This window comes from Micrasema longulum, unplaced genomic scaffold, assembly GCF_059751315.1.
Source record: "Micrasema longulum isolate JH-2025_06_02 unplaced genomic scaffold, ASM5975131v1 h1tg002849l, whole genome shotgun sequence".
In the NCBI taxonomy this organism is placed as follows: domain Eukaryota; kingdom Metazoa; phylum Arthropoda; class Insecta; order Trichoptera; family Brachycentridae; genus Micrasema; species Micrasema longulum.
This window is the reverse complement of record NW_028279971.1, coordinates 1-114,838: the sequence shown is the minus strand read 5'-3', so window position 1 is coordinate 114,838 and position 114,838 is coordinate 1. Positions and strand designations below refer to the sequence as shown.

The 114,838-nt window shown below is 31.1% G+C and overlaps 1 protein-coding gene and 3 non-coding genes across 4 annotated transcripts; 3 read left to right on the top strand and 1 right to left on the bottom strand.

Annotated features, from left to right (window-relative positions):
• The first annotated feature begins 49,654 nt into the window (after positions 1-49,654).
• Positions 49,655-104,164, top strand: LOC148271479 (neuropeptide CCHamide-2 receptor-like). The gene is made up of 5 exons (XM_088241344.1): positions 49,655-49,698; positions 49,918-50,196; positions 77,643-77,862; positions 97,473-97,614; positions 104,133-104,164. The coding sequence occupies exons 1-5, from the start codon at positions 49,655-49,657 to the stop codon at positions 104,162-104,164; spliced, it is 717 nt and encodes a 238-aa protein (XP_088097470.1).
• On the bottom strand, positions 66,455-66,527 carry TRNAK-CUU (transfer RNA lysine (anticodon CUU)). The gene has a single exon. It is a non-coding gene; the product is annotated as a tRNA-Lys (tRNA).
• Positions 80,305-80,377, top strand: TRNAV-AAC (transfer RNA valine (anticodon AAC)). The gene has a single exon. It is a non-coding gene; the product is annotated as a tRNA-Val (tRNA).
• Positions 84,897-84,969, top strand: TRNAV-AAC (transfer RNA valine (anticodon AAC)). The gene has a single exon. It is a non-coding gene; the product is annotated as a tRNA-Val (tRNA).
• Positions 104,165-114,838: the final 10,674 nt, after the last annotated feature.

Genomic DNA, 114,838 nt, shown 5'->3' with positions numbered 1-114,838 from the left:
TATGGAGTGAGGTGAGGTACAGAGAAATATAAACGCGCGTGTATTGTAGCGTGCTCCTTTATTGACACAATGTGACTCTTTTTTCTGACATGCGTGTACACAAGTTTAGTGTAGGTGTGTTTAGGTATTGTCCTCAATAAGAGCAAAGATTTCTAAGAAAGTAAAAAATATACTATGAATAATTAAAAATTTGTGTATGGTCTATTTACAACTGTTTGAAAATGGCCCCTAAAGATGAAATTTATGTTAATCATGAGAATGCAAATATTTACTTTTTATAAAAATAAGTTATAAGTTTAATAAAACCAGAAGTAATAATCCTAAAAAAAATATCGTAATTTACTACACCGAAAATGATTGATTTTACTATTAAAATATAATATCCGTGTATTTAAAATAAAAAAGTAAATAAATCACTGTCATGAATGATGTGAATATTATTATAATGTTCCACAAATAATTCATAACGTGCTGTTCCTTGATCAGCACAGAACAAACTATGACTTGCATGCACCAATGTGACGTGTTTGGTGTAAGTTTTTCTAAATTTAAACAATCATTAAAATAGAACTGATCTCGTAAGTTGGTAATTATTGTTTTATTTTTGTCCTAGCTTTTATTTTCTTTAGTTGTATTTCATTTCATTTGTACTAGTATATACTATAAAAAAATGTATGTACCATTGTTAAATGGACTCAATAAGTCCGCAAATAAATAAATAACAAATAACTAATAAATATTTTCTTATTTTATATTCATCATAAAATAATATGCAAAATCATAATGTAGTATTTACAGGTTTTTTATATCATGTTTTTCTTGCTCATTAACATGTTAACAAGAATGTTTATCCTTAAACTAGAATAACATTTAAATAACTCTATCATCATCATAATTCACTTTTTGCACCTAATGGTGCGTAGGGCATTGCATTGTTGCACAAATCTCAGTGTATCTTGATCTTTTTTTTACATTAAGGTAAGGTAAAGTTATTAGTATTACGTTTCAGATGCCGGTCGAGGGACTATGAAATATTCTTGTTTAAAACACTTGTTTTAATAAATATTTCATGTCGAACAAGTCGGGAATCGAACCCGAGACCTGTTGCATGGTAGGGAAATGCAGTGACCGCTGTACCACAAGGCGATACTAATAACTCTATTTTTGTCCATAATTACTAAATCAATTATCGTATATGGTTGCCAATCTTGGCACTTTACCAAAACTCAAAATACCAAGCTTCCGATTTTTGAGAGTATGTGCTTGAAAAGTTATTCGATTTCATTAAAAACATTGAAGGCAGAAAGAAGACGTTTGTAAGATTTTGTATTTATTATTTTCAATTGATTTTTCATACATCCTATTCATTCGATTTTATTTCTTATTTAAGAAGTTTATCTAAAAAATTTTTTTTTATCATGCCTAATATGAGAAGACCCGTGCTAAGGCAGACTAAAACTAATATTTATTTATATATCTCCATATATATACACACACACGTCTACACCCGTACATATTATATATATTTTATTTATTATTTTTTAAAAGAAATATTTGCGTTCTTATGATTTACTCAAATATTTCATTTTGGCCATTTAACGAGTTGTAAATAACTCACTATTAAAAAATGGGAATCAAGTTGGGATAAAGTTGGATTCAAACCATGGACCTTTGATCCATGAGTCCAAGACCACTAGCCACAGGACCACAACCCGACTCACTCATAAAATGAAATTTCACCTTGTAATTTCATTTTATCTAAAAATATTCGTTTAATTAACAATCAGTATTAAACTTTCTGTCTCCTTTTTTCAACGATACATTTTAAGATATTTCTAATTTATGTTTCGAAAATTTATCAAATGCAATTGAACAAACGTTGTATTAAATCATTACAGTAATTTCAAAATTGTAAACTTTTGAGTTTTAACAGTAAGTGCCGAAGGACAATATTAAGAATAAGGTTTAATTTGATTACCAACATCGAAGTCTGAGAACGGACGCAGCAGCCTCTTATAACAAGCGTACGGATTTGAGGGTACGGTAGTGGACCTGGAACGGACACGCACTGTGAATGCCTTAGAAGAGCCTTATTCTTATTCTCAAGAATGAGGGTTAGTGCTATATAGGCTCTTATGCAGGTCTATCTTGACGGATCCCTGTAAGTTATGTCTCGCCCTCCAAGCCCAGATCTTTAAAGAATCTAGCTACTAAATGGATGGCGAGTATTTTCATAATTCTAAATCATCCCCTCCAAACTCAGATCCTTAAAGTTTCAGGCTATTAGGTATGGGGGAAGCTCTTTAACATCCTCGGGTTTAACATCTTTAGGAAAGCCTTAACCCAAGTCGGCTCTTCTTTACAACTACGGGTTGCCGTCACGCACCGTCGTGAAAGGCCGTCAATTTTGTTGTTTATTTTTTTTATTTCCGTAAAAAACAAAATTTTATTTTTAAAGAACTTATGGTGGTCTCAACATATCCCGCCATCGCTCGAACAAGTGTGAATGGACCCACTCTGCAGTAGCTTGGAGAAGCGCGTGATTAGAGCTTTTCAGGCATTCCCATAGGCTTCAGGCTCTTTGGCGAAGTGGGGCAGCGAAGGTGTTTACCCGTCCAGCTGTGAACATTTCGAAGATCTTTTGCCTTTATTCGAGAACGCTGGATATATGTGGGAGAAGGTGAGTGTGCTGGCTGGCGATAGGCTCTTCCGGAGGCGTCTGGTGATATCCACATGCTCCGCTGAGCAGCGATAATGTGGAAAAAAAACAAATCGACTGAATTGTAACTATATTTTCTAATTTATTGTCTAATAGTCATTCTTACACGGTGACACGAAAAAAATCAGAATATTAAAATTAGAACGAAAAACAAAATATAAATCGTTAATGAAAAACAAATACTAAAATAATTGTAACCTTAATTTTTTTATAACCCATATTATTGTAGTCAAAGACAACTGAATACCATAGTTATTAGTTCTGTGACGACCGGGGAACAGTATTTGAAGTTCCCGAGCAGGAACAAAAAAACATGTTCTGCAAGATATCAATGACATCAAGAAAACAGTTAATTATTTTAAATATGAAAATTAATTATAATAATAAAAATACTTTATAGTTTTATTCCACTTTTATTTATAATTATTTCATAAATAAAAGTGGAATAAAACTATAAAGTATTTTTATTATTATAATTAAAATGCAGTTCCACCAAGAAATGTCAGTAGAAAAACTCACTATATTATGAAAATTAAGTCTGCATTAAGAATGTATCATCACCGTCATCCCTCTTTAACACCGAGTGGTGTATAGGACACTGCAGAGGTAAACCAAATGCAGTGAACTTCAAGTATCTGTTACATGAAGGTAAGGTAACCAGTCTAACGCTTCAGGTGCCAGCCACGAAACAATCAAATATCGCAGTTCAGACGATTTTAAAAATCAATATTACATGTCCACCTTACAAGGGATCAAACTCAGAATCTCAACAACGTTAGACAAACGCGTCAACCATTTAACAACGAGGAGGTCTCCGCTCGATTTTCTTATTCGAGATTTTTACCTGAGAGCAGCCATCGAATCGAAAACATTTGTCCAGGGTTCTGTAGCTGTCATTAACATTATCTGCTTATATTATTTATGTTTGGGTAGCGAGTGTTCTACGAAGTGTACTGTATTATTTATATGCTTCAGTATTTTATCAGTTTTCGTTGTATATAAAACGCAAAAGGATATGTTTATTTATATACAATTCCACTTTATCTCTTTTGGGTATAAGTTGGTTTGTTTAATAAATATAAATGGCTGCTTTGCAATCGCAAATCACATAATTGTAATAAATTAATCCCCTTTCACAAATAACCAAAAACACAGGTAGGTACAGTTAAGGAATTTAATTTCAAGTTATCATAATCATCATACTCTTATCCACACCTAATGGTGCAAAGGGCACTGCATTGGAAATGAGTATTGAATGTATTTCAATCGTGTGTTACGGGAAGGTGGAGAAAATTAGGCATAAGGTTTTTTGATTTAGTAACTAACATCGAAGTCCGAGAACGGACGCAGTAGCCTCTTATAACGAGTGTTTGAAGATGCGGCTGTGGACCTGGCATCGACACGTGCTGCGCATGCCTCAGGAGATTCAAAATCAAAGTTGCCTCTTCTTTACACCTGCGGGCTCCCGCCGTTCTGGAAGGCCGTCGATGATAATCTTTAGGCTTTCTTTGGTGAAACTAAGGGACAAGCATCCCGAATAGATAACCTAATGGTTTTATGAACTGAGCGTTTTGGCTGCGCCGGAATTTTCCCATGCCGAATCAAATGTTAACTTGGAAGTAGATTTTTTTTACATTCATTGTCTTCAATACATAGGTTCGATAGATTTATTTATTCATTTTCCCTTACATTATAAACAATAAAAAAAAAAAAAAATATGTGTCTCTTCTGGGGTTACTCGTGTCGAGGGCATTTAACAATATACTTGTTTTTATATATGTGAGAATAAACGAAGAAAACTTAATATACAGTGATAAACTACAAAATTTAAAGACACATTTAAACACTACGTATTCATGCTTATATTTGATTTCTGTAAACTAAAATTAATTATACCCTAAAATGCGCACAAAATTAACAAAAACATAACAAAAACTATATGTTTGTGTAGGAGGTGAGTCAATATTGGTTTAGGCGAATGAGACAATCCACTTTACTTTTACCTACCTCCATTATCCATTTTTTTATAGCATTTTTAAACACTTTCTCGTTACTAATTGTTTTAATGGACCGTGAAAGTAGGTTATAGATTTAAATAGGGTAATACACAAAGTTGCTTTGTCCGAATATGGTGTTAGTTTGTATTTATTTACGTTGTGTTTGTGTTAAAAATACCTTTTTCCAGGGATTTAAATACTGTTCAGAAAAGTTTATGTTATTTCATTCTCTCTTGGCTTTTCAGTCATTGCTAATTTTGAAGGGATTGTTAAATCTGTGAATATTTTTTTTACTCCCGTATTAAGCCTTGCTGCCGCATTGAATACAGATTGGAGTCTATCAGTTTGGTATTTTGGGAAATTCGCGTATATTCCATTACATTAATTTGGACGCGAAACAACATACTAAAATATGCTTTTACAAGAGTCTAACGGAATATTTCTCCGTATAGATTTGATTGTTCAGAGATGAATGAAACCATTACTTACCATTCTATTGACATGAAATTGAAAAGACAGATATGAATCTTAATGAATACTTTGCAGATAAATATTAATTTTAAGACCTGTGATTAAATTTGAAATTTGTCTTTGAGGTGCTTTCGTTTTTTTGTTGAAGTACAGAGGTTCAGTTTTAGATCGATTAAGTTTGAGTTTATTAAATGACATTCAGTAATTAACAGATTGGACGCATTGAGATGCTCAATTTTTCAAAAAGGTAATGTTTTAAGGAGAGCAGTATATATTACTATAATGGCAGCCAAATAAAATATTTAAACTAATTTATGACCTCCCGTGTCTAACCTAACACCAACTAAAAAACTCTTAAAAAAAACTAAACAAATGTCAATGAACTTTTTCAACTAGAATCTTTAAAATTTACTCATAAGTTAGCCACTGATATCATTGTAGACAAAGAAATAAAACTTGAAAAAAATTCTTATAAATACGGACATAATACAAGAATATTAGAACAATAAAACATACAATATTCCAAAACAAGACAAGGACAATCGAGACTGATAAATCAGGGAGTGACATTTTACAATAAACTGCCAGACAAAACAAAACAAAAGAATCAGACAAACTTTTTGAAAGACTAAAATGAATTTAATAATCGGGTTGGTAAATAAATTTCATTTGTATATATATTTTTTTTTAATAAGTATGTTGATCTTCCGCATAGCAGTAAGAAAGTAGCCCAAATGAATGAATTATTTAAATGATCAAAAAATTACCATAATTTGGAAAAAAAAAATCACTGTGCTTGGGTTTCTGTTGTGATTGAACTGTTTTATATTTGATAGTATAATTTACAAAAAAAAAAAAAAGTTATCATTTATTCTGCTCACATTGTTGGATATATATAAATGGTACAGGATATAAAGGGAGGATATAAATTTTGATGTGTTTTAAACTAATAATAGCATCTGATGGCAGTTCACATGACATAAAAGATAATTCAACAAGAAAAAAAAATGTACAAAAGGGGTAAAGGGTGAATGTCAGATGTCAGTCTGCCTAAACATTGATGGGAGGAAAAAATGCGCTTTTGTTCATATTTGTATAATTTTATGTTAACCCATATATTTTTTATTATATGTAAACATGGATTTTATTTTTTTTTCTTCTTCTTTTTAATTTATTTTTGTTTCCTATTTTTTTTATCTTTGCTTTATGTAAAAACATTGAATGTTGAATGATTCCAAAAATTGTCTAATATTATTTTGATTTCTTTCACTTAATATTTTGTAAAATGCATTTTTGACTGCATATTTATGTATGTAAGACATGTTAAACCCTACAAGTCGTTTAAATAAATAAAATATTTACAGTAAATTAAATTGTTTCAAATTATATAAAACAGCAAAGGTCATTTACATTAAGTAGGTTCTTTTATATTTATAAGTTATTTTTAATGTCCAAGAGGTTTGAAAACTTTAAAACGTTCTATCTCAAAACTTTCCTTTTTGACATTCATCAGTTTTGTCCTGTACCCTTCATATTGATTTTCACATTGAACGCAATGCAATGTAAAGTAAACAAAACAGGTCAAAAATACTTTGAATTAAATACTTTATCAAAATAATAATTACTCTGAATTACGTTTGATAAAATTGAATTAATGGAGCACCGGAATTATACTGTTAGTTTAATTAAATATATTGTACAAATAAAACGTGCCATAACATGGCGCCGCGAGTTGAAATAATTTAACAGGGAGAGAATAAAGTATATCGTTTTTAATGAAAATGCACCCCACCATTAACAGATCCTTTGTTTGTAATGATTCTAAAATAATGCACTGTTATACACTAGTCGTTTGATTCAGTGGAATGCCCGTTGGTTGGTTTTGCAATTACCTGCCGTATGTGAAACTGTATCACGGCAGGAATTTCATTATTTTGACTGTACAGTATCATCATATCTTCTACTACATGGCACGGTTACGTGTATGGGTATATATGGAAAAGCCACTGTTTTATGAAATTCACTAGAATTTTCAGGTGGTTTATCCACAGAAACCCTACTCTAAAACGTTTTAGGCAATGGCGTACTGAAGTTGGGTTTCTATAATAATTTCCCTATAAACTCTTAAAAACCTGCGATACGCGTTTCTTGTTTAATCTTACGTCTATTTTATACAGATATTTAATACAACCCTACTTCAGTACCTCTCGGATGGTGTACTAAGCAGGTAACACTCATCGTCATTCCATGTCCGCTTCCTAGTCGGAGTATATGGTGTCCACAAACAGCCTCCAGCCATCTCTGTCAGGTAAAAGAAATCAGTATCTTGTGATGAATTGCCAACAAATTGTCAGCAGTGGACGTCCAGAACGTTGAGAATATGGTGCCTTGTAAATTAGGTAAGCGTGGTAAAGGTTCGTTTGGGTGAATTTTTCCTGAGACACCTTTTATTTAAACTCAGTATTTTATTAATTTTACAGATAAAACATTTGCTTAGCAGTGTTTTTATATTTGTACAATTTAAAAAAAATCTTTACCCGGCTTTCATCATTCAACACTGACGCGACGCGTTTATTCCTTTAGTGCAGGGGTGGCCAATTTGATTATACTCGAAATCTACTTTTCGCTGCCCATAGTATATGCAATCTACCGCACCTAATAGTACATAGAGCACTGCAATGGAACAATAAGTGTAGCGTATCTCAATCATGTGTTAAGTGACAATAAGGTGACCAGTCTTACGCCTTAGTGCAAGTCCGGGTTCCATAGAATATTGCAGAGCAAAATTACATTTAAAACATTATATTTCACATTTATCATTCCAGTAACCGTACCTCGAATCTTCAAGTATGGTAGGGCAACGCGACAAACACTCCTCTACGAAGTGTTTTTTTTTATTCTTTCCGGATTTTTGTATCATAGGATTTTCACCTGAGAGAAACCATCGAGTGGAAAACACTTATCCAGAGTTCTGGTTCTATTTCACACTTCAAACCGTATTCTTTATCCGTCCAAACAATTGATAAAATTTCCTTCATGAACTTAATCACCTATTTAAATTTGTTACAACAGAGATGGAAAACATTTTTATTTTAAGAAGGAAATGAAGTAAAATGATTCAGCCGTATGAATATTACCTAAATAATAAAGGTTTCAGCTCTTTTACTACACAAAAGTCAACTAATGGATGAGTTAGAGAAGTGTAGATGTTTGAAGATAGGCAGAATAGTGAATGTTACACAGTTTGTAAAGTGGTCACTTAAACGTCTAGACAAGTAAATACCTAGATTTCCATATTACCTTCTCAAAAAAGTTTTCCATCTCTGTTGCAACAATATAAATCTAAATACCTAACTCCTGAAATGTTTTCTTCTCTTTAAAACGTTATAATTATTTTTATTTTCCATTTTGGTTGGCCACCACTGCTATAGTGTATCATGATGATTGTATTTTGTTTTGCTTCTATCTAAGATGTATGCTAAGAAAAATACAATTTCTCCTAGAGAATTTCTAGTAAAATTAAACAACATTATTAACCTTCATAGTACTTATGTACATTCCATAGATTCAAGAATCTGCAATTATTTTGTTCGTATATAAAGTGCATTAATGTTACGCGCTTCAGAATAAATTGAAATGTTGTCAAGGAAATAAAAATGAATTTGAAAATTCTCTAACCAAATAATACAATAGATTTCTTAAATTGCTTTGAATTGGTTATTTGGTTTGTCGAAAACATTGTTTTTAAATAAGATTATCATGGTATTGTTAGAATTAAGATTTTTCTTAAAGGCTGTAGTTTCATAAAAAGTACTGGAATCAGATATATGTTTTTCGTTTTAAAACACCGTTCTTTCAGAATGGCACTAAATAAAAAATAAAAAAAAAAAAACATAAGGTAAAAAAGAACTGAGGTATTTCTGATAAAATACATGCTTACATTTTTTAATTAACGAAAATATAATAATCTTTCGACCGGTTTATTATGCTTCTCCCAATTAAGACTTAACTTAGAAACCTACATTGGTACTCATACAAAGACAAAAGGATAATTTATTCAACAAGAAAGTAATTAAAAAAACTGAAATGTTAGTTTACAAAGATTTTTATATCATACAACTTTTTTGGTAATTTTTTTAAATACTAGATGAAATTATGCCTTGAACCGTCTTTAAAAAAAATGAGTAGCTCAATATCGAAAAATAAAATCTCGGCATTGAAAAATTAAAGCTCAATTTCTTATTTAAACAATTTATTTTTATGTAAATTCAAAGAAGAATAAAATTGTTTGATCAATTTTTTATTATTGAGTAAAAAAAATATAATCTTCTTTCTGATAAATTTTGCTTTGCAAGTAATTTTTATGAGTATAATAAAAATTTAAATAAATTTCAAAAAGTATTCAAAAGGGCATGTAATAAGATTATTTTACAAAAATTTTAATCCATAAATATTTATTAATTTATTTATATACATAAGTTTGTTGTACATTATTTGAGACATAAGGCATATTAATAGCCTGAAAATGATTGATTGTGTCTTTCACGTACGGATCAGTTTTACACGTATCGCGCCAATCCACTCGGTCCGGTAAAAAAAGGGTGGGTGGAAACTTATTTATTATTTTATTTTTTGGTATTATTTATTTAGTTTCTACTCGCGAGGGAAAATTTTTCTAAAAGAAATTGAGTGGAGATTATTCGGGCTAATGGTGTTCTGTTTCGTATGTTTACCTGCGCATCGATAAATTTAATCATTATTTGGTACACATATTGTTTATACTTTTATGTATTTCGTTACTTTATATTATATATTTTTTTTTATTCATAAATTTCATTAAAAAAGTACATGTTTTAGTAAAATTCTAAACATATTTACTTTTACTCATCTAGTAAATGTTATCACTGTAACTCTCCAAAAAAAGAGACTAACTCTTGTGCTTACCGTCTTGGACTTACACTGTTTTTGTTGTTTATTTATTTATTTATTGAGAGATTAAGAGCTTATGTAATTTTAAATACGAGTACATGAAAAGAAAAATTAAAATAAAAAAACAGGACACATAAAGAAAAAAAATATATTAATGAATCCACCCTATGTTATTTTTTGGTGGTGTGTAATGTAAACAATCGAATAAATTGGCGGATAGGAATTCGACTTCTATTTTTTAAGTAATTAGAGTCATTATCATCTGAAAATTTTTTTCGTTTAAAGCTCATTCGGTATTGCACTGTCTGAATGCTGGCGCTTTGTATGGGGGAGAAAGCAGTTTAAAGTTCTCGCTTACAACTCTAATGAAATTCGTTTTGAAATGTCAAAAAAGTAAAAAAAACAAAAAATTTTAGTAACACGAGTATAAATTATTTTACTCTAATTTGTAAATTTTCACCGTTTAAATGTCACATTGTAAAATTTCAACCTTTTAACAATCAGTTTTTTTTTGTGTTGGTATCTTTTGCGTTTTTGAAAAAGGATTTTATGACTTTTCATTAGTAAATATTTACATATAAAAAAAAAAGCTTAAAATTATTCATATTCAAATATAAATATAACTTTCCGTTAATATCAAACTGGCATGGCGGCGCAATTGCGAAACTCTTCTTACTTACAGGGGTGCTCTGATACGAATACGTTTTAAAAGTATAATAAATGCGAGTTAATAACGTTGTTTTGTATTTCCCCATAATCCAGTGAGAAGTAATAAATGGGTCAAAATTATGTGGAATTTTAGGAAAAAAATCTGGTTGGAATCTACTGAAAACCAATATTAATTATTAAAATTAAAATACTAACTTTTTCATATACCAAAAATGGTTATCCTCCGATTTTTGCCTGTATGTGCATGCTCGTTGAATGCATCCCTGGTATAAATAAACAATCTCAGTAACAATGGATACGTTTTCGTGTCATCACTTTTAAAAATATTTTACTCCACAGGGCCCGTCTACGTGTATTAAAAGGTAGATAAATATATGCGACAGATAGAGAGATATTTTCTGCAGTGGGAGTACATTCCCAAAAATATTATATAAAATATTCATATTTGTCATATTTTATTTAAAAAATATTTTTTTTTACCAATTTTTTCTAATTTTTGTGTTCATTTTTTTGGATTAAAGAAAATGATCTTTCACTGTATCACTGGGTGTCCTAGACATAATAGACATTTATAAAATAATGTATACTTATTTTTATTTGAAGCACAATATTAAGACTTAGATGGCAGGTTTTTAATTGTAGAGTGTGCAGTCTGTCGGTTGGGTATGATATCTATCAATTGTTAGAAAATAAACACTCTTACACATTTAAGTTTACTCTATTTTAAGAACACAACAATATACTTAAATAAATAAAACAACTTTGTTTTTAACCACTTATATTTTTTTTACCACCGACCGGTTTGAAAGCCATACTCGCATAAGCTTCTTTATCAAGGTATACTTAACTAAAGAATTCTATCCTTTTTTATTCTATCAATATTTTCCTTAGTATGGAACTAATAAATCAAGTCTCTTTATTTAATTAATTAGTTAAGTATACTTTGATAAAGATGCTTGTATAGTTTTCAAACCAGTGAGTAGAAAAAAAAAGTTGTTAAAAACAAAGTTGTTTTATTTTTTTTTACTATAAAGAATATCCGTAAGTGCGAGCTTCAAAAATAAAATTAAACAAATCTATACTTTAAAAAAGCACGATTTTCCTCAACGGGAGATACATAAAGCGTAGCGTAGTGAATGCTGATTAAATCAATAAAAATATAAATATACATCAGTAATTTTCTTCGTCTAAGTTGACAAATTTGGTTACGAAATTTTAAGGAGTTAAAATTCAAGCGGGTCTACATAGATTTAGACATGCTCAAAATATTGTCAACGGAGAGTTTGCTTCCATTTCAAGAATTGGACTGTGTGTTTATATTAGTAATTTGTGATGACTTGTTGATTAACCTTTTCAGTCCCAGCCGTATTTTGTACCATCCATTTTTAGTTATAAAATATTGAAAAAATATTGAAAAAAATATCACGTTATTTACAAACTTATCAAAATTTGACACAGAAGTTTTTATCACTTTTCAATTTACGAACAAAAAAGCGAGTAGGATTGTTACTTGTTACCACTGAGTTTAAATATAAATATTTTTTTAAAGTTTATTTAAAGTGATGAAATAGATTTTAAATAAAAAAGTATTTATGAATTGTTTATACTTCGAACATTTAAGTGACAATTTGTCTAATAAATTATAAAAATAGTCTAAAATATCCCAAACCAAAACCCCAAAATACTTTAACTTGAAATAGAGTGATAATGTAGATATTTACTACACATAATAAACAAATTGTACAATGTTATAATCCATAAAGGTATTTTGTTTAATTAATAATTATTTTGTATATGAGAACACACAAGGTGATTTCCAAATTGTCGCTTGGTTAACAACACCGCGTAAGTCATTTTTGTTATTTTTACAAGAAGAGAAAAAAATTGCTTATTTTACACAATTGAAGAGGATTATATGTGAGTTAAAGTTCCTCGTGTTCAATTATTTACAAATAAACATGCTATCAAATATATTAATGAAGAACAAGATATAATTTGGTTGAGCTTTCAATAAAATAAGCTTGTATTTCATCGTCTTGTGAAAATAACAAAATTGACTTATGCGGTGTTATTAGTTATAAAACGAAATGCTCGGTGTTTCTCCTATCTCTATTTTGAAAAAACTTCTCAACTTCGTGCTAACCCTCATGTCATCTGACGGCTGACAAACTAATTATTTTAAGAGATTAAAGATCGAGAATTTTTAGTCGATCGATATTTTGTAAACGTGTAACATCCTCAAAAGATGTCGCCACATGTTAAAACTGTACTAGTCAGTGATCTTTTACAGTACTTTGTAATTAAGGTAACAAAGGATGCAAAATATTTCGATTATGGCTTGATGCGGCACAACAGCTTTCGCGAGATATCTGGCTCTTGCCAGACAAGGGGTTAATAAAATCACTCTCGCAAGTAAAGTTTAACGTACTCACGCACAATTTGCATAAATGTTTCTGTTTAGTTTAGTTGAATCGATTAATAAATCCTTAGAAATCTGCAGCAAAGCCAATTCCTAATGCCATTAAGAAAGGTACTGTTTTTCTCATTGAGATAATTTTCAATCACTCCTTTGAATTTGAAATGCTTTATCTATATACTCAGAGACACTCCAACAAACTGTTTAATACAAAAGTAACTTTGTTTCAAATTATTTATTCTATTAATTGATCTAAAGTGGTAGAAGTTAGAGAAATATGTATCGAGCCATAAATTGCCTAAATGTGTTTTGTTGAGAATAAAGTCCCTAATGACACGACCAATAGAAAGTCAAGTGTTTTGAGTTAAGTGCTTTAATTTATTGTAACTTCGGAGAGCTGTGATTATTTACGCAATCACCAAAACGCAACTGTTTGTTCGTGAAGTTTATCCACCCTTAAAAGGCTTTAGGTACTCACTGTAACAGCTGATAAAGATAGAAATATTGTAACAACCAAAGGCGGAGAGCTATGTTCCAAAATGTGCAAATCTAAGGGATCTGTTTATTCCGAGAATATTAATAAACATACATATTTGCAAAGAGGGAATATGCAAATAATTTATTAACCTTGCTATATTAAGCTTACATAGACCTGAAATTATATCGGGATTCAAGAACGTACAAGATTACTAATTTGAACGTTAAATGAGGGGAAAGTGAGTATGGAATTCTACGTATTTACAGGCTTATATGTATCAGAAACTAGAGCAGAATTTCTGCTATGTGTAAATATTAATTTAATAACGATGAAAGTATGTATGTACAAAAATAAGTTAAATTAATTTTCGACCGCTTTAGTTTTAACAAAAAAAATGTAAAAAAACACTTTTTTTCAAATGAATAAATTGTAAAACATTAAAGTTTGTAAGTGAAAATTCTTGATGGAAGTTCATGGTAATTTGTTATATAAATAAAATACGAGTGATACTTTAGTCCACAAATTTGGAATATCCAGTGACCCTTTTCATCGCTTTTGCGACATCTTCAAGACTGGTATCTTTATTAAAGAGTTCAATGTATTATACAAAACAGAGGTAAGGATTTTTACTAATGACTTTTAACCCTTTGTTTTTCAGAAATCATAATTGACAAAAATCACACTTACGAAGGATAGGACACTTAAAATAAAATACTTAAACTCATAAAAATAGCATTATATCAACTCATTAGTTAACCCGAAAAATAATTCCAAACATCTGCATTCCTTCCTTTCCCCCGTTTTTATCATCTATATTTTACCGGGTGTCGAGGCGGTATTATCAACCCATCATTTTAGCCTTCCAACACTTTTTTTGCTTGCCCACGGTCTACACTATATTATTCTTGGTGTCATTTTGCCTCGCCAAGTATCCTGTTTACTGCCATTTTAATTTTTCTGCACGATCTATGATATCTACTACTCCAGTTTGGTGCCTTATTTCTTCGTTTCTAATTTTGTCTCTTAGATTTACAACGAACATCTGTCTTTTTATAGATTTTCTGTGTCATACGCATGGTTTCCAGTCCATACGTCATCACCGGCAATATCCAAATATACACGATTCATAGACATGTCTTTTTAAGCGCAATAATTTCGTGTACTTAAGTCACCTCAGGGCCTCGATTATGATGGGAAGATAAAGACGTCATACCTTCATCTTGACGGAATAGTTGAAGATAAAATTCCTCTAGCAATCATAAAGATATACTACCATCCCCCCACCTTCAAGTTTTGGGTAGGTACATCGATATGAATCAAGGGGAAGCATACGTCACGGTACACATAACTGCGCTCTAAAATGACATAGCTTCAGTATGACGTCATAGTTGAAGATAAAAGTCTTCCGACCGACTACAAAGGTATAGTACCGATACCCTCACCATCAAGTTTTGATGTAAGTACATCATTTTATGCTGATGAGTCTAGAACCCCTCGATACGTTTATCTACGTATTAAAAGTCAGAAATTTTGTTCCACCGAGCAATTTTTCCTTTAATTACGATTTATAATTTTTTTTAATCGTTTTGAGGTTGGCACTTTTTTTCTTAAAAGCCTTTTAAAAATATGAGAGAAAAATAAGTAAGTTTTAAAGTCGAATTAATTTCCGACTTATGTCGGACAGTTATCTGTCATTTAATAAAACAAACGCCTAGATGTGAAATAATGCCGCTAGGTTCTCACCTATTAACAAATAAGAGTATTTAGGCGTCAGAAACAGATTATACGCGTCAGAAATTTACCACTCTAAAAAAATAATTTGGGTTATTACATTTTTTCCATCTGTTTTACTATCTTTCCGAGTGTATGTATCGAGACGTTATAGGAGCCGGCTTTGTAGTCGATCGGTACAGATCGGTAGATACATACAGACGATCGTTAAGCTTACCGTTTAGGTGATTTCCAAAAGTCATGCAAAATTCATGTTCAAGCGAGTATTTTTTGCTTGAATTGGGATTTATTGAAGTTTATAATCGCTTTGAAGTGAGCACTTTTTATTACAGAGGCTTATTGAAAATATAAATGAGAAATATTAAAAATGTTAATGACGTAAAGAACGCGGACTAATTGTTTGCAGTCATTCCATTGGCTTGTTTCGATCATATGATGTCGATATAGCATGTAAGTAGAACATACCGAGGTAAGATACAGATAGTACAGAAGTTAAGTATACCGTCTCGATATATACATATGAAAATACTCTTCATAATCGAGGCACAGATTCGCAGATGACATAGTGTTAATAAATAAAGACTTGAATGAACTTAGCGAAATGATTATGGTGCATTATGTGGTTCCAGATAAAAAATAATAAAAAAAAATAAAAAATTGACATAATTGATTAGTAATGTCTTTTTTAATACAAGGAATTAGAAAAAAAAAACCTCGAGGTACGTAGCATTGTGTATTTTCACCTGAGCATATTCGGTAGTAATCTATTCTGCAGGTAAAGTTTGTCGGCCTTGTGGTGTAATGGTCAGTGCGTTAGCCTGCCATGCAAGAGGTCCCGGGTTCGATTCCGGACATCGTTAATGTGAGATATTTATTTAAAGAGGTGTTTTCACACGAGAATATTTCATAGTCCCTGGACTGGTACCTGAAGCGTAAGACTGATCATCTTACCTCCATGTAACGAAAATGATCAAGATACGCTGCGATTGGTGTACCAATGCAGTGCCCTATGTACCATTAGGTGCGGAAAGGAAGCGATGATGACGATGATGAAAGTTTGCCAGAGTTATCTCGGGTGTGGGAATTTTTTTGGAATGGTCCTAACGCGCGTTGCCAACTTCCATCAAGCTAAAATCGCTAGATTTTGGAAGATTCGTTATCAGTTTACAAAAAATAAATAAACTGTTACTTGTGATGAGCTGCGCTGCGAACAACTGTTATTGGAGAAACAGTTTTTCAGATATTTTCAGTTTCATGAAAACAAAGAATGTCTCGAGCAAGTAGAAGAATTTGTGTATCTGGGAAGCATGTTTTCAAGAGATGGAAAATTAGAAAAATATGTTGAAAGAAGATTGAATGCGGGCAACAAAATGAACGGCGCACTAAACACAGTAATTTCTAATGAAAATATGTCAATCGAAGCTAAACTTGCAGTGCACAACGGAGTTTTAGTCCCAACACTTATGCATGGAAGTGAAACATGGAACTGGCGGAGGAAGGATGAAAGCCGAGTGAACGGGGTTAAAATGCGATCTCTTAGACGAACGTGTGGGAAATCAATGTATGACAGGGTTACGAATGATGAAATCAGGCGAGAGTGTAAATCTGAGTCAAGTAAAATTGATAAGATTAAGAAAGAGTCTCTGAGATGGTTTGGTAACGTAGAACGAATGAACGACGAAAGAATGGTAAAACAATTATATATGGCGAAAATGAACGGCAACGTGAGACGAGGACGACCAAGGAAGACGTGACATGATCAGATAAACCAAAATCTTAAGTCTGGTCATGTCAAAAGCAGACAGTATGTATTAATGTCTAAGAAGCTAGAAATGTATGCCAAGATAGACGTGTGTGGCGGTCCATTCTCTCTGCCTACCCCTACGGGGAAATGACGTGATGGTAGTAGTAGAAGTTAAAAAAAAATATATATACATTTATATAAATTGAAAAAAACTTTTGTAAAAGTAAACCTTGCGATTTATCGTATACACTAAGTTTTTCCATTCGGTTGAGAAAAAAAAAAACTTTTTACAAACTAACTCCAAAACCAAGTTTTAAGCTACCAAGAAAATTTACATACTCCCAGAAACAATCTTGAAAAAGTGAGTACAGGGTTACTAGAAATGTGATTTCGTTGAAAGGAGTTATTCTTGAGGTTTGATTGATATGCAACAAATTAACCCCTGCAAATTAGGGTTTGAAATTGAATTGTGTCGGAGTTTTTTCAAAAATATAAATCCAATTAACAGGTAATTTTCGCCATTAAACTGGCGAAGTTCAGAGCACAAAACTTTTATGCAATCGAAACAGATAAATTTCTTGTACCCAGGCTTTTTAACAAGCTTCTTGCCAAGACAAAGGTGGCCAAGAAGTAAAGCAAAGAAACAGACTATTAGAAATTCCTCATCAAAAATCAAGACTTCAAAGTATAAAAATGTGTTAAACTAGTATTTATCTTTTTTAAAACAAATTCATTGGTTTGTTTCAAATTCATATTGTTTCAGTTTTTTTCATTAAATTTTTTACAAAAAATTGTTTTGAAAGTTTTTTATTTGTATTGGGAACGCGCAGATTTTTTTTAACGGTTATTAGTTTGGCGACACCTGGGTTTTGTTTTTTTTTGTACGTAAATTCAAAAGACAATTAAAAGAATAACAGTAAATTAATTCGGTGTAAAATAAACCTTTTAAACTAATGTTTCATGTCGATCATTCTAGAAATCGACCCTGGGCCCCGGAGGATGGTAGGTAAACATGCCAACCACTACACTACAAGGAGAATTTATCACCGATCGATTTTGTTATTCAGGATTTTTATTTAAGAGTTGCCGTCGAATAGAAAACAGATTTCTAGGATTTTGGTTCTACCCACAATAGTGTATTCTTCATCCACCAGGACACGGAGAACCAATATAACTCAAGGTTTATTGCGAGTAGAAAGAAATTTTACAATACAGAAACATAGTAATAAAAACATATACGAATTAGCTCTAATGGATTTGAGGCAATAAAAATTTGTTCAAGGGAAATCAATAAACTATTTTAACGATTTGCGTAAATCTGATAAAAATAATGAAATTCTACGATTTTTCCATTATAAAACGCTTTTATTCCAAAATCACGCTATTAAAAAATGATGTCAATAAAACTATGTAAAAATAATAATTTTCTATGGTAATTCTAATAAAAAATATACAAAAGAGTTTTATATCACTGAAATATAATTACTTTTTGATCAGCAGATTACGCCTCTTGAGAGCCACCAAACAGAAAAAAAGTCTCCCGTCTTTTACCTGAGCGTTCAAATTATATCATAGAAAATGTCCCTGAATGTTATTTGTGTGAACAACCCGTGTGATAAAGTACTTAATTAAAATAATTTTGTCAAAGGCTGAAATAAAATAGGTAATAGGTAACAATGGTCAACACGTCTTTCGTACTGTTTAATTCAAGTTTTAAGCTTTTCAATTATTTTTTTATTTAACTATCCGTTTTTTCAGTTTTGGCTTACAGGGATTAAATTCCTGGGATAGCAATTAGCCCCGTATAAGCAGGAATAAAGGTTATATTGGAAGACATCATGCAAAAAGTGCACCTTTCACATTATTCGTGAGATAACAACGCGAAGCGGGCCGGGCCGGGCCTCTGATTGAAAGAATTACAATATCGATGCACGGTAATGTGCAAAAAAGAACATTGACATGTATTCCGTTTTTTTTTAATGTGATATTTCGTAAATCAATACGCTTTTTATCCAGAAGTCTAGGATCTTTACATTGTGTTGTAGATTTTGTAAGTGTTAATCTTCTTAATTTTGAGTAGTTGGGAACCTTTTCTATGCCAAGTTACTCCCAAGAGTTATATTGTTTCGTTGAAGTTCTCCAAGGATTAACATTTTCGAGAAGAATTTACCTTCTACTTGGCTTAAGAGCTAAGTGAATCTTATCCCAAACGTCTAGAGATTTAACATTATTTTTGTAATTTCCGTCCAAAGTTTGAAAATGTTTGAGAAAAATCCATACAAAAAATGAGTATGGCTTTTTGTTTTTTAAATACATTGTCATCATTATTTCCTTTTTGCACCTTATAATGCATAGGACATTGCATTATTATGAAGGTTAGGTGATCAGTCTTACGATTCAGATGACAGTCAAGGGAGTATCAAAATATTCTAGTGTAAAAACACCTTTGGAATAATGTTTTATGTCAACAAAGTCAGAAATCGAACCCGAGACATCTGCATGGTAGGTAAAAGCGTTAGCTACTACACCACGAGACTGAAAATCTTCGTCAAGACACTAGTTACACCTACATGAAAAATTCCATTCAAAGTTGCACAAAAATATAAAATCAACGTGTCGATAAAAACAAGCTATTTAAGCTGATTGATTTCTGACTGATTGTATTTTTTTTAAATTTATCTTTTTGGATTAAAATTGAAAGAAGAAGAGAAGAGGGAAAGGAGAAGATGTGTTTATTAGATGAGAACTACAATGCTACTTAGTATAACGGCTTTTTAATGTTTTTTAATTTGTAATTTTACAGTTTTCGTAGCAACACATATATTTTTAGTCCATAGGGATCAAAACTATTTTCCGCTATAGACAAATGTATGCCAGGTATCTCACACATACATACACACACTTTTCTCACAATTGGTCCATCGTTGTTTCAAAATAAGGACAGTCAGTGCTGCGGGAATATGTATGCCGCTGCCTAATATGTAGGTGAAATAATTCAATTAGATTAATCTCACCCGCATAAATAAAGGTCTCAGCTCAGTAACTTCACAAACATAAACAGATGAAAGAATTGAAGGAATATAGATGTTCAAATATGGGTAGAATGGTGAATGTTACACAGTGTGTAAAGTGGCCACTTAAACCAGCCAATGACAGATCATAAGCCCTGTAGATGCCTAGACTTATATATTACTTTCTCTTAAAGGGTCTTTATCTCTGTTGTAATATGTTAATGTTAACAGCTCCCCAGGGAGTTGAATCCAGTCCTTGTCTACAAAAATTTGAACAAACTCAAAATATTGTTGATATGATGTAAATGTTATCAAATATCTAAATTTAGTAAATGAGGTCTCGAATTTCAACCGTCCATGCGCTCAGTAGCTGCAAGAATTGTTGTAATCTAACTTGTATATTTATAAATTTCTTTTTTATTTCGTATTTTAAAATATAACTTAAGTTCTAAACTTTATTATGAAATATTTTTTTTTTGAAAAGTTAATAGGGGCTAGATTTCTTACTGCCCGTGCGCATTGTAGCTACAAGATATGCTGTAATCTAGCTCTTATATATCATAATTGGAGACGAGGAACTAGAATCCCAACTGTTCATGCGCTCTGTAGCTGCAAGACGTGCTGGGAAATTTATTTACTGTACAGTGCCCTTGAGGTGATTTTCACAAAAACGGCGCTATAAAAATTATCCAAACAAATATATAATTCAATGCAGAACTCACCGAAGAGAACTTGTGATTTCATTCGTGGTGTAATTTTAAAACTTAATTTAAAAAAAAATCATAACGCTGACAATACCATTATTTTATTTTTTTTATTGGATAAGTTTGATAGTCTATTAACAAATGTATTTAAAAAAGCTCTGAACTTTCTCGTTGTTTGCTAGGGTTTCGTAGCAATCTATGTTTTTGTAGACGTGTATTAAAATGATTCTCACATACATCCGTCTAATATCCAGTATTTTTAACTGCCTAAATATATTATGGTTACAGAATGCCTAAATGGTTTGTTCACTAAGATATTTGGTATTGCTTTTTGTGCTTTGATAGATGTATTCAATGTATATGTAGGGTTCATAGTCCATAATCGATGACACCCACGTGCGCAAATGTTTAACTTAAAATAATGTGATGACCAAAGAAAACAATGTCATAATTTTCTATAAAATCAAATACAACATTATAATTCAACTCTAACAGTATTGCACATAAAATGGGAGCATCGTTCTGCAGTACATTAACATCGCCCCTACCATGAAGAAATTATAAAGGAACGTCGTCTATAAAGAGACCTCGAGGCGTAGCAACGCCAGTCAGTCAGCCCATGTTCATTTTAGTCAGTCAGTCCAGCTCGACGAAGTCACTCAATTCCAGTGCAGTCTTTTTAACCCATCATCACCGCTACGCTCGTGCTACACATCCAAGTGCTGTATCTTATTTGCCATGTAATAAATAAACATTAATCTCTAACTGGGGTAGGAGCTTCAACCCTTAACTACCTAAATCCTACACATAGTAAAATTTATTTACAAAAATGGTTGTATACATAATTCTGGAAAAAGTGGATAAACAATATGTTTCATATCAACTTTGTCGGCAAATATTCTAGCCAAGTGCGTTAACCACTACGTCTCGAGTGAGATTAAGTGAATAATCAAGTACTAAGTACCAAATATTTCTAACTAAAAAAAGTACGAAAAAAATATTGCCCTGAATGTAAGTGTTTCTTTATTCTTAATTAAAATATATATTTACTCGTTTACATGTGATTCTACAGCGACAAGAGAAAAATGCGTATCCTGCCAGTAAACGTTTGCAAATAAAATATTATAATGTTCCCACTAAAGCAACTTGAATATATATTATTTTATAAATAGATTTAAAGAAAATGTTTTTTAAATTTGTATGAAATAAACTCTTGTAAATTGACACAACTTTTTAACGATTTTTATTGTATACTCTGCACTTTTTGCATTAACATCCGTTTACGTATGTACAGTTTCTTAAGCAAAATATCTAACTGATGTTTGAGCACTTGATGGCGAATAACTTGAAAAGCGGTTTATTGGCAATTTACAAACTTTTATGTTTTTTTCTGAATGTGTAAACAAAACTGAACTTGTGTAAACAAAACGGTCATATTGTATGGAATGTCAAATTTGTCAAGTTGATATTAATTTTATCTATAATTTATTTTTATGCGCTCTGGCAGTTAGGCTGTATTTAAATCTTTGAAGAGACGACATATGCATATTTTCAATGATATTTTTGATGATAGTATTTAAGTTTTAAAAATACTTAACTTCAATATCAATACATAGATGGCGCTCCAACTCGCTTGTGAATAGTTTCTCGTTTAGCAACATATATACAAAAATCAAAAATGTTACCTGTGTGGATATTCGCTAATAAGCGGAATGGGGAATGTTGTAGTACCTACTTAAAGTGGCCACTTAACCCAGCCAATGACAGGTCATAAGCCCTGTAAACGCTCGAATATCCATAATCCTGAATTTGAAAAAATTCTACCTCATCTCTGTAGGGATATAAATAAAAATATATACCTACTCCCCCTTGGGAGATATCCAGATTTGTGTATGTACAAATACACGTACCAAAATAATGTTGTTTAACAAATCTGTTTACTTATTCATTAAAAAATATATTTTTTTGTTATTTAGCGCTTTTTTAATATCAAGTGCATATAATGTTTCGGCGTAATTCGAACTAAATTAACTTACTAGTGTAATAAATGAATGCTTCACTGCATATTGCCTCTGTGGCATAGAAATTAGCAAGTGATACCATGCAAGGATCCTGGATTTTGATCCTAGTGTCACTGAATTGAATCTAATGAATGCCTTTGTGATTGCTTATTGCAATGTGTACCCAAAATGGAATGGGTTCTGGTTCTCTATAACGCCAATTTCACATGACCGTTTTATAGAGTAAATAGATTTTTATTATTTATTTATTTCAACGGCTTACGCTTTTGACAACGTATAAAATAATATTGAAAAACAATTATAATGAAACTAAACACCTGAACACAAGTATAGAAAATTTAGATAAATAAAATAAAATCAACAGAAAATAAAAAAAAACAATAAAAGGAAATCAAATAAGAAATTATAGCATCGGTATGCAGCAAATCAATAATAAATAAATAGTTTAAATATAAAAGAATTAAGGTAACAGAGGCGATGTAAACAGTAAAACAAATATAACACTCGCTTTACGTTTTTATAATTTAGAAAACAAGTTATTAAGAGGTAGTGGTTTTAATTTGTATTAAGATAAATGAAATAAATTTAAGTTTCAAATTGGAAAATGAAAACGGAGCGTTCATTGTTGAGGGTAGTTTTTATCTAACATGGCTCAGCCAGTTCAAAGATGAAACTAAAACTACTTATTTATAAATGCCTAGCTAATTAAATGTTAGAAATTGTAAAAAAGAGCCAAATTTCAAGCTACTTATAAACAAATGTGAAGTTTTGTAATACATAAGAATATAAAGAATACATTGCAACATAGAACATTGTACGCATAGAATATACATGGCAAAGTATCTTCGTTTATCCAGTGTTATCTAATATTTGCAAATATACTTAAATTGATGTTTTTTGTTGATATTTCTTGATAAATCTTGAAGATGCCTACTCAGGCAAAAGCGCCGTTGGTCAAAATAATAAAAAGTAAAACTAAACCAAGAGGTTTTATTGACAAGTTTATTTATAATTTTATCACAGTCATACAAATTAATGTATTATCATGACCTCTTTCTATGTTTTTAAACATATTTTGACCAATAATAACGGTAGTGAGTGGATAAAAAAAGTAGAGAGTATAGATGGGGCAATTAATTTATACAAAAAATTATCTCTAGTGGCTTTCCAAATGTCACCAATTTTTTTTTTCATAAGCAACGTGATTTTTAACATATTTTTGTTGTAATTTCAAAAATTTTAGTCTTAAATTGTTAAAAAAAAAATCGTTTTGGCTAGATTTGAATCAACACGTAAAATGATGAAACAGATGAAACAGTTTTACGAAAATAAATTAAAATGGTGTTTCTATTTAAATTAATTTCAACAGAGAGGGAAAACATTTTTGATAAGGGAATATGGAAGTCTAGGCATTAACAAGGCTTATGACCTGTCATTGGCAGAATGGTGAATGGGCGAATGTTACACAGTGTGTAAAGTGGTCATTTAAACCAGCCAAAGACAGATCTTAAGCCTTGTAAATGCCTAGACTTCCATATTCCCTTCTCAAAAATGTTTTCCCTCTCTGTTGAAATAAATTTAAATATGAACAACTCCCTAGGGAGGAAATCCAGCCAGTCTGCAAGCATTTGGACATAATCAACATTGTTGGTATTTCTGTTGCTGAATATATATATTTAAAATGTTTGTAGCACAGACATGTTTTTTAGGTATTTATGTCCCTATATGGCATTGCATCAATCAAGAAATAAAAGTTTTATGTACGTGTGTGATGTGTAGCCAACAACTAAAGGATCAACGAGATGTTTTTTATCAAATGATGCAAGTCGTTTGACATGACAAATTGATGCGATAAATCGCTAAAATAGCTCTGCAATAGTCTCGATTATATCTCATATATTTCAATGGCCGTGTGAAACAAAAACTAATGCGTTTGTAGCAGGTGTAAATGTCTTATTTTGTACAAAAGAATGACAGGAATATAAAGAAAACTGAAATTTTAAGCGTGAGGTTTTATGTCAGTTAATCCGTAAATGCTTTAAAGGAGACAGTCTTAAATGAACTCTCATGTAATTTAACTAGCATATCACGGTCGACTTTTACATGTTAGAAACTTCAGCTTCTGTTGATTAGGATCTCGAGGGCATCTAAAAAAATATTGCCATTTTGGGCATCACAATATTTTTTCCGATTGTAATAAAAAAAGATCTGTCACTCGAAATAATGCCACCAAAAACCACACAAAATAAACAATTGAACGTAATTATGCAGAAAGCAGCCAGCCATAGAAAAGTGAAACTGAGATGATAGCACGATTGTGAAAATAGTGAATAATAAAATCTACACAACAGTTGGAATGTTTTTGACTTTGACAGAATGGATACATTAGTTTCTTTATATTTCAATCAAGAATCTAATAACGTGTTTACCAGTTTTAATGATTTAAGTACTGCGGCGGCCTCCGTGGTGTAGTGGGCAAGACGCTTGACTCACGCACGGAAGGTTCCGGGTTCGATTCCCGGTGAGAACACAAAAATAAAATGTGATTTTTCTCAAGCCTGGGTGCTCTGTGATGTAATTCACCACTGTAATTAGGCCTCCTGGCCTGTTGTGGTGCAAAAAAAAAGTTAAAAAAAAAGTACTGTAAGATTTTTCAATTGCTGTGGGTGTTTTCTGCAAATTAAGAAATAGTGTTTTTGTGATCAGAACTATTTTCAGAAGGTGATTATTACAATAAAATTGATTTTTTGTTTTTGATTTTTCTTGATAAAACTCCATAGTAAATGATTTTGAAAAAATTCTAAATGAAGTTATCAATAATTTTTATTGGTAACTTTATTTATAATTTTATCAAAAAAGTGATTATTACAGTTTTTTGTATGAAAGCGGCCTGGTTGTTTTTAGTAGAACATAGAATACCCGATAACAGCAATTTTTTTTTCTTTCAAAATCGTGGACTAGCTGCTTTCTGCATAGCTACGTTCGATTATAGTAAATATCTACGCAAAAGTTCGGTTGGTAAGCGATTAAAATTGAATAGTGAAAAAAAAAGTAGATTCTTCGTTTTATTTCCAAAATTTGAGGTCTTATTGTAAAAAAAACTGTTCGTACATTTATGATTCCAAGTATTGCCCATCGCTGCCCACTACATTTTTCCATCTTTTGGGCAGCGTACGAATCTCGCGTTGAAAAAACTGGTCATCTTTTGAAGCGATCCACGAATTGACCCAATTTTCACTTCTTCATAAGACTGAATGTGCTGGTCAGCTAGGCCGTGTGCCATTAATTAAAACAAGTGATAATCAGAAAGGAGGGAGCGACGTCTGGAAAATACGGTAGGTGGAGAAGGACTTCCTATTTCAATGTTTTTAAGTATGTCTTGATCACTTTCGTAACATGGAGTCATGCATTGTCATGCTGTAAAATCACTTTATCGTATATTTTGTTGTATTGTGGTCGTTTTTCTTTCAATGCTCGGCTCAAACGAATTAATTGCATTCGATAACAATCATTTGTGATTGTTTCATTTGTTTTTAACAGTTTATTATAATACACTACACCGAGCTGGTCCCACCAAATACAGAGCATGACCTTAGAGCCGTGAATATTTGATTTGGCTGTCGACGTGGAAGTATGGTCGAGAAATCTCCATAATTTTCTACGCTTAGAGTTATCATACTAGACCTATTTTATGTCATTAGTCACAGTGTAATGCAGAAATCCCCTTTATCTTTGTTTTTTAAGCAACTGTGCACAAACAAACAACGCCGTTTAACATCTTTCGATTTTAACGCTTATGGCATTGATTATGTAATGCCTCCAATTCTGCGCCCTCGAAAATCTTCTCTCTTTTTCCATTATGGCTGTCTTAGTCGTGAAAATCACAGTTTTTGAAGCATTGAAACCAATCACGATTCGTTTTTTTTACTAAAAGCGGCCTTACCGTATTTAAGAGCATTCAATGAGCCTTAGCCGCAGATTTATTTATATTGAAGCAAAAAATTAAAACCTCCCGCAAATAAAGAGAATTTTGCTCGTTAACTGTCATTTTCAATGGGAAATATCTTTTTAATGAAGACACAAATCGACTAATGTATCTATGAGGTCATGTTGACAGGCGCCCAAGTTTATTTCATGACGTGTATGATCTTTTTATTTTAACCACTACTTATTGCCAAAACCATCTACAGGAAAACGGCCGAAACAAAGAAACCTACAAATAATAAATACAATTATAAATTCATAATTTATCTAAAATGTTAATTTTAAATTGAAAATTTTTACTTGACTCATTAAATTTTGTCAGAAAATAATGAAAACTACCTAGCTACAGATAATGTTATTATTTGGGTTGCATAGTAACCCCTGCGTTGGTAGATATGTAGTAAAAAGGGTCAACACATATCGCAAGAAAATTTTAACGAATTTCAATATTTTAGACTTGTAGTTTTGCATTACCATATTTTTAGCTCGATGGTGTCAAAAAAGAATGAAAGCAATACACCTTGAATCATTAAATGAAAGCAAATATTTAAATGTACTGGAATAAATCATATACAAACTTACTCTTGGCATTATTTGTTTAAATAAGCAACACCAGGTGGGCAAGATATCAAATATTTTATATAACAGTACGTTTAGATATTTACACGTTTTACCCAGTGGTTTTACCTATTGAAATCGAGTGTTTTTTGATCTCCTAAAAAATTAATTTGCAGTTTCTGAACTAAGTATGGACCGAAATGTAAATTCATTATGGATAGTTTATTACATTAAAAGGAAATGTTGAAAATATTTGACTTAAAATATTATTAAAACTTTTCAACAAAACAATTTATTTTGTCGTCGCATGCTACGTATTTATTCAAAACACTTCAAGAACAGGTGGGTTTTTAGTAAAATCCGATAAATCATTCCACTATTACAGTTTTTCACTTCTGCTGGGAGAGCATTCCATGCCAAAAGGCCTGCGGCCTCAAATAATGTACTTTTGCAAAATTGAGTGCGCTAGTTGCGTACATGTATAATGACCTTTTTGAGTTTCAACTCCACCCTAGATAATAATTTATGTGCACCATCTTAGATCGAAATTCATCGGAAAATCTCCAGAATCAACAGATAGGTGCTGGAGAGAGTGAAGGGAAATTTTCGTTATCAATTTCAATTTTTCATCAAAGAAAATTGACATTACTTGAATGACGTCATTTAAAATACAAATTACAGTTTATGACGTGTAGTTTTATTTAAAAAGTAAAAAAAATAATGGTGAATTTTAAAATATTTTTTCTTACGTTACACTCTGTGTAAGTTGTTTATTATTTTTATTCATAATTTCTTTTAAAATATTTTTTAATATTTTGTTCATTACCACCTTAATAACTTAAGCCTCAAAGCCTTAAATAATCCAGTAGGTCCATAAAAATAAGAGCTCCTAAAAATTTAATACCCTTTCAAATTATTCAGGATCCGTTTTATTAAAATTTTCACCACCTGGGCTTTGAAAACATATAGGAAGATATAGTTATAGTTAAAATTGATAGATATTTCAAACGAAAAAGAAAGTATTTATGAAAATTCAATACATAATATGGTTAACATAATTTAATTTACAGGGTTAACTCTGTAATTGCTCCTGTACCCTAATGAAAAAATACAAGAAATATGTATACTCAAATAAAGGCGGAATTGTGAATTAGCAGCTTGAATCGTCAGCTTATAAAATGATTACTTAAAACCGCCAATAATACATAGTACATCATTAACATTCCCTTATCCGCTTTCAAAAGGGCATATAATAATACATTGGTATTACCAACGGTGAATGTCAGCGATTTTAGTAATATGCATGAAGGTAAAATGATCAGTCTTACGAGGGCTTCCATTAAATACTACAGTGAATATAAAATAACACTTCAACTTTGTTAAAACATAATTTTACACGGTGATCTTATCAGGAATCAAACTCACGTAGGACAATTTTTTATTTTTATTATTAACATTGATTTACAACAGAAAGAGTGAAATTACATATGTTATGTAGATACCAACAATATTTTGAGTTTGTCTAAATTTTCGCAGACAAGGACTGGATTCAACTCCCCGAAGATCTGTGAATATTAACATATTACAACAGAAATGAAGAATATTTTAGAGAAAGTATTATAGAAGTCTAGACATCTACAGGGCTAAGGACCTGTTATTGGCTGGTTTAAGTGGCCACTTCACACACTGTGTAACATTCACCATTCTACCCATATTTGAACATTTATATCCCATCAATTCTTTCATCTGTTGATGTTTGTAAAGTAAAAGAGCTGAAACCTGTATTTATACGGGTGAGATTCATCTAATTGAATTATTTCACCTACATACTATGCAACGCCTGAAAATGTTATTTTTTCATATTTTTTTACTTTTTCATGGACCAGGTAGATTTATTCTAAATATTTTGAGTTTGTCCAAATGTTTAAGCTCTTTAACTTCACAAACATTAACAGATTAAAGAATTGAGGGAATATAGATGTTCAAATATAGGCAGAATGGTGAATGTTACACATTGTGTAAAGTGGCCACATAAACCAGTAAATAACAGGTCATAAGCTTTGTAGATGCCTAGACTTCTATTACAACCTTCTCCAAAATGTTCTCGATCTCTGTTGTAGTATGTTCATTATGTAGATATATCAATTATTATAGTAACGTTTTTACCTCACTAACATAGTAAAAACTCGTGTTTAAGGAAGAAGTTCGTTTTACATACATTTTTGTTGAGTTCCTTAAAACAAGATATTATATTCTAATGGAAATATGTTTTTCTTCTCTAAGAAAGGGGTGAGTCTAGAGTATTTTTTTCAATACAGATTTATATGGAAGGCAATCGTTTTTAACAGCATACCACAAGGCGAACAAATCTCCTGTTGATTACCTTTTCTTTTTAACCCGAGTGTAGCCATCTACTGAAAACCACTCGTTTCAGATAATACATACATTATTATTCATATCGTCAAGATAAGGAATAAATCCTCTGAAACTCTCCACATCCATATTAATTTTGATTCAGTCCCCAAATGGTTAAATTTAGTTATTCACCTACAATTCAGTTCATCGCTATTCGTACAAACTTCTGATTAAAAAAATCACTTACAATATAATTTATTTACATTTTATCAATATTTTGCATTAAATGAATGCATTAAGCCAGATCACATAATTATTAAATTTAAATTCAATATTTGTATAATTTTGTTTTGAAAAGCTCGTCGTCCATCCATGAAAAACCATATTTATTTAACAATGGTAACGCAAAAACTAGTTAATTTACATAATGCATGCATATTGTTTTCTGCAGCGGTATGTTTGCAAATATTAATTAACTTTTAAGTTTTTCCAAACTTTTGTAGACAAAAATTGGATTCAACTCCCTTCTTCTTCTCTGGTCTCAATCCTAGGATTGGCTGGCAGCAATTACTTTCATTCTTCTCCTCAATTCCTCCCTGTCTTGTGCCACTCTTTTAAAGTCAACATATGATGAGCAGCACACGTCCTCTAATAGGTCTTTCAGATACTCTCGGCGTGGGCGTCCCCTAGAATTTGTCCCCTCGGTCATCCCCTCCATTATGACATGCAGGAGGCCTTCTTGACGTACTACATGGCCGATCCATCTCGCTCGCCTTTCGGACAAGGTCCTGAGCAGGTGCCTTCCACCTTCGATTCTTTGGAGAACCTCCTCATTTGTAATGTGATATCTCCAGGAAATTCCTTGTAGTCTCTTATATAGGACCACATCTCAAAAGCCTCTAGTCTCCGATTATTTCTTTCGGATATGCACCATGTCTCGCAGCCATACATCAAGATACTCCATACATAGGTCTTGATTAGGAGTAGTCTTAGTTTTAGGTCTATATTATTTAACTCCCTAGAAAGCTGTTAATATTAACATATTACAACATAGATGGAGAACATTTTAGAGAAGGGAATAAAAAAGTGTGTCTAGGCATCTACAGGGCTCATGACCTACAATTAGCTGGTTTAAAAGGCCACTTTACACAATGTGTAACATTCACCATTCTATTATAACTTTTAATTAAATTATTACTTTTTGCCGATGATGCTAAATTATTTGAATAAATACCGTCTCCGCAAGATGCTTTAGATCAACAAAAGGATCTTAAATCTTTCAGTCAATACAGTGATGAGAATTAATTGTTTCTCAATATAGATAAGTGCACTCAAATATCTTTTACCCGTAATTGTAACAAAATAATATATCCATAAAATGTTAATTCAATTTTTTAAAATAATTTTAATGAAATCCGGGATTTAGGATTGATGTTGGACGAGAGATTGGGTTATGTAAGCCACATTGATAATATTGTTCAAAGAGCATATAAAATGCTAGGATTTGTGATTCGAGTGTCGAAGCTATTTAGTGACATAAGTGTTCGATTATATGGAATCCTATTTATGATTGCCATACAAAAAAAATTGAAAACATACAAAACAAATTTATTAAACTTTTAAATTACAAAACAAATGATAATTTCCTAATATTGTAGATGCAGAAAAACACTTGCGAATTAGTTATCTTAAAGATCGAAGAATTGTTCAAGAGCAGGTGCATTTATATAAAATCTTAAATAACGAAATTGATTCTTCTGAACTCACTAATAAAATTTAGAATACCCAGGTTTAATAGTAGACTCAATCATATTTTTTCAACATCTCTCCAACAATCGAATATGGGTAAAAATTAATGCATTTATCGAGTTTGCTCGTCATACGATAAAAAATTTAGCGCGATAGATCTTTTTGACGAAAGAAAAAAAAAACGAAATTGCGATAGAGACGTCACAAGAGCAAAATTTTTGGTCACTATTTTTTTTTTATTGTTTCACTAATTTGTTTTCATAATTTTATTATTAATTATAAATATGTATGTACATTAGTGTATGCGTATATGTTAATGTGTGTATGTACATTCATATATATTCATGTTCATGTGTGTATATGTATGTATGTGTATGTATGTATGCGTATATATGTATATATATATATATATGTGTATATACAATTATGGATGTGTGTATGTGTATGCATATGTATGTTTACATTTTTATTTATTTTTTCATTGTTTTATATTTACTTACTATTACTTCTTTTTCTCTTCCTTCCCTATTTTCCCATCCCACTGCCTTTCCCCCTAGCAAACTGTACGTTTTGTTTTTTTATATTTTTGTTCCCATATGCAACCTTTAATTGGTCTTGTAATTTGTGGTTATTATTTAAATATTGTTTATTTCTATGACTGTGTTGGTTTCAGAAATAAATTAATATAAAAAGATATTTAGAAATTTAACTTCCTCCGGCTCTTTTATCTGTTGACGTTTGTGAAGTTAAAGAGCTGAAATCTTTATTGTTTTGGGTGAGATTCATTTGATTGAATTATTTCACTTACATACTTCTAGGCAACGCCTGAAAACATTTTCAATTTCTTCTTGGACCAGTTAGATTTATCAACAAAATTTAGAGTTTCCTCAGGCATTGCCTAGTATGAGAGTGAATTAATTTAATCAAGTATGTTTGACACCAATAAAAGTTTCAGCTCTTTTACTTCGGTCCCAAATTCGACCACATAGCCGAATATCGCACGCAACTTCACTGGTTTGGTATCAAGCATAGAAGAAACATTCACATTCTATTACTTTTTCACAATATTTTAAATGATCCCACTTTGCCTGTGCTCTTCCAACCTCTATCACAACAGGACTATCTCTTCGTTCTAGTAACGAGATAACCTTTTTAATACCCTTTCATCGCTCTAATTTTCTTGTCTCTCCTTTCACAGTAGTAGCTGCTCAATTGTGGAATAATCTACCCACTAATGTAAGACACGCCCCTTATTTATTTACATTTAAGTCAAGATTGAAAAATCACTATCTAAATATTTCAGTTGTTCCTTTATCCTCCTTCTTTCCTTCTCATCACCTCTCCTTTCTTCGTAGTTTAATGTCATTTTTTTCAATTGAAAATTTTATTTTTTAAATTAATCTTTGTTTTTAATTTTGTATAAAATCATGAGATTTAATTTGTCTATGTACTTGTAATTGTTTCAAACTGCACGGTTTGGGTAGATAGGAAGAAATTGCCCTAAGGCAATATTCCCGCCTTTTTATGTTTATATATTGCAAATTAAGTGTTAAATAAATAAAAATTTACAAACATCAACAGATGGAAGAATTGGAGGAATACACATGTTCAAATATGGGCAGAATGGTTAATGTTACACAGTGTGTAAAGTGGCCACTTAAACCAGCTAATGACAGATCACAAGCTCTGTTAATGCCTAGACTTCTATATCCCTTCATTGAATTAATTAGCACAACGTGTTGTAATATTTTGTTGTATTCCGTTGGATATTTATTGAAAACCGAGAGGGGGGGTTATTTTAGAACCAGCCACGGAGAGAAAAGTAGTTGACTCGAATAAAATATCTGAGGGGTAGCAATTTAAGCATCGTTTGTATTATTTTAAGTTTCATATCACGGATTTTCTAGAGTCGGGGCAAGTTCACAGGCATAGGTCGCTCGTGGTTGTGTCACTATAAGCTGTGTCTGTGCACTCCATAAACTTATGTTTTAAATAAACTTGTAATGTTAAATTATAAATAAATAATATGATAAATAATTTCTTTGCTAACTTGCTAATCATGCAAGATGATTTTTTTTTTACTAGAATATTTATCTGGACTGGCAAGTAAAAAGTCTCCTTCATTCTACAACCTACGATCAGGATTGTTGGTGTACCAATGCAGTACCTTTTGTACTATTATGTGCGGAAAGTGAATGATGACGGTGGTTAATATTTCAATAATTTTACATGATACTAAACCATTATCTTTAAAGGATTTTATGACAGAGGGTATAAGGAAAGTGGAAAATTATGTAAGGAATTTTACTATGGTATTATATCAAACTGTAATATTAAAAAGCGATTTAGAATGTTTACGGAGCGTATTCATAAAAGTGTTCATACAAAAATGGATAATTCTGATTGATCACTGCCAACTGCCGCAAGAAACGAGCAAACGCCTCCAAAAGGTTCTTTAAAAAATCAGTAGAGGGTTTAGCACCTAATTATTTGTGCTTTTAAAAATATCTTTTGAGAAATAATATTAGGAAATACAATGATGAATTCCACTGTTTTCTAATTTTTTTTTTCTATTAGCGTACTATTTAATTAAGAAAACTATTTAATTTAAAAAAAAAAATTGTGCGTTATTTACAAAGATATGATTTTTTTAAGTTACATTTATCAAATACCGCGCCAAATGACTGTAATCAATGTGTCACTTTTCACTAGTGACGTCATGAAATGGTTGGCGTTCTTACTTTCACTGAACGCGGTAAGTTATATTTCTCCAGCCAATAACAAAACTGACAAGAATTTATGGAATATTTCTTTGATTACTTCATTTAGTTGATCGTAATTTGCTCATTTACCGAAAAATCGGTAGATCTGGCAACGCTGTTGAAATTCCAAAACTTTTCAATCACAAATTATACTCTTTTTTTTTATATGGTCAAAACGTTCCTTACGAGGTGCGGGGGCTTTAAAGCGGAAACCGGAAATACTACACGTAGATTTAAGGAGTGACGTCATTGTTTACGATTTTAAAACGAATACTATTTTTAACATTTTTTTATTTATTTTTGCGTATGTTTTTGAGATATTTCATCCTACTCCAAAATTTTTAAATATTCACGTGTACACGAAAACATTTTTAAAATTTAATTCCGGTTGGGCTGGAATTCTTCATTTCAAATAACTTAATTGCTCACCAGTTTGTTTTTAAATATAATACAGAACTACAATTCGGTTTGAATTCTATAAGGTCACATATTGACCATATATTGTCTGTTTTATAAGATGAGTGGCATGGTTCCGTGGGTTGTGAAGCGTCAATTATTTATGAAATAAATCAATGATGGCCTCGTGGTATAATGGTTAGCGCGTTTGCCTACCATGCAAGACGTCTCGGGTTCGAATCCTGACATGGTTTAAATGAAATATTTATTTAAAACATTAGAATATTTCATTGTCCCTGGACTGGTACCTGAAGGTAAGACAGATCATTTTACCTTCTTGTAACAAAAATAATCAAGATACGCTGCGATTGGTATACCAAAACAGTGCCCTATAGACCATTAGATGCAGAAAAGGAATTCTGATAATGCAATACCTTAATTTCTATAGTAATTGGAGTTACGAAGCACGGATGCAGTCATTTCCAAAATACTTAACGCTTTAACTGATTTTCCACTGTTGCAATAATTTTTTTAAAAATATTTTCGTTCTTATAGTTTACGAAAATGTTTAATTTTGAGGGCCATTTTCAACGAGTTATAAATAACTTACTATAAGAAAATGGCAATCAAGTTGTGGTATAGTGGGATTCGAACCACGGACTTTTGATCCGTGAGTCCGAGACACTGGCCACGGAACCACAACCCGATTCCCGATTTTAATTTATTTTAGTTTTTATTATTCATAACAAAATATTTTAACTAATAAGAGAAATGGGAAGCCACAAGAACTTACTACTTAAATTGAGAAAAAAATTGAGAGTGACGCAGACTACACTGAACTGTTTTCTTAGACGTCTTCAAGAAACAGCGTTATTCAATCATATGTTTAATGAAGGTAAGGTTAGCAATCTTGCGCTTTAGGTGACAGTCCAGCAAACAATAAAATGTTGCACTTGAATAAACCCTTAAAACCAATATTTTCTGTGCTCCCTCGAGGGAATCAAACTCAGCACCTCAAGAATAGCAAGGAACGTGCCAACAACTTCACAAAGAAGAGAATTTATTCCCACTCGATTTCCTTATTTAGAATTTTTACCCGAAAGCAGCCACCGAGTCGAAAACACTCATTTCACAGACACATCGTATATATGATTTAAAGTTATTTGAAATTGAAAAATATCCAATAATATTTTAAAACATTATTTTGAGTTGGTCCAAATATTTGTAGACAAAAGACTGGATTTCGCCCCCTAGGGAGTCCCTGTAAAATGTAAATGCCCTGTAAATGCCTAGACTTCCATATTCCCTTCTCTAAAATGTTCTTTATCCCTGTTGTAATTTGTTAATATTTTTACAGTTAAAAAAATAATTACACGTTTGTAATGAACCATGGTATTATTATTTTTTTTTAACAAATAAAAAAAATATAAACACAGAGTTGTGAAATACTAAACTTGGTTTTCACCATTGAATTAAATCATGTCCACCAATTTCGGGTCAACTAAATAAAACAGAGCATTGAACCCAACCATTATATCATAATTTGAACCCAAAACTTGTTGACATTTAAAAAATTGCTTCCACTTCAATAAATTTACTACAGAAAAACAGATTTACAAAAAATTATCAAAGCCATTCTTCGGTGCGACCGGGCATTAAAAGATAAATGTAATCTTACTCAAAATTAATGGGAAATTTTACTTTTTTTCGTTAACGACTGTAATTTGTTTTGTAACGGTGTTATTAAGTCCAAATTTTATTTTATCAAAACCACCCACGTTTTTTGTATACTGAATACGTTAAACGCAAGTTCGTTCATTAGCATTCAGTTCATAGTATCGCAAACACAATTACTTTGAAAAAATGTCGGAATCTAAAGGCACGAAAATTCATTCCGCTTCGAAAATTTTTACTACAAAGAAATTCTCGTTTTAAAAAACGTAACAAAATGATATTTTTTTAAAATTAGTTCCTTATCAGCGCTTAATAGTGCACAGTACTGCACAGGGCATTGGATTGTTAAATAAAAAGTAATAATCTCCATCATTTGTAATTAATAGCGCCTCAGGTGTTCTGCGAAATCCGTTAGTGGAGACGTTTTAATACCCTTACACTGTTGTACAGTATATTATAGCAATACAGTAGAATTAAAATTACCTGAATCAATTGAGACTGAACCCCACTTAGATGGTAAAAAAAAATAGGATATTTTCCGGAAAAGAGATCTATTTTAATCAACAACTGTACGTTTGTCAATCAATGTAATCAATTTCTGTATTTATGTGTCTGCTTCGACAACCTCGACATAAATGTCATCTTCTTCCTCCAAACATTATTCTTGCGCACTTTCAATAATTCCATCATCATTTAGAATTTGAAACTCAGGGTCTGACGAATCACACACTTTCCACTATCCTATATTTTCAGCACTAACTTCTGAACATCCAGGAATTTTCAAAATAATGTTTCTGAATTCTTCAAGTGATTCACCCGTTTCTTCTTTTTCTTTTTTTTGAGCTTCTATGCCTTGAAACTTTTTCACAGACGTCTTAATGTGACTGCTTTAATCAAGCTTCGAGCTTCCACCACCATCTTTCGCGGAATTGAAATCTTTCAAATGTATATTTGCGGAAGCGGAATCTTTCATATGTATTTTTTGTGGTTAGCTAACACTCCTTCTTCGTCTTTGCCCTCTACCAAAAGTTTCCTTAAAAGTTCACTTCCGTAATGCCATCATGGTTTCAATAACAGACTGGTCCATTGTTTGCAGCGAGCTTGTGACGTTTGGCGGTAAAATAATTGTTTTAAATTGGCCATTCCCTCTTTCCAACAATTCTTCGGTGGGATGAGCGAATTGCAGTGCGTTTCCGTCTTCATTTTTTTCCTGAAATTCTGAAAGCAAAACGGATAATCAGCAATTAGAATAGTCGAAGTCCAGGTAGTTGGAATTCTACCGTACTCTTATTTACCTACCTGAAATATTAAAAAGCTAATCTCATATTGGCTTTTAATATGCATTTATGTTGTCTTTTTTCCCCTTATTCATTAACCGTTTATGGAATCGTTCCCCTTCTAACATCAATATGTTTCTGCAGCATTTATTTTCCAAGCAGGTTTGAGAGAACATGACTTCTTTCCCAAACTGTATTGAATTATTTTTCGAAATTAATATTCTTATTTCAAATATTCAATAATTGTGTTTAATGTCTCAATTCGTTTTTTTAACTTTTTTTATTTTTTTTTGTTGTTTCAAGAATAAATCATGTTGTATGAACCTATTAAGACGATTTATACTCAAATATTTTTTATCAGTATATACAATATTATATTATTATGTATTTTTGTACATACGTCATTTATACTAACTGACCACCCGATGACAAACTTAAAAAAGCAGTCTGTGGACATTTTCTGTTTTAAAAAAAGCTGCTGTATTTTGCATTTTTGTAAAACAATATTGTAGGTGTTAATTTAAAATTTCAAGTTAAAAAAAATATAAGCAGGAAATTGATATCTTTTAGTCAACCAAAAAACAAACCGGTCAATAGAAAAATTGGTCAGAATTGGTACATTAGAAAAAAAATAAACCTAAATGAAAAAACATTTATTTTCTAATTACAGCTAGGCAAATAGAGCTTACACATTAAAGCTTGCACGTCAATACATTTACTCATATATTACACATTATCATATCGTCGAAATCGTAGAACAACGACGGATGTGCGAAAATGTTGTTCCACTATCATGATGATATGTTGACAAATAAAGGATCAGATTGGAAAAATACAATAAGAGGATCCTAGAAAAAAAAACCTGTTTTTATTTTAAAGAAAGAACGCAGATTTAAGAATCTTTGTTCATAAATATTAGCGTTTTAATTTATTATTCATACCAACATTTATAAATTGGTTGGGTAGAGGAAATTCCCACATGGAAATAGCATGCACATGATACATGTTTGTTATTGTAATAGTTGACTCTAACTACGATCTAACAACAGAGAGGGAAAACATTTTTGAGAAGGAAATATGAAAGTTTAGGCATTTACAGGGCTTATAACCTCTCATTGTCTAGTTTAAGTGGCCACTTTACACAGTCTGTAATATTCTCTATTCTGCCTATGTTCAAATATTCACATACTTATTCCACTCTCAAAAATGTTTTTTCCTCTCTGTTGCAACAAAGTAAGATCTAAATAACTCCAGCCAGTCTGCAAACATTTGGACATACTCAAAACATTGTTGTTTAGTTACGATGTTTCAACTTCAATTTTAGTTTTGTTATTTCCATGTCATATTTTAAATAGCGTGTATAAACATATCCCTTTATATCAGTTATATCCTAAAGAAGGGATTATTGATCTAAAACCAGTCTATATAATTTAAAAAAATATATTTGTTATTTAAATTTAAAGCTTAAAATTTCAAAATTTGATTCCACCATATTTGTTGGTCTAATGAAGTTTGGCGCCTCCTTTGAATGCTAAATGGTCAATTGGCTAATCAATGGCTCGCAAAAATCTCTCCGACCGTAATCAAGATAAAATTTAAGACTGCCTCGGTTATTAAGAAAATTTATGCGTGGACAGCGTGAATATTCGAGGAGAGAAGATTTGAGATTCTCATCAGAATTTGAATGGGCTTGAAATGAAACGACAATCTGGATCGTGTTAAAAATAAATGACAATAGTTATTAAACTTCAAAGTTCATTTCGGTTCAATTCGAATAAGAATATGAAAGTTGAATTCGTTTTATGTCAGAGTGAAGTGTGGATACGTCGTATAAAAATAAGAAGGGTCCTTAAAAAACACTCCCAGAAATGATAAAAATAACATTTTTTAAGAATTCATTTAGTCAAAATTTTAATTCAAACTGCGTGAGAAACGTTTAAGTGTACGAAGCAACTTCTGAACGTTTTGCAAGTGGTTTTATTTTTTCCACCCCTTGAAAAAGTAATTTCCCGGAAATAGTACATTTTAAAGACCCTTCTATTTTCCATCATATTTGATATATTCTTGCTCACACTAACTTGTTCGGTGTAAATGTTTAGCATAAAAATTTAATTTATATTTTTAAGTTCAGGTTCAGTGCCAAAATACGGCGTTTATTGGCAAAAAATAAAAGTAAATAGATGTATTACAAAATAAACCAAAATATTAGACATTTGATTTAATTGCAAGATAATAATCCTAGCAGCTTCACTAGATACAAAAATACCCGTTCTAAAGCTATGTTACATTTTTAATATTTATACTTTATATAAACACTTTAATAATATATTATAATAACAGTAATAGTACTACATTTTAATAAAAATAAAGAAGTAACAAAAATAAAACATATATGAACAAGTAAAAAAAATAATTACAAAGAAAAAATAAAATAAAAAATAGAAAAAATACATGTTACCAAAAAATAAATAAAAGAAAATTAAATTGTTTTTTTTAAATTGGCAACTAACAAACCAAATTCCAAAAACTAAAAAAAAAATTAGATCAAAGTAGAGAAAATTACAGATATACAAATAAAGTAAAAATCAAATTAATGAAAAAAAATATTTTTTTTTTAAAACATCATTGTTCTTCACATTTTTATCCAGTGGTCAGAAAACTTAGTAAAAAAAAGACAGTCACATAATTTTCATATTTATGATAATTATTCGGTTTAAGATATGTACAATGTACAGGTTTATAGAAAATAATATTCTTAATTCAATCAATGTTAATAATATACAAATTTCTAAATTTGTTGCAACAGAAAAAGAAAACATTTTTGATAAGGAATATGGAAGGCTGTACATTTTTGAAAATAATATTTTGAGTTTGCTCAAACCTTTATATACAAGGACCGGATTTTAACTCCTAGGGAGTTGTTCACATTAACATAATAATATTTTGATGGAGATTCCCACAGATTCACATCGTTTTTTATTTTATTAAAAAATTTAAATTACTATTATTTTATTACGGAGCGACCGATTGACACAATTTTTTGCATAAAGATAGCCTAATAGGTGAAAAATAAAACCAAAAACAGGATCTTATTTTTCACCCCGAATGAAATAAAGTATAACGAACAAAACACTTATCCGTATAATACTTGTATATTATATATCAGTAATCTACGTCATTATTTAAAAATGAGTAGGCGGTAAAGTTGGATATTAAAAATAATGTATTTGTAATTAATTATTTGAGTTGTCTTACTTTATTTGTTTTTTTATGGATAGTTTGCTTTTCGTTTTGGATTTGTGAACAGAATAATCCATAAATTAGCCACTAATGTAATTGTAGACGAAGAACTAAAACTAATAAAAAATTGTAGTCAACATGGACATAATACTAGAATATCAGACAAATACCATATACAACTTTTTAAAACAAGACAAGGACAATCAAGACTAATGAACCAGGGACTGAAATTATACAATAAACTACCAGACAAAACTAAACAAAAGACTCAGACAAACTTTACAAAAGATGTAAAAAATATTATTTTAAACAACAGAGTATAAATGAAAAATGAATGTATTATTTTATGTAAAATGAATGTTATAATCCGTAAGGGTTTATAAATAAATTTTCAAATAAAAAAAAAAAAAAAATAATAATAATAATTTGGCGTCACCATAGGCAAACGGATCGTCGTATTTTTTTCATAGCGATTGTTGGAAGATCGGCAATCGATACAAGCTACTTTCTATCCCGAAAAAACATATAAAAATATTTTTTTAAGAAAAACCTAAATACAAAAATAAAAAAAAAACATATGTATCAAAGAAACACGTCAAAATTTATATATTATTTTTAGTATACTTAACTAAAAATGAGATTTTTCTAGTTATGAATCTATTTAATCGGAGGAGATGTGAAATATTTATTTTGTTGATATTTGAATATATCATTAGAAATCAAAATTATTTTTTGGAACATTGAAGTGCCTTAAAGAATTAGGTTTATTATGTATACATTATATTAGGTTTGTAAAAAAAAAACATTTTATATTAACTTTAAAAAAGGTGGTGTAAAAGCATTTACAAAAACATAAATAAATTAAAGGTACTTACAGGAAAGCATATTTGATTTTTAATTGTTTACTTTTAAAAAATGTAATAATAGGCATTTGATAGCTTCGCTTATAACAGCATTTACAGTTTGATATTGTTTGTTTAACAATGCATGCATAAAATCTAATCGGAATACATAAAATTGAAAACTGTGACCAGTTAAAATGTAAATAAGTATATTTTATATCTTTCATATCAAGAGCTGTTAGTGGTGTTATCGGTTGTGCGGTTTCTAGAAAATTATTTTGAATACGTATTTTAAAATTATTATGGAGCATATGGAATCTATAAACTTCTCTCTAGAAGCTTAACGCCGTAGTCTGGTAAAACGAACGCAAAATTAGGAAATCATTCGATTTTGCCATTTTAAAATGATTGTTTTTTTTAATCGCGCAATAATAAAAAAACGAAAATACATAAATAAGATAAAAAAATAAATATTAAAGGCATTTCTGTTAAAAAATATACTTAAAAGCAGTGTGTAATTAAAATATATTTACTTTTAGACAGGCAGATTACGCCATTTCAAATTAAGACTAAACTTAGGTATCTGGAATCTCAATAAAAACTAAGTATTGAACTATTTTTTTTTTTTAAATTGAAGATAATAAATTAAGCATGAAAGTGGCTTTGACTGAATTTTAATTTTTTGAATAAAAAAAAAATGCAAGCATTTTAAATCACATACATTTTTGTGACATTTTTCTTTATTTCTACTTAAAATTATGCCTAAAGTTATACTTTAAAAAAGTAAAATTTATTGAAATACATTAACATATAACAACAGAGATGAAGAACGTTTTAGAGAAGGAAATATAGAAGTCTAGGCAGCTACAGGGCGTATGACCTGTCATTGGCTGGTTTAACTTTTATACTACCTTCTCTTAAATGTTCTTCATCTCTTTTGTAATATGTTAATGGTAACAGCTCTCCAAGGAGTTAAATTCAGTCCTTGTCTACACAAATTTGGACAAACTCAAAATTTTGTTGAAATACTTTAGTTAAAACCTTTTTTAATAGAATTGTATTCTCTTTTTTTGAAAAAAGAACATAATTCTGGTTGTAATATTTAATTTAAAACAAAATATTATTGACTTTTTTATGATCTTCAGACTGGTTTTAATCGTTTTCGGTAAGGACTTTTTAAAAGTATTACCGAAGACATAATTTAAAGTAGAAATAAAGGAAAATGTCACAAAATGTACGTTATTTAAAATTCTTGTATATCTTTTCAAAATTAAAGAATTAAAATTTGGTTTGCGCCACTTTCATTTTAGATGTACTCGTATTATTTTAAATTTTAAAATAGAATTTTAGTTCAATACTTAGCCTTTATTGAGATCCCAAATCTCTAAGTTCAGTCTAAATTTGAAATGGCGTAATCTGCCGGTCTAAAAGTAATTATATTTTAGCTATGTAAACTTTTAAGTACATTTTTTAACAGAAATACTTAAAAAAAATATTGTCCATTTTTAATTTATGTTTTGTATTATTGCGCGATTAAAAAAAAACATTTGTTTTAAAATGGCAAAATCGTATGATTTCCTAATTCTGCGTTCGTTTTATCAGACTACAGTCTTTTAGTATTGTGCGAAATTTAGTGGACATGGGTTCGATTCCCGACATGGTTGATATGAAATATTTATTTTAAAGGGGTTTTCACACTCGAAAATTTTATAGTCACCCGAACCGTAAGACTGATCACCTTACCTTCATGTAACAAAATTGATCGAGATGTTCGGCGATTGGTGTGCTGATTCCGTGCCCTGTGCACCGTTAGGTGCGGAAAGAGAATGATGATGCTGATGATGTTGCAACAACGTAAGATTTTCTTTAAAAAAACTTTATTTAAAATAAATCTGTCACTGTTCACATTATTTCGCACAAAACTGAATCTATCCGTAGCCAACTTTGGTGCGTCCTCCCAAAACAGGTTCACATCCATTATTTCGATATGAAATTGTGAACGAATTCAGTAAAATACGAGAGACAGCATTCTTGAATCAGGGATGCGCATGAATACTATTGAAAACCAGCCGACTTTACCTCGGGTTCCCCGAAGCACTCTGCATTGAGAATCAAATGTGACTTCCGCTGTCAAACTTTCTTTGTGTAAAGCGCTCGACATTCGTTTTGAAAAAGCGAATGTTTATATCTGGTTTTATTTTGTTTAAGCTTGAATGAAATACAACGAGAAAAACGGGTAGGTAGTATCGCTATACTACCGTTATCTTCTTTGCGTGAAAACCTCTTCAGTGGGTAACCGGTAAGAATTTATGAGAAAAAAAATTAAACGCAAGTTTCTATTAATGTATTTATTTATGTTTTTTTTCGGCAAATCTTTTACACCACCCACTGACTGTGACTTTTTGTCACTGTCACGTTGTGTCACTGTGAGTGCGCTCACTACTCACCACTGGTGACAACATGTTCATTTAGCGATGGATTTCGAAGAGGTCGCAGTGATTTGCGCTCTTGAATTACGCAGAAGGAAAATTAAACGAAAGAAACATTACTGGGTACATCCCATATTTGAATTATGAAAAGGGAAATTGTTCTCCCCGTATTCTGAATTACGTCAATATTACAACAGAGATGAAGAACTTAACATATTACAGCTGACATGAAGAATATTTTACAAAAGGGAATATAGAAGTCTAGGCATCCACGGGGCTTATGACCTGTCTTTATTTTAACATCTGTATTCCTTCGACTCTTCCATCTGTTGACGTTTTTATAATGTTAAATAGACGAAACATTAATTGTTGCGTGTAAGATTCATCTGATTGAATTATTTCACCTAAGTATAAGGCAACGCAACGCCTGAAAATATTGATTTATTTTAGATTCGAAAGAGTATAGATGTTAATATATAGGCAGAATGGTGAATATTACACAGTGTGTAAAGTGGTAATTTAAACCAGCCAATGACATGTCATAAGTCTAGTGGATACCTAGACTTCTGTATTCCTTTCTGTAAAATGTTCTTCATGTCTGTTGTAATATGGTTATATCAACATTTCTCTAGGGGGTTGAATCCAATCTTTGTCTACAAAAATTTGGACAAACTCAAATATTGTTGAGAGATGAAGAAGATTTTAAAGAAAGGAATATAGAAGTCTACGCAATTACAGACGCAGGTGAAATAATTTAATCAGATGAATCTCACCCGCATCAATAAAGGTCCAGCTCTTTAACTTCACAAACATCAATACATAGAAGAATTGAAGGAATATAAACATTCGAATAAAAGCAAAACAGTAAATATTACCCAGTGTATAAAGTGGCCATTAAAACCAGAGTTTGTGTTTCGTTGTAATATTATACATATTTTTTTTGCAGTAGTATGAATAAATATTATATGAAAAGTACGAAAAAGTTTAAAATTCAAAACTATTTTCAAGCCATGCATAGTATGTTAAGCAATTCAGAAATATACATTGAACCAAATCAATAAAAGTTTCACTTTTTTTGCTTTAAAAAAAATCAACACCATTTTATTATTTCAGCACTGGGAGAAAACTGAGGCTACTGAAAACACGACACTGACTTTCAAAAACCTTACTACGATCGGTTGATATAACTTTTAGTTCAAAATGATTTGTTTTAAAGGAAATGAAGCGAATGAATATAATACCCGTAAGGTTATTTTTCTTACGACAAGTCTAAACCAATGTGATTTGGAATAATGTCGATCATTCGCGTGGGAGAAAAGGCCAAAGAAATATAAAATACCCTTCCGCGTATCACAATACGACTTTGAAATTGAGACAAAATATTTTTTATACTAATGTTACAGATGTTATTTTAACGAGTTTAAATATATTTATATGATTGAGGTGTATTTAACAATGATGACAATCTCCATCATTGCATTGGTCTTTAATTAGTAAAATATGGCAATGTATGGATAATCGAAAATACCATTGAAAACTGCAAATGTGTCGGTGCATAAGGGTAGGTTTACGCGAGCTTAGTAACTGATTCCTATGCCCGCATGCAAAGACAAACTTTAAGGTGAGGAAAGTACATTCTATTGTCTTCACCTTCGGGTTATTCTCTGCATTTGAAATTAGAATGTACTTTCCTCACCTTAAGTTTTGTCTCTGCATACGGGTATTAGTACTTGTAATTTATATTTATATTATTTTATTTCATTTATTTCGAATACAAACAGATGTTTATTTTTTAAAAACTACATAAAATGTATACATAGTAGGGCCTGTTATCCAATTATATGTATTCACTAAATAATACTGTAATAAAGCGACGACGGCTTGAAGTTTAAACCATATTAATAATACATATACTTAATATTAAATAAGATAAATATGGACAAAACAAGGAGATAGTGGAAAGGAAAATAAGGAAATTGATAAGGAGTGGTAAAGGATGATTGAAGGAAAGTAAGAGTGGAAAATTACATTTGATTCAATGATTTAATGAATTATGAATGAAGAACATGAATCAAGCCTATTAATTCTCTATTGTTCATATTGTATGAAGTGTTAAATAAATCGAGATTATTAAAATTTTTGTTAAATGTTTCACATATACGAGGGATCGTAGAATATTTCCGATGATTAGTTTTAATTTTACAAATATAGAAAATATCAGAGAGCCTAGTTGGCCTGGAGGAAACACGGTAAGCAAGTAGATTAATGAGTCCCGGGGAATCGAATTTATTATTTACAATTTTGTAAAGCAGGATCTGATCAAACATATATTTTCTGTGTTCTAATTCTATTAATATTTAATTATTATGCGTGTAACATAAGCAAATCGTTCAAATAAGCGATTATACATTGCTTTCCATTATATTTGACTTTCTGTATCAATGTTTTATAGTAACTATGTTTATGGGAAAATAATTGTTAATTATTATAAATCACCACCACTGATTATATCTTCCTACAAAAAAAAACTATTAAGTGCGTCCAGCGCCCAGCCCGCCTTCAGTGAACAATGAAACTAGTTGAATACTTCAGCTTATTGCTCCATACAAAAAAGTACACTATATTTTGTAAAAATGATGTATCTTTCACTCGGTCACGTTTTTTCAGTACTAAATCGAGCTTGCAGATTGCAAATATTATTTGAAGCTTCTCTTTTTGGAAACTAGTATTTCAAACATTATTTCTGAAGGACTATTTTTTTTGATAAGGTACCGTTGATATATTATGTATCGCATAGAACATGTGGCATTCAAATGGCCATTTTTGGCATTATTTATTTTAAAAGTAATCGATCAGTGTTTACAAGTGTTGTATTAAAATAGGATATCGCGAAGTTAATGAAATTTGTGGTTTGAGTTGATTTTTACAGAGCCATAGAAAAAATCTCCATTTATAATTTAATTATTGACATATTATGTTCTTACATGTAAGCACAAATTAATGAGAATTTTTCGTAGATTAATTATTTAAAAAATCACCGCTCGCCACTGGCGTGTAAATATTAAGAACGCTTGGTCTTAGTGAAAGCGTCAGTGCAAGTGAATAGAAGCCGATTGTATTTACTTAGCGACAAGTCGGCTACCTCCGGCGCAATTTACTAAGCACATGTTGCTTGCTGACCATCTGAAAAGTATTAGTGACAAATGTGTATCTTTATTTGGGTTTATTTACGTAAAATTAAAGTTTATTTTGTGATTATAGTGGTGAAAAGGTGGAATTACGAAACAACTATAAAAATCCCATGAATATTCATGGAAATAAAAATTGTCTAAATCTAATATCAAGAGTATTATGAAGTTCAGACATTTAAAAAAAATACTTAGAGACACAAGGTTGAATTAGTCCTTTTCCATGATTTATAAAATCATGTACCAATAAGTAAAACATCGTATGTTAAAAATGTTTTTTTTGTATGACTTTTTCAGTGCATAATACAAAATTTAAAGATAAAGATTACACAAACATCACTCTGTCAGATTTAAAATGTACACTAAAAATGCGTTATATAACTTAGTAGACATTTTAATAATAAATATGTACATCTCCCTTCCCCTTCTTATCCACTCTTTAAGCATTTTGTCCTAATCCCACCCAATTTACAATAACTAACTGTTCTTAAAAAAAAAAATTTGATTATTGAAAAATATTTACGAGTACATGAAAATAACATTTTTATATTTATAAACTTATTTGTATTTATTTTATACGTAATATATTTTCTTTACTAACTTTGAATCCTTTGTGGAAATCTGTTATTAGTTCTAAGTTTATACAATATATCTGTTTGTTTACTATAAATATGTATGTAGAACTGTTGATTTCCCAAATAAAATATAATAAAATAATCTTATTTAGGCCTGTAATATCAAAATAATAAATACGCCGGTCATTTAACTAGCGTGCACTGCCACCTACTACCAATAACCGACTAATTGAACGAATTTATTATTTTGTTCTTGTCTCTTTCATACAAACACCGGCCACAGAACAGCGTCTATGTTAATAATCATAAGTTGCATTCTCGTGCTTTTTCTTATTTTTTGTGGTATCAGCAACCTTTTGACTCTTCTTCGCATAGCAGGGGTAAATATTCTTTATATGAAAATTCTGCATATTTATACAAATTTTACTTTCCAAATCCGGTGTGAAAATGTCAGTTTGAAGATTACGAAAAATATTACTATACAATTTATATAAATAAAAGAGATATATGAAATCTTGTATCCTATGTAGATAAAATAGGACAAGAGATAAAATCATATAAAGAGGCAAAATATATTATGATGTTTAATGTTTGATTACTTTGAAAATCGTCATTATTTAAAGTAATGACGAGGCATTGAAAGAGATTTGCGTCAAGAAATCATGTTTATTTATTGATTGCAGGCTCTTTTCCGCCCTAATTCTTTATTAAAATCACTTAGCAAAAAAAAAAATGTAGAAAGTAAATGCGTTAAAATAGCGTGGCTTATAGAGTCCTCCAATACTTTACAACAGCTGCGGGTAGAGGTGGGTTTTTTCCCTCAAAATAAGCAAGTTAGAACAAGCGGTTAGTACTAATGACAAGTATATATTAAAATATTATGTCCCTGTTAATACTTTACGAATTATTTATTTATCTCTCTCTGAATCAATTATACGATACGCCATAACTTCCTGGGGGTTATCAAGTGAAACTTATATTAATTTTATTCAAACCTTGCAAAATTCTATGATCAAATTGCTACTACATAAAGATGTATACCGCCAGAGACACAATATTTCAATATCATTTATGTATAAATCTGTAAATAAATTATCTGTTAGGGCTCTACTTTGGTACAAATTAATTTGTCAGCATGCGTCGCACTCCGAGTATAAACTCAAGTTGGTACATGATTACAACACCTGGCTTACTAGTATGGAAGGGCTAGCTGTTCCTAGATACTGCAATACATATGGCAAAAGGACACTGCAATACAGTATACCTAAAATATTTAATATGTTACCAAACAATATTAAAAATACTGAGTTAAATACAGGAGTTCGACGTTTGCTCAAATTATGGTTATTAGAAAAAAGTTTTTTGTATTAGTGATAGTTTTTAATTTTCAAAATGTAACATGTAATTGTTTTTCAAGTAAAATTATTGTTAATGTAGGTTAAGCGTAAATAATTAATGTAATTTATAAGAACCTGCTGACGAGTTGTATGTATGCAACTCAGCAGGACTTTAATTTAAGAAAAAAAAAAAAAAAGTATTAGGTCCGTGTAAACATGGCATAAATGAAAACAGTTATGCAGAAAGCAGCCTGTCATAGAAAAACAAAACTGAGATAATGGAACTTTAGTGAAAAGAGTGTATAATCAAATACATTGCGTAAAATAATTAAATTATGTACATAATATTTGTACCAGTTTAAATAATTTTTAATGTCTGGTTAACTACAAAACCTAAGATGAGCATTTTGCAGAAAACAGCCAGCTCTAATAAGACTCTGATGTATGTCGTGTCATTATGTATTTAACATCTTATTTCATATTTATATAAGGGTACTCAAATCATTTACCTTTCTGATCATGGTCTTTTACTTCGCTCTTCACAAAAGAAAACACTTTCTATTCCTCGACATAGCAGATCATTTTTCAGCTATTCCTTTTCCGTCCGTATAATTAATTAATTTATGTATTTAGAGATTAATAAGGGGTTTCTTATTTCCAGATTTGATGCCGCTAAGTTAAACGTCGCAATGATGGATGAATACGACTTCTCCCGATTGTTTGACAACTTGACGGAGTTGGCCTCCAACGTGACGCCACTGACGACCAACGTGCCCCACAGTAATGGGGCGCAAGATGACTACACCCCGTACTATGAAAGGCCAGAAACGTACATAGTTCCGATGCTGTTCGCTTTCATATTCGTGGTCGGAGTTCTTGGAAATGGCACTCTCGTCGTGGTCTTTCTACGACACAGAGCAATGAGGAATGTCCCTAACACGTGAGTTTTTATTTATTTTTTTATTCAACTACACTTTGATTAGGCAGGTCTTTACAATTGAGAAAATATGTGACAAGAAGCGGTTCGATAAAAAATCGATTTGAATGCAATTTTTCTGTCGCTCTCTACCAGATGCTTCCTCAAATACTGGGCAAAACAGACAACTACACGTCCGACTGATTATGTTTAACTAAAATCGACAATATCTAGGTGTATTTTTACGTATTTTCATTTTTCGCACCGCAGAATTGAACTGATTTTGCTTTTCTTTTTTTTGAGAATTAGAAATAAAATTTCAGTGTCGGTATGTTTTGTTTTTTTCAAAAGAGGTACCTACCATATTTGTATATCGTATGCCCGAAGACGGCAGATATAACTCGGCGCTTTTAAGCGTTTTGAATGTAGCACTAGCTCCTATAACAGATAATTTATCAACAAAAATACAAACGACGGGAACACGCCAATAGTGAATATTTATAGTGTGTAAAAAAAACATCGCCTAAGTGCCATAATCCTGGGAGAAAACAAGGGAATACGTTTGTATGAAGACATTTTGACCACGCATCCTCTCGACAGGAAATATATTGAAAAATTATACTACAACATCTGTTGTATATCTTCCATATCTATGGAAGATATTATCGAGATGTGGACAGGTTTGAAAGTTGAGGAATTTCTAAGGCTAATCTTTTAGCTCCTTTATTCAAGAAAAATCAACATAGTATATGGAAAAGATTAAAAAATACGGACGTTCAAACATGAGCACGGGTGAAAGTAGATCACTTAAACCAGCCAATGGGAAATCATAAACACTATTAATGCCAAAACATATTTATTTTCTGTATTGAACCGGATTGTGGTCTATTAGTAGAGACGCGGACTCGCGGATAGGTCCGAGGTTCGATTCATACTCTACCACAACTTGGTCCCCACTGCCTAATAGTGAGTTATTTGCAACTTATTAAGCCAGGATAAATATTTATTTTCTTTTCTGGTTCCTCTTTCTGTCTTTTTTTCAAACTCATTTCCTGGGGACTAATTCCGTAACTAATTCGTGTCGTTCATTCATTCTTATCTTATGAGGAGGAATCAGAGAGAAATACGATTTTGATCGCATAAGAGTGAATACAAAATGAATGACGAACAAACGACTTTAAGAAACAAAATTGTGACAGAATAAGTCCGCTGATCCCACTTTCCCACTCTTTTGTGCATTACATATTATACTTTTATTAAGTTTATATGTGCAATTAAGTTGTTCTTTAATCCTTTTTCTTTCCTTCCCATTTCCTTTCCTCTCTTCATGGTAATGTGTTGTTTTTTTATTTTGTTAATCTTTGTTTTTAATTTTGTATAAAATCATTCGATTAAATATGTCCATGTTCTTGTAATTTTATCAAATTGAATGATTTAGGTAGGTAGGAAGAAATTCCTTTAGGCAATATGCCCACCTTTATATCTATATAAATTATGTATGTATATAAAGTGTTAAATAAATACCTCCCTATTAAAAACAGCTGTTATTTTTAATTTATTATGTTTTTTTTGGACAAATTTTTGACCAACTTTTCTTCGGACCAATCTGCTTTTTGGCTGGCTGGAAGATATTGCTTTCAGCAATAAGTCTGCTTAAGTACTTGTTCGTTGTACTTGTAGATTTAAATAAATTAATATGTAGGTAAATAAATCGTGTTATGGTTCAGTAGTATTGTTAAGGACCCACGGATCAAAGGTCCGAAATTAGAGCCCCTCTCTACGACAGCACGATTTCTATTTTTACACCACAAGTTTGGGTAAATAAAAACTCAAATACATTTTTAAATACTTTATTTAATGATTTAAATTTGGCTGGAATTCTGCAACATCCCTGTAGGAGAATAAGTTATTTCTTTGTTTAGAGGAGACAGCACACAAAGTAATATCGCTTCAAGATTAGTGAGCAAAGTAAGCAAGTTCAGAAAGTGGACCAAATCTGACAGCGCAGCGTAGCGGTGTCAGACACAAGCAAATACCACTTCATCACAAGTATGGAATTACGTTTACATTAAGTGGGACGCGGACCGCTATTCAAATTTATGTAAAACATTGAGTAAATTTGTTTGAAAAACAAGAAAAATATGAAAATACTGTAAAATAGGGACATATCTCCAGAGTAATAATGCGCCAAGCTAAAGAGGAGCCCAAACGTAGAAAAACTATTCTATGACTATTGGGTATTAAGTTAGCTACAGTTCGTAGCAAAACAATATGCTGTACCCAGGTGGAGAATTGCCAAATGGATATTAATTTGCATTGCAAATACTTTTAAATATGTACTTGGGTATTAATTATTGCAGGGCTATTCAAATATTTTTTTTTATAATTCACCTTTATTAATTTTATAAAACTGAAAATACATGTGTGTTTATTTTTTTTTATTCACCTATATTTAATTTATAAAACTGAAAATACATGTGTGTTTATTTTTTTATTAATTTATTTTTTATTTTCACAATATACTTATGTTACATTTATTAAGACATAAATCCCAGCTCCATGAAACCAAAGTCCGGTGTTGAGTTTGTTGTTTGTTTGTCCGTCACATCTCCGAAACAACGAGTCGTACCGGTCTGAAATTTGGACACGTTATTTAAGATGCAATTTAAAGGTTAATGTTGCTATTTTCAAGTGAAATTTGAATCGACCTCTTTCCGATAAAGACTCAAACTTTATATGGATGCCTAGTGCGGTTCCGACATATTGCCCTTTATGTTATTTTCTCTTTTATAGCCATTCCAATACATTTACTGTATTTTCTTGATATTTTTGTATGTATAGCTGAATTTAGTATTTATTATATTTAGATTGATTTCTAAATTTCCATAACTGTTATATCAGCCATTAGCATTTGTTTTTTTTTCTCAAATATGAGTTCAACGCTTTTTTTTATGTGTTCAGGTATTTTACTTAAAATTTCCGGCATGATGTTATTTAGCTTCCTTTGGCCATATTTCTAACTAAAATTTAGTACAAATAATATTTTATTAATATATAATAAGGAAATATCACGTAGGTACTACGAATACCGATAGGAATATATAAAATGGATTTGGAATAATTAATTGTATTTTTAAAATCAATAAAGGTTTTGCGGAGAAATGTTTTAATATTTGGCTTTTTTGGAAAATGATAGTAAAATATGCCACTAAAAAAACGCGACATGTTTGGCATTGATAGTTGTGACGTCAAGATTCGTGACGATGTTCTATAAATCTTTAAATGGTTTGGATCAAAGTTGAAAATGAACATAAATCGTGACGTTTTAGGGGCGTGGTCAATGCAATGACCGGTTTTTGCGGGAATTCAAAATTACAAATTTAAAAATATTTTTTATGCTATTAATAAGTAGCAATTTTATTTTAAAGGACAGTATTTTATAGACTCTTATTACTTTAAAAATGTAAAAAAAGTGATATTTCTTCAGAGTAATAATGTGCAACTTATAGAGAAGCTCTATCACTATGTTTCAAAGAACGCAAACGATGTTGGTGTGTTGCTTGACAACAAATTGGTGGCCATATTGTTTTGTTTGAGAACAAACACATAACGGTTCTGTCGGACGCCTTCGTCACTGTGCTTAGCTTTGTTTGTAAATAACTTGGATATTTACGTTTTAAAAAATAAAAATCGACTATGGTGAATTGCAGGAGGTTTGGTTGCAGCCGTAGGAGCGTCAAAGGTGTTAAAGGAGTCAGTTTTCACCGGTTATTGGTTTCAAATATTTTCCCATGATTTATATAAATTTTTGGTATTTATTGTCCCGACACGTGTATTATGTTGCTTAAAAACTTTTCTTATATGAACATATTTACTTCAGATATTATTTGTCTCAATTTAGAGAAAAAATTGAGAATTATAAATTATGTTTGTTGGATAATGACAGTTGATTTAAATATGGCATTATAAATACATACGATACAATAATGCCCTGTACTTACATAATATAATGTATTGTACTTGTAAAGCTAAAAAAAATTATATAATCCAGTTTAAATTATATTTACATTAGTATTTAACTAACTATTTTTGCATCTAAAAACAAAGCAAACAAACCCTCATGCCGTTTTCCTGTGAGGGTGGGCAGAGAGAATAGAACGCCACCTAAGTCTGTCTTTGCATTCAGATCATGCTTTCGCTACATTAATACATCTTCTCATTCACACAAGACAATTATTCCGACCTATGACCGGCGTATCTATGATTTTCAATTGATTTGGCTATAACCGGCCTAAATAATATAGTAATAACTAGAGGCAACGAGACGTTATATCACCGTGTGGAAAGGAATTTTGTAGCTCAGCCTTTGAAGTGTTGAAAAATAAAAACATGCTGACATGCCGGTCTCGTAGTTTGGCAGGGTTTTATTATTATTTTTTTGTGCTTTGGGTATCTTTATATTTATTTAAGAATAAAAAGTAAATATAGTTACTGCAATTATCATCATGATTGAGCCTTATCGGTACGTAATGGTACGTAGGGAGCTGTATTTGTAATCTGAATCTAAAATGGACTAAATCTGACAGCGGTGTCAGTCACAAGCGTCAGTTGTTACATGTAAATGCTTATACGAGTATGTATAGGGTGGGAACAAACAAAATGATTAGGTAATAAAATAATCAAAACAAAATTATTTTTACGCTAGCTTTCTCCATATTTTTGTTTTTTATAGTTGTAGGGTTAGGTTGTTGGGGTTTGTGGAGCTTCTACCTCAGTTAGAGATTAACAGAAGACATGGTGAATAAAAAGTGAATTGCGTTACGCGAGTGTTACGGCGATGAGAAGTTGAAGTATCTGTTTTTGAACTACATACTGAAATTGAGTGACTGATGCTGACTGATTTAACTGGCGGAACTTTACTCACCTGAACTGGGCTGGGCGTTGACTGCGCCCTGTGGCCTTTTCATAGACCACGTTCCTTTGTTCTTCATGTCTCAATGATAGGGACGATGTTTATGTACTGCAGGGCGTTGATCTCGTATTTCGCACAATGTATTGAATTAAATGTTGAGAGTGAACTCCTTAGTTTTAGAAAATTAAATTTATTTCAGTGCCTGAAATATATTTACTTGAATAGGAAATTGTTAAGTAAAAATTTAAATCGTATAAGCAATAGGTCCGATAGTGTATTGCCAGTTTCAGGATGCAAAACTAAGTTTGCACAGAGGCATTCCTTACATGTTGGTCCAAGATCCTTCAATCTTCTTACTAAGGAACTACAAAACATTGAATCACTGGTACAGTTTAAAGTTTGTTTGAGGTTTCAGATTAGCATGGAAGGAACAGATACATTTTTAAAAAAAAAATTTCAATTAAAATAAAAAATATATGCATACTGCAAATAAATCATATTTTCGTAATATCAGCATATGTTAATTTGGTTTTCCTTTTCTTTTTCTTTTCTTTTCCTTTCATGATCATGTCATGCCATATTTATATGTTATAAATTTTTAGATAATTAAAAAAAGAATGGCCCATGCTCAGACGCTTTCTTTGTGGACATTTTTTCCAATTTATGTTATAGCATAATTTTAAGATGTATTTTTCTAAAGTTTATTTTTGTTATTATATTTCTATGTAAATAATAAATTTATGGAAAAAATAGCAAATAATCAATTTTTTTTATAGAAAACGCTGACTTGTTTCTTGAAGTCATGACTCGGTTTTTAGTAAAATATTTAGCACGTGTGTGTCATCGATCATGGGCAATGAACCCCACGTAAACCAGCCAGTGTGAGAGTGTAATATTTGAAACAAGTACACAGATAATCTAAAAATGCCATACACAAACATGGAAGCTAACAACCTAAAGGCAGAATGGTGACTCTTACACAGTGTATAAAGTGATCACTCAACCTAGCCGATAACCGATTTTCTGTAAACCTCTGTAAACGACTAAACTTCTATATTTTCAGCAGTTTTATCTCTGTTTAAAAAATATCTGCTATAAATTATTGATGTACAGTTCTCACAATTTTTATTCTGAAGAATGTAGGTACTTTGTGGATTTCATTCGCATCTGATAAAAAATGTTTGAAACACGGGGTACTTAGTTAAAAATAAATCAATGGTTTACGGTTTGAGATGGGATTAGGGGATGGAATTATCGGAAAACTGTCAATATATGGGATTCATTTGTTTGACATACGGTTTAAGTCGCATTAGCTGAAGGGCACTTGATGTTATTTGATTTTAATCAATGCTAGTATGTACTTTGTAAATGTAAGGGGAATTTATTCGTTTTTCATAAAGTTCCTGAAATCCGTAGTTCACACGGGGACAGAAAATACTGTCTTGTCCCAGCTTTAGACCATTGATCTAGTATAGGACCATGGACCAGGACGAGAGGATATAAGGTAGGTAAGAATTTGATGATTAGATATTTGAACATTGTCGTCCTGTCACTGTCTCGCGGATGCCTCCCCGGTACAGTGTAAAAAAGACAACTGCACGACAAAATGATTTTTCACGAATAAAATCGGCAAAATAAACCATTTGCTGCCCCATTTTCCTCAAATTAAAACTGAACCGATTTTTATGTTAAATTTTTAACCGAATTAAGTGTATACCAAAAATTATTTATCATACATATTTTTTATACTGTACGTCCGAAAACGGAAAATAAAATAGGGTGCTTTTTTGGGTTTTTAGATGGTTCTAGCTCTCATAAAAACTATTAAAAAAAATAGTTAAAACAATAGAGACACGCCAGTAGAAAACATGTATAGTGTGGAAAATATTGATCTAGTGCCATTATCCAGGGAAAAAACTACATTTGTATGTTCCTCGATAGACGTGCCGGCTATCTCCGCAGGACAATATCTTACCCCCACAGCTCGCTCGTAACACGCGTCTTTCTGAACTACGGTCGAATTGTATTGTTCCATGTCCTGCGCGGTCCAGATTGTTCGCGGAGCTGGGGCATATTGTAGTTAATTCCAGTGCATTTTTTTTCAATTTTCAATTTTATACATTCATATTTATGTACAAAACGAAATAAAATTAAAAAGTCTAGTAAGAAACCAGTTAGAATACTAGTCCTCAGTTTGGTCGCATCATTACATTCCAATTGAAGAGTTTAATTATAAATGTTTAATGAAGCAGTTAAAATTAATTTGTATTAGTAATATAAGGGAAATTTCTGATTTAGTGCTGCCTTTCAAGTTATTGAATAATGTTCTTGACAGTCCCAAACGTTTAAATTGTGTTAATTTTTATGTGAGCCAGCGTAGTGCGAGACAAAACACTTCTTTTGCTGTTGATTGGCATCGTTCAAACTATGCCAAATACTCACCTATTCCACGGTTCAACATGTAAGCAAACAAACATGGAAACTAAAGACTTATTTATCTTTATACCAATTAAAATCATTACTTTCAAATCAATTTTTTTCTCAATTATAAAGATACATCGCCTTTGTTACTTCAATACTTTTTTTATTTAAACATTTTATTTATTGTTAATTTGCTGCACACCTAAATTATAATTTTTTATTTGATTTCTCTTTATTGTTTCTTAATTTTCTGCTGATTTTAATTCATGTTTCTATATTTTTTTACTGTTTTAAGGTGTTTTGTTTTATTATAATTGTTTATGAATATAATTTTACACTTTGTCAAAGGCGTAAGCCGTCGAAATAAATGAATAAATAAGTAATACCTTGAAAATAAAATTAAATGTTAAAAAAGTAAGAGAATCTTCTAACGAAAAGCTCCCTCAGAGACGTGAAAAAAGGAAAAATGTCCAAATTAATATTATTCTATATAGAAATAGGCCTTCCAATAGGTGGTCCTGTATCTCGAAATGTGAAACAGTCCAGGTTGACGCTGTCTTAGATTTGGATCATAAGAGCAAATGCTTCGCATAATTTCAGGTCTGTCAATAATACCGCGCAACAATCGAAAGAAATGCGTAGTTAAATACACATTCCTTCTGGTCTTCAAACTGTTGAAACCGAGCATACCCTGGAGAAACTCAGTGGGATAAAGCCATAGATAATATCCGCACTCCCTCATGTAGAGAAACCGAAGAAATTTCTTCTCAACCCTCTTCACTATAAAAGAGTACTTCAACTTAGACGGTCCCCGAATCATAGAGCCACTCTCGAGTCTTCTTCGCACTAACGAGTGATAAATAGTTCTCAGTTCTCGTGTATTACCAAAAACCCTGGCAGTACGTAGGACGAATCCTTGCATCTTCAACGAACTACCCCAAATATTTTTTTGGCTTTTTATCTTATAAAGTCAAGTGTGTTAAATTTTCGGTGTCACCATTTGATATTCTTATATAATATCCCTAATCACATTTGAAATATAATTGCAGCATAATGGCAATATTTACACAAGAGCCTAGTAGGTAGTTAATTAATTTAACGCAGCAACACAGAGGTTATTACCTTTTATTATGTGGTTTAAGTTCGCTTTACATACTATGTAAAATTCAGCATTCCGGCTAATGATTATGATTTCCGCATAAAAATGTTTTTAAAAGGGTCTTTGGACCGTATTAACAAATAAATAAATTCTTCATGATGTGAAATAAGTTTAAAATGAATTTACTTTCATACGCGAGTTTATTTTAAATTACTTTTACCCCTAAGTACGTCGCTATTTTTTTTTTCGTTAATTCTGGCTGTCGGCATTACACAGAAAAGTTTATTTTTCAATTTGACAGCCGGCTTCTGGTTGGCTTGTTTGTTTTGGAGCGAATTCCCGTTGTCCATCTAAATCACATGTGGGCAACCCCTGGCCCGCGGGCAGGATCCGGCCCGTGGGACGTTTTGATTTGACCCTCACAAATGTGGAATTTTTATTATACCAAAATTCGTTTCCCTTTTCGAGCCTTTACGTGAAAAAAATCTGTAAGTTCTGGAAGGGGATACCATAAATACCCCAGCTTAAATGCTATAAATACGAATTAAACATAAAAATATGATGGTTATTATGGTAGTGTTTACAAAATTGTTTAAAAATATTTCGAGTTTTCGACAGGATTTCAAATGCAACAGGATGCTATATCGCGCTTCTCTCGCAGCTACCCGTTGAATTATATTGGTTTTAAGTAGCGAGCGGGGAGTTGGGAGAAGGAATGCGCGTATTATAAAATCTAACGCATGAAATGCGGATTATTGTGATTATTGCTGGAAATGAGTGTCCAAATACCAAAAACGACCCAATGCAAACTGACCAACGTATCGAAACTATAGAGCGAATGAATTGTAATGTTTGCTGTTCGCATTATCATCAAAAGAATTTAACTGATAAGTATTTAAACATTTTTTATACTTTCTTAGTATTATGAGGGAGGATTATGCAAAAACTAAATCAATTATGATCAATAACAAAAAAGTTAATTTGAAAAATATGCTACCAGGGGAGCTCTAGATTTCCCTATAGCCCTCGAAGGGTTAAAGCATCGAACGTATGTGTGATTTATTGAAGTTTTTTTGTTCTACAACTAGATAAATAATATTCTCAGTGAGCTTCTTAGGGTAACTCTTCACGAAAATGGTTCTCAATCAATTATTATTTATTCATCATCAAACAATACTTTGTGGTATTTAAAAGTAACAAGATACAGCGCTTAATTTAAGGCCATTACACATAAGTAATTATTATTTATTCGCGGGGATAAAAAACAATGTAAACGAAATATTAATATAAAGTTTATATTTGAAGCACTAACTTTGTGGTTATTCATTATTATAAAATAAATACAACAACTTTGTTTTTAACCACTAATTTTTATTTTCCACCGACCGGTTTGAAAGCAAACAAGCTTCTTCGTCAAGGTTTACGTAACTAATGAATTGATTCCTTTTTTATTTTTATCATGTTCACTAAATACTTCACGTGGACCAATAAATCAAGTCATTTTTTCCTTACACGGGTGGTAATTTGATATCACTATTTTCAAAGTTAGTCAGGAGAGGACTAAAATAAATACTGTTTATTTGGTTATTAATTATTGTTTTCTTATTATGAATCGCTTTTTTAATTTCTCAGATTTCTAAGTTATCTAATTTTAATATTTTATTTTCAGCATAAAGTACTTTTAATCCAGTGTCTCTTTTAAAGTTATGATTATTTTTATCAGATGATTTGCGAATTCAGAAAAAAACATTATTATTTAAGCATTTTAAGTGTTCTTATACTCTAATATTAAAGTTTCTTTTAGTTTTTCCAATGTAGATTGAATCGCAATCATTACAATTTAATTGTGATTTTCCAGATTTGTTATATTTATGGACTTTATCGTTGTGATTTTTTAACAGTGTGAGTTGTGACACATTGTGAGTCGTGTAGAAAGCCGGTTTAATATTTGATGGTAGGGAATTAGATAATTATTTTGAAAAAATGTTATTTATAAAAAGAATCCAGTTACGCAAACTTTGACGAAGAAGCTTGTTTGCTTTGAAACCGGTCGGTGAAAAATAAAAATTAGTGGTTAAAAACATGTTGTTTTATTTATGAAATATTAATACGTTGGTCTGGGTATTCTGTTGTTAATAATGCGAATTATTTTGCGTAACTTTTGTGTAATGTTAAAATGATATTCTGAACTTTAATAAATACATATAACCGGAATACAAAATAATTTCTACCTCGAGTGCGTCAGCATGTTAAATGGTAAATTCGATTCTAGACGAAATTAATAAACGCACAAGGAACGTTGGAATAATTTCAATTCGAGAGCGTCATTGAACTAGGATTACATAATAGTTAATTATCAAAATATATATACTGGTTTCTTATTTATGTTCTTTTAACCCTGAGTGCATCATTTGTTTTTTTCATTTTGATTTACTTAGAGTGATTTAATTTCATAAGGTGTTCGCTGACCACAAGAATTTATACATGTTTTGTATGTTAAACAAAAACAAACAAACCATTACGGCGTTTCCAGAAAGGATAGAACGCAAAATAGCTCAATCTTTGCATACAAAACTCGCTTCGTCTGGATTCATACATCTTTTCGTATTTTTTGGATTTGGTCATGCCATGTCTTTCTCGGTCTTCCCTTTTTTCTGCATTCATCAAAATTGGCATAAAGCCATTCTTTCGATCTCCATTCGCTCTACATGTCCAAACCAATACAGAGCTCCTTTCTTGATTTTGTCTGTTAGGACTTCAAATAACATATGTTTATGTGGGTAAAATTTGTATATCCGTACAGTGTTGCAGGTTTGTTTTTTTTAATATTGAAAAAGAAACTTTGCTCAATTTGCTACTGAAGTAAAACTGTTTTTATTTTCCCTGAAAAAGTATGTTTGGGATTTATGAGTTTTACAAGTTTGTCCGACAATATTGTTTGATAGTAAAATATTTTTCATGAATTTTGACAATTTATTAACAATAAAAGAATGAGATTTATTTATCTTGAAATCCAGCGATACTAAGTAAGTTTAGGACTACGGGAAATTTGATATAAAACATGATTGCCTGCACGCGGTAAAAATAAAAGCATTTGATTGTATGGCGAAGTTTCTCGAAATTGTATGAAAAAATTATAAAAATGATTTTACTAAAAATTAACTTCTTTGAAATACGTCATAAGTTTTGCCAAATCAATACATGATAAAATGTTCTGATACGTTTCGGGTTATAGGGCAGCCAGCTCACCAATTGACAGAACTCACCAACTAGAACTTGTGACGTCGCTAACGGAGTAATTTTAAAATTACAACGCTTTAAGAAATCATAGATTGCCAACACATACCGCACACCGCACTTGATAAGATGTGTCTCCTTGGCGGTGCCCACGTACATAGAAAAGTTGCTCATTGCTGAACGAGAAAAGCTGCTCCAAGGAGGTCTCCGTAATGTGGTCGTCTAAAAAATCAAAGTGATGATAATACGATACATTAAAGTACTTAAAAAAGAAATCGGATTCGTTTGATTGTCCATTAACAAATATTTTTATTTTTTTAAAAACCACTGAAGTTTTAATTATAATAATAAAAATACGTATACAGTTTTATTCCACGTTTATTTATAAATTTTTACCAGTGACCGAGATCTTCAGACTAGTGGGAGACTTAACCAATTTCTATGTTATATAAAAGTGCGAGCAGGGGTTTTAAATCATGGTTTTGTATAATTATGGAAATAAAAGAGTTTAAATGAAAATAATTTAAGTATTAAGTAATAACAATTAAGTGAATTTACGTTTTATATTATTGTTATAAAAAACATTTTCACTTTGTGGTATGACATTTTACACTTATTTGTTTATAAATTTGTATAAACCACTTAATTTTTTTAATTACACTTCGACCGGTTTTGAGGTTACTACCTCATTGTCAGGAATTTAACTAACTTATAATTACACGCGTTGCTATTTATATAACAAAATATTGCATGAAAGCGACAGAAAATTGAAAGAAAGAAGTGAAAAGTTACATTTATTATTCTTCTTTAAGTAGCACTGATTTAAAACACCGTTTATATATTTTGTTTGTAATTTATATGTTATCCTAATTAATATTAATAATTGAAAACAAAATAAGCTATTGTAAGACGTCACTCCCCATTATGTACATAAGAATTGTTTATTTATTTTACGTAATGGGAAACGTTAATGTAAATATATATATATTTAATTAATGTAAAAAATTGTATTTAGTAGTAATTTTGTACATTTATTTGCTATCTGAATAATAAAAAAATATATTAAAAAATGCAGTTCCACCATTAAATGTCAGTAGAAAAACTCAACCCCCTGAAGTTTTATAAATTTAAAATTAAAACATAATAATTTCGTAAAAAATAATTAAAAATTAATTCCTACCAACAAACTCAAATAATTCATTTATATCACACAGAATACAAAGTATTTTTGATGCTTACAGGAATTCATTTTGGTCTGATAGGGTAAACTGAAAATCTGACTAATGCATAAAGCTCGTTTTACCGTGTGTTGAATACGAGTACCTTTCATTTGAGTTTAACTTTGGTACATGCATCCAACGGAATGTAACTATCTTTGAGAGTCGAGGAATTCTACAATGTTCCGAAATTAATATTGGAGAGAGCGATTTCTAAAGTTTGTAAACTCTTGAACTATTTTTAATTACATCCAAGTTTTTATCGTCCGAATTTCCCAAGCTTTACAAGACATTAGTGTGACATAAACAAAACTTAATGTTCCATGACGGTGTAAACTTTACACTGTAAGGAGTAAACTTATGATTGTATTATTTACGGTGTTATTTTGAAAACTTCATCGTAATTTTTTTTGCTCAAAACTAGTAACTTATTATTAATCAGAATTATCTTAGTTTTTGTCGAAATTGTTGTAGACAAATAATTAATTATATCCTCGCCGTGGTGAAGTGGTTAGCGCATTTACTATGCATGAGATTCAAGATTCAAGATTTGATTCCTATAAAGTCAAAATATTTTTTATCTGAGGGTCTAAGAAGCAAACTTAGAAATCTCCATTGAAGGAGTTACAGAGATATTTGCGAAAAACTTTGAAAAAAGAATTGTGAGATTTGTAATCATGCTTTTGTAAGAATGCTTAATTTGCGGTGTCAGGTAGTATTATGAAATCTGTTTTTGCAAGATTTAAAGACGGTTTTAAATTAAGCAGTTCTTTAGATAAGTGGATTTTAATGTTTACTTTATTTTGCCATTAATAACTCATTTTCCGTTTTTAGTGGAGATTTCTAAGTTTCTCATACCGTCATATAGAACCTAATTTTAATGAAGTTTTGATTATGTTTTGAAAATTAATAACTATGCCATAGTGGCATTGTTTATAAATTTGTTGTAACAGAGAGAAAAAACATTTTTGAGAATGAAACATGGAATTTTAGGCATTTATAAGGCTTATGACTTGTCATTGGCTAATTTAAGTGGCCACTCTACACAATGTATAACTTGCACCATTCTGACTATGTACAACATTTGGACATACTCCAAACATTTTTTTAATTTTTTTATTAAATTGAAAACATATTATACATAATTATATACAATATTCCCAAGGAGTTTTTAAAAAAAAAACTCATTTAGGGACACACAGATAACAAATTTATTTAAAGACGTTTTTATATTTTAAACTATAATATTATTTACAAAAGCAGAAAAATTAAAATTATGATATACTACAAATTAAAAAGGGTATGAAAAATACTTGAAAATAACAAAATAAACAGAATACTAGGCATTGAAATAAATTCAAAATAATGTTTACATTATGCAATCTGGGAAAGAAAATTGAAAAAGTTTAAAAATTACATGTATGTATATATACATACTAAACTAGTACAAAATAAAATCTTTTTTTTTAATTAACAAAATATGCGCACACCCAATACAGGTTAATTTTTATCAAAAACGTATTGAAATTATGTATACAAGCCAAAAAAAGTATAAAAAAAACACAAATAACATTTAAATAGTATTAAAAATTACATATACAAGCAAAAACGGTACAATATTAAAAGATATATGTTCAAGATGCGCATTCTCTGGATAAACTAACATTATTTATTCAAAGTACTTCTGGAAAAAATAATTCTTCAATTCGCACGTCCTGTTTCTATATTTTGAAATAGGTACTTTAAATTTTTGTGGCAATTTATTAAATTCCTTGAAACCTATGTATTGTAAAGATCTAGTACCAAACTTCGTAGACTTCACAGATCCAATATAAATATTGTTTTTCGATCAAGTACTGTACCGATGGATGTCTCTAATGAAAGCTGGCTTTATGTTACTGTGCATTGAGTCGAGAGTAGTATTAATGATAGTGTCAGCTATCTCGAAATAGGAAAGCATGCTAAAAGGCATGATTTTTGTTTCAAAATAAATGTCCCTTACATGAGTATCATACGGTAGGTGAAACACATTTCTGATCGCTCTATTCTGAATAATCTGCACCTCAGAAATTTTCTCTTAGTTGCAAAACCCCAAACACAGCATAGGTATGATAAATGCGAATGGACCATAGAAAAATAGATTGCTCGAAGCAGCGAAACTGGAAGCATTCTCTGAAATCTGTACAGTGTTCCAGCTACAGGGACAATCTTTCCTTTCACGTGCTCAACATGTTCATTCCAAGTAAGCTGCGAGTACATATAATATACATTATAACATTATGTACATATAAATATACATTTTTTTTTAATGCAAGCTGATGGAGTAATTTATTTACCTTTTGTGTCTTTTATAAGGTATCGCATGCAACTGTTTTTAGTTTTTTCCGATTCTAAATCATGGTTGCATATTTTCAGTCTGAAAAGTTCTCTAAGAAATAAATATCTTTTATTTATCAGTGCAAAGCTAGGAAAAGCGAATTTCTTTATCAGTGATGCCGTGTAAAGTTTTCTTTTGTATTATTTAAAAACTCCTAGAGTAAAAATTCTGTCGCAGTCAACATGAATAATACATTTCTAGGGACATTTAATTTTTTTTTTTTTTTCATCCTGAATAGAAAAAAGTACATTCCAACTGTTATTGCATTTAATAGTTAGAAAAAACTTTTGAAATATTTGTTTTGTAATTAAATGGCCCTTCACACACTGTGCAACATTCACCATTTTGCCCGTAGCTACCTTTGTTGATATGAATAGATAAATTTAATTGAATTAGTTCACACACTAGGCAACGCCTAACAACAATTAACCGATTTGTTTGCTTCTTGGACCAATTTAACCAGCCAATGACTGGTCAAAGGCCTGTAAATCTCCTAATCTCCATATTTCCTTCTCTAAAAGGTTCTCCGTGTTTGTTGTAATGTACTGGTCTTAATAACTCCGTAGGGACTGACATCCAGTTTTGTCTACAAACATTTAGACAAACTCAAAATATTGAAGGTAATTTTAAAAAAATCACCGTGTAATTTTATTATTATATTATACGCTCAAGTACATAATGATTAGTTACGCTTTTTACAATATTCATAATATTTTAAAGAATCAAGCAATACTAAAACAATTTTAAATAACTTTATTAAAAATAATTAAAAAATAAGTTAAAAAACGTCAAAAGTAATAAATAAAAAACCTCAAATCAAAAATACAAAAAGTATGATACAACAATTATTTTAATACACATTTTTTAGGTTTAAATTTTATGCCTGTTATTGTTAAGTAAGCAATTATTATCAATTATTGTACAATAGTTTATACTTTCCTGTTGCTCATGAAACATTGGTTAAATTTTGTCCGTTGAAATTTTCTTTCATTTAAAAATAAAATAATTTAAAAAATATTCGCCCAACGTGGGGCTCGAACCCACGACCCTGAGATTAAGAGTCTCATGCTCTACCGACTGAGCTAGCCGGGCTGATGACGAGCGGACGAAGTTGCGTTTCGTGTGGAAAAATATTATTAAAATAAAAAATGATTATAAATTTGCTATCATCACCAACCGATATTAATTTATATAGCTAGGTGCTCAAAATAAACGTTCCAAGTCGACAGTCAAAGTAACTTACGTTATTTTTTTGATGACTTGTTTGTTCAGAGAAAATAATCACATTCAAAACAATTATTTTGCTGTTAAAACTGTATAATTTAATTTTCTTTTGAGTAGTTTGAAACGTGTTTTTAATGTATGCACACCATATATATATTATAGTTATTCTTATTTTAATTTTAAAATCTGTAGTTTGCATCTATTAGGGTCAACGTCGTAAATCGTATTATTACAGGAGAGCATAGAATTAAGAATTATATGCAGGAGAGTAACTATTTAGCCAATTTTGTGGAGTCATAATGTTTGTCGTCTTTGATAACAAATATTAACAAACAACATTACAAAACATGTATGTGTGAATAAAATAGGAAAATATATAGGTCTTTAAATTGATATTGACCATCTACAAAATGGTGTCAAGAAAAATATGGAATATGTCACTGGCTCTTTTAGATTCTTGCAACAGAAATATGTTTTATCACCAATTATTATTCTATATCTACAATAAGTACTCATTTTCGTTTGAACTTTAAAAAATGTATGTTTATCTTTATAATCTGTTTTTAATTTACATTATTGTATCGAGTTTGTACACAACTTATTTAATATAAGCACATAATAATGTGCTTTCCTTTTCTTTGTAAGGTTAAGTTTGTCTTTTTTTTTACATTACAGCGTCCTTTTTTGGTTTTGGCACCCCTTTTTTAATAAACCGCTGTTATTTCATAAACAATTTAACTTGTTTTTCAATTATTACCTAATGGTATGTTTAAAATTGTGTCATTCTTGTAAAATAAATAAATAATGATTTGTTAAATTCATCGACATTAACTTAATAAGCTTTGAGTTTTAAAACTCTCCCGAATGATTTTGGCGCATAATAACTAAAGCAACTCCACAAAGATTTGATAAACAGCAAATTTTGACTTCTGTTGACACAGTTGGGAGACCTAAAGATATATTGATTCCAACAGAAATGGGACATCACGTGGAAAAATGTCCGTGATTTTTTGCTACAAAACGGTGGCACTCGTTAATAATTCAACCGGGCACACTAAAATTTATGAAAAGTAACAGTTCTGGGCAATCCCATTTGGAATTTACTATATATATATATATATATATACTTTTAATTTTTATTGGAAGTAAATATTAAAAAACATAGCGTCCCATGTGAATTGTTCTCAAAATGACAATGATGTATAATAAAATAGACACATTACTAGCGCGTAGTAGATGGCTTTTCAATTTGTGGGTAATTGCGTTCCTTGCCATGATTTTTTAATGGACTTTTGTCGTAATCAGATGTGACGCTACACGAAAAAAAAACCATCGTAAGAGATGATCATACGCTTTAATTAATTATTATCTGAACAGGAAAAGGGAACTGTGGAAAACAGTATATCTTTTTATTCGTAAATAAATACAATCCGATTTACTAAATTATTAGTGAACTTTTTAAGTACGTTTTTATTATTTTACAGTACAAAAATAAAATACGACAACAGACAGCCGGTGTCAAGTTAGTATTCTCTGCATTCGAGATTACAATGTACTTTCTTCACTTTGAGTTGTATCTCTGAATAGGTACGTGCATAATAGTAAATAATTGTACATGTTTAGATATGTACACATGTACAGTACTTGATATTAAACGCGCTTAGGACACTTAACCGCAACTCCATTGCAAAACTCATATTATATTATGAACGCCGCGCTTTTTGAACGGTGTATGTAAGGTACATTATTTATGGTTTTGTGTTGGACATAAGTATTTTTTTGCAGTTTTGTGCGAATATTAAATTAACCCTTTAGAAAGCGGCGAAAGAATACTAACCACTTGGAAATTCGTGATTCATGGACAGGCATCCAAATTATACCAAGCACGTAATGTAAACATAGTTTTTCTATGAACATATCTACCCTAAAACACATTTTGAATGGTCAAATACTACCCTACTTTTCAGCAGTATCTTTAAAACAAACCAGGTGATTTGCTGAGCTGATTTTTAGACGTTTCTTGAATTTTAGAATAAAATTACCCAGAATGTCAAAAAAAAAATCCGTGATTTTCAATTTTATTTTGTTTTTGAAAAAATTAGAGTATTTATATTGATATGTCTGTAATCTGGGTTTGAAAGGGCCAATGTTAGATTTAATTTTCTCTTGTCAACATTTTGTAGAGGGTTGATGTTAATAAAAAATAGACCTATTTAACAAATTTATATAAATACACACATGTGGTAGTATTTTTTTATTGATAGTAGTTTCAAACACCTCAAACAATTTTTTTAAATTTGAAGCACTAACTTTGTAGAACTTTATTATCCAATATATTGCAAAAAAATAACTTTGTTTTTTAAGTAACACTTTATTTTTTTTAAATTAAAGTGGTACATACAAAAAAATTGTTGTAAAATTATTCTCCTGTAATGATGTGGTAAACGAGAATGGCGCTTTTAGATTCAAGCTAAAGATTTATTTGAAAACGCAATATATTTGTATTTATTCATTCAAAGTGACATATTTATGAATTTATAAATGCTTTTTAAGTTGTCCCCGTGTTAAGCCATAATAATTAATAATGAAAAATACATAGTAAAATTCATTAAATTATAACAACACGTGATGTAATAGAATAACAATCCAGAAAATCAAAATATAAATAATAAAATTCCAAAGAAAACAACTTTACAATAGTTATTTTTAAATATTTAAAAATATTTATATTTAAATTACGTAATCTATTATTATGAATATTATTTATTTTATTTTATTTTGTTATTATCTTATATTTGTTGATTTATTGAACTGTATTTTTTGCGGAGTTATATCAGAAATACAAAACTTTAAAAAATCATAGCGCTGATAATACGATGCATATAAAAAAAAATTAATAAAATTGGCTTAGTTTAATAGTTCATTAACTATAGACACTGAACTTCCTCAGTAAAAAACAGGTAGATGTCTCGGAGTTATCAGATAACGGAATGTTGTTCAATATAAGAAAGAAGATTTTTTATAATTTATTATAAAAACAAATATTTGCATTCTTACGATTTAGTGGGCATTTTTACTGAGTTGCTAAAAACTCGTTTATTAATTTGTGCTGGAGTGTCGTTCAAACCTCGGACCTTTGATTCGCGAGTCCACAACAATAGCCATGGGACTACAACCCAGTTCAAATAGATTAAATAGATTTTTTATTTATTTATACTTTTACATTGTTGGTATTTTTTTAAATACAGAATAATGTTCCCTCACTGGGGTGTCCCGTGCCGAGGGAATCATTTTACAAAATGTGAAACATGCCTTAAATTAGCTATTTACCAAAGTTAACATAACAATAACAAACGTAATTAATCCAATTAACTTTATTATCATTAACATGATAAACAATAAAAAAGAAAAACTAATCATAAAAAAACATAACCAATTTATATAGACCAATGGGACGAATTTCATAAACAGTACACACATTTTACATATTCAGCTTGATCCACTCATCGATCCGTGTGCAACTCACCTCCACTATCCCCTAGTCGATAAAAATTGTCAGTAGATTATATTGTCTACGCATGCCTATTGCATTTATTTATATATAAGAAGTCATTTTTACATTTTTACGGTACACACAAAAAAGATAAAAGAGCTGAAATTCAATGCTTAATATACTGAGCCCAACTATGTGGTGTTCTATATTTAATAAACTTTGATTATTATTATTATTTTATTTAAAAATGAAAATAAAAATTGGCGTCCTTATGATTAACCCAAATATTTAATCTTGAGGGGCATTTTCAACGAGTTGTAAATAACTCACTATTAGAAAATGGTAATCGAGTTGGGGTAGAGTGGGATTCGAACCACAGACCTTTTGTCCGTAAGTCCGAGACACTAGCCACAGGACCACAACCCGATTATAACTTTTATGTTTTATTTTTATATGTTTTAAAATACTGTCTGATGTCAAAAAACCTTATAGAAAACAAGGATTTAAATATGTTTTATAAATTTCCATAGTCTTAAACATAAATTACATTACTTCTTACTAAATATTTTTTTACCGCGATGAGGTAGAAGTTTACAAAAAAATAATCAAGAATTCTATTTCTAATAAAAACATATGCATGATTCCTTTTTTAAATGATTAAAAACATGAAATATAACCTGGGCCCGCTAAAGGGTTAAAGGACAAAAAAAGAGATTCGGAATTTCAGAGTGAGAAAAGATCATTTATTTTATATATTGCCATTGATATTGGGTCCAGTCTAGACTTTAGACTTTAGAAATGTGACTTTGATAATATCACGTATCATAATATGCCACCTGCGAAAAACCTATAAATACACAGATATGTGTATATAACTATTTGCCAACTTTTCTAAGCCAACCGGTTTCAAAACGTGCCCGTCTTTTTGTCAGGATATTAATTACACTAACATGCAATTTCCATTAAACAGTTTTACCATTGTATGCAAAAATATAAAACCAACGTGCTGATAAGATCCATGATATTTGAAGTTTATATGAACGTTCACTGATTATAATAAAACAAAAATATTTTCACCCAAGATTTTTTTTTTTCAATTGTGTTATCTTCTAATAGCATGTGTCCAGTCAGCACTTTAGTTTTATGATTTTGTGCAACTTCTATGGTTAGGGTGTCTAGTGTAATTTGCATTTTAGTTTTTCACGCACAACTGTAATCTTCATCCGCCTGGACATGGACAAATGATACTTCTTCTTTTTCTTCTTTTGCCGCTCCTTCAGAAGGTTGGCGATCATCATTTTGAATTCGTCGCGATCTTGGGCCAGTCTAACAGCGCTGCAGCATCCAGCACACCGAACCACTGTCTGAAATTTCTGAGTCATGATGATCTTTTCCTAATATCCTAATAAGTTAGAGAAGAGCATACTTCTCACTGAGAAATATGTGACGACCAAATTATGGGACTTTTCTTATTTTGACAGTGGTCAGAAACTCCCTCTCTTTGTTCATAATACTCAAAACCGCTTCGTTGGAGACACGATCTGTCCATTCGATTCGAAGCATTTTTCTGCACAACCAAAATTGTATGCAAATAAAACTCAAAAAATGCAAAAATAACCATTGATCACCCTACATACACATAAGGATGTTTATGCGTTCGTAAAAAAATATTTGCTCGGCCTATCGGAGATTGATTTCTATAGATATTTTGTTACGAGTTGGCAAGCAACTTAGCCGTGATTGGATCTCACGAGTCAATGGGCATTATTCTGAGCGCCGAGATCCACAATAGATTATGGATTCGATGTTGATTTAAGCGATTATATAACTCCACTGGACGTGTGAAATCGAATAGATATTTGGTGAACATTTGAGTCTATTTGATAAACTAGTAATATCGGGCTAGTTGCAATTCGAAAGCTTTCCGGTGATTATCGCGATTTGATGTTAAATCAAAATGAAAAGCTATTTTGCGAAACATTCATGATATTATATTATTGAGACTTACAAAAAAGGTCGAGGCAGCATATTATCGACTGCGTTTTGGACAAAGACTTCATAGACCATTAAATGTTGTTTAATTCATTTTAATGTAGAACTCAAAGTAAAACTGCCCTTTTTCAGAGACGTTTTGCTGTATTGGGCCTCAGGGTTTTTAACATGTTCGACCCTGATATAAGGGCGTCTGTCGGTTACAATGTTTATAAGAAAATTGTGAGCTAGTGGATAAGGAGTAGACTTTTCTATATGCTGAAAATTATTCTTAAATATCTCCTTTTACTTTTCACTAGCATTTAGATTTATGCATCATTTTTAATTATAAACAATATATTTTCAAATTTATATATTTTTTTTTTTTTTTTAGAAAAGAAATATTTGCGTTCTTATGATTTACCCAAATATTAAATTTTGAGGGCCATTTTCAACGAGTTGTAAATAACTCACTATTAGAAAATGGGAATCAAGTTGGGGTAAAGTGGGATTCGAACCACAGACCTTTGGTCCGTGAGTCCGAGACACTAGCCACAGGACCACAACCCGATTCAATTTGTGTTTCAATTTTTATAATTATCGGTATGTTTTCTTATTTATATTTAAGTTTCATTTTTTAACTAATTATAGTATATTTTCTAATTTTTCTACATGATTAAATTTTTATTATTACCTGTAAGTTTTCTTATTTATAATTATTTTGAATTTTTTGTTATAATTATTATTGTTTGAGTTTTTTATTCATCATTCAATGAAATGAAAAAAAAACATGTAAAAAGAAGGTTCTTCCTAACACAGGAATTTCCTAGCTAGTAAAACTGTGAAATAAATAAATGTGTTTTTAACCAATTACGTGGTTCTCATACACTAAAAAAATGACAAAACAATAAGACTAATAGACTTTAATGCACACACGAATAACTAGAGGTGTTGTTTAAGTGTTGACTTACATATTAAAATAATTGTTCTTGGCATATATTTGCCTATGGCTCAACAGGGTTTCAATTACCTAGGACCTAAAATGTATCATTTATTGTCAGTTGAGTTGAGAAATGATACTGCCAACATATTTTGGGTAGCGCGTGGATTAAAAAGATAATATTTCCTTAGGCCTTTAACCATTTTTCACTCATCCCTACCGCCATCGCTTTCCTTTTTCGTGTCCTTTATATACTCCTCTCCTACAACCCTTTACCCACACTTCCTCTTGCTTTTGTCATGAAAATGATTTTTTAAAAGGTATTCCATTACAATTCCTTTTTCCATTTTTTTTTTATTTATCGTATTATTCAAATAAAATAAAATATTAATTTAGTTTTTATCAATATGCGCCTAGAGGACTTTAAGGTTATCAATGTTTGGAGTATGTCCAACTGTTTGTAGGCAGGTTGGGTTTCCTACCTTGGAAGTTACAAGGATGCATTTTTTGCAACAGAGAGCCAAAACATTTTTGAGAAATATAAATATTTTAACAACAGCAAATTTATTATTTATGTAGACTGTGACAGAATTTTTCATGTAGAATTTTTAAAAATAATACATAAGAAAACTTTACACGATAACACTGATAAAAAAATACGTTTTTCTTAGCTTTGCAGTGATAAATAAAAGATATTTTTTTAAGATAATTTTTCAGACTGAAATTATGCAACCATGATTTAAAATCGGAAAAAAACCTAGTAACAGTTGCATGGGATACCGTAAAAAAGACTCATAGGTAAATACATTACTCTATCAGTATGCATTAAAAAAAAATATATATAAATACACATATATACAATTCAACAATATTTTGAGAATGTCCAAATGTTGTTCATAGTCAGAATGGTGAATGTTACACAGTGTATAAAGTGACCACTTACGCCAGACAATGACAGGTCATAAGCCCTGTAAATGCCTATGCTTTCATTTTACCTTTTCAAAAATGTTTTCCCTCTCTGTTAAAATAATAAATTTAAAGAACTCATGAGATAGGAAATCCAATCTGTCTACAAACATCTGGACATACTCAAAACATTGTTGATAAAATAAGAAGTATAAAAAATATTTTCAAGCGTTGCCTAGCAGGTGATATGGTGGATTTATATACAGTGGATTTTTTTTAAATGGCTCTAGTATTGTTAATATATTTCTACGTATTGTTTTTATTTAATAGCTGTAAACATCCTAAATAAAATAAAAATATATTTATTTTTTATACATATATTTTATATAAATATAGAATGTCACATCATGCATTTGAAGTTTGAATGATGTATCATTAAATATTATTAGACCTGGCTATTTTCTGCAAAATGCTCATCTTAGGTTGTGTCATCTCAGACTTTAAAAAATATTGAAACTGGTTTAATACATAATTAAGGCGATTTAAAAACGAATGTATGCATTATTTATCATTTGTCAAAGTAAACGTTGGAGATTCCGTTTCGTAAATCAACACTAAGACAGAGGCATGCAAATGTCCTAGTCCCTAAACTGTATAACTCTTACTTTATTGACACAACGGAAAATAATAATTCGAGCCTCTCTTCTACTAATAATTAATTTATAAACTGGGTCAAAAATATAAATGTCAATGTTTTCTTTTTACAAACTTTTGACAAACTTTTAATTTACTCTTGTACTTTTTTGTAATTTAACTACTTTAATTTAAAAATTATTTGCTCGACATGTATTCTTTACCTTTTTTATTTTTTTAATTCAAATTCTTTTCTCTTACTCATATTTTTAACAACCTGAATGCTTATTTTTTATTATGTTTTTTTATGTATTTAATTTATATATTTTGCATCTACATCATAGATTTACGTATTCAAGATTGAGTATACCTACGCACAGGCTACGCCTATGTAGGAATTTTTTGTTTTCATGTAAAGTTAGATATTATGCGATAAAAAATGTACCAAATGTAAACTAAAAAATTGTAAAAAAAAAACAAAAAAAAAAAAATTACCACTTTTGTGCAGATTTGATTTTCTTTTCCCACAAAAGTGCATTTATCTCAGTTTCATTTTTCTATGGCTGGCTGCTCTCTGCATAGCTACGTTCAATTTCTCCATACCGTTTCCAAGCCGGCGTATTAATATAAAGTTGCTTCGACTGTCCGACTAGGTTTCTAGGTGATAATATAACCTATTTGTCGGCCTCGTGGTGTAGTGGTCAGCGCATTAACCTGCCATTCAAGAGGTCTCGGATTCAATTACCGACATGGTTGATAAAAAATATTGATTCAAAACGGTGTTTTAACACTCGAATATTTCTTAATCCCTGGACTGGCACCTGCAGCGTAAGGCTAATCATCTTTCTTTCATGTAACAAAAATGATCAAGATGCACGGCGATTGGTGTACCAATGCAGTGCCCTATGTACCATTAGGTGCGGAAAGGGAATGATTGATTGATTGATTGAATAAAACCTATAATTCCACTGTAAGTCAGTAAAAAAAAACAGTAATCATATTTAATAGAAAAGGGTGGTTACATAAATAAATATCCCCAAAATTAAATGAACAAAAAAAAGCAATTCAAACAAGAAAGAGCATGTATTGTGTTGCCCATCAATCAGCGATCATCAACCACCCAAGACTCTCCGCGGCCAATTTTACGAAGGAAAAGAGTCAGTAACTTCTTTAGCTTGTGGCTCTTACATTTCCACGGTTCTGGCATTATATTAGATAGTAGTATTTTCTCTCCGCTAAAGAAGTTTTAACCGTTTTCTGGGAAATCATATCGCTTTTGTTTTATGATTAATATTTGCTTGATATTATTTAACATTATAAATAGTAATGTTTTGTTCCAAATTATCGTCACTTTGGTAGTAATAAACCCACCAAGTAAAGTGTACAAATTTTTCGTTGAGGCAACAATTACTAACCTTATAAAAAACAATTTTGAGTTAAATATGCCATTAGAAGCATACAACTACGTTCTTAATGAAGCAAACATCACCAAGGTAACTTAGAAAAAGTTGCACAAATCCGAATTATTTGTTTTTAGTAGGTAACTTTATATTATTATATAATGTATTGAAACACAAAAAAAACATGTTCAAAAATATTTCTTCATGTAAAAATATTTTTTAAATCCATAGTGTCATCACTATAATATTTATATATATCATGTTTCCTTCCTTTCATTTACACTTATGGCTTGCATTGTCTAGATTATAAACCAGCAAAGGTCACTTAATTAAATTTTAGCCACCATGAGCCGGTAAAAACTTTCCAGTTATATTCAAATGTATCAGAAAGAAAAAGATCTCAGTGGAATTTATTCAGAAGATATGAATATGAGTATAAAACCGAAAAAATATAAAAACCTGATTTTTCCATGCTTTCTAAATTCTCATATAGCGATTTCTTAAAATGCAATTTTTTGGGTTAGTGACTTTTATCTGAACGGTGACGAAATAATGTTTTGATAAATACTTAAATTCGTACATGAACAATTAATTTTGTGATTTTCCATTTAAGTCGTTTAACTTGTGGAAAATCACTCAAACAATTGTATATGCCAACTGGTTTCCGAACACGACTGTTCCTTTGCCTATTAAATTGTTTGTTCACACAAGTGTGTACATTGTACTTTGTTATTGTACAAACAATCCAGTTACAAAAAATCCACTTATTGTGTTTAATGTAAATTAAACCAATATGATTAATCTTAACAAATATTTAATATCGACCTTCCCAGAAATCGAATCTCGGACCTCAAGCATGGTAGGAGAAAGCGATTTCCTTTTTTTAGGATTTTTACCCGAAATAAGTCATCGGGTCAAAAACACTCGTGGATTCTGGTTCCCTTTCACAAACAAAACGGTATTTTTCATCCGCCCGAAAACAGACATTAAATCACTTTGGACACATGTAAAATTATAAAGGTAGAATGATATTTCTTTAAAATATGTATGTATTTCAAGTAATTAATAATGTGTATAGTACGAGTATATTAATATTTCATACCCGATTTTTTTTTTTTTAATCTTTTTATTTCTAAGCACTCTTTATACTACATATATGTAAATGGCAGAAATGCCGTATATAAATAAATAAATAAAATAATAAAATCTAAAAAAATTAGTCTACCGAAATGATAAATGTAAATTTTAAGATCTAAACATTTGACAGCTTACCCACCGTTTACCGCAGACCGCGTCTGAGAAAAAAACACGCGGTCTGACTTTTCTTCATACAGACGAATTCACAATTTTTTCTCCCTTAGATTATGGCAACAGAGCGATGATTTTTTCACATGCCATAGATATCGAATATTGTCATGTCCATATTGTTATTTTGTTATAAATGATCTATAATAGGATTTAGGACCATCCGAAAACCCTTAAGCGCACGGTTTTATATGTCGTCTTCTATGTTCCATATACAAAGCTAAATTATTCATTGCTGAACGATAAAACCTGCCAAAAGGCAATCTGTAATCTGGTAACCTTGGCATCTTTATCCATCCGAAGCATTTGACAGCGGTGATCTTTATTCTTCTCAGGTACATCTTCTCTCTGGCCTTGGCAGACCTGTTAGTGATACTCATCAGCGTGCCCTTCGCCTCCATGATCTACACGCTGGAGTCCTGGCCTTGGGGAGGTGCCTTATGCCGCCTGTCGGAGTTCGCCAAGGATGTGTCCATCGGAGTGTCAGTCTTCACGTTGACGGCACTTTCAGCCGAGAGATACTGCGCCATAGTCAACCCACTACGCAAACTTCAGGTATTTATTTTTTTGTTTGTATTTCAAACTAAATGAAATTTCAAATTTTAAAAGCACGTGTCTTTGTTGAACAACCTTATAAAATGAATTTTAATATATAAATAAACAAATCATTTAGAATACCTACTATAAACTTGATACAGAATACCATACAAATAGTAAACAGGTGATTTTAATATTTTAACGGTTCGTAATTACTCCGCCCGAGACGTCACAAATTGTCGTCGGTAAGTTTTGCTGACATTTAAAGTAGAATCCCGTGACTATCAAAATACACTAAAAGGTGTAAAAAATGTCTACCCGGAAACTGAAAATCTATCACAAGACATAACAGTGGTACAATTAATTAGTTATTGTTCACAGAAACTTGTGACGTTTCAAAGTTGTTCGTTTTCATTATTTTTTTCATAAATTTTCGCGAAACTTCTACAAAAAATGTAAATATGATAAAATCTATAAATAAATAAAAAAATAATTCCTTTAAAAAAAAAGATTTGTGAATCACGGTTGTATCAGTTTTAGAAACATTAATACATCAAAACTCAATGACTCATTTGTTGTTCATTGTACCTTAGGGCGATTTTCACGAAAAACGCGCTGAGTAAATTATTAAACTCTACCAACACCATTGAGATAAAATATAAAAAGATGTCCCTCCGTACAAATCAGAGCTGAAGTATCGTCGATATCGACCAGCGGAGGGCGCAAGTGTCGTCACTTCATATCACGTCGGTTTTGACAATCAAAACAAGTTGTAATGTCACTCCCTTCCGCATACGCGTCACATACAAAAGTTCCAAAGCAGCCGAAGAATACTCGTTACAGATTAAAGCCCGTTCTATCAAACATAATATGCCAATTGGCCGCAGGTTGAGGGACCATATTTCGAACGCTTATGCTTACTCTTTTTATATACCTTATTGACCAACGCATACATACAATAACAAACATAAGATCACTTACTCTCTTTATTGACTAATTGAACGTAGTTCTGCAGAAAGCAACCAGTCTACAATTTTGAAAAATTGAGATATTAATGTGGTCGGGTGCAGTAAGGTGAATTTTATGTTCTGCTAAAAACAGCCAGACCGTTTTCATACAAAAACTGTATTGATCACCTTCTGAAAATGATGTTGATCACAAAAACGGTATTTCTCAATTTGCTGAAAACACTCGAAGGGATAGAAAAATCTTAAGTTCATTCAAAAATCACTAAACCTAGTCAAATAGTCAAATAAATAACTGGAAAATTGTTTGTAATATATAAAAAAATAATGTTTTGATTGTTTGTTTTAGTCAAAAACACTGTTGTGTTAATTTGATCGTTCACTCGTTTCACAAAGGTGCTATTATCTCAGTTTCACTTTTCTATGGTTGGCTGCTTTCTGTATATCTACATTCAATTCATTTTTGTGATAGATTTTATATACACGGGTTTTCCGGACCATACCGTTAAAACAATAAGAGGAATATTTTTGATGAGGTACCTTTAAAAATATTTTTCTGGTAAATCGAAACTTTTAATAAAAAAATCATCTCTTGTGTGGCTGTGATGTCACACTAGTCGACATAGGACACAAGCCTTGATATATCTCTCTTATTTTTTTTAAATGATGAATTTATATTTTTTGAAATCTTCTAATGGACATTTGCACACCGGATTTGGAAAGTAAAATTTGTATAACTATGCTGGATGTTAAAAAAAATATATATTTATCCTTGCTACGCAAAGAATGAATGTCCGCTAGTTCAGCAACACATCAGTATAAGAGAGAGCATGAAGATAGAACTCATAACAAGGAAGAAAGAGACGCAGTTCTGTATCGGGTGTTATGTTAAAGAGATTCAGTCTTCAGTCCGTTGATGGGGGACGAATATGAGCGGCGTATTTATGTTTTTTAATTTACTTTGCCATATTATAAATTATGTGATTTTTTTTTAAATTATGGAAAAGGAAGTATTAAATAGTGTGTCTCCATGTTTTTTATTTCAAATGTTCGAACTTTAGAATATTCCGTATTTTACTAGTGGTAGCACGATGTTACATCACCGTGCGCAAAAGGATTATTTGCCACATTCTTCTAAGAGTTGAAAAAGTATTCAACCAACGAAGCTATCTGCGCTGAAAGCGACCAGGGAATTGGCTGGGTAGAGGTTTGTGGAAGGGATGCTACTCCATTTAAAAATTATAATTAATTTTTTTCAAAAAAAAGAATAAGTTTCTGAATAAAAGTTATTAGGAGTTTCAAAAAAATATATAATGAGAAATGTTTCTGTGAAATTTTGCGGTCTGGCCCTGAAGCAACGTATACGTATACATACATAATATTGTAGATAATTTTTGTTATTCTTTGTACTAAAATAAATTAAATCATTCATTTCTAAAAAAGTTCTAGAAGAAATCCTTTTATCTTAATTTAATTTATCTCGATGCTCGTCATAGTTTCCGTGGTGTAGCGGTTATCACATCCGCCTAACACGCGGAAGGCCCCCGGTTCGATCCCGGGCGGAAACATTATTTTGGTGTTTTTTTGTCCTTTTCTCAAAGGCATTAAAGCATTGCTGCGAACTTCAGAAAAAAATGTTGGACCGTCTTCGTAAAAAAAAAACAATAATACAATTATTCGTAAAGTTTACAAATAAAATTTATGTATAAATAATATAAGTGACTAACATTGAAGTCCGAGAACGACGTTTCGTGAATGTGGCGGTGGACCTGGTTGTGACACGTGCTGGGGATGCATCAGGAAAGCCTTAACCCAAGTTGTGTCTTCTTCACACCTGCAGGATCCCGCCGTCCCGGAAGACGATATTTCCGCTTTATTTCTCGGAACTCAGGGACGCGGGATTAACGTGAGAGGAGACGAGAGTGTTGACTGGCGATAGGGTCTTCTGGGCCGCGATTGAAAACGTCTTCTTCATCGGTACATATCGAGACGCTACAAAATAAAATCGATATTGATGTAGAAAAATGTGTATATTAGCAGGAAAATTTAAAGTGTGTTCATCGGTTACCTATAATCTATTATCTATTTTTAATACAGAAAACATAATTTTAATTTGTGGATGAAAATTAGTAGAAAGATAAATGTTGTATCGCATCGTAATAAGGGCCCTGGGCTGGTATTCCGAACGCGTTTACAGCGCGCTATAATGCGTATTTAGTACGTAAAAACGCGCTATACCGCGCTATAATTTCGTTTGGAATACCTGCCCTGGAAGGGTTTGGTGATGTTCACATACTCCACTTAGAAGTGGATGTAGAAATAAGAATAGGTTGAAAATTAATAATAATAATAATTTTAAAAAAACATAGTAATAAAAAAAAATGATTTTACGGATCACAATTCCCATCTTAAGAAATGCACATAGTAGGAAGTTTGGACTATTTATTAAATATGTCTTATATATTTTTTTGGTATTTTTTAATGGAATGTTAATTTTTTTGGGTATCAAAACAAAACATTATTTTATTTTATTCAATTAATCAATCTCACCACCACCACATAATTATTTAAAAAAAATTCTTTAAAAAAGAAATATTTGTGTTTTTATGATTAACCAAAATACTTAATTTTTTTGTAAATAACTCACCATCAGAAAAAGGGATCTCATTTGTGGTAGAGCGGGGTGTGAGCCTCGGGCCTCTGATTCGTGAATCTGTGACACCTACGGGACCACAACCCGGTTTAATATACATACTATGTGTATTTGAAAATTTTGTATTAAATTTCTCATGACATTTTGATTGCGCTTTAGTTAACATGTAAGCACAAGAGGTTAGTTCTTTTTTGTTGTGGTATTTCGTTTTGTTTTTTTTTATGTATAAAGTATTTATGTTTTTTTATTTAACTTTTAATACATGAAAATTAACCAAGTATAGACTTTTTAAAAATGGGTATCTATATTTCAATCATCATGACGTAAAATAAAAGAGACGGGTTACAGGCACGTAATAGATGGTATTTAAATTCGTAGGTAATTGCTTTGATTCTTTGACGGACTTTCAACGAGATCAGACGTGATGTTATGAATAATAATGGCGCCGCGTGTTAAATAAAATGCTTTAATAACTCTGTAACTCTTAAAAGCAGTAAAGCATTTCATTTGTGAATACAATCTAATTTATTGATTAGGAATGATAATAAGTTTTATTTTTTAGTACATTTCTGTTGCTAGCTCGACATTTCGTATCTCTGTGGTAACCAGCTATAAAATGTTAGTATAGATGTTTTTGCATCTTTCTTACATATGTGTCGTGATTGGCCAGATCTTTTTTTAACCTTTCTGAGCCTAAGCGTTAAAAAAATACGCGAATTCCTGAAGGGGTTATAAGAAATACCCCAGCTAAAATGCTGTTAATGTGACTTATTATGAAAAACCATTTCATTATGACTGTGATGATAGCATTTGTAAAACCGTTTCATAATACTTTGAGTTTTCTTTAAAATTCATACAGGTTTTCGTAAAATACTGTTAGAAGAAGATGCTATATGACATCACGCTCGTCTCACTTGTACACGTTGAATACCACTAATTTGAAGTCACGCAGCTCATTAGCGGAGAGTAGGGAGGGCAAATTCATGTAAAATAGAACACAATAATCCGGATTTTAGTGGTTATTGCGAGAAATAAGCCACCAAAGGGCAAGAAGCCAACATGCAAACCGACCAAGGTATCGAAGATTATTAAACTTTAGAGTATATGAATGGTTATGTTTGTTTTTTGAATGGGAAAAAAGCAAAGAAAAATATGATTTTTTATTGAAAGAATCCGCAGAAAAAAAAATCTAATTATTTTGAAACATTTTTAACATTATAAAGTAGAGTTTTACGAAAAATTGGGTCAATATGCATTTTCCAAATACTTAAAGTTTAAGTGATTTTCCATCTCTATTGCAATTAATTTCTGTTAATGTTCACAACCGTGTCACCAGAAGTCGAAATTTGCTATTCATCAAATCTTCTAAGAGCAACTTTTGTTTTTATGCCCCAATGTCCTGAACGTGTGGATTAGAAATCACCGAACAACTTTGATTTCTTTGTGAAAGATTTTCCCGCTTTTTATAGATCTCATCGCTATTAACACAGTGTGGAATTAAGATAAATTGGCATGGTTTATCTCGAAATCTTGTATCCTGATCATGTTCTCGAATACATTGTACACCATAATGATAAAGCCCTTGTTTGTCTTTGCAACATATTATATTGTTTTTTTTTTTCAGTTTCTTATACAAATGTTTCTTCAAATAACTGTTTATTATTACCAAAAAGATACTGAAAAACAGTATGCTACCCGGGAGACCCTAAATAACCTCTTAGATCCGGGAGGGTTAAAGTCGCACAAACGTTGATTTTTAAGAATTAGCCGGTCGTAAGTAAAATTTCAAAAGTGACGTTAAAAATATCAAGAAAATCTAACAGTCAAAGAAATGTCACATTAACAAAAATTTACCATCCCCACTCACGCACCTTTCACCGTGCGCGCGCGCAGTTAGTTGAAACTTGGTCGGCTCGCGAAGTTCAGGTCGTCATTGTTCTCAGCGCTCCGTGTAAACATTTAAACAAATATGCATTTTGTGATGTCCACCTAACTTTTCAAAATTATTGTAATGGATTTGAATAATTCAGATAATAATTTATGTGTTGATACTTTTACACGATTCTAAACTTTATTTTTTTTGTAGAACTTCATAAAAAGGTTGTTTTGTAATGATTTTTTATTATAATTTTCATATTTGTAAGACTGTTATATTATCGCTTCCGATCGCGTAATTTTAGTTATTGTGCTGTATATTTCATATATTAGGCTAAATAATAACATAAAATTTGAGTGCAGATAGCTGCGGATGGCCAAGCTGTAGGTTTTTTTAAGGATGAAATAAAAATAAAAAAAACTTTTGTTTAAAATGTAATAAACTACGATTTTTTCATTATTTTAGGTACACCTGGTACCTCGGGTACAAAAACAGTGAGCCGTTAATATTTTTACAATGAAATATAACAGCAATATTTGGATTTAAAAAAAGTCAATATATATTTGAAAAATCACCTTTTGTCAAATAACGGTGATACACTAGATAATTTACGCACTTTAGAACAAAGATTTGCGTACTTTTAAACACTAATAAAAGAAAAATCGTCTAAATCCCATAGAAAAGAAGCATTATTCCTCAAAACAAATAAAGCTCCGTTAGAAGGAATAATTGAAAATACCATAAAATAAAAAATAAATACATAAAGACAGTTGTCGGAAGAGGCAGAAGAAGTCTGAAATAAGCACTTTCGATTAAATCGTGAAAACTACACAATAATGTTCTCGAGGGAGGAATGTTACCTTGATATATACAGTCGACTACTGTTGAGTTTAGACTCATTTTTTTTAAATAGCATGAAACAACAAAATTAAACCAATATCATTTTGCCCTGAAACAATCAATATGTTACTACCAGCTGACCCAAATATCAAATTTAATATTTCTGACACGGATCAAAAATTATCTATTAATGAATAATCAAATCTAAAATAGTTTGTGCCTAAAATATTTTTTTATTCGTGAAATTTTTCATTAAAAATCAATTTTGTGTTTTTTAAGTTCACGTGTTTTTTTTTCACTTTTATCCGGGAAAAATATTTTAATTTTACAAAGTGCAATACTTTACACAAAAAATTATAATTTAAAGTCAATATGCACTTTAAAATAATTTTGACCACCTAAATCATTTAAATTAACGTATGTGAGTCGTTTAGAGCAACACAATATTTTCCATATCTTAGATGTCGCCAGAATAAAAATTACGTATCTATTTTTGTATGCGTCAGTGTCGATCAATCATACAATTAATCCAACGAATAATAATTATTAACAAAAAAAAACTCTTTTCACTCTGTATTACGATAATAGGTAGCAATTATAGCTAATCGTAATTCGATAAAACCGCTTTCTAAAAATAAACGAGTGCGAGTGTTCCAATTTTGAATCTGACTTGTGTTTACATAGCTCCAGTCAGTCATTTATCGCACTTGTGTCAATAGTTTCCGTGGTGTAGTGGTTATCACATCCGCCTAACACGCGGAAGGCCCCCGGTTCGATCCCGGGCGGAAACAATTTTTTTTTAAACTTTTATTGGTTTATTTATTTAACGTTTTGAACATTGGCGTACAAAAAAATTAATAAACAAACAAAAGTAAAAAAAAATATTCTCTCCCAAGTATTAAACTATTGGTGAGACTTTTTGAGAAAGAAATTGGACAGCTGTGGTTAAAAAATAACAATCACACAATTCATTGTAAAATTCATAAATAATAATTTATAAATAAAACTAAATAAAATACAAAAATAAAACTAATTTTAATTGCTTAACTAGCCACAATCCACGTATTATGAAGGAAATATGTGGTTTGAATTAAGGAAGCGATTATAGATTTGAGGAAGTTTACAGACCACCAAAATTCATTATTACTCAAAATTATCGCAATTATATCGGATTTCAGAAATACATTTACAATATTATAGTATATTTAATTATGTTCTTCAGTAATGAGAGGGACCGAAAAACAGGTGGTCTACCTGTGGTTAGTGCCGCGGACTTACGGTTCATAGAACTTAGATTCGAACCTCACTATATTATAATTTGCTTTTCTCGACATATCTTGATTACTGTCTGGAGTCGTTTTTTTTTTGTTAATGTTATTATATTTTACGGAGATATGATGTCAATTTTAAATATCTCCAGTCCACAAAACCCTAGAAATAAAATTGACTCCAGATTCATGTATACTTTACTAAATGGCTTAATTGATGAACCATTGTTACTGGAACGTTCAATGTTAAACGTTTAATGTTCCGATCCGCTGGTTACGAAATAATAATGTTCTGTTCCTCGACCAGCATAGCACAAACCATAGCTTGCATGCGTCAATGCATCAATGTCCCATTTGTGTCTCGTTGTAAACTCAGGACAGGATCTGGATTTTTTTGGCGTAAGTCTTTCTAGATTTAAATAATCACTCAGATAGACCAAATATTGTCTCGAGGTAGTGATGTTTTTTTTTTGTTCTAGCTTTAATTTTATAGTTGTATTTTATTTCGATTGCACCTATACATATTATTTAAAAAATAATGGATGCATTTACTGTTGTTAAATGGACTGAATAAGTTCGTAAATAAATAAATTTAAAAACAAAATAAACAATTTTGTTTTTAACCACTTTTTTTTCTATTGACCGGTTTCAAAGCTATACAAGCTTCTTTATCAAGGTATACTGAACTTATGAATTATATTATATTTTATTTAATAAATATTTGTGCTTCGAATGGAACTAATAAATCAAGTCTGTTTTTCTTGCATGGATGGGAAGCGTTTTGATGGATACGCTCAAAACTAAACAGAATTAGAAAAGAAACTGTAGTTTATTTTGTTTTGTATTATTTCTTTCTTAATTTGAATTGCTTTTTTAATTTCCAAGATTTCCAAGTTGTCTAATTTTTTTAAGCGTATCTATCACAAATTACGCTTTCCATCCTTACAAGACAAAGAGACATGATTTATTAGTTCTATAAGAAGCACAGTACTGATAAAATAAAATAGGATAGAATTTATTAGTTATATTTACCTTGATAAAGAAGCTTGTATAGTTTTGAAACCAGTCAGTAGAAAATAGAGTGGTTAAAAACAAAGTTGTTTTTTTTATTCTAAAGAATAATCACAAAGTTTAGTGCTTCAAATATAAAATTATTAAATGATTTATTTTGAAAAAATATTTTAGTTTCGATGGTTAACAATTAAGAAGACTATAGGGAAGTAAAGGCATTTATCTGGCTGATGATCTGTCATAAGCTGCTTTGTGATCATTTTACACCCAGTGTAACATTCACTTATATGTCTATTATCTGATGATTTTCGGGTCACAGACCTGAAATATTTATAATTAGATAATTAATTAGATAATAATTAGATCTTTTGAAATAGCCATTCCATTATTCTTAAAGCACGTTTCGGAGTGAAATTAGTATAAATTATAATATATTAATACGGCTTGTCCTGTTGTATTGATTAATATTTTTTTTAAATGCAAAGCCCTCCACGTATATGCCTTTTTTTATTTAATATAAAAAGTCTTACATTTAAAAAATATAAAATCACATAATATTTTTACATTACGTTTCTATATCTGATGGAGCAAGATAATTGCATTTTTTGAGGGAGTTTGTCTCACAATTTAGATTACAGTATTTTTATATATTTAAAAAAAAAATAAATAAATATTTTGTGTTAAAAGAACCTATGAATACAGCTTGCAATTTAGTGAAGTGGGTTTCATATGATTCTTTGGTTTAGATTTGAATCCTTTTATACTTTCAATTATTTTTATTTCGGAGCGTAATGTATTTTTTTATTTTTTTTTATTCAGGAAACATACAGTACAGTTACAAAGTTTAATATTTTACACAATTGGACTTAATTCTAATGGACCAGTGAAGTTTCCATATTAAAAAGCAATTTAAATCTAATGTTAATTATGAAAGTATAAAAAAGAGAAGGAAAAAGGAAACATAAATGAAAGTTGTTTAAAAATTTAAATTTAAGTAAAAATTATTTTGTGTTTTAACTGTTGCTTTAAATATCTATAAATCAAATAAAGAGAAATTATTTATAATCTTCCATTTGAAAGATATTGAATAGAGGGTGAGTGGGAACAGAGTAAATGGTGCCCTTAAATCAGCCTTACCAAAAAAATGTTTGTCAGAAGAAGCAAAATAAACCGTTTACCATTGAACTCCATTTAGTCCTGGTGCCGACCCTGATGTATGGACTTGGAAAAACAGGGATGAAAGTAGGCTGAATGCTCTCGAAATATGATTTGTCAGGCAAATGTCTGGTAAAACTATGTACGATAAATGCACAAATGTCAAGATTCGTACATTATATAAGGCTGAAATAAGCATTATTGACAAAATCAAGAAAGGAACTCTGCGTTGGTTTGGACATATAGAGCGAATGGACAGCGAAAGAATGGCTAAAAATATTTACGATGCATAAATGCAGAAATAGAGGAAGACGGAGAAATACATGGCATGACCAAATTCAACAAACACTTGAAGATGGACATGTCAAAAGTCGGAATAATCGGAGCGCGTGCATGAAAAGAAGTATGAATATAGAAGTAACGAGATTTGTATGAAAAGACAGAGTGATATGGCGTTATATCCACTCTGCCTACCCATACGGGGAAACGGCGTGGTGGTTCGTTAAACTTAAATTAAAGATTATTTTTTAAATTTCTATCTCTGTATTTAAACAATATATAATTTTAATACTAAACTAGAATGAATTAATACGTCCTTTATATCTCTTTAGAGATAAACATTTGATATTCTGTTTTTAAAAATAAAAGTAACTGCCAAACTCAACAAAGGGATTAGAAATAAACCATGCTTGCTCGGATTTTCCGAACAATTGAAACGGGTTAAGGGTACAGCGTTTTTTCACTATGAATGAAATCAATTTACGACCCCACTTGTAAGTCAACCCTTTGAATGCTCAAGAGAAATAGAAAATTACAAGAAATGAGACAAAATCAAACACTTCGCCCTTTGAACACGAAATTTAAATCATTTTCTTGTAACTACTCGTGTACAAATATCAATCAACTTAAGCAAACTTATTTTTTACGAAAAACTGAATTACTATTGACTTACTATCCATTATTACTCAGAATTGGAAGAAATCAGCTGGATGAGGTACTAAGAATAAAAATTTAATGCTGCCTTTAATAATCAACATTAATTTCTCATTAATTTTTACCGTGTGTTTTGGATTTGTTCTGACGATTCGGCTACCACTGCAGAAACGTCGGAACAAATTCAACATACACGATATTACCCAAAGAAGAAACAAATTGATAACAGTGACCGTGAAACTTTAACTTTAAATGCCTCGGTAGTCAAATCACTTCTGATCTAGATCCTGATAGGGAAATTAAATGCAGAATAGAAATAGCACGATCAGCATTCAATGACATGAAATCATTCTTCTGCAGTCTTAATTTAAAACTGAGACAGAGGATGGTCAAATGCTATGTGTGGTCAATACTGCTCTACGGGGTTGAAACATGGACTCTCAAGGTGGCTCCATGAACTGATTAGAAGCTTTTAAAATGTGGCTTCACCGGAGAATGCTGAGAATTCCGTGGACAGATTTAGTGACCAACGTGGAGGTGTTGAGACGAGCCAAGGACGAAAAAGAACTACTGTCCTCAATAAAATAGAGAAAACTCGCATTTCTAGCCCATATCATGCGCGCAAGCAAATATGCGCTTCTACAGCTGATTATGATGGGAAAGATTGAGGGAAAGCGTGGAGTTGGAAGGCGACAGATGTCCTGGCTGAGAAACATCCGCGACTGGACGGGAGTGCGCGGGGTTGAGGCGCTGTTCCAGTTGGCGCAGGATCGGAATACCTACTCTAGAGTGATCGCCAACGTCGGGGAGACCTGATATGGCACAGAAAGAAGAAAAAGACCGTGAAAACCTTCGCACCTATTTTTTTTTCTTTCTATTTTTATAATCTGTAATTTTCTTTACTTAGTTTTTGTTTTTGGAATTCAGATTTTACGTTGCCAATATATTAATTATTCACCAATTATAATATTATTTTATTTATTTGTTTGTAATTTTAATCTTTAAGTTAAATATTTTAAATATTTTAAATTTGCAATTTCTTAATTTTAATTACAAAATAGTAATATTATTACTATCAAAGTGTGTGTACTAGTAGCTAGCGGTGAGTTTTAGATTGGTAGGCTGCAAAAAATCTGACAAATGTTCATAGCGGTAGTCCATAAAAAGTCCATAAAAAAAATGTCTTTTCTATTTGATAAATAATTTTAAAGAAATGGCATGAGCGGCTAACGGTTTTAGCAAAAATATTTTCTAATTTAACACAAACATTTGACTTTTGAAAAAATGCATTAAAAAAAACTTAATTGAAAAAAAACCAGAACCCTTGGGGAGTCTAACCCCAACTGTATTTACCAGGAAGCAAACAATTGAGAGTATTGGAAGCAAAGATAACAAATTCCCGTTTTGGTGTTATAAAATAACAAAACTGCTACACTAATGCCAAAGAGAATCTTAATGTTAGAAATGTTATTTTCACTGAACTTCAACTTTAAGATAAATTAGCTATAACGGAAACACGAATTCAAAAAACTTTCTTAATATTTGTATGGCACGGCCATTTTGAAAACTTAAATATCAAGCCTATCATTGGTTGAACAAAATGGCTGATAGATATTGCTATGTTTGCTTAACACCCTTTTTTAAACCATCAGAAGTATTATTTTAAACTATATTTGCAACTTAAGTCATGATTTTTATAAAAAAAACGTTTACAAACTACAGAATGACATGATAAAAAAAAAGTGTTTTTGGAGGTTGCTATCTTTGCTGCTAATGCCCTTTATTCATCCACACGGCTTTTTCGGGTAAAACCGTCAAAAAGGTGATTTATAAAATTGTATTATTCATTAGCGTACCGATATTTTTTTTTACTAGCGACTATCGTAACTCGTCTTGAAACAAAACACTATTGCTAAGTAATGATTTAAGTATTTCTCACTAAACAAAACATTGATTGCCTTTTTAGAATCATTATTTCATCGATTTTTATATTACTTTATTATTCACAAAACGACGTAAAATAGGCCTTTATAATTCTTTACATATATTTACTTTTAATACTATTCAGTTTTAATTTTTATCAAAACTCAAACACTATTTTGAAACAATATTTGAGTTTGTCCAAATGTTCATAGACAAAAGACTGTATTTCACCCCCTCGGGGGTCATTAAGATTAACAAATTACAACAGGGATGGAGAATACCTTAAATAAGGGAATATGGAAGTCAAGGCATTTACAGGGCTTATGACCTGTCATTGGCTGGTTTAAGTGGCCATTTTACACACTGTGTAACATTCACCATTTTGCCTATGTTTGAACATCCATATTTCTTCAATTCTTCCATCTCTTGATTTTAGTGAAGTTATGCCTTGACTTCCATATTCCCTTATTTAAGGTATTCTCCATCCCTGTTGAAATTGGTTAATACTACTTTTAAAGTTCAAATAAATACCGGAGAATAAACCTTTAATTGAACTGATACGCCAATATTAAGGTTTAAAATGTCAGTTTGTAATATTATTTATTTTACAATAAATTCTCTTTCAAACCACCGAACAGGACTTGCTAAGTATTATTTTAATCTAACTTTTTTGCTAAGACACAATATATTCGATATTACTTTCTCGCATATAAGCAGGGCCCATAATGCTACCTCCCTCGCACAGTCTAAATTCAAACCGTTTTATTAAAATAATATTAGCCCTTATGAAGATGGGTTGAAAGACTAACTTGCATTTAGGAAAGCTGCAAGATTCATCAGTAATCGCATTTGTATTTTTTTTTAACGTAAATCTATAATTTGGGGTTTAAGGACGTAATTTTTTTTTTAATAAACGTAAGAGGTAAAACAGAGTATTAAAAAAATAAAGGATAATTACGTTGCAATGAAATACATATGAATACTAAAAAAAGTAAACAAAAAATCCCTCAAAGCCATGGGCTGTTCGTGGGTATACAAGAAATGTTCATGAATTTTAGCTCCTATAATAAATAGACAATTATAATATTTATGCGTAACATAAGAAAAATAAAATAAAATATTATGTAAAAGATTATATGGTACTTTTTTATAGCAATTAAAAACGGAAATAAAAAATATAAAATTACATTAAAAATATTCCTTATTATTCAAGAAATAAAATTCATGTTTTATCTTTGGCTGCGCAAGCTCGTGTAATCCAGTAGTAATAATCGCTGTATGGAATTATATTTCAACTAAATATGATGTAAATTTAGAGAGTATTAGCCACTGCACAACTCAGATATTAGTTCTTAACATCGAATCACACCTTGAAAATAATAGTGGCATAACTAAAAAACACATTTAGACTGGAAATCAGTTTTACACACCCACGCTGTCAGTAAACTAACATTTATTCGCAAAAAAGTGAAACATCTTAATGTTTATTCATTATTAAGTACTTATGTCATTAGGTTAAAATCGATTATTTTAATACTACGTTGTCTTGGATTTGTAGTATTTTATTGATTTTTTCTTATTCACCGTAAATTGTGAGGGTAGGAAGTAATGTTCAGGAATATTTCTGAGTACTTAAGCAAAAAACGACTTTATTGGACTTATGCCAATATTATCGCTCAGGACTTATGTCAATATTAACTAACTTAATAACGATTAAATAAATCAATATTGTTCATATTTATTATACCCGTTTCCTTTTAATCGCGATAAAAAGTTTTTGAAATGTCCTTGAAATAAAAAACTCTATGGACTTCCTAAATGTAATAAGTTTTTGCTGTCAAATAAATTTTAATTAATACTCTGGGCTATTGACGAAAATATTCAGATACTGAATACAACCAAGATGAATGAGTACTTTATTTATTACAAATTTTCCTTATGTTCGCTAACTTTAACGGAAGGTAAATAAAATTATGAAGAAAATTCTTAATAGCTGTTTGGTCCGGAAATTTTTTCCTTTATTTAATTACATAGAACTTGGCTTCCAGTTTTAAAGTAAACAGCGCATTTGATTTAAGAGTTAATGCCTTTTAGATTATTATCTTAGAATTTTCCTTTTCAAAGTATTATATATTATATCGTGCAATCTCTTAATCTGTCTTCATTGGAGAAACCCAGAACGGAGATGGACCGGACCTTATATGCATTTTCCAAATACTTTTTCCACGAGAGGAAGGTCTCATATCTGTTGTAATCAATTTATTATGTTCCCAACCGTATCACAAAAGTCGAAATCTGCTATTTATAAAATGTTCTTGTATCAACTTTTTTAGATCTGTAGGATTTTCGTTGTTGAGGATTGGTGGAACTCCTACCCCAGTTAAAGATTGACAAAAGCCACGAGGTTGCTGTTTAATGCGTATTTATTGCATAGCAAATAAGATACAGCACTTGGTTGTGTAGCGCGAGCGTAGCGGCTATGATGGGTTTAAGTAATTGCACTTGAACTACACGCTGAGTGAAACTGAGTGACTCACTGACTGGACTGGACTGGGCGTTGACTGCGCCCTGTGTTCTCATTACATGCCACGTTCCGTTGTTGTTTATTTCTCCATGGTAGAAACAATGTTATTGTATTGCAGTCATCGATCATGGACTATGAACCCCACAGATTTTTCCGCTTTTCGTAGATCTCTTCGCCATTAAGACAGCATGGGATAAATATGGATTGGCATAGCTTATATCAAAAGCTTCTATGCTGATCATGTTCTTGAATGTATTGTATACCATTATTTTATTCCATTTACTTGTTTTTGCTACATAGTTTATGTTCTTTATGTTCAGTTTCTTGTACATATAAATATGTTTATTTATTTAACTGTTGTAATTGTCTTAGGCCGTGTGCATACACAATAAATAAATTAAAATAAATGATTTTCAGAACTAAATTTATATCCGCCTCCTGGTAGGCGCATTTGCCTACCTTGGTTGCCGTGTTTGCCTACCATGCAAGAGGTTTTGGGTTCGATTTTCGACGTGGTCGACATAAAATGTTAATTGAAAATATGTTTTTACACAAATGTGCGATGACCTGAAACCTGTTGACGTTTGACGCTCAAAACATTGTTGATAAATCCATCTGGTCCAAGAAGAAGTATGTAAATTGAAAATTATTTTCAGGCGTTGCCTAGTATGTAAGTGAAATAATTCAATCATATGAATCTCACCCGCAATAATAAAGGTTTCAGTTCTTTAACTTCACAAACGTTACGTCACAGATGAAAGAATTTAAGAAATATAGATGTTTAAATGTAGGCAAAATGGCAAATGTAACACCATGTGTAAAGTATAGCTAAACAATAGCTAAACATCTAGACAATAGGGAAAAATGCTTGGCTATTTTTCTGGACCTGGCTAAAGCTTTTGACACTATTTCACATAAAATTCTATTTAAAAGGTTACATAATATAGGAATCCAAGGGCAGTTATATAAATGGTTAAACAGCTATGTAAGTGGAAGATTTCAGAAGGTGAAAGTGGGTAGTGACTTGAGCGAACCTGCTCAGCTCTCATTTGGTGTTCCACAAGGGAGCACTTTGGGACCACTGCTGTTCTTGATATATATTAACGAACTTTGTAACAAGCCATCACTTGGACAAATCATTTCATTTGCAGATGATACAGCTATAATTTATAGCGCATCAACTTGGTCAGAAACTCATAAAAAAGCAAGCAATGACTTAAGTTATATTAAAAAATGGCTAGACGAAAACCTGTTGACTTTAAATTCGGATAAAACAAAGTTCATTCGTTTTAGTGCAACTTCCGCCGGCCAACCTAATGAAATTCACGAACTTCAACTACATAATTGTTCAGTGATGGTAAATTGCAACTGCAAAAAACTGAGTAGTGTTCAAAGTATAAAATATCTTGGAATAATTATAGACCAGTATTTGAGATGGAATGAACAAATTGAAACTATAACTGCAAAAATTAAGCGCTTAATACATTTTTTCATCCCACTTAGAAATATACTTAAAGTCCCGGACTTGAAACACCTATACCATGCACTGGCAAATTCTGTGTTGACTTACGGTCTAATTGGTTGGGGAGCTTGCACAAAAACCGCCCTTGAACCTGTAGCAATTGCACAGAAATCTTTAATCCGAGTCATCTTAAAAAAAACATTTCGCTATCCAAGTGACTTGCTCTTCAAAGAATTCAGAGTACTGAATATTATTCAACAGTATATATTGAGAACGGTAGTGGTTACACACATAAATAGAGACATTTACCCAAGCGTCAACCACAACCATAATACAAGATACTCTAATAGGGATCTGATACTAAGTGAAGGGGTCAACACTGTTCTGGCATCGAGACAACACTATAACGTAGGCAAAAAGGTCCATAACCTTTTGCCAGAATCGTGGAAAGACGGGAGTGTTGTCAAGTTACGGAAGGTGTTGACCTCGCTCTTTCATGACATTGGTCGTAGGGAGTCAGAAAAGTTGGTGCATGCCACGGATTGGAGAACCTTACTGGATGTCAAAAATAAAATATAAAAAAATAAGGAATAATTTAAAAAATATATATATACATACATAAATTGTCTATGTTTTTATAAATGTATGTACGTGTATGCGCATGGGCGTATGTACGTGTGTGTGTATGTACATGTGTATATATGTGTATATTTACATATACATGTGTGTATATATGTGTATGTCTGTATGTATATGAATCAAAATATGTATCCGAATAAGTTTAATTTTATTTGTCTGTGTTCTATATTAATTTGTTAAGTATTATAATATATTAAAATGTAATTGCCTAGCTTGGAACGGGGTATGTACCCTTGTTAGCTGGGCAAAGTGAATATGGAATTGTATTTTGATAAAGAGTGTGAATAAATAAATAAATAAAAAAATAAAAAATAAATAAAGTGGCCACTTAAACCAGCCAATGACAGGTCATAAGCTCTGTGGTTGCCAAGACTTTTATATTTCCATCTCTAAAATGTTCTTCATCTCTGTTGTATTATGTTAATATGAAGGTAAGATAATCAGTCAAAGCTTTAGGTGCTAGTCTAGGGACTATTAAATGTTTTAGTGTAAAAACACCTTTTTAAAAATATATTTTATGTTGAGAATCGACCCCGAGACCTCTTGCATGGTAAATAAACGCGCTGACTACTACACGACCTGGCAAACATTTGTACATAGGTACTCAAAATATTGCTTTTTGACCAACTGGTCTAAAAGGATAAAAAATATAAAGTTCCCTAGTAGGAGGAATAATGTGGATAAATTTAACCGACGCAAATAAAGGTCTTAACACGTTTACTTAAAAAATATATACAGATGTAACACACGTAGGAAATGTGGGAGTTCAAAAAGGCAAAATGGTGACATACTGCTCATCACATACAACACAGTCTACCCACCGCATCTGAGGACTTTTCCTTGGCTTTTTCCACATATGAGGTAAAATTGCTCGTTTTCGAACGAGAAAAGCTGCCCAAAAAATCTTTTTGTAATCTGGTATCCTTGGCATATTTGTGTTGAAAGAAGGTTATCCAGAATTGAGTGGTATATGTACTTTATTGGATTGAGTAAAATAAGGAAGTGAATTTTTTACTGAAAGCGATTAAATTAATTGGACATGCTTAATTTGCCGAAATAACTGAAAATGCATTCTTCCGCAAACCCGAAACCATTTTAAAGACCGTGGGTCTTCCTTTTGGTTTCACTTATACAAAAAAGTAAGGTTTTTTTTTGTCAATTTGAGTTACTGTTTTAAAATTTTCAATTTCGTAAATAGCGATTTTAGTTGAATTTAAATCTACTATTTTGACCGTGAGTTTAGCAAGTTATATAAAAAGCCTTTGTCAGATATTGTCATTCATCCTTATGACCATATTGCAAACACTGATGGTAGCAAATATTTTATTTTTTGTGTCACAATAGTCTGCGTTGATTACAGTAACTTTATAAATTTAATAATTTTAATTTTCATTATTTTAAATTCCGAAATGACTGTTTACTAGCCCTGTAAATGCCTAGACATCCATATTCCCTTTTCGAAAAATGTTCTCAGTCTACTAGCCATACTATGCTTTACACCCGACGCGATTGAAACATTTGCCATAACAATTAAACCAGACATAGAAAAGTGAAACTAAAATATTAGCAATTTTATGAACAGAGTTAATACTCAAATTAACACAACAGCTAGAATGTTTTTTTATTTTTAAAAATTATAAATAATGCGTACATTCATTTTACTATAACACAATTCAGAATTTAACCATGTATTTGACAATTTTTAATGATTTTTAAAGTCTGGCTGATCACACAACCTAAAATATGCATTTTTCAGAAAACAGACAAATCTTATATTCAATGATACTTAACAAATTGCAACAGGGATGGAGAATACCTTAAATAAGGGAATATGGAAGTCAAGGCATTTACAGGGCTTATGACCTGTCATTGGCTAGTTTAAGTGGCCACTTTACACACTGTGTAACATTCACCATTTTTGTCTATGAAAATTTTGACAAACTCATATATTGTCAATGATACTTTTTTAAACTTCAAATATATGTGGTAACATTCTGGATTAACACGTTTTTTTATTACAGGTATTTTTAAATTAATGAATTTGTAAAATAAAATTATTTTCGTGTTTATCCACTTTTACTAGGTTTCTGGAGGCATAAATCTTCCCATCAGGATCTATACTGTAAGATTTTCCTAGTGCTGTGGGTATTTTCTGCAAATTGAGAAATGCCTTTTCTATGATCAACAACAAAATATTTTCATACGCTGGCTGGCTGGCTGGCCTAGCTTTTTTTAGCAGAACATTGATTTTCCAAACGACACCCGATACCACTAATATCTCATTTTTTCAAAATTGTTTGGCCGCTTTCTGCATAACTAGGTTCAATCGTTTTGCAGAAAAGTTTAAGCCTTTATCAATGCATCTGTTTTTATTTACAGACCCGCCCGATGACGTTACTATGCGCGTCCCTTATTTGGTTACTGGCCCTGGTGTGCGCTATGCCGGCCGCCATTGTATCAGACGCTATACCGATTGTTCTGCATAATAATCTAACCATTTGCGTTTGTTCTCCATTCCCCGATGGACCATTTGAAGAGATCTACACTAGGTAAGTTTTTTTTGTAAACCATTAAAACCAGTTTATTATTTTATTATATAATTGAGTGGTAGTATTGTGGCCTCACGGGCCAATGGTCCGAGGTCCCACTCTAACCCAACTCGATTTCCATTTTTGCAGCACAAGTTATTTACGGCTCTTAGGAAACAGTCTAAAAATTAAAATATTTGAGTAAATAATGAGTAAATAATATCGTATTTCTCTTTTTTTCATTAAAAACAAATATATATTTATATATATTAACGGAACCGAAAAAAAAATTGACACCTTAAAAGAATATGTGGCGTGAAAGCGGTTTAATGAATAAGTGTTTATTTGTTTAGGAAAAAAATAATTTTTATTTAGGTTTACAATAATTTCTATAGAAGATAAAGATACAATGAAACTCAAATTGTAAAAATCAATCAAAATTTATTTTCCACAGTTACGTAAGTTATTAATGAGGTACATAATAATAACCCAGTAATAAAATAAAGTCAATTTAAAAATTAAAAAATGTTAGTAATTCGTAAACGGAAAATAAAATGTGTGTTTATGATAAATAATAGTCGGTCTCGTGGTGTAATGGTCAGCGTGTTTGCCTTCCAAGCAAAAGGTCTCGGGTTCGATTCTTGACATGGTTGATATGAAATATTTATTTAAAAGGGTGTTTTCAAAAATTATAAAAAAATATTTAAAAATCTGATCCATTTCACGTTTTAAACGCCAATCTGGAGACAAGACCGTAGTAAAACTGCGTAATCGTGGCAGATTTAAAAAAATTTAAGACAGGCTGAAACTTTCCACATTTTTTCACAGTTTTTATTAAAAACTGTCTTATAAAAATAATGAGAAACTATTAAAAAAAAGCTAAAAATATCCTTTCGAAAAATTCGTAGATACAGTATGGGAGAAGAAACATGCAAAATAATGCTTAAGTATAATTCAAACACATATATTGTCATCTATATTGGTCGCAATATCAACTTTTAATCAAATAATATTCTGTAAAACCGTGATATTTGCTATCAAAGTAAATACTGAAAGAACAATGAAATTCTGAAGAAAAATTCCAGCAAACCATCCAGACCATGCCGGTTTTTCCGCTGATTAAATTTTCTCAACCTTAAGTCAAGGGTTAGATTTTTTGTTCGATTTTGTTCGTATAATTGGACATTCGTTGCTGGCATATAGAGAGTCGTTGTAGACGATAAAGACTGGTAGTTCGGTAAAAAAGTATTTATTGAAATCATGCGATTAGGCCATTTGAAACGCCGTTTATAAAAATCGCAACTTCGTTAAAATGAAATAAATTAACCTCGTATAAAAACCATTATTTTCTACAGCGTTTCTGATAAAAAGTATATTTATTTTATTTATTTATTTATTAATACATTTTATTTATTTAACAAGGGTACATACCCCGTTTAAAGTATTTTTCATAGTAAAGGATGTATTGTATATCCGGACTTCGCGAATAATTTAGACAATTTTATTTTAAAAATGTGCGTAGAACTCGTCAATCTGTACTCTTCGACATTCCTAACTCAATGACTAATTATATGAAAAAAAGCATTCTTCGAAAAATACAAATTACCATTAATGACAGTTTTAATGACATCGACATATGTAAATACCATATTTTTTCAGATCTGTTAAAAACATTTTTAACTTTGTCTTCTGTTTAACTTTTAACTTTTAATGTTAACTTTCAATTTCAAGTTTTAATTTTATCTTTAAATTTTAACTTTTAATTTTAACATTTAATTTCAACTTTTATTTTTTCTTATTCATATGTACATCTACTACCTGCATCTAATTGAATATTTTTGTCTGTGAATTTTTAATAAGAAATATATATGTTCATGGAAGCAGAGAGAGAGGGGAGGAAAATAGAGTTGGAGCTATACAATGTCCTCTCCCTTTTATGCACTTTTTATTTAATTTTTATATTTTCATAATTTTTTTTTTAGTATTTTATTTTTCCCCTCTCCTCCCCCGCTGTCACAATAAATTAATGTGAAATCTGTAATTGGTCTTACTTTTAAAAATTGTTCTTTTGTACTTTGTATTTACAAAAAAGATTGTGATTTCCTTAATAAATAAATAAATTTTAATTCGCATACATCTATTAAATTTACAATGAACGCCATTAGCGCTTTTGGTGTGAATTATACAAAATGTCGATTCCACTTTAATATGTTTACAGCCTCCCTATAATATAAGTTCAGGTTTTATTCACAGGTTTTACGAACCTAAATCGACTTGTCGAAGCTGATTAAAACGAGCAACTTGAAACATGAGGTATAGCAATTTTCATGTTTTTAAAACGATTGGGTACCTATTCTGATAAGAAGTTAGAATATATCTTCAATTTTATATATAAAGTAAAATTAAGTTTTCTGTAAGAAAAATAGAAGATGTTCATATTCATTTTCTTTAAAAATGTTCAATTACCTGTTACCGACTAAAATACTATCAATTTTCATACAAATATACACACTTTCGTACATAAATATCGATATAACTTTATATCAGTATATACCGATAAAGATAGCCGTTCATAACTGGATATCTGTCACGGCTCTCTTATCATTGGTTGACTCATATGAACCACTGATGTCGTACAAAGTAAATCGTTTTAATTGAAATATTCTTTATTATTTCTTTCGTACATTTTTAAGAAACTTTGCTTTACAATCGAATTGTCCATTTTTTACCACGCGAAAGAAAATACTTTTTGCATACAATTCCCCGTAGGGCTGAAGTTCGTCATTGCGTGAATGTCCACACCGAGGTGTGGATTTTACACATTCCCTCTCTGTTGAAATGAATTTAAATATGAACAACTCCCTAGGGAGGAAATCCAGCCAGTCTGCAAGCATTTGGACATAATCAAACATTGTTGAATTGCTACCTGGTAAAAGAAGACGTATAAAAATTGAAAAATTGTTTTCAGGCGTTGCCTAGTAGGTGATTTGGTTCAGCCGGATGAATCTCACCCACGTGATAAAGGTTTCAGCTCTTTTACTTCACAAAAGTCAACAGATGGAAGAGTTGAGGAAATGTGGATGTTCAAACATGGGCAGAATGGTGAATGTTACACAGTGTGTAAAGTGGCCACTTAAACCAGCGAATGACAGGTCATAAGCCCTGTAAATGCCTAGACTTCCATATTCCCTTCTCAAAAATGTTTCCCTCTCTGTTGAAATGAATTTAAATATGAACAACTCCCTAGGGAGGAAATCCAGCCAGTCTGCAAGCATTTGGACATAATCAAACATTGTTGAATATGGAAATATTTCACATTGGGTAAGCTTTAAAAACAATGTTCCTTTGATCAATAACCAAACAACTTTTTCATAAAGCCCGTTATGCGATGTTTCGTTGTAATGGTCACCCTAAATCTAATAAATTCACTCCCCTCCTTTCATCCCCTTCCTCTTTTTTTCGAACTATTTTTCAAACAACATAAAATATTTTCACAATCTAATCAGTGCATGTTTGTCCTAATCAGTGCATGTGCTTATTAAAATGCATGTCGTGTTTGTTTTATATTTTTGTGCAACAACAACGGTGAAGGTGCATAGTAGGTATTGCGTGTTGTTTTAACTTGTGTCCTGATGAAGAGACGGGTTAGCCTCAAAACCGGTAGACATAGAAAATTCGGTAAGTGGTTTTATACAAAGATTTAATAACATTTAGTAAAAAAGTTATTTTATTTTATCAGAATTTTTTAAAAAAAAAATAAATATTGACCGATTACATCAGTTATAAATAATTAAAAATAGATAACTATAGCCTCATCTTTTTTAGAAAAATATCTTAAAAAGATAACGTAGATTAAATTATCTAAAAATGTTTTTTCATATGATAGATATGAAGGGATAACTGTGGTTGTATCTCATAAATTTTATATTAATAATAAAATACCACCAGCATGTCTGTAAAAGGTTTTTTGCTAATCAACGATGTAAGTATTATTAATATTTTACAACATTATTCTGTAAAATAAACGTATGTAACTACTTAACTCAAAAAAATGCATGAATTCATAATTTTCATAAAGTTCTGTTAAAAGCGTTTATGTTTTCCTAATTCTTATAATTTATTAACAAGTTAGCCTTTCGGAGTAAAGCGATATTAACCCATTTGGTACTAATGTGACCGTTTCGGACTTGTTAATATTTATGAAAATTCTCGTTTTCTGACAGTTCACGTTTTTGACAAAATTACCTATTTGGCTCAGTTAGCTCTCGTTTAAAGCTCAAACGAAATTCATTGTTGCCTTTTTTTGTATTCAATCTGAAATTTTATATTTTTTTCTTTGGAAACCGCAAGAATGTGTGGCATGAATCTCACGATTTCATGCCTCTTTAAGTTAATACATTTTAAGTTATTTGAGGAAATGCCGAAAAGCATAAAAAATTTCAAAATTAAATGTAAAGAGTATATGTGTAAAAAATACTAGGTTATATATATTTTGAATAGTGAATATACATAGTTTAATATAAGTGTATATATTAAACAGTTTGAATATTATAAATTGGGGTAGTAAGTATACAATGGTGATAAATAATGTTAAAATAAGTATATATGTTAAACTTGTGTTGTAAATATATCTGAGACTTAGTTTATTATAGAACAAAATAAAATAAATTAAAAATAACTTCAATAAAAAAATATTAAAAAATCTATCGAATAAAAAATATGCAAGGAATCTATTTATTTTTTTCCCTTATAAACATTCTTACTGGGGTTGTCCATGCCAAGGACACTTAACAATATATATTTTTTAATTTAAAGGTATATTATTTATTGATTTCTGAATTGAGAACATTGCAAGAGGCACGAAAGTAAAATATAATAAACTACAATGAAATAATACAATTTTCAAATAGTTTGTTTTTTTAAATAAACTATTGATATTACGTGCTTGAATTATGTTTTGAGGTTCTTGTAGCTTATGCGTAACATCTCGTAAAATGTGAAAATAAAAATTTAAAAAAGTTGGAGCTTTGTAAGTCAAAAAGGCGAGTTTAAAAAAATATTTATAACTATTCAACAGTATGTAAAGTATGATTTGCGTAATGAGCTGGTGAAAAGTTGAACCGTAGAATTATAATCTCAAATAACTTAACTTGAATGAACATCTGTTAGGGAAAAAGACGTAAATGAGAATCTAAGAGGCCACTCGTATAATACCGGAACTCGCTATAAAGTTCTCTATGCGAGAGGTAAACTACACTAAGTCCAAAAACACAACTTTTCAGGAAAGAGAAAGCAGTGTTTTTTCATACTTTAAACATCTAACACAGTTAAATTTATTTCAACAGAGAGGGAAAAATTTTTGAGAAGGGAATATGGAAGTCTAGGCATTTACAGGGCTTATGACCTGTCATTGGCTGGTTTAAGTGGCCACTTTACACACTGTGTAACATTCACCATTCTGCCCAAGTTTGAACGTCCACATTTCCTCAACTCTTCCATCTGTTGACTTTTGTGAAGTAAAAGAGCTGAAACCTTTATCACGTGGGTGAGATTCATCCGGCTGAACCAAATCACCTACTAGGCAACGCCTGAAAACAACTTTTCAATTTTTATACTTCTTCTTTTACCAGGTAGTAATTCAACAATGTTTGATTATGTCCAAATGCTTGCAGACTGGCTGGGTTTCCTCCCTAGGGAGTTGTTCATATTTAAATTTATTTCATATTTAAATTTATTTCCCTAGGGAGGAAACCCAGCCAGTCTGCAAGCATTTGGACATAATCAAACATTGTTGAATTACTACCTGGTAAAAGAAGAAGCATAAAAATTGAAAAGTTGTTTTCAGGCGTTGCCTAGTAGGTGATTTGGTTCAGCCGGATGAATCTCACCCACGTGATAAAGGTTTCAGCTCTTTTACTTCACAAAAGTCAACAGATGGAAGAGTTGAGGAAATGTGGACGTTCAAACTTGGGCAGAATGGTGAATGTTACACAGTGTGTAAAGTGGCCACTTAAACCAGCCAATGACAGGTCATAAGCCCTGTAAATGCCTAGACTTCCATATTCCCTTCTCAAAAATTTTTCCCTCTCTGTTGAAATAAATTTAAATATGAACAACTCCCTAGGGAGGAAACCCAGCCAGTCTGCAAGCATTTGGACATAATCAAACATTGTTGAATTACTACCTGGTAAAAGAAGAAGTATAAAAATTGAAAAGTTGTTTTCAGGCGTTGCCTAGTAGGTGATTTGGTTCAGCCGGATGAATCTCACCCACGTGATAAAGGTTTCAGCTCTTTTACTTCACAAAAGTCAACAGATGGAAGAGTTGAGGAAATGTGGACGTTCAAACTTGGGCAGAATGGTGAATGTTACACAGTGTGTAAAGTGGCCACTTAAACCAGCCAATGACAGGTCATAAGCCCTGTAAATGCCTAGACTTCCATATTCCCTTCTCAAAAATTTTTCCCTCTCTGTTGAAATAAATTTAAATATGAACAACTCCCTAGGGAGGAAACCCAGCCAGTCTGCAAGCATTTGGACATAATCAAACATTGTCATCTAACACAGTTCTATATTTTATTACTTTATATTGTATTTTTTAAAAATTTATGTCGTTAATACACTCATCTTTTTATTTTTATACCAACTATACTTCTTAACACTGTTCCTATATTTTATTTCTTTATATTGTTTTTTTTTTTTAAATCTGTGTTGTTTATATACTCATCTTCTTTTTTTTATACCAACTTTACCTCTTAACACGGTTCTATCTTTTGTGGCTTTATATTGTATTTTTTAAATTTAATGTTGTTTATATACTTATATTTTGTAAAACTTTCATGTATGTAAAAGCCTTATGGGCGTGAAAAAATAATAAAATAAAATAAATCTAGTATTTTTCAATAAGAGGCTTTAAAGTATACCTATTTGTTTTCAATAAAATTTAGTTTCAAATTTGTTCGGGAAAATAACAGTAGATCCAAACGATTTTTTCTTCAGGATAGAAAAAAGTGTTATTTATTAGTTATGTAAATAACAATATTTGAGTTTGTCCAAATGTTCCTAGACAAAAAACTAGATTTCACCCCCTCGGGAGTCATTAAGGTAACAAATTACAACAGGGATGGAGAATATCCCAGTTGTAATTTGTTAGTTATGTTACCTTTTTTGTAAGGATACTACAGTTAAACGTATTTTACACGCTGAAATGTAAATAATGGGCGCCTACACATAAACAATCATTATTTATTTTTTTAAATCGTCAATTTATTGTTATACAAAACAAATTTTTATTTTTATTGGCATATACTATTGGCAAAGTAGTTTAAGGAAAATAAAAAAACTCTATTTTATGACGCTTAGTACAAAAAGGAGTTAGGTAATTTTAATTTATACCGATTTTTTTTATTTATGTTAAATCGTACATCTACAATAAGTAATCATAACTCAAATGAATGATATTGATTTATTATAGAAATAAAAGACGAGTGATACTTCATTCCACGAATTTGGAAAAACCAATGATCGGTTTCATCGCTTTCGCCACGTCTTTAAGACTAGTGTGTTTATTATAAATTTCATTGTGTTAAAACGAGGCTAGCACGGAGACATGCATATTTTATAGGTCCAAAAATGTTTAATTCAATTTTAAAAAAATTCAAAATTTTCCTTCTTTTAAAAAACACGCACTATCCTGGATTCAAACTAAAAATATTAACCCCTTTTTTCCATGATACATTTTGTTCCCCATTGATAATAAGAAATATTTTTATGTTTTATTTATTTTTTATTTCCTTTTTTAATTACTATAAAAAATAAAAGTACCTTATAATCTTTCACTGAATATTTTCTTTTATCTTTCTTATATTACACAAAAATATAATACCTGTCAATTTATAATAGGAGCAAAAATTCATAAAAAAATTTATACCCACAAACCGGCCATGCCTTTGTGGGATTTTTTGTTTACTATTTTTACTGTTAATATTTATTTCAATCATATGTATTTCATTGCTATGTAATTATCCTTTATTTTTATAAAACTTTGTTATACCTTTTATGTATATTGTAAAAAAAAACAAAAAGTTGAAAAATTTATAAAAAAAATGTTGCGCAGGTTTTTACGGTCACTGTTATGAATATGTATCTTTTTGGGTGATTCCGTGTAAGTTTGATTCGTTCCGACGTTTCGGCTACCATTGCAGGAGCCATCTTCAGGATAAAATATGAGTTTTGTAAAAAAATATGGGTTAATGTAATAGTTATTTGTACCGTGTCGCAGTCGGCAGTAGGCACAATTTATTTCATTTTTGTAGTGTGTAGTGCCGGGAACCACGTTGAGTTTTGTTTCAATTTAGGACACCTTCAAAAATCTGCAATAGTGGAACATTTTATAGACACAGGATATCTTTTCAGATTCGAACCAACGATTTTGCATAAAACTAGAAATTAAAGTGCACGAATAATAAAATATGCGAATGAAATACACAAAAACCCAAATAACATAAACAAAGACAGCGAGCCTAAATTACACTTAACTTGGTTCCGGCACTACGTATCGGCCACCATTGCAGGAGTCATCTTCAGGGTAAGTGCTCATGTACTAGTAATTTGTACCGTTTCACAGTCGGTAGCAAGCACATCACATGTCATTTTTGTAGTGTGTAGTGCTGGGAGCCACGATGAGTTTAATTTAAGCCCGTCTTCTTTGTTTATGTTATTTGGGTGTCTGTGTATTTCAATTGCCTCTTTTATTATTCGTGCACAGTAATTACTGGGTTTATGTAAAATTTATAGTTCAAAGGCGAAGGTAAACCATGTTGAGAACACACTGCAAAAATGACATGGAATTGCTAATTCCATGTAGGCTACTAATGCCGACTGCGGTACGGTACAAATTTACTAGTTCATATACACATTTTTTTTTACAAAACTCAAACTTTTCCCTGAAGATAGCTTTTTTACTCGACGTATTTCATTATCATCCTCTTTCCGCACCTAATGGTGCATAGGGCATTGTATTGGTACACCAATCACAGCGTATCTTGATCATTTTTGTTACATGAAGGTAAGATGATTAGTCTTACGCTTCAGGTACCAGTCCCGACACTATGAAATATTCTGGTGTGAAAAACACCCTTTTAAATAAATATTTCGTATCAACCATGTCGGGAAACGAACCCGAGACCTCTCGCGTGGTAGGCAAATGCGCCGACCATTACACCACCGACAATGACCTGATCTGACCTAATAAAAATTATATATAATTATCTTATTTATCAAAGTACTTTTGTTTGTTTTTTTTCAATCTAATAATGACTCATTAAATAAATGTCTTGTTTAAACTTGCACTAATTTATTTTTATTTCGCTTTTTTTAAAAAATGTTTTTGTTGAAAGCTTTTGGTATAATTTTTTTACTCAAAATTTGGTGCTTACTCCGAAAAAAACGAAACAATCGACGAAAGAATACGAATGTGTTACAATTTATATTCTTGTTTTGCAATTTCCCAAATAGTTGATTTTTGAGTTGAGTCGTTTTCGTCCTAAAGCTGCGACATGTAAACATTGTGTGGGAAACTATCTTCTAGACTCTTATTAGTTCATAATCGTAAAAAAAATGCGGTTTTTCCCTATCAAAATGAAATACATTAAACTGGATTGACCATAACCTCATTACACATTGTGGAACTGACTAGATCGAGGTTTCAAGTAAAGCAAGCTTTGTTCGTGAAAATTAATTACGAGGGTGCTATTTATGCATGAAATAGTTTTGGGTGTAGGGAAGTGAACGACAGTTCAATAAGATCAAACTATTATAAAGAGGACAAGAATACCCGAGGAAACCAACTGGTAATCAAAGTGCAGTACAACAATGCCTTTAGAATACAAAATCGCTTTCTGAGATCCCGCTACGCTGCTGTTAAGTTCGTTCCCTGGGATAAACTTCGTAAAAGCTACGCTCTGCTTTTGAATGGCTAAACTTAAAATGGCTGTTTGGATGTCTTTTATTTAATGTGTTAATTATTATCGTCGGTGAAGCGCAAGAAGTCACTAAGTGACAAATTCTTGTTCTTCAACAAATCGCTTCCACATTACATTTTATATAATCAATGACATTTTTCATCTGCAAAACAGCCGTTCAATGGCAAAAAGACGTATTAATGACTTTATACTAGTTTACATAAAAAAATAACCTCAAACGACTTCTTATTCGGTTTTACCCAAATGTTACTAAAGCTAGGGTTTCCTAGGACAGCGGTGCCCGTATCTTAACGGCCGTAGTGAACGGTGATGCGGTGGACAGCCGTCGTAACGGTGACTAGAAAATGATTTTCTAGGAAAACGGTGTTAAATGGTGTTGATAACACCGTTTTCCTAGGAAACCACTCTCTAGTCCCCGTTACAACTGCTGTATACCGCATCACCGTTCACTACGGCCGTTAAGATACGGGCACCGCTGTCCTAGGAAACCCTAGTTTTAGTAACATTTTGGGTAAAACCAAATAAGAAGTCGTTTTAGGTTATTTTTTTATGTAAACTAGCCACGGCGCCACTGTCCTAGGAAACCCTAGCTTAAATGACTTATTGCGCTACAACGACGTTATGTTTTATTTTATTTGTTGGAGATATCAACTGCACCGAGATATTTTTTTTTGTACTTACCTTCTTCTTCTTTTCCACATCCGCTCGTAAGTGGAGCACGTGGACATCACCATTTGCCTCCAAAAGATCCTACCACCCACTCCAGCGCCCCTTAGTTACGCCGAATGAAGTCTATTTGTACTCATTAGTAGCATAGAAATTTATTAAAATTTTTATCATAAAGAAATTAAAATCGTTATTTCTTGTAAATTAGGTTACCAATATTTCCCCCTTTTAAAATATGCGAATAATGTTTTATTAAATCGCTTAGCGTTGATTGGGTGATTTTGTTTAAAACGTGGAATCATCAAAGAAGGGTTTTTTCTACTCGTGAGTTCGGAAATTTCATAATTAATTAAATGTTAATTTAAACAGTGGTTACGTCGCCCCCATAAATATTTATTCGGGGCTTAGCACAGTTGCGGTTTTTTACAAATTTCGAGCCTGAGAGACTACGGAAAAATGTTAATTAGAATATAACCAGAGTCAGAATAAACCACTCAAGCTTCTTCCGAAAATTTTACGCAAGACGAATAAAAAGAGAAATGGATTCAATTTGCATCACAACAAACGTAGACAATGGTGTGATTTCAAGGTAATTTTAACGAATTACAGATTGTAAAATTTATTGTATAAAAACAAGAAAGTTTTCATTTTTATTCAACATGCTTTACATCTTCTTCGAAGCAATCGTTGGTAAGAGTTTCATCAGCCATTCTGTTTACAATATACCTCCACCCTTTAAAGTAGTAATAAACTTTCAGAAATCTTAAAATCAATTCCAAACATTAAAGTACTTAAATCTACATATTAGATTCGCCCTATCCTAAACTTTGCACAATAGAAAATGAAGTTTCTTTTTAAATTTAATATCTAATTTTATGGAGTTTGTTAAGAAAATATAAAGTAATGCAAAAAGCAAGCTACCTCTCTAAACACTAGTTTTTACTCTATTAGAGATGTAGAAACAATATTATTTATATATTATATATGTATATTATTAACATCTGCTTTTTAATTACATTCTTATTTTGTGAAACAATTTTGATCAATAAAAAAATAGCCTCTGCGACCTCTCCACATATTCAAGCAGGCTCGCCGGTGACATTGTCTTCACCTGATCGATCCAGCGAGCTGTAGCTTTGCCACTTATTCTTTGGCCTGACATAATATTGCCAGTGATTATTATTTTTTCAAATATTCTGGGTCACGTCAGGCTGTGTCTGAAGAACTGCAGAACACGTTGGTAGCATACGGCCGAGATGTGAACTTACCCGTTTAGTCACGAAACATCGGAGACATTTGTTATTTAGGCTGTCCATGGGATCCTTAACATTTGATGAAACCACCATACCTCGAAGGCATATATTATCTCCCACTTACGTGCTTTAACGTTTCTGTACCATGTGAGAATATTAGAAACACAAGCGTACGTACATGGTACCTATATTTACATATATAATTCTTCTGTACGTGTGTATGTCACTGAACTCTGCCTAAACGGCTGGACCAATTTTTATGTTTTTTTTGTAAATTTAAAGGGGTCCCTGGATGATTTAGATTTACAATAAGTTCCGATAGGTGAAATGGAAAACATTTAAATGTCAAACTCAAAGACAAATGATACTTAGTGTATAGTTTATCGAAAATATTAGGCGGCCTCCGTGGTGTAGTGGTCAAGACGCTTGACTCACAGACGGAAGGTTCCGGGTTCAATTCCCGGTGAGAACACAAAAATTAAATGTGATTTTTCTCAAGCCTGGGTGTTCTGTGATGTAATTCACCGCTGTAATTGGGCCTCCTGGCCTGTTGTGGTGCAAAAATAAAATAAAATAAAATAAAAAATAAAATAAAAATTAAAATACCGAAAAAATGTTTACTGAACCAGCTAATAGCACGTTCAGGACAACGTCTGTTGGGTCCGCTAGTATTGATTTATTTATTTATTTATTATATATACGGCCTAAACCAATGACAACATTTACACGATGAAACATAAATGCAAGAAACTGAACAAAAAGAACATAAAACTATTTAGCAAAGACAAACAAGGGCAAAACAATAATTGTATACAATATATTCAAAAAAACAAAAGACCTAAAACTTTGAGCTAAACCATGCCAATCCAACTTCATCCCACACTGTTAAGTCGCAAAGAGATCTACGAAAAGCCGGAAGATCTATCCCGAAGAATTCCAAGTCGTGTGATGAATTGACTAATCTACACATTCTGGACATTGGGGCATAAAAACCGAAGTTGCTCTTAGAAGATTTTATAAATAGCAGATTTTTACTTCTGGTGACACGGTTGGGAACATGAAAAGAAATTGATTGCAACAGAAATGGGATATCACTTAAAGCAATAAGTATTTTAAAAATGCATATAAGGTCCATCTCAGTTCTACGTCTCTCCAATGAAGACAGATTAAGAGATTGCTCTATTTCAAAATAGGAAAAATAACCCCTTTGTAATTCGAGCAACCATGCCACTTTTCTTAGAAAACGGTGTTGGACAGACTCGATATGGTCAATATGAGTTCTGTAGAATGGAGACCAAATAGGAGAAGCGTATTCTACATAGGTTATTTTCATGTATGTATTTTTTAATAATAAAAGAAAATACTTTATTTTAAAGAATAGTAGGTAAGTTATTGTTAATTGGGCGGGATTAGGACAAGGATGCATGAAAAGAGGATAAAGAAAAAAGGGGAGATGTATATATTTATTATTATAATGTCTACTAAGTTAGTGTCAATTTTAAATCTTCGAGTGATGTTTGTGCAGTTTATGTCTTTAAATTTTGTATTGTACACTGAAAAAGTCTTACAAAAAAAAGCAAACAAAAGGTAGATTTTCCCCATGCTCCGCAGATCTTTGTTTATTTATTTATTATGGAAATCATACAGTTTTTTTGATAAAATCAAGGTACAAGAATATAATGAAAAAATCTGAGACTAATTACATATTTTGCTTTAATTTATTAAGAATACAGAGGAGAGGGGAAAAAAATTATATATCAAACAAAAGAAATAGGATAAAAATTAAATAAAAAGTGCATAAAAGAGAGAAGACAAGGTAAAGTTCCAACTTTACCTTTCTCACCTCTCTCTCTGCTTCCATGAACATTTATATTTGTTACTAAAAAAATCGCAATCAACAATAATTCATTAGATACAGGTAGTTGATGTATGTAAAAGTAAAGGTTAAAAGTTAAGCTGGAGATAAATTTTAAATGTCCTTGACAATTCTGATAAATCTATAGTATTTACAGTTTAATGTGTCGAAATCACTAAAACTGTCAATTTAAGTAGTTTGTATTCTTTGAAAAGTGCTATTCTTGATATAATCTGTGAGTTCGGAATGTTGCAGAGTACAGAATGACAAGTTCTACAGACAGAGACTTGATATGAAATGCATCTTTCAATTTCTGGGCTAACGATTACAATTTTATAGAGAAAGCTTATATCCAACATGACACGCCGAGTTGCAGGATTTTGTTTGAATTTTACGAAAATTACCGGTCTCAGTCCTATTTGAAAACATTACATAATTTTTCAAATGCAATTATCTTAGGAAACAGTTTTAAATATATTCAATGTGATTTTTAAAAATTACTTTACCTAAAATACTTCCAATCTCACATAAAACTGAATGATACTAGCATATTAGTTTAATCCCTTTCGTTGTTTGTTGCGTTCAATCTAAGTTTTAATGGATTTTTATAATGAAATAATATGATTGGGTAACTGGAGTAATAGAAAAACGTAAAATTCATTTCGTGTTCGAACTGTCGATCAGTCGCGTACGACAACCGAATTCGTAACGATTTCTTCTCACGCGAACTAACTCAGCCACGAAGGTGTCTAAATAAATTAAAATAAACATTTTGCACCATGTGCATTTTAAACACATTATTGCTAAAAAAAAGGACTAATAAATACTGCATTAAAAACTAAAATATTTCAACGTATTTTTTGTCAAGATAATAAATTGATTTTGATAAAATAGGGTGGATGTCAGTTAATTATTATTATTAAACGGAAATAAAACGTTAGTTTAATATTAATGAAAACCATTTTAGATCATATAAAACAGTACAGGCTATTTACATTAAGCAGATTCCTTTATATTTTTAAGTTTGTTTAAATGCAGCAGAATGCTTGTACGAGGTTTTCCTGTAATTTAATTATTTAATACCAAAACACGTACGACTTTTGGTCAGAGGAATTTCTCTTTTGTGGCTCTAATACCCGTATGCAGAGACTAAACTTAAGGTGAGGAAAGTACATTCTAATCTCATATGCAGAGATTAACTCGAAGGTGAAAACAATAGAATGTACTTACCTCACCCTAAGGTTTGTTTCTGCATACGGGTATAAGAGTGTTTAATGTCCTTTATGAACATATTAAAGGGAAGAGGCCATTTCAGGAGACTGTTGCGAGCTATTGCATACATTTGTGTACTATTAATAGTGTTGTCCCGATGTTTATTGAAATATATGTTAAAGTAATATTTTTATTTTTTTTATTTTCGCTATTATTTAATAATGTTACACGTGCTTCCACTTACCACTATATTGTATCCCAACTAAACACAGGGCTCTCGGCCTCATAGAGTTTGGGATAAGTTATCATTATTTTTTGTAAAATATATGTATTTGTATGAATAAATAATAGAAAATGAATTAATGTTCTAGAACTTTGTACACTTAAAAACGTTACCCCTCAAAACATTATTTTTTTATATTCATCTGTCATATCCTGTACCCTTTAGATTATTAGCCATGAAATTGCTTAAACTTCCATAGTTTAAATATATAGGAAAAAATAAAAACCTTTATCATATACCTAATTTATTGTTATAAAAAAATTATAAAGTTTTTTTTTTACAAAAGACACAAAGGGTTGGAGTGGGTCCTGATAAGATTCACGAATATTTTTTTAACAAACTTTGTGCTTCATTTACCTATGGCAAAACAATTTCGAAGATTGTTCAATATTTCTCTTCTCTTAAGATAACAAAAAATAGCTAATTACTCGATTGTACAATCTTTGTTATAATATGGTATTGTAGGGTGGGGTGGTTCATACGCCAGTATATTAAACCCTCTTAAAATAGTACAAAGATAATTTATTAAAGTAATTCTAAAGAAACCCTCAACATTCAATATGGAAAGTCTTTTTAAAATATTTAAGGTTCGTACAGTAGACACTCTTTATAAAATAAATTGTATTGTACAAATAAATAAAAAAGAAAAAAATAAAGAATTTGAGATGAATACGTCACTCAGATACCAACATAATATTAAAATTCCTAAATTCCCCACAAGTCATGATCAAAATAGCTTTGTCTTCAAAGGTGTAAAAAATAATAATCTTCCAAATGAACTAAAAACTATTAAAATTAATATATCAATAAATAAATTTAGGTAAGTCTAAAAAAATTTTTTGAACACGTGTAAAAACTACATTAAATTTTAATCATGTTCTCGTATTTAAAACTATATAAACTCTCATAATAAACAATAAACAACTACAACAGTGTAAGTTTCTCTCCAAGCACAAGAGTTAGTATCTTTTTTGGAGAGTTACAGATAACATTTACTAGATATGTAAAAGTAGATATGTTTAGAAGTTTAAAAAAAAAAAATACCTTTTATGAAATTAATTAATTAATAAAAAATATTAAAAAGAAAACTGGTACTTTCCCCGAGTAATTAAAAATTGGCTACTGAACACCTTTTATTTAAATCTGGAGGTAAAAGTTGTGTATTAAACTACTTTCATGTCAACTATGTCGGGAGTCAAACCTTACATTTCTTGCATGTCAAGCAAAAAGGCTGACCATTTGACCACCAGGAAAACGATATATTTATGAATAAATTTTATCAATTAAACGCAACTATGTCTGGGCACCTTTTGTCAAATTCTTGAGGGGCTTAAGTTCTGTGTCAAGCATTGGTGTTAATCTTTTAAAGAAATTTGTCTTTTATTTCCCGTGCTAAAAAAGCATCGAATTCAGGAAAGACGGCTTTTCACAAAGTTGCACGCTTGGCCAGAGCCAGCTGGGGGGTTATCTTTTAAAACTTCCAACGATCTATCATAAACCAATTTACTTTGTATCGCGTACTGTGCAACTAGCTGTTGGGCACACTAATGTGGATTGTAATACTTAAGTGGAGAAAGGCAACCTCTCCTGGTTCTTGCTAGAAGACGGAAGCACTCCCGGTTGTAACGAGCTTCTTCCCTTAGATAGAAGAAGGTCTTACGAGTTGAAAAAATGTATTTTCTTGTTATTCTCGATGCCCGGCAATCGCGATTGGAATTTCCCTTTACGGAAGGGTAACCTTTCTTTTTTCCGCTCAATCTGTCAGCGTTAAAATGACATTTTGGTTGTTTTTATCAGATCTTGGTAAATTGAATAAATAATCATAAGTCAGTCTGGACAGGATTACTCCCATTGCGAAGTTATTGAGATTAATACATTGAAACAGAGACAAAGGACATTAAAAAATATATATATATGACTTGTCTATGGCTGGTTTAAGTGGCCATTAAATACATTGGGTAACATA

Bases quoted from the DNA above. Each gene is read 5' to 3' on its own strand.
- LOC148271479 (XM_088241344.1), top strand. From the start codon at position 49,655: ATGAGCATTTTGCAGAAAACAGCCAGCTCTAATAAGACTCTGAT. The intron at 50,197-77,642 runs GTGAGTTTTTAT...TATTCTTCTCAG, and splicing joins ATGAGGAATGTCCCTAACAC to GTACATCTTCTCTCTGGCCT. The intron at 77,863-97,472 runs GTATTTATTTTT...TTTTATTTACAG, and splicing joins ACCCACTACGCAAACTTCAG to ACCCGCCCGATGACGTTACT.